The sequence below is a fragment of the Solea senegalensis genome, linkage group LG9 (genome assembly GCF_019176455.1).
Source record: "Solea senegalensis isolate Sse05_10M linkage group LG9, IFAPA_SoseM_1, whole genome shotgun sequence".
Taxonomy (NCBI): Eukaryota; Metazoa; Chordata; class Actinopteri; order Pleuronectiformes; family Soleidae; genus Solea; species Solea senegalensis.
Genome location: NC_058029.1, coordinates 11234184 through 11378362, shown reverse-complemented (window position 1 = coordinate 11378362; position 144179 = coordinate 11234184). Strand labels below are relative to the sequence as shown.

General features: G+C 41.3%; 5 protein-coding genes across 8 annotated transcripts in view; 1 reads left to right on the top strand and 4 right to left on the bottom strand.

The window, feature by feature from the left end:
• The window catches only part of LOC122774388 (plectin-like), a 109247-nt gene extending 103797 nt beyond the window's left edge, over positions 1 to 5450 (bottom strand). For all 4 annotated transcript variants that reach the window (XM_044033582.1, XM_044033594.1, XM_044033583.1 and 1 more), the window contains exons 1-2: positions 5074 to 5450; positions 2303 to 2499 (exon numbers count right to left, since the gene is read on the bottom strand). In XM_044033582.1, the coding sequence (XP_043889517.1) occupies positions 2303 to 2492 (190 nt within the window). In that variant the 5' untranslated portion in view covers positions 2493 to 2499; positions 5074 to 5450. The remainder of the gene's footprint in view (positions 1 to 2302; positions 2500 to 5073) is intronic.
• A 17609-nt stretch (positions 5451 to 23059) lies between these two features.
• Positions 23060 to 23835, bottom strand: LOC122774966 (hepcidin-like). Its single transcript, XM_044034620.1, has 3 exons — positions 23639 to 23835; positions 23482 to 23559; positions 23060 to 23333 (listed from the first exon to the last, which is right to left on the bottom strand). Exons 1-3 carry the CDS (start codon positions 23723 to 23725, stop codon positions 23244 to 23246), a joined length of 255 nt encoding a protein of 84 aa, XP_043890555.1. The 5' UTR covers positions 23726 to 23835; the 3' UTR covers positions 23060 to 23243.
• Positions 23836 to 33386: 9551 nt separating this feature from the next.
• Positions 33387 to 88506, bottom strand: rspo2 (R-spondin 2). The gene is made up of 6 exons (XM_044033362.1): positions 88039 to 88506; positions 87423 to 87752; positions 63644 to 63832; positions 55172 to 55315; positions 54665 to 54853; positions 33387 to 34874 (listed from the first exon to the last, which is right to left on the bottom strand). The coding sequence occupies exons 2-6, from the start codon at positions 87520 to 87522 to the stop codon at positions 34759 to 34761; spliced, it is 738 nt and encodes a 245-aa protein (XP_043889297.1). The 5' UTR covers positions 87523 to 87752; positions 88039 to 88506; the 3' UTR covers positions 33387 to 34758.
• A 4914-nt stretch (positions 88507 to 93420) lies between these two features.
• On the bottom strand, positions 93421 to 121494 carry LOC122774642 (eukaryotic translation initiation factor 3 subunit E-A-like). The gene is made up of 13 exons (XM_044034099.1): positions 121376 to 121494; positions 119872 to 119989; positions 119613 to 119730; positions 116723 to 116765; positions 115638 to 115742; positions 110525 to 110650; positions 110053 to 110177; positions 107737 to 107863; positions 107009 to 107110; positions 102196 to 102305; positions 95309 to 95411; positions 94742 to 94876; positions 93421 to 93570 (listed from the first exon to the last, which is right to left on the bottom strand). The coding sequence occupies exons 1-13, from the start codon at positions 121463 to 121465 to the stop codon at positions 93535 to 93537; spliced, it is 1338 nt and encodes a 445-aa protein (XP_043890034.1). The 5' UTR covers positions 121466 to 121494; the 3' UTR covers positions 93421 to 93534.
• Positions 121495 to 128825: 7331 nt separating this feature from the next.
• The window catches only part of emc2 (ER membrane protein complex subunit 2), a 21300-nt gene continuing 5946 nt past the window's right edge, over positions 128826 to 144179 (top strand). Inside the window, exons 1-9 of the mRNA XM_044034357.1 lie at positions 128826 to 128899; positions 129726 to 129839; positions 132267 to 132331; positions 133307 to 133392; positions 134847 to 134904; positions 139213 to 139298; positions 139591 to 139650; positions 142729 to 142810; positions 143056 to 143166. Coding sequence (XP_043890292.1) covers positions 128836 to 128899; positions 129726 to 129839; positions 132267 to 132331; positions 133307 to 133392; positions 134847 to 134904; positions 139213 to 139298; positions 139591 to 139650; positions 142729 to 142810; positions 143056 to 143166 — 726 coding nt within the window. The 5' untranslated portion in view covers positions 128826 to 128835. The remainder of the gene's footprint in view (positions 128900 to 129725; positions 129840 to 132266; positions 132332 to 133306; positions 133393 to 134846; positions 134905 to 139212; positions 139299 to 139590; positions 139651 to 142728; positions 142811 to 143055; positions 143167 to 144179) is intronic.

Below are 144179 nucleotides of genomic sequence, written 5' to 3'. Positions count from 1 at the left end.
AATAAATAAATATTATTTGCTTAACGTCACTGATGGGATTAACTCCTTAAATATTGAAATTTGATTCCAAATAACAACACCTTTTTTGAATATTAGGTGATGCAGTGGGAGTTCTATCCGTACCACAAAAAGTATTCAAGTTCAACACCCAGCCCTAGTCCATCTATTTGTCTATTCAGCTCATTCAGCATGGCATTGAGAGATTCCTGAAGTGAAGGTCAGTAGTCGACCACATGAGGGCAGGGTTATGCTGCCGAAAGCATTAAGGATGCTTTACATTTTTAAGCAGGATCAAAGATGACTTTGGACCTCTCCTGCATTGACCCCACAGACACAGGGTGGTATGTCTCTCTGCATTGTCAGTCTTACAGCAACTGGAGAACTTCCAGCTCATTCACTCATTGGTTTGTGAACACACACACACCGTCTATGTAGCCTAAATGTCTCTCAAGAAACAACTTTTATCATGATTATACTTCTGGTTGGGATGATTCCAGGGGTTCTTATATTACTTCTGATAGTCCACATCCTACTAACAACTGCTAGGTAATAAGATCCAAGTATTTCACTTAAAGTCCTCACATAACACCAGGTCTTACTCGACTCTCATTCTAATATTTCAGCGCCCTTTCTCCCAGCCAAGGCATTAGAACAGCATCCACACTGCTAAATGTTGATTCCTAACAAACTCAGGGATCTAAGTGAATGGAAGCAGTCACCTACAATGATTCAGAAGATAAATGCAGGTGGAAATGTGGTTGTAGTTTTTATTTTTTAGGTGAAAGGCTATCTAATAATACTAAATAAAGGGCTGACCAGATCAACTTCAAGAGTGTTTATATATAGGCAATGGGACTTGCTTGAGTTTAGTTGAAGACGTTAAGCTGAAGATGCGGCTTCTACAGTTCTGGAACAACATTGGTATCAAAGTTGGAAAGACTCTGTCCTCCCATGGAGAGAGACAGTCTTCTCCTGGACACAGCTTGAGAGCTCGCCCTCTGTGTACCCTTCTCGGACATGCTCATCTATATAGAGTCAGCCAGTGAGTCAGTCAGCAGAGACAACAACAAAAGCTCAGCCTCACCCATGGTTGCTGACACAGCCTGATCTGGCCTTCTGATGGACAGAGGAAGAGAAATAGAGGATGTGTACACAGGCCCATTGTAGGTGCTAAAGTTATCCTGACTTCCCCTCCACCGAGCAGAATCCAGGTTGCAAAATAAACTTGATCAAACACTGTGTGCTGAAATTAGCACTCAGAAAATAAGCATACGACATGGATGTGCCCTTATTGTGCATTTTAATTCTGTGCTGCAAAGAAATGGAATGCATTCACTGCATTACACAGACATGAGTCAACAGCATTGATACTACATAAAGACTGATGCCAACAAAAAGATATCAAATGTCTAGTATTTTAAATACACATCGTCATGTTTAGTTGGATGTTAGGATTCATTCCTAAGTGATTTTACATGAGGCCTTACCCTGGCCATGTACTGTGGAAATGTATCTGCCGTATGCAATTAGCACATCACACTATGGCACTGCCAAGCCATATTGTAAATAAATAATGTTCTTCCAGCTTCCCTACAGCACAGTCCATTGTTCAAGCTAAAGGAACCACACCTCACACTTTGAATACGGCTTCTATTGTTTTCTGAAAGCGCGTATCCTGCTCAGTTGGCGAGATGAGGGAAAACAATAACCTTCCATTAGTGTACAGACACATGTGTGTCACCCACAGTGACACTTGCAAGGTTAACTGTATCTCTCACCACACAGAAATCCTGTTGTCAGCCCTTTTCACTAACACACAAAGAAGATACTTGGCACACATTTACCATGTAAGAATTTATAGTTGCTATTTAAAACTTTTCAATGTGATGATGTTATTATTCCACCTCATTTGGACAGGGGGGCAGGATGTAACATCATTTGCATGCTGCATCCTTCATCTGAAAAAGCTTTCCGACCTGACGGAGGGAGCGTTTGTGTGTATACACTGGCAGCGCAGGGAAGGGTGGGGGCGAGAAAAGCATTTATCCTGTCAAACTGATGGTTTGGAACAGTAGAATTTACTTCTGAAGCTTTCTGTGGGCAATTATTATCTTTTTTCAGTCCTACTCCAACCTGTTTGCAGCCACCTCACTTCCTGTGCGCAGTGCAGGATTGTCACAGGGTAACAAGACATGTAAACACCATTATACTGAGAAACACTGAGAGTCATGTGGAGCTAATAAGAGCACTCAGCATTGTATGAACTTGTTACAAAAAAATAATGCTTGTATATTCATCCTACCTGCAATGCGAATTACAGCCCTCTCAGCTGGATCCAGGACCTCTCCTGAGGCAGATTTAGATCGTTTAACCCTCTGGTGTTTGGACAGGTTCCATGGCAGGGTGTCACCAGGACAGGGGACGCTGCTCCTCTCATCACAGTTCTCCTCCTGCGGGGCTCGATCCCGTCGTCTGTCTTTACAGGTCGCCATCACCTACCTGTTGCAGGATTTGGAGGGCAGTGTTTTGAGACTGATAAAAACCCATTAGGACTGCAGACATCATAAAAACCACACATTCAACACTGTAACAACCTCAACCCAAGTGGAACAGTAACATTGATCCATATATCTATATACATATACGTATACGTATACATATATATACATATACGTATACATATATATGTGTATATATATGTGTGTGTATATATATATATATATATATATATATATATATATACTGTATATATATATATATATACACATACATATACACATACATATACATATATATATATATATATATATATATACACACATACATATATATATATATATATGCGTATATCATGTGAAATGGCATACATTCTCAAAGCCAAAAAGCTTGTGTTTGTGTAAAAAAAGCTGTGAACGATCAACTTTACCAACATTATCCAAGACTATAAGCACACATTCAACAACTTTAAATTCTCCAGCCTCATGCCATGTAAATCATTAAACTACTGACTCATTAATCCAACTGCAAAGAACCACAGTGTGGAAGAGACACTAGTGTGTTAGTGACAGCACGGCCAACACTCAGCTGTAGTGTCTGTGTGCTGTCTGACCTCACTCTTCACAGGTTTATCTGCCAATTGATATGTATGGAAAGATAAAAAACTTAAAGCAATAGTGGACTTGATGTTAGAGAGAGAGAGAGGGGCCATAATATGCAAAATGCAGAGCTCAGACACACAGTGTACTTTGTGAGATATGATTGGTGGCGTGTGGAGACGCCTACAGGGACACACAATGATAACAGTGCTCATGCAAAGTGGAAGTGTGGACATTGCTAAAAGGCATCAAGGACGTTTTTATGTTCTCTCTGCATAATACATGTGAATGTGATACGACAAATAGCATATTATATTATGATAACCCGAAGAGTAGTGTAATTATTTTGCACAGGTGCAAATCACTCCACTTGCATCATCATGTCTAAAGTGACAAAGCAGATGAAATATAACCTTTATCACAGTGAAAAAGCACAACACATGACATCACACCCTTCTATTTCCCATTAATATTTGGAAAAAAAAGTTTCAAAAATAGTTAAATGAATATTTTAGACTGAAACAATACCATCTCTAATATTTGCATAACTCTTAGAGGTGTGAAAAAACAGGTGTGGAGACAAAGCCCAATACAGTACATAGTGCACACCCTGGCTGTGGTTTGTAGTTTAATGAAAACACAGCCTCCACTGAGAAACCTGTGCTTAGTTAACACACGGCAGTTCACCATGCAATAACTAACAGTAACGTGTCATGCTATTTTGCGTCATGACACACACTTTTTGTCAACGCAAATACTTCAGGAGAATTAAATAATAAACACACCCACGACATGAGATAAACATCTGTTCAAGGACGCAGTTACGGTAGATAATGTAACTACCATTTCACACAGCTGACCAGGGTTCAGAGTTCAATCCTGCTGTGAGGTTATCATCCTGCACACGCAAATATTTTTGGCCAGTCTGGAGAGCATTTGGATCATGATGCGATCGCACAACAGGTAATGGCATACAAATGCAAATGGGCAGTACATCATTTAATCAGAGCTGTTTTAATCAATTATTTTGTTTCTGTTTTGAAGAGCTGGAAAGGCTCCAACCTAATGTAAGTGTAACTTGTGTCAATGATGAATTAAGGTACATTCACTGATGTCATGTCACTTAATCCAGGTACTGTGTGTTTTGTTATGTCCTTATGGGGATGAGAATTTTTTTCAGCTGCTTGGATAAAAAAACAAATCCCATCAGTCTAAGCTATGGTTATGATGCATTAGAGACCAGACCACAAAGTGATGCTAGAGAAAAAAATTAATGGCCAGTACTGCTATAAAGACACGTCTACTAGCTGGCTAATACTGTAAATCTAATAAAGTAAAAGTGACGGATGTCATTTTTATCTTTATATTCAAGTAACAACTTCATTAAGTGCTCTCCGATGTCAAACTTAAACATAGAACATGAAAAAGGTAACAAGATAATTCTGTATAAAGTGTGTCTTTTGTGAAAATTACACAAAACCAAGCAATGTAAATTAAACATGCACACAAACATACACCTATGCAAGGGAATGCATAAATGTGTGTGGATATACTGTATATGGATTTTATTTACAACTTGTAATAGGACACATACAGTGTCATTAACGTCTGCTATTCTCCAACTGGGCACATTCATTCACGTGCAGTAGAGCAATTAAACACCTTCAGCACAAACTACTGGCTGATCCCAAACACACCCTACAACACAAATGAATTATTAAAGTGATTCTATGTACTATCCAAGCATAGAAATGTGAGAAATGTGTATATTTTGTCACAGGAGTGATTACAGTGAGAAATTGCATTTTTTTTTTGATCCAATAGTGCAATTAGATCCCATGCATGCATGTTTTGTCAATTTCAAAAGCATCTAGCAACACAAAGATGACTCATGATGAAGTTCTGTGAACACTAGGCCAACATACCAGTCTTTCTAGTATAGTTCACACAGTAAAATGATCATTATGCATTGTCTTACCTCAGTGCTGCTGGGATCAGTGCGTAAAAGCCCCGGTCAAACAGCCATAAATGCATCTGCGTCTTCCAGGTTGTCAAACAACAAATACAGTCGTGTGTGCAGTTGAGTGACAGAGCATTGCACGTGCGTGGCGGTAATAATGTCCACAGAGCCACTCCTTGTCCTGTGACAGGAGGCAGGTCTGTGTGGAGAGGAGACGTCCCGCCGAGAGGAATCCGCAGTCATCTGAGAAGCTGTCGGTTCGCTCGCTCCTTCCCGTCCAGCGTCCCTTCCTGCATGGCGACACTTCTCAATTCAAACGTACCCTAACGTCCCGGAGGTAGCTGTGACTTCCCGCTTCTAGCCTCCATGACCGCAGAGGGGCGACTTGGGCAACCGTTAATGGCTTCTCCACGCCGCGGTGTTGCTGCTGCTGCTGCTGCCGCTGCCGCTGCTGTGGAATTGCTGTACCGATCGAAAGCAATTAACAGCCTGGCTCCATCAGCCGGGTCTGGTGCTGCGGTGAAAAGCTGCATGACTCACTTATCGCGTTCGATTAGTTATCCTGGCTGTCTCAGGTTGTTGTGTCTGCAGGTGACCGCAGAGGAACTGCAAAATAATAACCATAACAATAATAATAATAATAATTAGACTACAATTAAATACAAGTGATGCGACTCAAGGTGTTCAATTACATAATTATCACACCTGTCACTTTATTAGGTACACCTGTCTACCTTGAATCCCATGGCAGCAACTCATTTGAAATGGGAAAAAACAATAAACAATAATAACTATACAAACTGTATTAACGTAGCTCTCTTATTAACAATTTATTCTATTTTTTTTTACACAATACGTCTACATTTCCTTGTTGTCACATGTTTGAAGAGGAGTCAGCAGAAGTATAAACATATATGTTCCTACCCCATTCCTACACACAACTCATTGTAAGGACTACTTTATCCCTTCACCAAATATTTACACAATATACATTCTTAATGTTACAACAATACTTCTGGCTTTAAACACTGAAATTGTCATTTCCCTTGTCTCTCTGAAAACAATTTCTTTATTTCAACTTAACAGTTAAAATCAAGTAGGTTTAATACAAAGTGCTTAACAAGAAGTATTTAAACAAACAATGTTTTAAGAAAGGTCTAGGGATGTAATTTGTCTAAGATCAATAGGGAGAGAGTTTCAGAGTGTCTGAGTGCTAATGGCAAAAAGGCTTGATCTCCTCATGTCTGATATTGAGACTGACAGATTTTTTGTCCCTGATGGACTGATCTGATTATTTCAGGATCTGCTGATCGACTGAGATTTGTACTCACAGCTAGCTCGAAGGTTTATAGAACATGCCTTGGTCAGATAAATTGGCCAGGCTCTTTTGAAATGATAGACCGGCAACAGTAATTTAAATAACAACTCATTACAAGCAAGGTAAAGATCTTTAAATGCACAATCTGTTGAACCTTAAGCAGAAGGCCACACTACACCACGTGCTGTGGCACCTTCACTCAGCTGTTCACCATCATATTAAATATTAATTTGGCACCAAAATAAAGAAACAGCGTAAAGAATGGACAAAACCGAGCAGGAATAATTATTTCCACTAAAGACAGCATCCACGGACAGAGGTGACCCGTGGACTGACTCTATCTGAGGTTGTTCAAGGTTCCCTGCTCTCACAACACTGTGCACCTGCTCACCTCTGCTAGTCAACAACAACTCAATTATCTTGTCAGTGACAAATGTCTCACTCTTTCCTCAAAGGCTGATGTGTGCAGTTGGGCAAGGGCAACGTCTCCTGAAACGTGGGGTAAATTATATTTCAATCAAGAGACTTGTGAATTTTTGGCGCTTGAACATGATGAGACAGTGATAGCATTGTTGAAGGCATCTGCTTCTGGACAGCAACTACAAATTATTTAACATCCAAGGAACTGATGGTGACGAGACTGATGAAGGATTAAGAAAGATGATCAGAAGGGTTTATGATGAAGACTTGATGATGGGGGATTATAGATGCACATGATGGCAGAGTGAGAGAACAAAGGAAGAAAGAGACAAGATATTGTCAAAAGACATCAGAAAGATGATTGGTAGATGCACGTTACAGCAATATTTGGGCTGATGAAACCATCTGACCAACAGCTGACTGCACCAGCTGTGGGAATGTTAGCGAGAGGCATGATGTTTTGTTCCTGAGTGATGAAAAGAAAATGTTTCTTTTGTCAGTAAAGAAAAGTGACCTTGTAAGTTTACAGCAAAAGTTCTCATCTAAAAACCTAAAGACTAAACAAGCACCATGAACTGTTTGTGATACTGCAGGATCACCTGAGGTGTGGGGGTGTTAGTCAGTGGTGGTAGTGACAATAGCAGTGTTTTGGTGACGGACATTACACACTGGCGCTCTAGTATTTCATAAACCAGTGTCAACCATCTCTCTATCAATAGAGGTAAAAAGGAAGTATGAAATATACTGACTGGCTCATTCATTTTACAGTAATACAGTCTCTTACATATGCCAACATGTCCTGTGATAATTATTGCATGTCAGCAGTTACCTCTCCCCTCCAGAGTCATTGCTGTAAATGGGTGCAACCTAAGTACAGCGCTTGCAGATGCTCAATAAGACATGAGTTATTGATAACACTAGAAAAACTGACTCCTGGTTCTGAGTTATAGCATTGGGTAGTGTAAGTGTTTCTGCAGAATATTATGATGTACACATGGGAGTCAACCATCGACTTTTTCCAATATGAAATGCCAAACATTTGCATTTACTTTTGTCATAATTAGAATAAGAAATCCTGAGTTATGGTTTGAGTTCACAGTAGCCTATGACCAAAATCTAATCAGCTCATAATTGAGTCCAAGTGAAAGTTTGTGCCAATTGCATGTACTTGTATTGTTTAAATTATCGTGTTTATGTGTGCATTATCCAGTCCTTTATTTACTCATCTGTGCATGTAGAACATTTAGCAAGTACCAGATGTAAATGTCAACATTTAGCAAGTACCAGATGTAAATGTCAATGTTGTGCTGATATCATGATTAGAGCTGAATCTTGACCTTGGACATAATGCACACACCTTACCACTCCTCTGTGTTCCTCCCAGTTCAACTGTTGGTCACTCTGTCCTAATGTTACACTCTAGAATAGCTCAGGGGACAGGTGTCCACCAGCTTACAGGAAACTAAATCATCATATAGTTCAAACAGTGCTGAACAGGGAACGCTGGGACAGGTGTCCTCTGACATCAGGAGTCTCTGGACTGAACTGACCTTCACTTTACACAGTCAGCATGTTTTTACCCCAAACAAATACCTGGACTTACTCTACATTCTCTTACCGGTGTCAATATATGAGGTGTATGTAGAGTTGAGTGAAGGTTATCACTAAGAAATGGGTTGATAGCAATAATTAGCTCAATAATTAGCAAACAACTCCTTGATGGCCAGAAAACAATATGAGACATTACATTAATCTAAGGAAAAACATTTGAAAGAAGACATTTGAAATGTCTTCTCTTGAGAACATAAGTCTTATGTATGTATATTTACCATACATATACTTAATGTTCTGCTCACATATTAAGTTTTTCCACTTATTTTGTTAAATGGAAAACAGGATATTGCAGCCGTACCTGTTTCTAGTATGTTTGTTGTGTCTTATACATTCATGGAGGCTGGACGTATTCGGGTGAAAGACACTTTGAAAAAAAAATGCAATACTTTTTATTGAATTACTTCCTGAGTCATTTGTCTTTGTCTTACACACACACACACACACACACACACTGTAACTCACCTTCACCAGCTAGATGTTATTAGAAAAGTAACAGTGCCCTCCAGTGGTACTAAGAGGAACCTCAGTTCCTTTTTACTGCTCAAGTGGGACTGAGTTCAAGGCAGGCCATTAATTATTTGACCAGTTCCTTGTGAGAACGGTCGTATTAAAAACCAATGGGAAGACACTTTATTTCATCCGCAAACCCTCAGACATAACCTTCTCTGCATCAATAAAGATTATCATAATCGTCAAGCACTCATCATTCTCAAAGCGTCTACTTCCCTTACCCAAAGGGAAATACCACCTTTGCCGCCATGAGCCTTTTTCTGTTTAAAGCATCATGTGAAGCCATAGAGTAATGACGGAAATCTGGGGGGATATGGCAAACATTATGATCAGCCTATATGATTTACATAAACAATAAATGGAAAAAATGGCACACTTCTCCTCAGTGAGTCACTTCTGGAGGGGAGTGCATCATGGAAGAGAGTGTGCAGGCTATGGAAAGGCAGCGGACGTCTTTGAGATATACTGTGTGTTTGCTGTAATCTATATCGTGATAATAAAGTGAGTTTATGATGTGATCATTGGAAACTATCACACACACACACACACACACACACACAGTCACGACACACAGGCATGGAGGAGGAAGCGCTGGCTAGATGCACACACACAAACACACAGAATCTACGCATATGGCCAAGGGAGTCCACACTTCACACACACACACACACACATATGTACACATGGGTCCAGTGCGAAACCACATACACACACAGGAACACTCACTCATCTTAACCACATGCACACGCACACTCCTGCAGCGCATACCACCCCACTATTGGTCCAGACCCAGACGCCACATGCCAGTGCACCTCGCTCCCTGAGCCACAGGCCGCAGGAGGAGAAGAAGAAACAGATGGGTACCAGCTGTTTGGATGAGAGCCCTGGGTACACAGCTACTGTATTGCACTACACACACACACACACACACACACACACACGCAGGAACACAAACTCATTCAAGTGGTTTAACTGCTCTGTTGCCTATAGCGCCTCCAGTATTTACTCACAAAGCATTTAAAGGTAATGTATTGTTAGTGCTGTGGTAAACAATTGTAGATGTGAGGTCATCGTCCTGAATTCAAAAGCTCTGACGCCATTTGCGTTGGAAGCAGATCCCTGTTTTGCTGTAAAACAGCTTTCCTGCTAAGTACAATGTGTGTGTTTATGGTAATTATGCCGATGTTTCGAATTACGACAAATTCACTGATGTTCGAGTGCCTCACAAAGCACTTACAGTGCTGGATGCTGAATAATGCTAAATGTAAGGAAAGTGAACAAGAGGGATGGGGGGGGAGTCAGTATGTGTTTGAAGTAGAAATTATAATGTCAAGAGAAATCCAAAGAAAACAAACGATCATTTGGACGCTTTTTAAAGGTTGTGCTCTTACTGTATCTGGCTTCTTTGACTGTAGCACATCAGATTTGAGATGAAAACAACTGTGAGGTGAAAGTGCTGACTTTGAATGTGTTCACATCCATGTTAAACAGTGCAGGAATGATACCAGGCAACTAAGGACTTCTTAGGCCAAAATGTCACAAAGACTTAAATCACTGATTGCAAAGGATTTGCAGACAAACATTAAAGCTGCTGTAATAGCCTCTGGGTGACCCTGTGTGGTATACAACACTCCACCACTGACCCACACCAAGCACACAACGCAAAACCATGGGATTTATTAACACAGGGACACAAAGTCAGGCCACAACAGCAAACGGAAAGTAAAACCCTTAAGTCTGCACAGTAGACTTCTTTGAAGCCTTGGTGAGTGAACTGAAAATGTGCAGCAAATCAATATCTTTATCAATCAGAGAATTATCATCCAGTTTTCCAATTGCCTCTGGAATCTTTTGGTATGATTCAGCAAACTTTTTTTTTGTTTTCAGGACAGAAATTTAATTTCACGGGTCTGAATACACCCTTATCCAGATGCAGCCGTTTGCAGTGCTTTACCATTTGTGAACAAAGTTCAGCAAGTGAAGCAGTAATTGGGAGAGAAGTTAAAATAACTACATTTGACACGTGACCATCGACTTAAGACGAAAGTTAACGTTACTCCACGTCTGCAGGAATGTTTGCAAGCCAATTGAAAACTTTAAATATGACGGCTTAATTTCATTCTAGTTTTGTTCAGTTTAGTGCCAGACCCAAGGTCCAAATGATTTAAACAGACACAAGAAAAGAAAATCACTTGTCAAAAATAATGAATGGTCCACTCACTTATACAAAAGGGCAGCAGTTACCTTTCATATTCAATTTTTGTAAACAGAATTTGGTTGGGCAATTAAAATCGTACTGTTTCATTTCCGATCTAATGCACTGAAGGACACCAAGGAAAAAAGACACAACTTATCAATCTAATTTGTACTGCTTTAATGCAGCAGGCCATCTCATTGGATCCTTCTTTCTTTCTTTCTTTCTTTCTTTCTTTCTTACCCTCAGCTCATTACAAAATAGCTCGCTCAAACCAAAACTCTTGTCCTAAAGCTCGGGATGCATGCTTCCTTGGTCTGAATGTCATTAGTTACAGCCAGTAGTTGTCCCCTCTTATTACATTTGCTTTGAACACAATCTGTCTCGTTAAATAAAAATAAACCATTGTGTAAAGTACAGTAAATTCAGGGTTTAATCCATCTGTACTTGAGGCTGCTGTGACACTGCTGCCACTACAAACGTGACACTAAACATCACAGAGCGCCATATGCACAGCTTACTGGCATCCACAAAGCAACACTCCATACTGCACCAGCTATTGAATGCTGCACAGAAGAAAGAAATGACAAATAGAAATGGTATTGTGTATATGGTTGACCACGGTCATCCTGTGATTTCCAGCCACAGCGCTGATGTGGTCAGGCCAGTGTGGGTTTAGAGGGCAGACCCGAGCAGCAGTAGGCTGGGTCGGGATCTTTTTCCCTCATGAAGCCAACAGGATGTCTTTAATGAACCACAGTGTGTTTGAACTGTCACATCTCACCATTACACCAGGCCAGCCTTTATTGGCGTGCAACACATCAATAAAAAGGAAGGAGCAGTGAGAATGAGAAACGTGGCCAAAAATATTTTTTAAATAAAATAAGATGTGTCAAATCCAGGAAACACCATCTCTAAAAACAAAAACCACAAATCAAATGTTGGCCATAACTAACTGGGGCAGGCGTGCTCTTGCTGTGCCCGAGAGAGTGTTCTTAAGTTTCCTGATGTCTTCATGTCAGTCTTGATGCAACCGCAGAGTCAGCACGCAGCCTCAACCTACTAGTGAGGACTGTAGTTGCTTGTTGATTTATTCCCGAGGGTTGTTTACCACAGGTTCCACTGCATTGACGTTGACCCCGTTTGATTCCCAGTTGCTGAAGGGTGAGTTTACCTGCTGCGGCCACAAGATGGTGTTGCTGGTTTACCGTACAAGTGCCTCAGCTGTAGTGCCAGTTGTTGTGGCAGTAACAAAGAGAAAACATGCTAAGATCATTATCACGATATCTGCAAACTGCCGTGATGGTTCAGTAACTGTGGGTGTTGATACACTGCATATTGTTTCAATTACTCCAAACTGTTGTTCCAGACCATGCAGTAGGAAAATGCTCAAAAATACTTCATGTTTGATCTTGAGGGCTTTTGTGAAACTGGAAATGAATGGTGATTAACTATAATGACGATCATCATGGTGAAAGGTTTTGTGCCACAGGTTATTTTACTGTGTGAGCCAGTCTACAAAGAGAAGGCCTTAAAAAGAATGCCCTTCAAAACCATCCAAGGACACGGCATGTGGACCTTAGGGGTCACGGCGAGATAAATATTAGCTACGGTCAGCAAGCAAAAACAGAGATGGCGATAATTCAGAGACAAAGGTTATGCAACAAAGTTGTTTTCCTTTCCACTTTACATGGCAGTTGAAAACAAATGAACTGCTGAGTCAAGCTCATTTTGTTTGTGTGTATGTGTGTGTGTGTACGTGTGTGCGTAACCATGTGTGCATGTGAGTGTGGTGTTGTTGGGGTAGTTTCTGTAGCATTGAGTGAAAAAGGAGGACATGGGTATGATTAAAGTAAGGCACTAAAGCAAAGGTGATAATTGGGATCATAAACACTCACTTTTCCATTTACCCCTCTAATGAAGCGGTGCTGTTTATTCTGTGCAGCTGATTCATCAAAAAAAACTGCATCCACCCCGCAGGGAGTACCACTCTCATCACATCGGCTTATATTACTGTGGTATCAACAACTACAGCATGTACTGTACATAGCATAAACAGGCATTCAGGGCTTGTGTGCACAGACACATCAGATACTGTACCACAATGACTGTGCTCAGAGTGCTGCAAATAGATCGTAAGGGTGGGATTGAATAGCTAAATGAAACTTAAGGGTTTAAGGATTAAGGGTAATTGAAACTGAATAAGTTTGAAACTGAAAATCGCATAAAAATCCACTTACCAACAGCATAGCAAAATTAGATTATCATTTAAAAAGTTATTTTTTCCTTAATTTCCTCCATGTTCTCTAAGGATGATACAAAACCCATACCCTTTGACTGTATCCATTATTCTGACAGTGCAGTTACAATAATTTCGCATAAAAAAGCGCACATACAATTACCACTAAGCTAAACATGGCACGGCACAAAGATCTTCAAAGCAGCAACAGAGCAAAATAGTAAGTTATGATATGGGAAAAGTACAAAATGTTTGGTTTATTGTGAAACAGTGTGGGGGAAAATGTGACTGTGGCATCCTGCCACAGTCAGGAAGATTAATGGGAAACACTGAGTAAGCAGGATTTCAAGAAAAATAGTCGATTGTTGAGTCTCATCTCTAAGTTGTTAAACTCTAACATTTTGGGTTAGAGGCTTCCCAGCCTTGAGCCCCTCCCATCCGATGAGCAAGCGGCAGATGACCCAAGGCAACCTCTCATCAGGGTTGTATTGTAAGACAATACAATACAACTTTATGTATCTATGTGGGGCAGAGCAGCCCCAACATTCATCTACCAAACAATCCCTTCATGAAGACAAATGAATACAAATCTAAGAAAGAACAAGCACTGCTGTAGATTCCTTAAGACGGAACCACAGGAGAGGTCCAAATGCCCCAAATTCAACCTTAATACAACTGCATTTACCAAGTAGACAAATTTCCACAGGAATAAAAGACTTGGCGTATCGATTAGTTCTCTCCCCATCGATAAGTTTTATTGCATTTATCATCTGACCGTTACATTGTTTTTACTGTCTTTAGGATGTTTTGCAGTGTTGGTAGTTTTTGCCAATGCTGTAATAAGGAGCATGTACACACGGCTGCATAATAGAAGAGCCACTTGAGCGCCTGCTCTGTGATGGATGTTGGAAAGACAGTCAGCTGGAGATGTGAAAATCGGAATCTCTCTCAGATCAGTTGATTTACAATTTGCTGAAAGGTTAGCATAGAATTATTGATCAGCGATGTCAAAGATATGTTGTCGACCGTAACTTTAACCTCAGTGTCCTCAACAGCCCTGTCATCAACACTGATATAGGCTTGTTATTTATTTATGTTTGATTTCATTGTAGACGAGTCCCTGTTCGTGGTCCTCATGTGTTTATCTGCTCTTCTATAATGGGAATAACTGCTGATGCACTTCTGCCTCATTTATTCCAATATAACTCATCTCACTCAGGAGAGCCCTAAAATTGCACCAACTGATATGTGCATACAAACATGTTAGAGGCTGTTGTAGCAATGTGCAGTAGACAGAAACAGAAATATTGATTGTAATTACTTTTTGGCAGGATGAGAGGTGTTGCAGACGGCCACCTCCGAAGCGGTTCAATGAAACAGGGAGAGAAAAGAAAGAAATGTTTACAAAAATGCTCAATGATATATTGCTCTTAACCCCAGCATTGGAAGAAGATGTGATGAGTTTCATTCTGGCTTAGTGGCTGAGCTGAAATAGGCAAATGTAAGCTTCAGGGGGTCGTGACAGGGTCAGATCTAATTCTTAGCTAAACAGTAATTTTTCATCAGTTTCTTTGCAATTAAGCTGTGGCTCAGTACGGTCTCTCCTGGCTCTTTCTTTATGAAAGCAGACAACATTGGAGGATGGAGCTGTCACACAGTCCAGACACAGACTTGTTTTACTGCAGATCTGAGCTCTCCTGGGCTCTGCTCACGCCCTGCAAGTGGCTGCTGAAATACAAGTAGTCAGACAGAGGAGATATAAAGCCAAAGCAACTGGCAGCTCACAATCATAAATATCAGGAGGGAGAAATTTAGTTTCCTTTCTCACTAGGGCAGGGTTGTTTTTAATCAGTGAAGAAAACAAGTTTTTCTGCTCGGACGTTAAGCTCCGAGATCTTTCGATCAAAACTTTGATGAGTGACATTTTTTGATATGTGTTTTAATGAGACGTATCTTTCCTCTGCAGTGCGAGAGGACTAGTTTGACAGATGCTTTATTATGACTGGAAGTGTTTAACTAAATATTACTCCTGGCCTCTGGCTGCTTAGATTAGGATCTGTTTAACATTCTTCCGTTTACCCTTTAAAAAGCAACATATATCTATTAGGCCATCAGCATTTCCAGTTCAGCCTCACTTTTAAACATGATTCTTTCCGAGTTTGACGCCCGTCCAGTACAGGGACTGCTTATTTATCGCTATCCTTTGAAGAGGGGACCTGGTGGAAGCTCTCCCATTCGGTGTGTTCCCTTCACATTTCCAAGTCCAAATTCTGTGTGGCATGTTTGATATAGTGAATGAAAGGAATAACACAGGTTGTCAGGTAGGAAAGAGCCAGGCCACGAGGCCCAGGCAATCATGAAAACTGGGTCCGGCACTAGGCATGACTTCAATAAAATACCGCCAGTCCTACTTTTAAAAGCATTAGTCCAGGGCAAATTAAAAAGTTGAGTGCAATTAAAAGAAATCACTGTGTAAATGTTAGCATGTGGAAGTTTTTCTTTTCCTTTTCCCTTTCTGTCCTCCCCCCCTTCCCCCATAGCCGAACAAAGAATGCCCCAGAGGCAGAGCTGTGCAGCTGCTGAATATTACTACATCCATGTGTTTTGAATAAGACCCCATTATAATCAAAATCATAAAAAAAAAGGTAATGTGGCTCTCTTAAACATTTAAATTTGAGTTAACCAATGTGGGGCACAAGCCTCTGTGAGCATTTTTGTGTTTGCTAATTGAATGAATCCCCGGAAGATTAAGCAACCATCAAAGATTTATTTATTTTTTTTTTTCAGAGACATTTCTTGGTTAAGACTATTTAGAGAAATAGTACATGTTATCTTGGGCCAATAACACCTTCTATTCTAGTTCAGATCATTGTGTCTGAAACAAGTTGTTTTAAGAGGATGGTACAGTCCAGTGTGGCAAATATCCCATTACCACTGTTCAAAAACCTGTGTAAACCCAGGTTTACACAGGTTTTTAACCAGTGGGAATGTGTTAAATCAGCACTCACTCCTGGTTCAAATGACTTTGCAATGCACAAGGGTTTTTATTGGCTTCATTAATAGGAATACAAGACCTGCGTGAATATGCTAATGTCTCCGCTGTCTGCTACAGTTCTGGCATCATTCCCACCACAATGCTGTGTCGCACATTCATCTCCCATTCATTAGCATACCCTTTAGCATAGTGTCATCAAGGAATGTTTGTACGTATTTATCAGCTGGATATCGACTGAATGATCAACTGCAAAAGGAACCGAAGTATAAAGATATAAAAGAGTAACTATCGTAATACTATTACTGAGCCACATTTGTGATGTCAAAATTCATGTGTAGATGAACCGGGGGGGGGGACAACACCACAGGACAAACTAACCACTCGGAGTAGTTAGTCGTAAAAAGTGGAAATCACTTGTTTGTTTTTTTTAATGGGTTGATCCAGGTTTAAAAAATTCCAGGTATAACTGCTAATTCTAGGCTAAAGTGAATTAGTCTTGGTGGTCTAGACCTGTAACGGATACCTGGGTGTAATACTGACAGTCATTACTGAACGGGACTTCTCCTGCAAGATTCCTTATTTGATGTGACAGACTGCTGTTTTCTGTTACTAGACTTGAAGTGGTGACCTTGAACATTTAAAGACCTCTTGGAGGATGGTCATACTCAAAGAGAAAAGATAAGGGAAGAAAAATCATGTGATTTAAAAAGAAAAAAAAGCACACCCTTGTAGACTCTGTATTGTTCAGTGCACTTCAAATCAAGTGGATTTGAAGTGAATTTGTTTTCAAAAGAAACCTGAGGACCAAATTGCACTTACATTCTGTGGGGCCTACTGGTCTGCAGGAGTCTGCTATGTTGAACTCTTTGGTTAAAAGTCATGGAGGGTGTCGCCTCACACCAGGACAGATGAGTTTCCATGGGAGGAACAGAGTTGTCTGGCCAAATCCACTTTTCCCCTTATTAAAATGGATATTTCCGAGCTGTCAGAGGGTAAAGTCTGGGTTTTCGGAGACTTGCAATGACTTCTCGCTGACAGTGGACTTCCTTTCCCCATAGGTTCAGTATCTCCTGTGGCTGTCCCTCCCACTGTGAGGTATAACGGCTTCCCTGTGGACCTTGAGCCAGCACTGTTCTGGCAAGTTGTTCACCTCTTACTTAGCAGCACACACACTAATTTACTGAGACTCGACACTGTTTTGGGTCCGCGGTGTAATTCCCACGTTCCAGCTGAGAAAATATATCATTAGTCCCTCATCGTGTAATGCTTGCCACGTTACGTTATAAAAGCTGGGTGTAAAGCGACATGGATAAAACAGGAGCGATTTCCAGTGTGCCTCATTTTGAGCGCCTGTTTGGAATAAGTGGTGGGCGTCGAGAATTTGAAAAGGGGACAAGATGCGGTGTTGAAAAAGGCCATTTTGCTTACTAAATACTCCTGGGTGGCTGGAAGACTAAGCGTTTCCATTGCAAATGTCTCCAGTAACATGTTATAGCCATACGAGAGCAGGTCTTTTACGAGTCTGCCTTGAAAGTTATGTGGATTAATTAACTTTCCAGGCAAATTACGATTCCATGCTAATTGTAGTCTAGGTATGTTTAATGAGATCTGGACAGAAGATGGGTAAAGCACAAATGAGTTCATTCCCCCCACAGATGTTTTCTACTGTGCTGTCGTGCTTGGGTTTAAAGGGAAGCTTGTTTACCACTCAGAGGCTGAGCGACTTCACAGCTGCCGCGACAAACGCGGGACTGTCACTGAGTGCAACCTCTGCGTAGCTCTGTCATTACACATAGAGAGCAAGTGAAAACCCTTTTTTTAGGCACGAGACCGCTGTTTTCTGGGTTTTGCGCTTCACAAACATTTTTACAGGCGTGACAGGCTGCGACCGAGGCAGGCCGCAACAGACAGCTCTGTCACCTCATAACAACCACCCCGCAGAGCCACACGCGTCAGCTAAATGTGTCACCTCCCAGGAAGCACAGAAACAAACAAAAAAACAAATGAAAGAAAGAAATTGTTGAGTCTTCCGGCCAACATGTGCCTTAATTAACAAATACAGGACATAGCAAATGAGAAGCCAAAGGAAAGGATTGACTGTATTCTTTGTAGGCTTTACCACACAGTGACCACAGCGCACATGGCCCTACACATCATTCATCAATGCTATACTGTACACCCAGTCACCCCACTTCATGTACTGGTGTTTACTCTCTGTTTACCGCTCTGCTTAGTGTTCCTGTCGGTCCGTATCTCTAGGAAACCGTCCTCTACATCTCCATCCCTCTATTTTCTGAAACACAAGCCATTCATGTGGCAGCAATTTGGGCTGGCCGACACCCAGTGGTGAATGTGCCCGACCCCCTCTCTGCCCCCTCTAGCCTCCTCCTGACACCCGCTCCAAAGCCACATCTATCGCGCCAGTCCTCAGGGCCCTGACTGCTGGCCCCAGCCCATCAAAGCCATTCCTCCAGGACTATGCGTCTGCGTAGGTCTGCATCTATGAACTGAAAGGGTATTAGAGGTTACAAAGTGATGTTCTGCTTATACATGTGACCTAACTAACCTCCACCTAGCCCACTGCCTGTTCATTAATGAGCACGGCGGTGTATAGTGCTGTGTATTAAACACAGCTCTATAATTCTGTTTGAAAAAAAGCCTTCCTGTGTTTTTATGAACGTTTCCTCACGAGCATGAGCCCTGTGTTGTGGATTTGTGGATAACATGAAAGTTATGTGTATCTATGTTACTACGCAGATAATTAAAAAAGAAACCTGTGGTTTTATATATACTTTAGCTTGCTATTAGAATTAAAAAATGATAGAAAGAAATTGGATTGAAGAGCAATGAGACATTTATTACATCCTCACATTATGAGAGAAAAGCAGTTTGATATATTCTTGCATTCAAATGAGCAGAACCCTGCTTTTCTTATTGCCAGAGCTCCCGTTAAACTGTTTCATTGCCGCAGAAAAGCAGTGGCCTTTGACGCCGCGCACAAGACATCATCCACTTACTCCGACCCATAATAAAACACATTCATGCCCTAATAAGCCCCGCTTTGTTTCTCATACATCCAAATGAAAACATTTATTGGACTAATTACAATGGTCTTGCATTGGATTTTCTTCCTGTGTTACACATGCCTTGGCAAAGTTCCCAGGATTGTGCCACAGTGTCTCGCTACTACATGACTGTGGTACCAACTAACTGCCATGTCTGAAGGGGAAAGGAAGGCAGGGAGAAAAACACTGCAACAAAAATATGGAATATTAGTCAATGGAAGAGGTAATTTAAAATGTTACTGATGTACAGCTTACAGCATGAACAAAATGTTCTGTTTACAATGAAAATAAATGCTTTTATGCTTTTATTTACGTGCAATTCTTTTTATTCGCAGGTTAATCATGTTTTTCAGGTTTAGGCAAAGACGTTTCGCTTCAGTGCACTTCTGTCTAATCAGAATGTATGTTGTTGATGATTAAATTAAATATATTCAAAAGCATTTGTGCACAGTCCTGAAGTGGTAAAGTGTTAATCGTTTGAGTCCCTGAACAGAGCGGTATATGTGGTATTTCTTTCCTTCTCTTTTTATTAAACGCATTACCATCATTAGACGCAGACTCCGCCTGAAGCAAATTTCTCTGCTTTTCCTTTGATCATTATCCAGTCCTCCAATCATTTATTGGCTGAGCCACATCCTGCTGAAGGTGAACAGTGAAGGTGCATTGAAATTCAACTCTAACTTATTGGGAATGTCATGCTATTCATATAATTTCTCAACATCATCTTCTCTCATCAGTGCAGATGAAGTGCTAACATTGTTAGTGCCAGTGGGTGACTTTAAGGGAAAATGTAAAGTCCCAGGCCAAGAACTTTGCTGTTATGTGTTGATATTGATGGCAGTTGAGTTGTAGTAAAAGCTGATTTATATTGCCTCTGCACAAGAGGTTAAGTTTTTGGTGTTGTCTGTCTCTTTATCTGTCTGTGTCTCTGTTCACAAAAACTACTAATGGAATACAGAAAACATAATTAAAAAACAAAATTCTGATATCTATAAACAAGTATAATGTGGATTTTAGCTCTGCCATGGATTTAATGTTTTGATACAGAAGATATCGGTCACAATCAGTAACAGGAAAGTCCCTTTCCAAAAATCAGTCATTCCGCCAGTTTTGATGCAACAACCGACCAAGAGAGTATAAAGAGCATATTTTACATCCTACAACAAGCTGAACAACCCAAGAGTACGCAAAACAACTTTAGTGACACACAGTTAAGAACTTGTTGAAAATGAGTGGCCGTTGAAAGTTTTAAAAATGACATCCCCAACATTCTCCATCATTCTCGTGTTTCCTGCAGAAAAAGAATATTAGAATGTATATCTTTTAATCTACTCATTACTCACTACTTTTTTGAGTTTTTGCAACCCTCTGCAATTCCAAGAAGTGAGTTTAATTACTACCCCACTGGACATAATAACTGACTACAAGTAGATGATAATGGAAAAAGAAATATCTATAAACTGCCAAAACAACAATAAACAAGAACCCCTTAAACAGCAAACAGAGACCCGGTGTTCCAAAACCAGGGATTTCAACGCCCCCACCCCCCCACACACACTTGTACACTCCAGTAGACTTGGAGACCACTCCACACTCTCTGAGGAGTGGTCAAATGTGGCTGTCCACTTCATCTCTAAAGTGGTCTCTACCTCCTCTTGTCAAAAGGAAAAAATAAAATAAACCCAAACTCTATTAGTCAATACTATTATAAGGGAAAGCAGAAGTAACGAAAGCAAACTCTGCAACACCATTACAGGTGGAAAGAATATGAGAGAACAGTTAGCGGTAATAAGTAAATGAGAAAATAATAATTTAAAATATTAGTAAATGCTGTAGGCAGAGCAGGTTTTTTTACATTACATTACATTACATGTCATTTAGCAGACGCTTTTATCCAAAGCGACTTACAAAAGTGAATATGTTTTTCAGAAAGTTTACCTAAGTAAACAGTAAAACTCATGCATATATACATGCATCCTCAAGCACACACAAGGTATTCACAGGCATTAGCATCTGCTGCAAACAGAAACTAAGTTGTTATACTCAGCAGTAAAGCAATGAAGTTATCCCAATACAGCTATTCATCATGTGTTTTTTCCTCTTGAATGTGTCTGATGAAGACCTCCACGTTGGATGGGTTGTCAAAAAACCATGTGTTGCCGTTGTGGGTTAGCAGCAACTTTGCAGGAAACCTTATACCATGTCATATTCCCTTGTTGCGGAGCTTCTGCCTTACAGCGTCAAAAGCCTTGAGTTTCTTGTGAATCCCAGCCGCTAAATCAGGGTAAAACCGAACCTTGTAGAATATCTGCCTCTTGTTTCAGACCGCATTTAGAATATGCCTCTGTTGTCTCTGTCGTTCATAAACTTCATAATCAATCCTGGAGAGATGGGCTCTCTCCAGGATTAGTTTTGTGTTAGATGAAGCCAAACCCAGGGTCTCCGGAATCCAAGCCTCGAGGAAAGAGCAGGCATCATTATCCTCCACCCCTCTGGGAGGTTGACCAGCCTTAGGTTAGATCTTCTAGGGCAGCCTGTGGCCAAGTGGAAAGGGAACTTGGCTTGTAACCGGCCGGTTCAGCAAGGTACCCAACCCCCATTTCTCCCCGAGCACTACTCAGTGTAGCAGCCCACTGCGCCTAATTCTAGGATGGGTCAAAATGCAGAGAATAATTTCCCTAAGGGGATTAATAAAGTATCTAAAATAAAAGAGATGCTTGTCTCTGCACTCTTAACACGTTCCAAGCACTCACCAACTTCTTTCCGCATTCCTTCAATTGCTGAAAGTCTCTGATAGCTTCAAGGATTGGCTGGGAAGTAGCTCCTTCAGCACCAGATATGTTAGCATTCTCCTCCCTTATTGGGCTAGCGTTAGCTGTAGCAACACCACCTTGTTTAGCCGGAGTAAAAGTTATTTTGGGGTGTGAAGATTTGCTGCGACCTCTACCTTTGTCTTGCAAAGCTGCCATCCAGCTGTTTCAAGCTTGGTGACAATTAGTTGGTTTATTGTAAGAAATTCGTCAAAGTTTTACAGAGGGGCGAGACCAACATTCACCTAGTGCGCTGCCATACCGGAAGTCCCGCTTTGATTATTCTATTCTATTTGTGTATATTTAAAGTATAAGATTGTAAAGATTTTCACGTCTGAGGGAGATGAACTCAAGAACGGATTTGATTTTGTGAAACCTCAGTGATGAGACTCTCTATAAGGAATTAACCATTGCATCACACAGGAAAAAACAAAACTCATCCCAAAAGTTTTGACTGTTTTGGCAAGACTTGTGGTCCAACTCAGTAAATAACCTTGTTTTACTTACTCTGCTATGGATTGGAATCAGACATTATGAGGCAAGGATTTAAACAGAGACACAAGGATGAGTAAAAAACAATTGAAAAAAAAGCTCATTCAATAATTTATTATCCATTCTGCCACATTTCCTTTGAGGGCCATTGGGCAGGTGGAGCCAATGGCAGCTGTTATTGGGGGAGATGCAGGGTAAACCCCGGATGTGTCGCCAGACTATATAAGGGCCAATTTACAGAGACAAACAATAAGTCAGTTTACCGTCTCCAAATAATCTGATGCATGTTTTTGAACTGCTTCAACACCATGCAGCCAAACTTGGGGAAAAAAAAAGATATTTAGAGTACATTGTATTGAGGTTGTAATAACATTTATTGATAAAACACCTTCAAAAGTTAAGTATGTGGATGACACAGTCGCATCACTGAGCACACAAACAGTACAGCATGACCACATGAAGTATGCGAAAACTTCAAGTTAACGTATATCACAAGTAATGAATATTGAATGGCTGTTCGAGCAGGAATCTTCAGAATCTGCAGCATATTCCACAACCACTACGAGGGCAGCAGTCACAGCAGAAGCGGCACCTTCTACGCCTCTGTCCTGTATATGGCATCTGTGTGAAAGACAAGAGTCATGAGAAGGTCTCCTCATCTTTACTCTGATTATATCTGAATCCTAACATGAACAGAGTATAAAGACCTATTTAACATGTGAATTATCTCATGTTAATTGCCTTATTGCATTCAGTAAACTGAACATACCATCCCTGAGTCCACTGGTAGCTCTTGCTGTTCTGCAGCTGGATTGTCGTTACCAACTGCCTTCTCCAGCTCTTGTATCTGATAGTGACAAAATACAATGTTAGTATGTAGGTAAGACATTCATGACTAATAATAAAAGGCAAACTAATTTTCTCACCTTAGTAAACGTGGCAGCGCTCTCCTGAATACAAATGAAGGTGAGCACTACGATGGCCACTGCGACAGCAACACTGAATGTCTTCATCTTTCAAAGGTCTGACTTCGGTAGTTGAGATTCTGTTACTTTTTGTGTGACTCGTGTCAGCTCCTGTGTGTTCTCCTCTCTGATGGTTGAGAGAGTGAAATGTGCTCGTATTATACTGACATGGGACGCTGTTTCCTCATCATTTACATCTCTTTTTGCTTCTAGGAGGAGTCTCACATTTGAGTATCATGTGAGTGTGGAAATGAAGTGGAAAACTCTCTTTGTGCAACAGTTTGTGCAAATTCAAACCTTTTTTTCCTGGTTGACTTAAAAGGTCAGCTCCATCATACAATATAATTTGCAGTCTTTGTGGCATATTGTCTCTTAATATGGTGAAATACAATACAAATTCTGACATGAACAAAATTTGTGCATTACTGCCATTTTGTCACGCCTAACAATTTAATTTGTAAAGGTATTTCAATAATTAAATTGAGATTTATATCACACTGCATCATGAACAGAGAATTCTGCTTCTTGATCCATTAAATCAACAGTTTAACACATAATATATTATTGGTAAAATTAAGGTTTATTGTCATGATACACTGAAGTATAATATCACAGAACAAACAACTGCAAAACTGCGTGTCTTCATTTTCAGAGCACAAGTGGTCATGTGTGTCCTTAAAGTTGTTTTGGCGACTCCCCTTTCTGATGGTTGATGGATGTAAAATGTGCTCTTATCTGTACTCACTTTTGTTTATACCCCTCTTATCTGCCCAGGCCCTCTTGGTAGAAGGAGGACACCAAGGGCCAGACATCAGCTCCCCAACTGAAGGCCCTTCAGGATAGAGCTAAACAAGCTTCCAGCAACAAGAGAACCCTCTCTGCTGATCTCCATGCAAGCCTGCTCGAAGCAGCCTGTTATCCTCCCATCAGAGGCAGTGACACCAGAGCCTGGCCTAAGGATCAACCAAGTATCCAGAGCCAAGTTAGCTCCAACTCACTAACTTTGTACAGTAAGGAGAAACCTGAGCAACAGACACAAGAAACATGGTCAACCATCTACCGTCTCTGGACCAACGGACAGCATCTCAAGTTTCTTTGTCAAGCGCCATCTTGATTTGTAATGTACCTCTACCTGACTCAGCCATTTGGTCTGTACACACCCAGTCGTCACAAAGACACACACACACACAGACAGACACACGCACAATTTCAATCTTTGATGCCTTTTTGAATGAATATTGCCAACCTCTTCCCTGTAAAATTCCAATCCTTCTTCAATCCGGTGGACTCATGGATGGTTAGGTCAGTTTACTGAGTGTATTAACACAATCAACAAGTGGTCATCCATATGGAAGTGATCGTAGTTTATTGATGTCCAAATGCAATTCTGGTGTCCCTTGTTTTTCACACAGATGGCTTACAAAAGAAGTGTGACTGTCTGTGGGATGTGCTGCAAAATTCTGAGGATTCCTGCTCAAACAACAATTCACTATTGAATAGTTATGACTGTTGTGTTGAAACTAATTTAACTGGATTCTGGTCACTTGATTTGGTCATGCTGTAGTTATCGCGTGCTCACATGAATGTATTAGCCACATATTTCTAGGGTGTATTATCAATAAATGTTAATGGTTAATTAATACAATCCACTTGGGACACATTTTCTTTCCAAGATGGGCTTAACATTGATAGTGGTGTTTGTCTCTGTATGTTGGCTCTGCGACAGGCTGGTGATTTGCCCAGGTTGTACCATGCCTCTTGCATAATGTCAGATCAGGTCATTTCAAGCCACACAAAGTGATGGGAAGAAGGGGCTTTTGAATATTTCACAAGATATTTGGAAAAAAGTTAATCAATAACCATGTCAATCATATACGTATTTTTTCATGGCCCCTCTTTTTTCGATACATTTTATGTGAATACATTCACATAAAATATTACTCAGGATGTGTACTTAAATGATATATATATATATATATATATATATATATATATATATATATATATATACACACACACACACATGTACACACACACACGCATTCCACCTTAGCCTTTATGAACAGAAATGGTGTAATGTTGTTGTATGCTGCATCCATTATATGGAAACGGACTCTGTTATATACTATCACACCTTACTGAGGGAGTCTTTGTGTGTATAAAGGGGCAGTGCAGGGGGCATTTATCCCATCAAACTGCTGAATGACCAGGTTTTTTGAGCAGTACAATTCATATTTGAAGATTTTCTTCTTTGTGTTTTCCGTCATACTCCAACCTGCTTGTAGCCGTCTTGCTTTACTAGTGCATGTTGCTGTTGCCTCCATCTGTCTTGACATAAATTACGTGTGTGTGGGGATGACGCTGTGCCACGCAAAATGTTGAAGTGATTTAAATACAGTCATTTGGAGTTTACAGGCTACAATTTTAAAATAAATGCATTTGCTTATTAGTTGAAAATATGATTCATGAACAGGTACAGGAGCTGGAGGAGGCAGTGAGCTACGAGAATCCAGCTGAAGCGCAAGAGGAGACATCAGTAGATACCTGGATGGTACGCAAGTGAGCTCATTTATGCTTTTCCTTTAAAGTTCACAGAGACATTGTGGATAAGACAAGACAAACAGGATGATTAACCCAGCTCATATGTCCTGTCTTTCACAGAGGCCATATACCATCAGAGAGGAGAAGTACAGTGGGCCAGTAAGATGCCTTTATTGCTGCGACTGTTGTGTCCCCAGCATCTGCGGCATGTGCTGCGAGTAAGATTAGTAGATTCTTGCCTGGCCTTTCAATTTGTTGTGCTAATTTATCTTTAATATCAAAATTCAAATATCAGTGGATTTGGTCATGTCATAAAGTATTCTGTGACTGCATCAACACATGAAGATACTACTATTTTTACTACAGCGTTTTAAGATGTATGATATTTGTATACAGTCAATAACACATTGTTAGTACAGTATGTAAGTCCACATACTGGGAGCTCAGGATGTAACATCCTCCACTGGCCACTAACAAACACCACTACCAGAGGGATTTAATTTTCCAAGGGTGGTCTCTTGTCCACATGCTAACCAGGCCCAGCTCAGCTCTGCTGTGCTTCACTCATGATCCAATCAAGTACAGGGAGGTATGGCATCCAGCCATGGTGGTATGCATGCTATTGTGTTACTTTCAGCACGGCTGCATTGCACCTCACAAGTATAATAATCACAGAGGTCAAATAAATGGGCCGGTGTTAATTAATTGAAGAAATGATTAGGGAACACACACTTTCAGATGGACTCTAGAGAAACAACATACAGAATGGTCAACATAAGTCAAGTCATGCAAGTGACAAGCAGAACAATGGCAAACTTGTGGTGTAAGCTTGTGTGATTAGGATTTAATTAGCCGCATACACACACAAGTGTATGTAAATGCCAAAACGCGCACATTGGATCACACTCACACATGCACAGACTACCAGTCTGGAGCCTGGCGGAGTCCTGCTCTGATCCCACACTCATGCAGCCTTGCAGGGGGCTGAACGTGGTGCCAGGCCTGCCTCACGCCCAGACGGATGCCCGTTGTACGCCCCCATACCAGCAGTGCTGCTGCCAAACCACACAGGGAGATAGTAAATGAGAGCAGAGGCCTCTGTTCAGTTTCCTCGCACACAAAAACTGTGTGGTTTCTTTGCTCTGACTCATACCCATGCACACATACAACGCAGGCAGTCAGCCATTAGAGGCATGTTCATATGTGAACTCTTGTATTCTAGCTCTGCATATCATCAAGTACATTTTTTCTTATGTGTATTCTAAAGTGCTCTGGTGGTAAACTACAAAATCCCTGATGCTGTTGTTGGTTGAATATTAGACAGTTTTAACTAGAATTGTAGATCCGTTTTAGAGATGATTAAGACCAGAAAAGTGCAATATACTGTATATGCAGACCATGCAATTGTAAAAGTTAAATCATAGACTAATGAGAAACATCATTATTTTGCAGATATTCTGTGGAAAGCTTGTCAAGTCAAGGAGGTTATGTAGTGGCTGATTTTTTTATGTTTGTTTTACTGTGATAACTCCAAAACTAAACAATAGAATTGGATAACATTTTATGTACCAATGAAGAAACTGTTAGACTCTGGTGGTATGGATTCAGGAATTCACTTTGGTCAAATGTATCATTTCAAATGTGCTTTATAAGTAAATTTCATTGGACAATAACAGTCAATGCAGTTAGTGCACGAGGAAATATGAATATATCAACCAAATTTAAATGAAACGCCATCTGTCAAATGTCAAACCCAAAATGTCAACTTTATAATGATGCTTTAGAAAAAGTCTGAGCCACAACAAATGAAGGCCATCAGCCAACTACTCAACATTAGAGAAGTTTAGATTATACAGCGCTTTACGGAGATGCTGCTCTGGGTCTGAAGAGTTCATACATATGGCACATTGTTGCCTGCAATATCTCACTTGCCTGCAACTGCTGCAGACTGTCAACCAACAGATTAGTCATCACTTGCTACAGTTTATCACTTACACAAGCAACAGCAGCGCAGAGTGTGAACCAGAGGTTCCACCGCAGGTCACACTCCATGGCAAAGGCTGGGAGCCATTCACACACATGCACACACACAATCATGGCTGAGAACCACTGTCACGAGGTCAAGACCTCCAGTACAGCTGAGTTGATTAAACACATTTCTACAACCCACACACTGCCCAATAAAATCCACCCAGCTCAGGGATGATGATTGCCTTTCACTCACAGGGAGCATCACTGGCTCCAATCTCCCCACAGAGTGTAGCACCAGCACCAGCGAGTGAGACTATGACATACAACACCCTGCTGCATGGCTCCACTTCCACCTATACTTGCCTTAGGGAAGCAATCAGCCTTGCTTCTTGTTTGTACATGCATATGTGTATGAATGAATATTTCCTCCACAGACCCTCCACTTGGAGGCAAAGGTTGCTTCGGAAGCATGGCACTGCATAATCCAGTTCTCAATGAAGGCCAATGGGGGAGATAAACATTCCAAGACAATGAGACCCTCCTTTACCCCCTACCGTTCTCATAACTACTTAAAATCTGCTTGCCCACAATGCAACGCTTGGCTCACTTGAGAGAGCCCCCCTGTGCCGGAAGCAGTTTTGTGCCACTGCAGAAAATCATATCCCCTCTCCTGAAAGCCACAAGTGTCAGCTATGGCTCAGATACAACCCTACTGGGCCCTCATTGAGCATATTATATCCAATTCAACTGGTCTTAATATGCTTTAATAGGACCTGCTTTCGATTTATTCTCCCTTGAAACCGGTTGTAACACGGCTACTAGGCACATATAAAAATCCAAATGAATGGAGCAGGGCTGCCAGGCACTCCAGAGGGGGAGAAGAAAAATATCCTTGTGGATTTGTCCTCAGCAGCTGGCTCTTGAGCCCAATATAATGGTTGTGCCCATATAGCTTTCAGAGCACCGGTAAGAGGAAATATTTGCCCAGTCTGTAATGTGTTTAAGGTGCACAGTATGATTCAGTTTGGGTCATTAAGTGCTTGTGTGCCACATCCTGAGTGAAAGGACAGAGCTGCTCAACCTATATTCCCTTAAGGTGAACAGGGACAATGGCTTTGTGTTGTGTTTGGATGTCAGTGGAGAAAAAAAAGCCAGGTATTTTAGCAGAGCACAGTGTTAATCAAACCTAAAAAAAATACTTACAGCACCCAGAGGAAACACTACATTGGTTGAGTATAGAAATCAGTTCCATGTAATGAATGGTGTTAAAAAAATGTCCCCTACTGCACCTGCTGTTATAAAGACCTAACCACTGAATCACTACCACAGCACTATGACTCATAAATATTCCCCAATTTGTCATCCCGGAGTGAAATAAAGTCCAACACAGCATGATGATATTATTACCCAAGATGAACATTACAATCGTGAATGTTTTTACCTTCCTGTCGAGCAGGTGAGGCGGATGTGGCGCTGCTTCAGGACTGTGATCAACGTCCAGGGCATAGTTGGCAGTGCAATCCCAGCGCAGCTCAAATGTTTCTGCAGCAAAGCAAATACATGTCACGGACAATTAGCTTTTATTGAAGGACGTATTTATTTTGGGGATTAACTTGGTACCAGGCAACTCCAAATGACACCAAAATCAGCATGGCGAGTTGACTTTGGATTGCATTGTTGAAATTAGGAGCGAGTTTAGTAATAAGTCAGCCATTAAGGCAGGATTGTACACACATCGTGATGGCAAACATATGGAGAACTTGTTCAAAATATTAACATCTACTTGTCCTTTGAACTTTCCCTTGCCAAACACAATGACTAAACCGTAGGGATGTTAATAAGTCCAGATTTCCCACAGTTCGGGGCAAATTAAGGCCTATTATACATTATTAAAAATAGCAACAACAAAAAGAATTACAACATTTATTATCCCGGGCAGTCTTATTTCCCACTAATTTCATAACAACCGTTTGTGCCTTCTACACTGAAGCAAACGTGTCACACGTGTCAGAGCTGCACACTCACTGTAGACTACAGCATGCAAATGTAGAGCAGAGGTTCATGAGCCTCCCTTCTTATCCTCTTACTGTCATGTGAGGTACATAGTGTTTACAATAGATGCACTTACGCGCTGCTCTAGAAGCACAGATTGCTATCACTGATCTATAGAGTTTCAAGCCCACTAGGTCGTTTCCTGTTAGTGGTTTCACTTGTTGTTCGTTTGAAGCAGGCTTTAATAATAGGACCCAACAGAACTAATGAAAATGCTCTCTGTCAGATTAAAAGGGAGCTTCAGTCTCAGCCACCTAACCACATTCAGCGCAAACATTAAAATACACACACACACACACACAGTGGCATCCGTACACACACACAGAAGTGGTTTACACAGGGAGGACCATTCCTTCTGATGTGCGGATGACTGCTAAACCTCTTAACAACACTAAGAATACCACCAGTGTCCTGTTTCTCACAACAGCAGGGAAAAAATGAGGGGATTGATGTCGAAGGGTAAAGGTGAGGGGAAATAAACAAACCTATTCCTCTGAAATTTGCAGTGCAATTCTTTTACCACATTTATTTGCCATTGTAGACACCACAATGTGTGCTTTAGTGGTGGTCTTGTGCTTAATGAATCCACTTCAGTGCAGTTCCTCTCCGTAAGCCTTTAGGTTTAATCCCCCAGTCTGGAGCAGTGATAGTCTGGCCCAGGGGATGACATCTGTGAATCGTTCATTAACTTGTAACCAGCAGCAGATGTCTTTAAAAACAACTTGCTACATCTACGCCTTATTTTTGTTCCCTGCACCAGTCGGCCTTGCTTTGCTTCATTCACTGATAAACCTGGCCGATCGTTGGCGCCAACTGTGAAATGTTCAGGATTATTTGAAAATATTGTGCCCGCCATTCTACTATGGATGACGATTTCAAATGAAAATGCTGCATTTCATAGAATGGAATAGAATATTACAACATTAATCCCCCTTGAGGGTAAGATTACTTGTGTTACAGGAGCAAAAGAATGATACATGAAATGATGAATAAACAAAAAAAAGATAATACAATCTTTTAGTATAAATGGGCAACAATTCTGGAATTAAGATGTACTAAAAGAGGTTGCGATATTGCATAAATGGTTATAAGGCTACTTTTAACTTTTGCTAATAGTTTTCTGGAGTTACATACAATACAAATAATGTAGATCTGAGATAACTACTTCAAATATGTCATTATATATATATATATATATATATATATATATATATATATATACATACATATATATATATATATATATATACACATACATACATATATATACATACATACATACATACACACACACACACACACATATATATATATATATATATATATATATATATATATATATATATACACACATATCACACGACCTTAAGCGCCATTGTACTGAATGCATGGCTGTAATGCGGACATGGGACACACAGTCCTGCTGATATTCAGTACAACAGCACGATGTTCTACAAACGATTTAATAGTTTAAAAGTTAAAGAGCAGAAGCAACAACTGATTATGTTTTATTTATTTAATTTAATTTAATTTAATTTAATTTAATTTAACTTAATTTAATTTAACGAGTTGTATGGCTGCGCCAAAGAAATTATAACAATATTCACGACGAATTATAAGTCATCATGCTTATATTTAGTATCGTACCTGTGCTCATTAACTGCCATGGCGTCCCTCGCTGACGTCACTTAACCACAGCGAGAGGGTATCCTTCCACTTGTCCTCGTCTTCCATCCATCTTCTACCGCTTTACCCTCCACATGAGGGCCGCGGGGGGTGCTGTATCCTTGTACTTTAACTTAATTTTCGACGTACTTTATAAGCGTGTAGTTTGATGGAGTCCGTGTAATCAGTAATTATTACGAACACCTGTGACGCGGAGTGATACTACAGTGAAAAGTCTGTTACACTCTCGTCCAATCAAATTACTTCTTGCTCTCAACTCGTCGGAACTAGCTCATGTGTAACTTAACTTATAACTTAAAACATATTTTGAACTAAAAATAAATATTTATTTTGGTAAAAATCAAATCAACATATCTTATATTGTATTTTACAAGCTCATTGTAAGCTCAACATACAGCGTTTGACTAAATTAAGTAGTAAATACATTTCTCAAATTAATTTAATAATAGCAGCTACACAGTTTATCTAGAATATTTAAATCAGCGGAGGATGGAGTAGAAGCATCACCACTTCATTGTCAGTGTTATTATTTGTAGGACTTGTACTGTAAAATACTGTGTATATGAGGCAGCATGTTCCATATCATAGGATATGTGTTGTAAAATATGCCTTTATGTGGTGGAACATTTTAATATAAGGCATAATGTGCATACAGATTGTTCATATGTACCAGAATTGTTCATTTAATATGTATTCAGATGCATGTTTTGGCTTTGTAGAAAGTTTGGGGCTGTGAAAATCAATGTGTTCCTTGTGTAAAATATGCCATGAAAGATGTTCAGGGACTGAAAACTGCTGAGCATTTGGCCTCGAGATACATTGTTTTAACATGGACATTTTCCCTAAGGAAATATCGTGTGTGATTTCGATGTTAAGCGCAGGAAGACTGTGGTCTAGTGTCTCTCAGGATGATAAATATGTGATTCATAAGTCTGGCAGATTTTAATCCTTTCTCCTTTAGGAGAGAGATTATACAGTTTGAATCTTGGGCTAAATTAGCCGTGACTTTGAATTAAAACATATTCTCTTTTTTACAAGCGGTTTTGTGATGTTTTGAGGTCCATGAACATGAATAAGTTCAACACGCATTACATGATGATTGAATGTGTGTGTGTGGGTGTGATGAAAGACAAGCTTCACCACCAAATACATTACATGTTAGGGCATTACAGTATGATGGTGGAAGTGAAGGAGCCACCAACAAAATGCACTGGGTTTGAGCATTCATGAGGCTGCGTCATAGCAAATTACAAGCCCTTTAACAGTGCTGTCATGCTGTTAAAGCCCAATCGAGCATATCCAATCCTTTGGCTGTGTGTAGAACTTATGTCATGCAGCGTTTCATGATGGCTTTCACAAATGTTTACAATCACACACTAAAGTGAGACAAGAAAACCGGCAGTTTTGCGGAGTTTATCCACATATATTATAACCATAGACAATAATGAAGGCTTCATCGTACAGTCACATGAAGTGTATTTTAATAAAACACAATGTACACATATGCAGTCCTATGACCATACATTTGCTGGATCCTAATTATTAAACCTAGAATATGTCAAAGCATAATTATCTTTGTCTTTTTGTCGTCTTCTTTAAAACACTGAAATCAGTAGATGAGGTCAAATGAATGTAATACAACACTTTGCATGACATCAGACGGAAACCTTTTCCACGTGGTGAAGATATGCATATAAGAAACTCAAAGAATATTTCCGCATATAAGAGTAACAGTATGAGGCAAAAATTCTCACTGAACAAAAAAAGTACAAAATAGAATTAATAAATAAATCAAATATATACCATATAAATGAAATAGCTATGTTGCGGCTATGTTTATTATTTGTTTTTAATCATTTTAATCTGTAGCTTGGTATTACAACCATTTTTATCTCTAAAACATTTAGAATGGTGAACAAGTCAATACTGAAAATACAGTAATAAGCTTTCATAATCAGATAAACTATGTACACAAGTCTGTCGCCATGCTAGTCAAACAACTAAATTTCTTCTTTTTTATCCACACTATACAGTTAGAGCATAAAGCGGTCTGAACGTAAACAGTTTGTGCTGAGAATAAAATACTTTGCAACTATGCATGGTAATTTCATTAATATTACTCTCAAAAATGTACATAACATAAAGGCCACACATGGGAACACTTGGTCTCCATTTAGAGGGGAGGTGAGGGTAGCTTTGACATAAATATAGGAACAAAAAAAAAAAGTCTCTTTCAGTTCAAGATGCCATTTTCTGGTCCATCGGCATCATTTGCTTCAGCTGAATCTCTTCTGCCTCTTCACTCTCCATCTCTTCTTCCTCCTATCCTCCTTGGTTCAACCCCCCTCCCCGCCGATCCAACCCGAGAGCAGTTTTGGCTTTTTTCCGGACTCCCTCACTTCCACTCCTAAGAACCTCTCTCCACCAAGCTCTCCCATCTCCATAGTCTCTGGTTGCCTGTCCGTCTTCCATCACGTGGGAAGATTAATGACATTATATTAATGAGGGAAATGAGTTCAGTAATGTCAACTGTAAAGTCCACAAGGCAAAGCAAGGGGTCGGGCTGGGGGAACAGAGTCACCTCGCTGTTCACTGAAGGAGGGGAGAAGCAGCGGGAGGCAGAGACATGAAGCAAGTATTTAGTGTGTTGATACTGACATTCTACATTAGACATATATTGTTGTAGAGTCATGGCTGGGTCCTGGTTGGCGTGGGTGTGGGGGTTGGGGAAGGAGTGAGAGGCAGGTGGGACTCGTCGTCGGTCAGAATATGGGTGCAGCAGCGGCTAGCAGCTTCGCGTTGGTTCTTTGTTCAATGGGCAGTTTCAGTCCTCACTGGCTAGAGCGCGCAGAGGCCAAGTGGTCACTGTGCTGGTTCTGGGCGCGAAACCTCAGCCTTTGCTTGTTCTTCTTCTTTGGATCTTTGGGTCGGTGCTTCCCTGAGCCACCTGGGAAAGAAAGAGGGGGAGGGAATAAAGGAATGATTATTCCTTCGTTCAGCATCACCCACAATTGTTATGCAATCCGTCTACTCAGTACAAAAAGATTTCTTTATTTTGCAAATGTGACAAGATCATGGCCAAATTATGGGCATTTTCAACTGCCCATATAAAGTACATTTAACTCTTATAACATACCAATGATCAAATTTGTGCTTGATCTTTTTTTCCTCCCAGATTAGTAACTCAACATTGTGATTCACTGAGCTTGTATTCCCGTAAATATTCTGATAGATTACTACAATAAATAGATAGATGACTGATAATATGTAATTACAATTTTTCTGACAGATTTTGCACCTGCGATTTGATTTGCGGCATAATTTTTTTTTTATACATATCTTCATACTCCATTGTATAAAACATCTTGAAGTCAGTCTTGTTTTAAATACCATGGAGTAATCATATGGAATCAACACTTGCATTCATTAGATTCTTTCTTTTAAAAAATGTGCATTCTCCTTTTACTTGATTATATGTGTGTGTGTTTTCTTGTATTTATGTGTGGACAAAAAACAACACAAAATAAAAATATTTGCTGTTATAAATTACCAAATGCCACTGTATAAAATATCAACTTATCTATCAACTATTTCCAACATGCAAGACTTGCATTCATTTATACATTTTTTTATTTGCAAATTTCACAAATTAACTGCAGCCTTTTAAATTTACACTTACATTACTTTGTTTCAAACTGCAATTGCGATTTGAAAATGATTAATTGTTAACTGCCCAAAAGCTCTAAATGACATGCAAAAAGTTCTGCCTCAAAACTAATTGTCTATGTAACTGTAAAGTGTCACTGAACCCAAAATGAAAGTGTGTGGAAAAAATAACACTGCATATGCATGTGCATGTACATATATATGTATATATACACACATATATATATATATATATATATATATATATATATATACATATACATATATGTAAATAAACCATAGCCATAATTAAGAGACTGCTGGCAATGCTTTGTACTGTGCTAAGCATCGGCCATGCTGTAAAATCAATCACTGCGCCCACACTTAAATGATAATCAGTCACATTCAAAGTCGACACAGTCCTTAAACATTAAATGTGTATATAATGACCTGCACAGAATATACATACAACACAAAGCAGTGGGCTCACAACCTGCTTATTTAGAGCTGGAGCACTCAGGACTTGAGACGGGAGCTTGTATTTGATCACAATATGCAACTTTGATATGATAATAACGATAATAATAATAATGAATAGCTCACAAAAAACATGATTCTAACAACTTCTGCTAATACAAAGGGTTACATAAAAGAAGTAAACATAAAAGAAGTAAACCTTGTAGATTTTGTGGGAACACCACACATCAGGTTTTCTGCAACACTCAGGACTGAACCTCAGCTTTAAACAAATGTCTGTTCAGGCCAACACGTTTCACTGTCACTGCAACAGAGAGGGGCGATAAGTATGGGGAGTTGCATAACTCTCTCTAAGTTGGAAAGGTCTCACAGCCCAAGGTTAATCCATCCCAGGTTTCACTAGGATGAGCAAAGAATGCTGGGAACTGACTTCCTGCTCTCATGGAAGCTTGTGTGGTGGAGGTTCTGCACCCACTGTTCTCTGTGACAGAGAAAACTCTGGCTACTGAACCACAGAGCTACAGTCTGGCTGCCAAGGCCACAAATAAGATAACGAGGTGTGTGTGCGAGATGTGTGTGTGCGAGGAGGGGAGTGAGTGTGAGGGAATTTAAGGGAAAAGAAAATGGAATGGGGGGAAAGTGGAGTAAGGCTTGGATGATGAGACGTTATCTGGATCCTGACCGAGAACACAAAGAAACAAGCCGTGCTATGGTTCACTGAGAGGGGGAAGCACAGGAAGACGCCACAGAAACAAGTCTCAAACGCAGGCTCACACTGCCACATTCTGGGTGTTCTTACTGCACTTGTTCAAGCATTTTCTCACATGGAAATCAGGTAACAGTGTGTAAAATGTGGCATTATCTTTAATTGCCTTCTCATATGTGCTGGCATTGCACTGGCCCTTTAAGCACCCCTACAGAAGACCTTTTTCCCATTCTCAGGGCTACACTGTGAGGTAGATTTGAAAATATTCACTCGTTTAAGCCGACATGCATGAAAAGGCAAGATATTGCTCTGCTAATAAGGTCTCCCAATGAATAATCCAGATGCATGCAAACATCAAACCATCGCCGAGCTATTTCCTGCAATTAATTTAATCTTGTTATTTTGAGTCACATTGCCGATTTGAGCCATGGCAATAAAGTTTCTCACACACGGCTCCTTGTTAAAAGCCACCCTTTGAAAAACAACCTCCACATCTCTTCCATCAAAATCTCATGCCATCCAATTGAAAAAATATTACTGGAGGACTTTGTCCACTTGCTTGCCGATGCCACTTTAGATTTCTTGCGTGACTTATGGTATGATAATGTTTGTAAATCTGGAGCTGAAAGGCATTTGGCCTATAGGTTCATTTTCCTAATTGCGCTTTAAAGAGGTCATTTTCATTCAAATCATTGTTGCTAGGTGCCTGATAAACACGGCTTTCGGTGCAATCAACTCAAGATGAATTACGTTTGACAGCAATAAAGTACATTGTGCAGCATTAAACTCCATCTGCAGCGGGCAAAGCCCCCGCGGGCCATTCCTTGGATGCATTGAAACTGAAAAAGGCTGCATTTAAAGCAATTGCTTAAAACACAAATAAATATGTGAGAGTTGGGTTAAAAAGTGGTTTTCCAGGCTACTTCAGGACTGGGCTGGGGTGCTTTAATCCAAAGATTTGTACACTCCCTGTAAGCCAAATATCCCAACAGTTAAATGTATTCAAGATGATGAGAAATATTTAGATAATTCCAAGTCCAGCCAAAGGTAACACAGATCTTACTACCCTTAAATCAACCAATAAATGAAAATGAAAATGCTGAAAGAACTCAATTTATTCAGAAAACTTTATATTTTTTCACAGAATAAAAAACACTGAAGGTTGAGACTTTATCTTTAAATATTTTTTAGCTTCTAAAGACATGACAGGAGAGCAACATTTGTATCTGTTAAACATACAGTTTAGCATGAAATGATATGATACAGCATGAAAAGTTTAAGCCCCATTTCCACAACGTAATCCCTGCAGTAGTTACTGGTCGTTGCCTTTGTAGTGCAAAACTTCGTTTTTTAGTTTTTCGTAGTCGTTGTTTGAAAGCTTGATGACAGCTGACGCGACTATAAAAGTCAAATTATCATGTTACACATGAAATACACAAAAATAATTTCATGGAGGTTTTTATGGCAGGAACCAAATAACAACCCATGAGCTTAACTCTGATTCTTTCCAGTCATCTCTTTTAAATTGTAGCCTTTTTCAGATCCTGGATATGATAAAGTTACTGCACAGGAACCAGGAGCACTGCACAAGTCTCTGGTACAGACCAAACCTTACTCATCACACATTAATCTTTCACTTATCCTGGAAGATTTATTTTGTTTAAATGTGTGTGATCCATCATTTTCAACTGTAAAAAAAAATGATCAGACGACTTAATATCGCATTTCCACCTTCTGCTTAAACTCCCTTAAGTAACTGATGGCACTACACAAACTCCTCCTCAGCAATTTTAGACCATATTTCATAACCTAATCTCAGTGCTGACAACTAGAGGGCAACCAATCCCCACATAATTCCCATCCCCCAGTATCTGATCAAGTCCTATTGAGAGGGGTCTATCATATATTCTGAAGAACTCGCATTTTGCCTCTCCTTAGGGCACTGTGCACTCTGAACACCGAGCTTTCATCATCTCATATTTATGGCCAATGTAATCACTTAAGCTGATTACCAGAGTTCACAGAGGAAACAGTTTAATTTGCTTGGAAAGAAATGATTAAGTCATCTCAATTGGTTTCAGAACCAAGAACAAATTCATAAATCTTAGAGCATGTAAAGATAATTTTGTCTTGGAAGGCACAAGAGGTTTCAAATCATTTTTCTCTCGTTGTTTTGCCTTGTAACTGGCACAGTATGGATCGAATCAAAAGGGTATGGCTTTTATCAGAACATTATAATCCTTATTTATACTTTTCTTTCCGTTCTGGCAGTGTGTACTATCACTGCTGCAAACCATAATTTCACCAATGTTTAGTTTTCCCCTCATAGATACAATCTTCTCCTGCCAACTCCACATTTGTGATTCGGTTTAAAATTAAAAGTAAATCAAACAAACAAACAAAAATCTCAAGAGCAAATCAAAATGTTTTGTTTCTCCGAATCAGAAGCAGAGCCTGCGGTGTGGCGGTTGTTTACCGTTGTCAAAAATGACCTTTGTGGAATTCTTTTATATATACACGCACGCGTATCTGCGCTCGTACATGTGTGAGTGATACGCATGCCGTTTACGCCGTGTACGTCAGTAAATCTGAACTTCAATGTCACCTACATGTGAGCCTGAGAAAGTGTCATTTTAATTATTTTTTTCTTAACTGCCGAACCAGTGAGCAAAAAAAAAAAAGAAGAATAAATAAACTACACTCCTCCACATCCACTGTGGCGGACGTTCCTCGATAACATCTCTGAGCCAGGCAGTATATGTACAGTTTCCCTTTTCTCCCATTGCTCTCCATCTCCCTGTGATGCTATTTGAGGCTCTCAGCAATAACAGAGCCGACTGCATGGTGAACATCCAACTAAGAGTTAAGCGCTATTATGCACATCATATTATTAGGCTTGCACTGCAGAATAATATCTCCTTGCGGAGCGGCAGTATGGCTACTTGTCCAACAGATGCCCTGAAAGGTAATCAGTCAAATCCATATCCAGGGGTAAGGAAGCCAAAGTCAAAGCTCTCACTGTCTGTGTCAGCGCTAATATCTTTGTTTTGGAAAAGCGGACCAGACTCAAGAAGATGTATGAATTTACACAAGCTTGCATCATGAGATTGTGTGGTATTCCTGTGAAATCAGGACTTTTTCCCCTCAACATGGATTTCCTCACTAAAAGAGAAGAGACTGTTGTACTTTGCTGGCCCTGAGGCTACTGTGGAGCTATCTATATGTTACCCTATAGTCAAAGAGACCATGACCTTCTAAAAAACGAGCAATGGACCGATGGTCAGCACAGTCCAAGTGATTTAATTCACAATGGGCTCATCGGCATTGCAGAAATTGAAGGCCTTAATCTTATCTCCATTGCTTGTGGTTTGAGGAAAATCAATGGGTGACCTCACAGAAGCATTAAGACGTACGGTAAATGTGATCCTATATTGCTGAAAACTGTACCCCGCTCTCCTGTTACCCCATCCTTCTACTCGACGCAGACAGTCAATTAATAACTTTTGTCTGGGGCCGCAGGCTGGGGAGGAGGGGGGTAAGCAAAAAGATCCAAATCATTTTGAAGAAGATTCGGGTGGACTTAAGGAAGGTAAAGCTGGATCTTTCACGGGCTAGTCTTTTTCATAAACAAGCCAAAGTGGAGGCCATTATTTGCGAGGGAAGGAGAGAACTGCTGGCGCCAGTGAGATTTGATTTCAGTGGCAGAAATTGGATTAGCAGCCATTACAGGCCTCCTCACACATACATTTATAATGCTGTGAAGGGGAAAGGATCCGTAGCCAGCCTGCGCTCTTGTTGCTCACACACTGACATCTCCTCCGTCTGGGAAAAGGTTACAGACTCTGACACTGATCTATGCTGCTGCTCAACTTGGCCTTCACTTAATTTATAGGTGGGACATAGTTGTACGACCTCAAGTGGCCCAAAGTTCATTAAGGCTTAGGCTAGATAGAAGCCAAACCTATTACAATAATAGTGCTTTTTCTCCTCTGCTGCTGTCTGCCTGCCTGCAGGGAAATACTGTAAAAGCCTGATTTGACATTTGAGGAAGAAGAGAACATGATACAGATGAAAATAATGCTGATGTGTAGAGAGGCAGAAGTTTGTAAAAGATACGGATGTGGAGTGGAAAAGGTATACTGTTACTGCGGCAGAGACACACACGTCAGATGTAAAGGAAAAAGGAATCAGCCTTTTGACAGAGAGGACAATCATTTACATGAAGCTCATCTTGCCAACCAACTGACAAGAGGCTTTCTGCACAATATCACTTAGCCTTAACAAGGTTACTCTAGATCACACTCTTTCATTCATTCTTTCATTCTGTCATTTCTCTTTCCTCATGCTCTGCTTACTATCACTGCACTGCTAGGCGAGAATGATTTAAAACATACACATTCCGATTTTAAAAGCTAATGTTGGGATTAGGTCGGTCATTATTTTCCCATCTATGACCCAGTGGAGGATCCTCATGCGGAGATTAAAAAAAAGCCGGTTAGCTCACCGCTCGGCTCCCCGATGCTTCGTTTCCCCCTGACAACAAGTGAAGGCAAAAACTTCGAGATTAACGTCTCTAAGCGAAGAAGTCCCGGCAAAACATGCATGACTGGCATGGTGATTAATGCTCTAGGTGGTCAGTGCAGACAGCGTGCTTTTTCCCCTCCGAGGAAGGTCGATGACACCAGCGCGTAACTGCCTCTGCCTACAGAACAGATGATGACCCAGCACATTAAACACATTCTCCATTTAAAGTTGTCCACTCAGAACTCAAAAGTCATACTCTGCTGCATTTCACAACATTCTAACTGTCCTCTTGTGCTGTTCTAGTGACCACCTCAGGTCACTTGTCAAATTGAAACCTTCCATGACTTCTGAAAAAACTCGAAAGAAGGTTCTGGCTTTCCATATCTATTTCCTAAACAAAAACTTCACTTAAATACTAACATAGTTTTTCATTTTGAACAATTTGGAACTACATTGAATCCAACATTAATATGCTGCCTTTGCGATCCCCCACAATATTGATATTTGATTATTCTCATTATTTACTATTTGGGAATTACTTTTATTACATTACATTTTTGACTGGAAATGGGGGCTCAACAAAATAGCAAGCCAATAGGTTTTTAGAAATTAGCTTAGCATTAGTCTCCGGAAGTCCTGTTCTTATAAATCCATCCAAAAACGATGTCATTGTCACCAAAAGCAGAAAATGCATATTAATGTTTTTAAATTCAATGCTCCCGTGGATGGGCCCAAATCCTAATAATATAATTATAATATAGTGGGAGATATAAACATGCTCACACTTTAGTGTTGCATGGGTCTTTGGTCTATATTGGAACCACAAACTAAAAAGTTTTCATATAAACTTCACATCAAGATTACAAATGGCTCTTTAAACTGCAGTGAGCAGATGCCTCATCCTGAGACAACTGGTCTCAGCTAGATTTCATCATCCCAGTGGTAAAGCGGTTCAACCATTTCTAAATGTCTGGTGGTACCAGACACTGGGAAGAAGAAATTAGGTCTGAGGAGTTAAATCACATGACGTGATATGGTTTCTGGGGTAGGACATCCTGCCAACTGTTACGGTTTTCCCACTTCCAGTTGCAGCAGCCAAAATGTGAAACTGGTAGTTTAGCGTGAAGGCAGACACTTGGATGCACACTGTCGCCCCCTGCAGCAAAGATGGGTCTGCAAAACTCAGGCAATGTGCCAGCTTGTGAGATATGATCATCATTCATCATTGTTCGGTTCTGAATTAAGGCACATAACCGATCATTATTGTCTTTTTTTCCCCCCACTAAATGGACCCTTGCTGTATTGCAGCTGTTTTACGTGGTGTCATGAGGGTAACGTCAGCGGGCAGGCAGTGAACAGCATCACCACTGGCCTGCTGAGGCTGATGCGCATTGAAACCACAGGACTCAGAGAGAAGTGAGCAGCCCCCTCTGCGGTCTGCTATCTTCCCCAACTGACTCATCGACACATCTGGGCTTAAGTATATGGGGCTCTCCTGCCCCGTGGGCACTTGGGCAAATGAGGGATAATTAGCTTTAGTTGACTTTAATGAATGGCTTAATGTTGTGTTTCATTTCTGATGAGAAAAATATAAAGCTAAGCACTTACCAGAGGGAGACCCCTCACTAATCTGGTGCTTCTATACTGCTTTTATATTTGTTGTTTGCATGAGGCTGAGGCAGAGTGAGCAGAAGATAGCTGCAGCATATGAGGGAGTGGTTTTTATTTGTGACCGCAGATTCAAAGATCAGGAAACCTGCTGCGAAATACAGTAGCAAATTCATCATTCGAGCTGGGAAGTTATTACAGATGTGAACTCTGCCTTAACTCAAAGATGGAAAGGGTCGTAGCACTCCACTTTGATTTCCATAGCTTCCATATCAAGATGAGATCTCCACGCAGGCTTTGATCCATCTTATAATTCTCATATGCTGTGATATAAAGCAGGAAGTGTCTTGCAGAGTTATGATACACATCAATCTTAGTTTCCGATAAGTGTATTGCATCGGGCTGACAAAATGAATCATTCTTCATCAGGCACAAGATACAGCGTGGATTTATTTGTCCTATTCAATCTTTGATGAGATGCTTCTCTCCAACTCTTCTGATACAGTAAAACAGGCATCTACGCTTCCCTGTCTTTACAACGTTTACTTACAGCCGGAGCTCAGTCGAGTTCATTATCTTAGCAGTGATAGCATGGACTGGAAACTAATAAAACCTTGACAGCTCAGTTCAGTGTTGATACACTCTCCCTTTGACTTTTTATGGCAAATCAGTCATGTCACCCTTTAGACAAATAGAATGAAACACTTCACTCCAGAGGAACGCACTTATCTTCCTCACCCCACCAGAATTAACTGTGCAACTTTCATAGCAGGCAGGAAACACATGCTATTACAAGTGATCTGTTCAAAACCATCACCAAGTAACAAGTACTGTTTATCTGATAAAGATGTGATGAGCATACTTTAAGTCTGACCCTAAGGTAAAATAACTGTCTTGACACAAACCACGAGCCTCATGAATGAGTCTTTTAAAATGACAGCACAGTGGCTCCACTAAATGGAAAGGAATGAAGTGAAGGAAGATGCAATAAGGTGTGTTAACAGTTGTTCTGCACCACTATGGGGCTATCACGTAGACGAGGTAAGGTTTCTATAAACAATTTGTGAAGACTGGTAACCACTAACATTTGCACTCTTACACATGTACTGTATACCTAAAATATGAGCTGCACAGCTTGACCATAAACAACAACAGCTACTTCCAGTTGTACATTAAAACATTTCGGGACAAGCTATTGACTGTATAGTACAGTATCGCTCTACTGTAACCCTTCTCCAAGTAGCATTAACAGGCCAAGCTTCTGACTGACTAACATTGACAGCCATTTGCAAGAAATGGAATCAACCATGAGTGCTCCACAAAGTTGGCATATCCACTGTCCATGTGTACAAGTATATCAGCTCATACTTTTTTTGTTTTGCGTGAATGCTTCTGCACATTGCACACACTTCCCCCCGGGTCTGCATCCTCCTGAGCTCTGTGGGTCTCTCAGGGTACAGAAGAGGAAATTGTCCAGCATGTCTCCATCTTTATATCTTATTTCATCCCCCCTTCAGTCTACAGGGAGTCTCCAGGAGGAAATCCCTCACATGTTTGGACATTGAGCACAACTGTCCCAAAACAGGACCAGACCCTAACAAGCAGGGAGCCAAGCTAAGTCAGACAGGCTTAGACACCAAAACAGAGACAGGGGCCATCAGGATCATGCCACAATCCCCGTGCAATGGCCACTGATGAGGGAATCAAGACTGGCCGGCGCTTTTTGTTTTCTTTGATTGTTCCACTAACTCTCAAAGGACGCTGTTGTTCACACTCCTCTGATGATCTGACAGAGTGAACATAGTTTTTGATAAAAATAGTTCATAGGAAGAGAGGAGGGGTGGGGGTTGGGGTGTGTTTGATGTGTTCACAGAGATCCTATTGCACAGGGAGAGAGGTAAAGCCAATTCAGGAAGGGCCTGATCCTCTCTAAGGCCTGTGCTGCATCAAACACTTGTCAAACACCAGGCAGACGGACAGCTGAGTGGCTCTGACAGATGTGATCACAGACACGGGCAATAAGAGTCACAGCCACTCAGTTCCTCCATCCAAGCTCCCAGTCTTGTCAATAATCCCCCCTTCAACTCACTAAAACACAAACAGAGGGCTTTAAGGCATATGGCAGACATTTCCTTCTTGTTTTGCACTGTGTGTGATTACAGTGCAATTTCAACGGTCATTTCAGGGTCTCACCTCACAGAGGAGAGGTCTGTGTACTCTAGAAGGCGACAGCATCTATGAGAGATGCTGTAGGGGAAGGAGAAAGGAATCAAATTAAAGGGAGGGTTAAGCTCCCACTGATCCTACAGAACTGTCTCAAGGCCTTGGCAAGATCACAGTCTTGAACCTTGCCACCCAGCCTACAGGAGCATGTATATTTGAAGTGATTTAACATGATACCTGGAATGGGTCGAGTATAATGACACCAACTCATTAATGCTGTGAGAATATTTTTGGAGGGCTACAATGTTTGTGGTCTCGTAAGGCAATAAGAGGTATTTCTCACATCACAAACAACAGACATATTTCCCTAAAAAATCAGTTCACTGGTATATGTCATTTCAGCACATTGGGTGAAAACCACCTAAAAAAAAACGTATGCTCAGCTTTAATGCCCCTTGTACCAAGGACTGTTTAAAATGATAGAAATATGAGGTAAAGAATTGTCCTTGAATTCAGTTTTACAACTTTTTCTCACTTGATAAAATGATCAAATATAATGTGAACGTGTGGTCTGCGTGCACAGTGGATGAAGGCTGAGGAAACCGTGCTGTTGAAAAGGGGATTCATACAGGTCAAAGTATGATGTGATGCTCTTGCTTTACAGAACATCCAGCCATCTTCCCTCCATCATCCATCCGTCCGTAGGGGAATTTGGAGGGAACCCCAGCCAGTCCACCAAAAGGCCATCATAGAGAGAGGAACAACCATTCAGGAACATTCAGGATCAAACATTCACACTTATGGGCAATTAAGAATCTCAAAAGAATCTCAGAAGGAAAAAATACCTCAAATATATATATATATATATATATATATATATATATATATATATATATATATATATATATATATATGTATATATAGGTGTACTGCCCCCAAGTGGGGAAATAAATAAGTGAGAGCCGGTTTAAATGTTTATCTACAAATGTATAATACCCTGCCACCTCTACTCTAGACCAGTGGATTTTCTTCTTACTCATAGGTAACCCAAGACAGGCTGTCGAAAGTGAGAACACTGGTGTTAATGTATTTGCTCCTTTAAGGTGAAATTGCTAACCTGTGACATCAACTTGATGTTATGCTATTCTCTGTGGATGGGAGTTCTGTGCTCTACAACCTTGGTAAGTTGGCCCTGGCCTCTACTTACCACCGTAATAGCTCTGTTTTTTGTCTGCACCCCAATCCTGTATTTGTCCCATTACTTCACACACACACACACACACACGCACACACACACACACACAAACTTGTTTTTAGATCTTAGTGAGGACACATCATATCATAGACATAATGCATTCCCTAACCTTAACCCTCACAACTAAGTGCCTAACCCTAACCCTTATCCTTACCCTAACCATAAAACCAGCTCTTAACCCTGAAAAAAAACCTTTAAAGTTATGGGGCCAAAGCAAAATGTCCCCACAAAGATGGGTTTGTGTGTTTTTTTGGTTACACACACACAAACATCTAAATACACAGATGTGCACACACAGCCAATGGCCGGCAGGCCTATACTTGCTGCCTTGTTGTGTCTGCATGTCTGTGCTCTGGGTCCACACTGAAGGATGTGAGTAGGTCAGAAGCCATAGACTCTCTCTCTCTGAATCATCAGCTGTAATTAAACACTGTAGGATGGAGAGAGGAGAGGAGAGCAGAGCCCCTGGTGGATGAGACAGTGCAACTGTGCACCAGATGTTTTCATTCTCTGCCGTTCGGCTTCTAGTCTGCCTTCCTTTCTCCTGCAGCCAGACCACTGGAGAGGGAGGACTCCTGTGCAGGCAGCACTGCTCCGAAACAATGTGTGCCACGCGAACACATCCCTCCGCTGTGGCATGCTCATTGTTCCTTAGACAGCCTTGCACTGTGATATGTGATACCTAAGTGAGAGTGTCATTCAAGCGCGAGACTGGAACAGGACAATGGAATAGAGGGATGGGTAAAAGAGTAGATATTGTGGCGACTTGCTCATTCTGTGAGGTCTATTTTATGGTTTGTGTCTATTACATTTTCTCACACCCTGGCTGTGTAAACGTGCGCATGTGCATGTATGTTTGCTTGCATCCTTGGCTGCTTGGAGATGAAAGCGTTTGCAGCCCACAGGAGAGCTGGCAACAGTGCCTGGGTGGATGTCTGGCAGACAGACAGAGGAGGTGCAGGGCTATAGCACTATCAGACTCATTCCACTTTGACCAACTCCAGTTATCTAAATATGGGGTGAGAAACCTTAAACTAGGGTTTGACTGAAATTTTGGATTGTGGTGAAGCAGAAAACAGATGATATTTTGCACCTGTGTTTGATTATTGAACCTCTTTCAAAAACATCCAATAAAGTAAAAATTCATTCCTAGAATGTCACACCTGTCACAATGGAAGAGGCTTCAAAATCACAATTGCACCATCATGGCACAATCCGAATCCCTGTAATCAAACCTGTGCAGGTTCACATTACAGGTTTCACAGAGTATCACCCCTGATGTCATTCTGTAAAATCATTTAGCACCTCATTGGATCGATATCTCTGTTCCATCATCTTGAAAACGTAAGGAAATAATCGCCCACTGTGCTCAGACCTCAATCATAAATCAAAAGTGGACATAACTGGCCCAGCAGTCATCACATATTTTATGAAAGACCCATTAAAAGCTGAATATATGAGTAGGGCCTCACTTCAAAGATTTTATCACAAGCTGTTGCCATCCATCCCTGTAAAGACACAGACCGTGTCTCGACTGCTGTAAAGAAAAAAAAAAAATCACAGGGTGTAACAGAGCAAACTGCCCATCAAGGGAAGGTTCACTGACGGTCTGTAAAACAGTCCTGACCATGTCATTGGCAGTGTCAGCCCATATACTGCACAGTGGGGGGAATAGCTCCCGTTTACGGGGGCATGAGAAAATGAAAACATTCCACTCCAGTACAGTATCGTATCCCCCCCCTCTTTTGGTCCTCCGCCCCTTTTCCCCCCACCAGTTTACTGCCACTTTGTTTGTTTGTGTACGTCTGTTTTTGATGGGGCTGTTGATGTCGTCCCATATGTCTCATTTCCTCTGCCAGAAAATGACAGCGGAAGCCTTGCAAACAACGCAGTCCTCCTTTTCTGTGGCAAAATCACACTTAAACAATATGTGCGAGGAGAACCACGTTTTCAAAGTCACACATAATTTGGCTGACATTCTTTCTTAAACCTATGCAGTCACAGACGAGCAAAAATATCAGGTTTTAGCACCTCGATCGACGTCAAAATGAAGTCTACATACATGTGCATGTCTGCCAGCGTGCGTTCACTGGGATAAGACCTATCACCAATGCACAGCCGAACAAATAGGAGCATGGCTGTATCTAATGTGTGTACATGAATCTACAAAAAGCAGTTCAGCAAAACCACAACTCAACAGGGCCAAAGAGTGTGAAAAAAACCCTTCACTAACACCCCTCCTCTTTCTTCCTGCTTGGAAAAGACCAGATGACAATAATGTGGAGAATGGAGCCCCAGTGAGTGCCGCTGACCCCTCCTCTTCCATTCCTCCACCCCCTGGTCTTTGAAAGGCCTCCACATGTTTATGGCTCATGCCTGTGGTATGACGATGGATTCTCCATATAAAAGCCAACAGGATCATGGGGTGTTTCAAATATTGCTCTCTGAAGGCAGTTGCTGACAAAATGACAGCATCCATATTTATTTTGGTCAAAGAGCAGGGGCACTTAGTGGGAAATTAATCAGAGCCCCCCCAACTTCCATCCTCAATAAGGAATGTACCCAGCACATGGAAGTCTCCAAGACGACTAGTAATGACTTTCTCCTCCAATGGAAGATTTAACAGTGCTAAACTGCACAAGAGGCAGAAAATTAAACCCAAAAGTTTGGTTGGAGACTATCAGTATAAAGCAAGTGTTGATTGCCTGTCCAGACATAAGTCTAGATAATCAATTTTCATCTGGTTATGGCGGCGATATAAAACATAAGCGTGGAGATGAGGGAGGAAAAAAAACATAATCTATGGCAGAGATTTGCGAATATGGGATCGCTGAAACAGAGCTTGTGTTAATTTGCGACTGTGACCGCAGCAGTGACCATAACTGCCGTTGGCACTGGGAGGCTGGACTTGGCCAAGTTAGTGACAGGTTGATGTGTCTTTCCTCTTCACCCGTACTCTAATTCACGACAGCGCAGTGCAAGGCCTCCAAAAGACTCTGTCAGTTCAGCTTTACAGCTTTCAGAGTTGTGTGTACAACATGGGGAAATCATCAGTTATATTTTTCCTCATCACAACCAAATTTGGGCATTATTTATTTCAATAAATGAGCTGCTTGAAAAAGTGGGTGGTGGCGGCAGGGAGGCCTGTCTCAGTCAAACACCAGCACAGTCTCAATGTCCAGAGCCAGGCCATCCATGGCGTTCAAAGGAGTATCTATGAGACCTTCTCACCAGCTACCGTGTCAGCCCCTATGGAGCAGCTTTATTAAATGAAGATTAAGCCGTGGGTCCACCAGTCACAACAGGCTGTGATGTGAGGCACACATAATCACTATGGCAAAGAAGTTGGCAATTAGTGCTCTCCTTCTGTCCTGGGAAAATGCTCCGCACTCAGCTCCCGCTGGCGGGAAGAACGGACCTGGATTGTCCATGAAATATCCTGGGCCAAAGATCACCACCCGTCACTTTGCCAGGGCAGAAATCAGAGCCCCACTTGTCATCTGTGCACCAGCTCTCCCATCTAAATATGGCGACTTCCCGTTAAGCACACCCGGCAAACATTAATTGGAATAATGAGATAAGTACATGAAGGAACAGAAGTGCAAACCTCTGGCCTCAAATGCTTTGGGAAAAGTTCCGAGTGGTGGCTCGAGCAGTGCTCTATTGTTGTTTGGCTTGGACAAACTGAACCATGAACTCTTCTGCTGAGACAAGAAGAACATGCTCCATCAATTAGCCTCAAGTTGAAAGCATGTGTCTATAAAAAAAAAACAAAAAAACCCTGGCCTGATGCTATGAGGCTACGTCTGACAAAAACACATCCAGAAATGTGTTTGGATGTTGGGTTTCCAAGCCAAACACAGGCCAGACTCAGATGTGATCATGCAGAGTGCGTAACTAAAATGCTCAGAAGTGAATAGCATCTTACGCCAGAGCTTAAACCTCTTGGCCCAGCGAGTATAAACACCAAAATTGTGTGTCACACGCTCATACGCATGCATGCGCCTTGACTGCTCGCTCGTATGCAACTCAACTGCCAGAAATCGGAATTGTTTGGTGTGCCGATCGGTATGTGTTACACACAAGGCGGCTGAGCTTCCTCCAGAGTGGATTTGAGGCAATCACATTTGCTCTGTGCATCTTTTTACAGGAGTGGAGACTTTGCAGCAGATGGTTCGCAGACGTTGAGAACCAGGAGGTCCACAGCACTGTAGCTTCACCGCAGAACCAGACTGGCTTCAGACAGAACCTGGCAAAACTCCCTCCAGTCAACCAAATCCTTCTGAGATATGGTTGTTTTGGCATTGTTCTATGTTCACTTTGGTCCCTTGCAAAGGACTGTAGGTGCTTTTGGAGTAGATTAAACAAATCTCAGCCTCTCTGTCACATCCAGTGGCCTTGTGTAAATACAGAGAACTTTTGGAGCCTATGGGGTTCACACTGTGAAGGAGGGATGAGGTGGTAAACAGACTTTAGGTGGAGATATCCACAGAAACTTTAAATGTGTTGATCCAAAGTATTAAATTGATGGCGGTGTGAATGAACGTGTGGTGTGGTGACTAGCGGAGGCAGTTATCACAGTTACAGTATAAACATACGTTGCATACAGAAGTTACTACAGACGGTATTAGTGGTGGCTGGATCCGAGCACTCAGATGACTGATGGGATGGAAGGCTTGGCTTCAGATGAGCCCTACAGCAAAAATGGTTTCTGTAGTTACACACAGAATTACACATGGACACCAATACTCCCACAAAGGCCTCAAGCTCCCAGAGTACAGGTATATAATGTAACGGTCAAAGATTATCACTGAATAATACTTCTCTTGGCACTCTTTGCGTTACTTCTTTTTTCCATGTGGTCTTAAGAGTAAGTGTGAGTCTACATGGGCTCATAGAAGCATTTTGATTGGAAATTGAGCTGCATTGTTCTTGAAAACAGGATCTTAAATATGTTTCTATTATCAGTTCCAAAATTTGCCAAGCTATTAAGTTTTTATAACCCATAACTCCATATTGTAAAACTTCTGTTCTTGGTTGGGTTTATTTGGGGCCTGGCTGACTCCTTAGCAGTAAAGACCCCTTTAAAGACTAAATCCACCTACAAATCAAGCAGGCAGCACTGCACAAAGATCTCTCCTCCTGCCCGCTACTGTGAAGACTTTGGTGCCACCAGAGAATCTGAAAGCCGATTTGTAAAACTGTCGGAAATTAGCCTGCGTCGCAATGAAACACTTGTGTTGGACTTTACTCCCTCCTTCAAGCCCAAATCAGGGATCACAATAAGAGAGGGAGTTTCAAGGGCTTTAGCAGTTTAAGTTGTTCATACAACATCTGATGTCACTGACATGGGAGAGGCAGCTGTTGTTCGAGGATTATAGTAGAGTGGGTGAGCAAGAAAGTAAGAAACACTGGGAAAAATAAACAGACAGATTGACAGCGAGTGCGAGGGGAGGGGTTGACTTAAACATGTTGCACACGTCTGTCTGTAAACCAGTGAATCTGATGACAGGGGCTGCTGGAAAATCTCTGAAGGGAATAACTTAATGGCATCAATATGGAACGGGCGAGCAGTGCAGTGTTATCACTCACCTTTCCTCTCCTCCCATCAGCTCACAAGACAGAGGAAGGGGGAACCCAGTCTGTCAAATCTGATAGGGCCAAAGCGGCTATTAATAAAGTCTCTTTTTTTAATGGCCTGCTCAGAGCATCACTCCAGGGAACAGGCTGATAGAAGAGTATTTTATCATTTCCAGGGCACAGTGCACACACTCGGGCCAAGCAGCCACGAGACAGGACATAATTATTCCTCTGGAGATCATCTAGTTTCCATTCAAGTATTATTCGAAAAGGATTTGTGAAATTCATCCAACATGTTTTTCAAATAATTACTGGCGCAGGCTTTGTTTAATTTCATTGTCAAAAACCCATAAGTGGGACAAACTGTTCAATGTGGCCTCAGATGCTCTGAAACAGGCCTTGTGTGATATCTGTTCATTCTTCCTGCACTGTCCATTTCTTTTTTTTTTTGGAGCATTGCAACAATCCTCTGGGGGAAATATTCAATGAATCACAGCTGGTGGAGACACATCAAACTGCAGTTTCATTTTTTTGACAAACTTTAATGGAGTAACAGAGTGCTTCTATCTATCTATCTATCTATCTATCTATCTATCTATCTATCTATCTATCTACCTAGATCTTTGCATCTTTTGCAGATGAGGCTCTGTCAATGACATCCAGCGTAATTTGAATTTGTACACAGTGAATGTAGAAATGCGAGCCAGGGTGATGAGATAAGCGTTGCCATATATAACGTACACCTACATGCTGCTTCCTCTTATTTCCTGTCTCCATTTAATCCACAGCATCTTTACAGTCTGCAGTTATATAATCCCATGCTCATCCTCAACATTGGTGTCTGGTGTCCAAGGAAAGGCGCTGATAAAAAATGTCTGTTTTTAGACAGTCTTGAATTGCAAGTCCTAATCACAAGCATTTAACAATACTGTAAGAAGTATTACGATCCGAGTGTACAAACCATGCATTGAGGTCAGTTTTCTAAATTCTATTTAAAGAGGAAATTGAACATGTTTGCAAAGTCCTTTGAAATTCAAAAGGTTACCTAGCAATGTATTTCATAATTAAGTCATTTTGTAGGCCGCTCTTGATCTTAATCCCCCGGCGGACGCCTCTTCCTGATCACCCGTATTTTACAGGGTGGCCTCTCCTTCCATTAGACTGTGCTTTATTATCACTCACAGCGAGTGATTATTTTTACAATGTCAGTCGGTTGAGTCCGTCGATGTGACGCCACTGGATCTGTGGAGTGTTTCACCTCTCCTGTGACTTCAGGGGCTTACATTTTTAAATTGTATTTATTTGAACTGAAGAGGGTTGCATTTCACTGGCTCTTGCCAAGTGGGGATTTTGCACTAGCGGTCGAGCACGAGGTGTGTGTGGGGGTCATTAACAACACATGCCTATGTCTGAATATTATCTTTTTAAACAGGCCACCACAGTCCTTCGTGAGCCCGCAGAGTCCTGACATGCAGACACAGAGCCACAGCTTTTAACCACACGACTGAGCCTGGATCTTCCACAGTGTAACGTAACAGTGAAACTGTGCTGACATGTTTACAATGATCACAGCAAAAGGTAACAGTAGCTTCAAGTAAGATGGACATTGGGGGAGTCTGCTGTCAGTTACTGAAGAACTGGAGAAAAGTGTCTCAGCGATGCACAACGACTTCCCATCACTGACTTCATGCTTGAGATAATTGACTGCTGTAACCATGCGCAACAATGCCAAATTTTAATTAAAGAAGGTCATAAAGTTTCTTGGAAAAGGTCAAGCGGACACGGCAAAGTCATGAAGAGGTATGGGGGGGGAAGGGGGCTTTTTCCCTGAGAAATGAGACAGGGATTTAGGAACTAAATGTGCCATGGAATCACAGTTTCCAACCCAGAGAACAGGGAATGCCTTGGTAGAGCTGAAAAGGGAGAAACTATCAGGATTCATTTCATTTTAAGTTGATTTACTCTTTTACCACTTCACTAGATGATCCTACAATTCAACAATCCATGCTAAAATGGAGACAAATCCTCAAGGACGATATTTTCCTCTTTCGTTATACAATGTTGTTCTTTTATTGACAGACTGAATGACATCTGCCACTGTAATGACTTCCTTATTTGGTGAATTCAATCCAAAGTTTACGAGAGACTAAAAGTACATTAAGGGGGAAAAAAATATTTATTTTAAAAGCACTTCTCACTGAGGACATCACCTCAAATGGTGTGCTTGGACCATCTGAGAGAAATAGTCAACTTCTCGGGTAAAAACATATATTTCCGTCAGCTGTATGCACACACAGAGAAATTCCAGATTTGACTTTTCATTTAATGGCCTGACGTACATGCTGTGTGAACCGCAAATATCTGTCAAGTTGATGGGAGGAAACAGAGACGGCCATTGAGGAAACCTGCAGCTCTTACTTTGAAGAATTCCACTGAGGAGAGCAAGAAAGATGGGAGGGAGTGGGAAAAATATATCCTCAGAAAAAGAGCAGGCTTAAACAAAGCTGCCATGGAAAAATACTGATATTTGAATGCATGGAAATGCCACTGTGCACCTCAAAAACATAGACGATGAAAAAACAAGACAGAGTTGCACGGCACTGGGGTTACATGAAACAGGTGGAACTGAGAAGGGGGAAGAGTTCTCTTGTGGGACAAGTGGGCTGTTTTCTTTAATATGCACCCGAGAAGTGCAACCTTTAAAGTGAACACGGATGGAGCTGTGAGTGACAGACTGAACATCTCCGTTAACCAACATATGGCAGTGTAACACCCTTACCTCTCCTGCAGTGCCTCATGGCCATTTTGCACATCCTGGACTCAGCGATGGTGGGACAGGGTATTGTGTCTTTGGGTGGTTTCTTTACAATGTGCCGCGTCCGGGTCTCCAGACCCCACTTGTAGCCACAGGTTTTGTTTCTCCTGGTGCAGGCTCCCCATTCGCTCCACTGGCCCACCTCACAGCCTTCTGCAGAGACACAAAGGAGTAGAGATGCAGTAAAACCACAGAAAGCCTGACATCCTAAGACCATTGTGTTTGGTCTCAGCTCAACTGCCTGCTTTTAGATCCAAAATAAGTGCACAACTATGTACATGTAAAGGTATATGTATGTGTAACAATAATACTGTACATCATGATAAAAATGTTCTTCAATATAAATATAACAAAGGTGATACATAACAATAAGGTGTCTATAAAGTTAATGCACTGTACATACACACAATTTGTTTACTCTAGAAACTATACGGTTTCATGTTTTGTAAATGTCTCTGTTGTTTTGCGTACCTCCACACTCCATAGTGTCGTCCAGCGGAGCAAAGCCCTCGGGGCACTTGTCAAAGCAGCGCCCTTTGTGTAGGTAAAAACCTGACTTGCACTTGGTGCAGAAGTCTTTACTGAAGCAGGACTCACAGTTCTCTATCCTGCACCCTGGAGGAAGGAGAGAAAGAGGAGATTCGTCAGGATCTGAGCAAACTTCTCATCTGGAGTTGATCGAGTGCTAAGGGGTTTGGGGAAGGGGGTTCTTGAAAGGATTATACCGTCTCTCCCGCAGAAAAAAAGAAAAAAAAAGAACAACCCAACGATGCCCTGTGAATCATTTTTCCCAGAGGCTTAAGTATATTTTACAAAACTTGTTTTGCCTGACAGATTTTTATTTTTTTAAAGCCTTCCCATTCTTGTCTAGAGTGAGCAAATCAGCAGTGTGACATGACAAAAACAGAGATGGTGAGGGATTGTGTCACCTCTTTCAACAGGTTGCGCCGACATGTAACCGTCTTGACACAAACACACCCGCTCACATGTTTTGAACTAGTGGCATACTGCAACAGGAAGAATACATCTCATTAGAGCTGAACAGAGTCCCTAATACGCTGTTTTATCACGCCACACCGGTCCAATCTGTGTCTGTTTCCATTGCAGGATTACTTTAGTGGGAAGTCAGGTTTTCATTAAAGTGTGAATGATGGCTGATGATCACAAAGTTGGCCATCTGTGTGGATGCTTTCAGTTTTGGCTACAATATAAAAGAGGGAAGGTGGGTTTGGAAGGGGGAGGCATGGGGGGTGGGGGGAGCGGTGGCGGCGGTGGGGGACAACAACATATTTGCGGTGCCGTGCCAAACAAATGCTGATGCATTTAGTCAGCAAACACAACAGCACTCTTATCCTCCCACGCCACGCCCTGCCGCTGCGCAAGACACAGACACACAGTGCCGCGCGAGCAAAGAAAGGCCCAGCAATGTGTCATCAAGCTCTTACTCTGCAAATAGCAAGTCAGAGAGGGCCAAATTACAACAGCCACACCAACCGGGGCGACACACAGGCCCACATGATTAGAAGGAGCCTCCTAGCGCTGTCTGATTTATAACGCTCCTCAGAAGCTCTATGTGGCCTGGTTGGCCAATCGGCTCCCAGTGTTGGGGAACCACGACCTATAGCCTGCAGCCGCTATCTGTGCCTAAAGGGGTCTTCCCAGGTAGAGTGTCATCTGCTTGTCTGATCGTGTTCTGCATGGGGACACAAACCAGGCATTAAGGCGTGTGCATTTCTTGACACGTGAACCTGGGTTACTGTGATTTTCCACATGTAAGTGCAGCGGAGGCTGAGGCTGCTCTTTTATCTGTGACCCTTGCAAGGCCCGAGGAAGGGAAGGTTCTCACAATCACACCCCTTAATTACACCATCTTCAGCTAACCATCAGGCCTCCTCCTTGACATTCCTACAAAACGAGGGGGTCCCTCCCCGATTCACTTTGAACCCAAAAGTATGGCCTCTGCCCACTCACTCTGGTCTCACGCTTTCCCGACCAGTCTAAACAAACCATTGACAAACACCCACATACCAATCAGATATGGCTGAGGACTGGATCTGCAGTGAGGCTGAAATTATGATTCTGCTCATACATCACTAATCTCCTCAATGAAATGCTGGGGTTTTTTTCCACATCATTTTTATGTGTTAACTCAATCATCTGATAGTTTTTCTATCTTATCTGTGTATTTATTTTTGCCCCGTGGCTCCATTTTTATCTTGCATCTGTTGCAACATATGTCTTGGATCTGTGGAGTTATGAAGTGCTGCGGAGATTTTGGAGTGGAATGCGTGAGTCTGAGGGAGGTATAAATACATTTCCTTTAGCTTTCGGTCTCTTATCCACTTCCTTCTGCATGAAACCAAATTAGTCAGGCTTGGGTGTGATATAAGACAATCCCAATATGGGGAGCAGGCTAATAAATCACAAAGCTAATTGGAAAGAACAAAGCAGTCTTTTAGCTTTCACACTTCCCAGGCTTGTCATCACCTGTGGGACTTTAAGCTCCCAAACACAAAAATAAAAGTGCAGAGGGGGGGCGAGAACATCTGGCAGTACTCTTAAGGACTGAGGCTGTTGTGCAATCCTCAGTTATTGACAGTAAATACAACCAACGCAGATGTGTGAAATACTGTATATTTGCAGCAGCAGCAGCAGCAGTAGCACATGTCGGGGCTTTTGATTTAAGCATTATTCTTGCTTGCAGTTTCAGACGCAGCTGCAGAACTGCTTTAAAGATAAATAAAAGATAAGTAATAATGTCTCTCTGAGAGATGGATGAGGTGGATGACACATGCATGCGGCTCCATGGGATTTAAAATAAAGGGAGGGGAAGCTTAAGGGCGAGGGGTCATCAGAGAACGAGGTGGGTCGGAAGTGATAACTATGGCAGACATTCATCCCTCTGTCCAGCTATCAGGCAAAAGGCTATCTGGGACATTGGAGGCTATCTGTGACACAGAAGAAGCTCCCACACTAAAAACTGGACATTCTGCAAAGCCAACAGTTGGACAGCTTGTCCAGCAGCTCCAGAAACAGACACGGGGCAGTGGGTTCTTTCTCCCTGTAGGATTAACCTCTGGACCACCTTTAAAGTCTTCATCTAGGTGCCTTGGGAAGACTAATGAGAAATAATGAGATCATCAGATTCCACTGAAAGCCCAGTGTTCCTGCGACTTAAACGCATTATCATCATTATCTCCCAGCCTGGTTCTGGCTGTGATGTGTTGTATTATGAACAGACAAGGTTCGTAATACGTTTCGCTAAAAAAGCACACACAGTAGAATGCCGTAATTTTGTACTTGTCGTATGGTATGGTATGGTATGGTATTGTATGGTATTGTATTGTTTCTTCTATGCTAAATGAAGACCCCAGGAGGACCGGCACATTCACACCGAAAATAAATTGTTTCAGAATCCTTCAAAACCATTATGTCATCACTGGGTTTGTCAATGTAAGCTGTAGATGAGAGGAAGAAGAAATGGCAAAGAACATGCAGTGGTAAGAAGAGTAAATGTTTGATGATAATTTGGACATCTCCTGAAATCCAGGGACATCTCAGAGTAAACTGTGATCTGCCATGTTGCTAACTTCTGCTCGCATTGTGCATTGAGTAAGATCCACCGTTGATGACGTTGGGCAGTGGAACTTTGGTTCTGCTTCAATGATTTGAATGTGGGCCGGTCACTGAGAGAACCAAGGGAACCGTGTTGGTACTTGTTAGAGTGAAAACTAAGAGTGTTAGCTAATGATCAAGCCAATCCACGATGTTATCACGGACATTCATAGCCCTTAAGTCAGCTGCGGTCAACTGCTGTTCCTCCACAGGCTGATTTTCCTTTTATCAACATGAATATCGATTGTGTAAAGAAAAGTCTGCTAAATGACTTTCAAAGTTCATGAAATGCTCATGTTCCAGACAGGGGCTTTTTTTTTGAGTTGAGCTAGAGGAGAGTTGTCAGACAACTCATCAATTTACCGTGCGAGTCTCTTTCAGAAAGCTAAACAGACTTGATGTTGCGCAGCAGGAGTGTCCATGTCGTAAAAGGCCTGGCAGTGTGAGGGGGGAAAACAATCCCCTTTTTCCATCCTTTGCCTCCAAGCGGAGTCGAACAGCTCTGACCTACTCTCCTAGGCCCTGACTTTGGCTGTCATGGAAGCTTTGGCTTGCTCACTGCCACCCAGCCATGTCATGTGAAGCTACGGATGGTAGGAGTTTGTGGCAAAGGCCAGAGCTGCCATGTTCTTCCCAACTCTCTCCAGGCTGTTTTTTCCACATGGGCGCTTTTCCACCCGCTGGTGTAAAAGCCAGGTGAAGCAAAGGTGGTGTTCCCATCAATCAGCACCTTCTTCACAAAGACCAGGGATGACAGATGTGTCAGCGGTCCTCCAAGCCTCTTCAACTCCAAGGAACACAGTCCACAATGTACCTGGATCTGCTCACGCTCAGCCAGCTCCAGTATACACACAGACAGATCAAACACAGACAGCTCTTCCTCTCACACTACACTTTGCACAATTATGCACTGTTTTGGGGGAAACTGATTCAACTCGGCATCTGGCTGCATTGTCGTGGGAGCAGGGCTTGGTTTGGTGGGTCCATTGTATTGTCTGGCAAATCTGAAAGTGCGGTTACTAAAGCTGTGATGATTAAATGTCCCTTGGTAAAACTCAAAGGCCAAAAGCAACTGGTCTTTTTGTTGGTTAGACTGTGCAATGGAAATACCCACAAGCTCAGAATTAGAGCAAGAAACAGAGAGCTTGAATGGGAGATGTGGAGGGGCAGCGAGAGAGAGAGCGAGAGAGAGGGAGAGAGAACTGCCAACTGAAGGTTGCAGAACTCATTGGTTATTTTACACAGACTTGGTACACATTTGGCAGAGCCCCATGATTTAAGGCTCTTATCCACCTCCAGCTTTACATGTTTCCATGATGTGTTTTAAAACTCCAATGAACCAGGAAAAGATTCAGACAATCCCCTTCAACTTACAGCCTTAATGTGATGCGACAACGGGGTTTGGTAACAGATTTACTCAGTCTGTGAAATGGAGTAAAAATAAAATAACAATAAACGTTTCTTTTCTTTCTTTTTTTTTTTTACATAAAATTACCTCAGAGAGAAGAATCACTGGTGACACATGACACTGACACTGACTAAGCTGTTATATTTAAACCATGCTTCCAGGATATTGGCAATCTCAGGACTTGTCCACTGGTTGCTGGTTGGCAGCAAACACATGTGGGTTTTTTTTGTATGTGTTGTCAAGCCGCTGCAGAGGGTAAAGGCAACTAAGTTGGTGGCTAAATAATGTGTATACTGCAGGGGGGGAAGCTCTGAATGTGGCCTTGCTCACACGCTGACCCTCTCCATACTCTCTCACATGAAAGACAGCTTTGATAGTCGTCTCTCAGCTTGTAACTCTCTCAGCCAGAGAGTTTGCTAGTGATGCAAAAGGACAGAATATGCTTTGGCTTGAGAATGTATGTAAAAAAAAAAACATCAAGTATTATGAAATGTGACTGAGGCAACAGCATGACTGCACCGCATTCACACATATTTCAGTGTGCATAACGCAATATGCTGTGTGGCTCTTGCAGCAAAGCTTCCCTGCAGCGCCGCGGGTTAACACCCACAGACACTGGTGCAGGGCCTCTTCTGGGTGGCTGATAAGAAAGTCGAGGATAACACTGAAGTTGCAGCATATGGTTTATGGCCATATCATCATTTTTGCCCAGGGCTGTCCAATTGGAACATAATGCATGGATATACAGGAAGGGATTATGTTTGTGTCTCTAAATGTGGTGTTGCTTCCTGTAACACACACATACCCAACCCTCAAGAGTGAACCTTACATTTCACCCCCATCCTGTTAAAGTTAAGTGTGCTATATGTATGTTGAATGAAGAAGAAGGAAGTGGGGAAAATATCTAATTTGACTTGCAGTGTTATTATTTTAGCTCAATAACCACTATGCTATAAACTGAAAACATGATAGCGCAGTGACACAAGATACCATTCAAATATAAATACTATTCATGCAAGTATGAGAACACGTTTGTATTACACTTTTTTAAATTTGCATAGAGCATAGAACAATACAAATACAACAATTAAACTATGTATTTGTGATTTGCTAATTGTGTTGTTTTAAATTGCAATTTTGAAGGGACCGACCTTTGAGATGTTATTAATTTGTTACATATGCAAATTAGGAGATTTGACCTATAATGGCTAAAAAAGCTGCAGTTGAATTGAAAAACTGATCACCAGTCCAATGATATCACTTAGTGCATGCTGGGATAAGTTGCAACCCACCTATGCTGAAAAGAAATACCCTGATGTATATGAAAAACCTGTAAAATGAATTCTAATTTAATTTATTTTAAGTCACAACTTACACTTCTGGTGACTTGCCCTGAGGCAAAGTGCAATCACACTGTCAACCCACTGTGTAAAAACTTATGCTTGTCGAGCCCATGTTTTCCTTTACTCAGGCAGTCTACCTTTTTTTTTTTTCAAATGATATAAGATCACACATACAAACCCTGGTGTAATAATAAGGGTTAGGGTTAGGGTTTCTTTGGAAACCAGGAGCACACGTCATAGATGACCATGTCAGCAGAGCCCTCCACCATCAGTTGTCCTCCATGCCTTTTGCATACCAGTACGACTGTGTCAACTAACAAATATCAACTCAGCCGAGACAATTAGCTTCCAACCCAATAAAATATCTGTTTATAGAGATCGGACATGAGCGGTTTGGTGAAAATGGCATGCAGAGCACAGCTGAGAATGAGGGTCAGAGAGGAAACTGGATAAGACTTCCATGACTGAAGCTGCGATCACATCAAAGTAGGTCTCGCTCTGAGATCTGATAATATGTGACAATATATGATGTTGCTCTATGAGCAGTTTAGCAGATTAACTTGCCACACATCAGCATCAGTTTAAGTCAAAACTCACCCAGCATGGAGATAAAGTGGTCAAAAGAGGGGGGGAAAACCAGATGGTCTACCAAAGAACAAGATGTCTTTCTCTTTCAATTTTTCTCTCGTTTATTAAAATATGATGAAATGACCATGACTTAGGGGCGATCTGATAAACATGAGTATGAGGAGTACGTCATGTGGTGATAAGTGTTTTGTTTGGCGGTCTCCAATCAGTACGTTAAAAGACAGTTTAACTGGTTAAAATGGCAGGAGATGAGGATTTTCTGGAGCATCTGTGTGTGACCTCATTAGTCCAAATGCCAGAGAGATGCTACAGAGACATCAGAGGAAATCTCATGGACTGGCTCAAATCAAACTCTGATGTTTGGAACTGACACTGTTGGGAGACCTCTTCCTTTGTCTCCATCCCAAACCATGTCATTTTGATTTGACATTTTTTGGCTTCTCTGCTTTTATTACAGTAGATGGTGAAAGAGAAGAACAGACAGGAAACAGGGTGAGTCGGGGGAATGAAACCCAGTATACATCCAACTAACCAGAAAAGGAACTATGGATATACTGTATGTACCCATGTGGTATGCTCCTAACCAAATAAGTCTTGAAAATAAAAAGCCAAAACACCTTTCAGTCATTACTGAAGTACTGAAAGACCCTATTCAGACCTATGATTAACATCCGGTTTGAGTGATCCACAGATCTGATTACAAAAACTACATTAGGAGGTCGGTTTGAGGATGCATCTGACCACATTCCTGAGAACACACGAATGCAACCTGCTACAATATTAACTCTCATCACCGCTTCATTTCTTATTCTAATGTTTAAAATCTTATATCATGTAACAGCAGCACAAGTAGTTTTTGATTCACTGTTAGCCACTCTGATTTCTTTTCTCTCTCGCTGTCCACAATAACACCTGAAAATGCATACATGGGCCAGATTGTGTATTCGCATTGCTAGGAACATGCGGTGACTTCACTTCACCAGAAGTCAGTAATGAAAGTTTTTAATTTTTAATTTAATTTTAACTACTCAGTTGCACCAGCCTCAACAGTTGGCTGGTGCAGCGTCAACTCGATCTTCATTTTCATAATCAAATGGAGTCAGTGGATGTTTTTTATTTTTCTTTCTTCATTTTGGTGATTTAACTGCATCTGTCAGGAGTTTGGCTCAGAAAGAGGAAATAGGTTTGAGTTCTTCTCTGTTTTCATATGAAACGCTCAGCCAACACCTCAAACTGTGTAAAACTATAACTCTCACTTTCTGTCTGTCTGTCTCGCTCTCTCTCTCTCTCTCTCTCTCGCTCATTCTAACTTGTACTGTATTTCATGTTTAAATAAAATGGACTGCCACATGGGGAGGAGAGGGAAACATCTAATTAATTCAATCTTCGAGTTCGACAAGAGTAAGCTGTGTAACAACAACTAAAAGAACATATTTTTCTTTTCTCATAAATCTACTACTTATCCTCATGGTTAATGATTTAATGATTGCACTTAACTTAAATCAAGGTACGAACATACTTCATAAATAAATGACACTGTTTCGATGTCTCATTCCAAAAGCCACTGACAAAAAGGGTCAACGTCATGCCTTAATGCTAATATATAAAGATCTGTATAGTTGAAGTGGTTACTTCAAATGGTTGACAATTATGTGTTGCGTTTAATGTGATGGTACAAGCCTTAGTAGTGTCAGTCGGTTTGGCTGAATCTTCATTGCATCACTTGCACCTGGATGTTCTGCCTTTAAATGTGCACTGTAGGATGTTAGATCATGAAAAACGCTGTTAAATCCCAAGGGAGACACTGCTAAGAGGAACGTTCACCACTTCACATCAACCTGTATGAACAGATGAGCAATTCAAATTGTGAGGCATGTGCGTCTCCTCTGGATAATTGACAATAAATCATTCGTTGTGGGAAAAGGGGGAAGCAGGGAGAGAAACAGAGGGGGGAAAAGTCTGGGGGAATGATGAGACGAGACGGCTTACTGGAGCACATGTTGAGTTCGGGGCTGCGCATGCCGTAGTATCCGGCCGGACAGTCGTGAAGACACTCCCCATACTGTCTCATCCTCTCCCTCCGCAGAAACAGGAAGAGTTTGGGCTGGCAGTTTACGCAGCCGTTGTCCCTGGAGCACACCGAGCAGCCCTTGCAGATGGGGTACGCTCCATAGCTAGCTGCAGAGGCAAAGACAGAGGAGAGAGCGGCAGAGATGATTAATGATATGGAATTAAACTGACAATGCCTGAATGAATCAACCAAAGTGCTTGGATAAACATCTGGAAGTCCTCCACACATCATTTTCTGACATTTATTTGTGGAAAGCTTTCAGACATCCTAACATCAACAATCCAGCAATCACACAAACTTCACACGCTCACTGACCAGGTGTGCGGAGGTGAGGAAGCAGGCAGTCGGATCATCCTCAAGCCCTCGTTTCTTATATTGTCACACAAATATATCTATCACTTTCATCTGCATTAGGCACAATTAGCTTGTTATGAACGACGGTCAGTGTGGTCGTCGAAAGGCACATTTATACTCTCTGACGTAGCCTTTCCTCCGTACTTTGCTTTTGTTTTGTCCATCACTGTGTGCGGATGTCTTATGATGACGGATGTATAGAGACAATAGTCCAATCAGTCAGGAAAACAACCGTTGAACATGCTCAAAAGCCTCGGCACACATACGGAAATATTGAAAACATCGATATCTCTCATCGGCAACACCAACGAGTAATATTCTGAGATAACATTTGGGATGTACAGATGTAAAATGGACGAAATTGAGATCAAATTTAACAAGCCAGCTCTCATACTACACACGTGTCCCTGTACTCTTTTTTTATCATCCATGATGTACACAAAAGCAACTAGTCTACCAGAAGAGAATGAGAAATCGCCCCCCCACCCTAATGTATTGTGTTGTTCATACCAATTAACTCTGAACAAAGCTAATTGTCAGTGCCGTCTTTTGTGTTTCAAATCGGCAGTACAAGGCTCAATGTCTCGGCTTTGTCACGCTACCGGATGCAGTCTAGTCGTGATGATTCATTCATTCACACCCATTCACTCACATACACTTTCATACAGCACATCTATGGACAATAATGATGAAGATGCAGATCATGTCGTGCTAGGGTTGCTGTTATTAAACTAATTAAAATTATATGTTTGACAATGTGACAAATGTAATGGTCTGTGCTGCTGTTCACATTTGCTGCACTGGAAGAATGCATGTATGGTGGTTCAGAAGCTTGTTTATTCTGTGCTCGCAAGAGGAAAGTAGAACTCTTTTTATCATCACTCTGTCTGTGGATGAACCCGACTTCACCCGATGACAAGAACAGGGTGAACTTGAGAAAATACACTTCACTGTGGGAGGGCTGACCAGGAGAATCCAACCCGACTACAAGAATAAAACCGAAACAACCATAATAGATATATCAGGAGGATGTCCTCTAATTCATAGTAAATACGTCCGTTTGAACAGTTTGTCATTCCGGCAAACTCTAGTTCCCCTCTGAACATTCGAATGCTGATTGGTTATAAATGTGAATATCGCATTAATTCTGGTCGGAGCTGGCCTCCTGAACCATTGTGTTGAGACAGACGATGAAAGCCCCAAAAACCTCAGTGGCTCTGGCCTCAGCTCGAGTTGCCTGCGGAAGACAAAGGAGCCAGTAAAAAGACAGTCCATCCCACAATAAGTGACTCTCAATGTAAACTCCTTAGCGTCCCGTTTACAGGAAAATGTCCTTGGGCGAATCCAACCTCTCCAAACGAGAGACACTTCAATTGATCTAAGCAAAGTCTTAAATATCACAAGCAGGGACCGGGTAACAGTGCTGCTGAAACAGAGCGACCTACCACAATGCTTAATAAAACACTGTGCAGAAAACTGGACAAACCCTGAGAGACAGAGCTGAGCATGCCTGTATTACTGGCCATGAATCCTCATATTAGATTTCTCTCGTCAGATTTGCGCAGGCGAAAGTGAGCACTAAGTGAGCCCAGTGCAAGCATCAGTTTGTAATCATGAGGAAATCAGTCAGCAGATGTCAGTGGCTGCCTGAGACACATCTTCTTTTTTTTTTTGCTGGGGTGCTTGGAAACAGTCTTCAGAGAGAGGTAGAGTATGTGGCTTTGCCAAACTACGCTCATTCTGCTGAAGCCAGTGTGGATAGACGTAAGATTAAGTGAGGGTCTTAAGGGATGGGGTTTACAGCGACACCCCACAGATCACAACAGCACAGGGATGTGCACACGAAAAGTACTCACCACACACGCGCTGGTGACTGTTCACCTCGAGTCGACACTCGTCAGCATGACATGAATGAAAAATGAAAAACCTCCAAAGTATGACGAGTACTGGCTCGTCCAGTTCTCACATGGAATATTGCGTTCTATGTTCAGCTGTCAATCCGGGGTAACACTTCTCAACTCTGTGGTGTCGGTTGTCTCTTCATTTAATGCAGTGTCGTCAGAGACTGCCGGCGCTTACTTGGCAAACACATTTGCCGTTCGTCATGTTCATTACAGTCTAGAATCTAAAACGTACAGCTTCCTTGTAGACTTTATGAGGTATTTTGAAAATGATGAGGTCTTCTTAAATAACGTGCAAGCATTTAAATCTGTGTATTGCCGTATATATGCTGTATTTTGATGTTTTAACCTGCATTCAATAAAAACATTGCCATCAAAAACACAGTAAATACCGCCTTAATTTACAGCGACACTGTGCAACTTCATTTTAGCATCACTCTGCATGTTAAAAGTCCAATTTTAGTCGGACTAAGACAATAATTTGGTTTTCTTAATGTCATGTAAAGACAAAATTGATCTAGTCTTAGTAGCACTAACATACCTGGATAATGTGATTCATAGTCCGACTACTCCTGCATGTATACGCTTAGTCGGACATGTCCTCCCCCGGTCTTTAAAAAGTAAATAGAAGGAGACGACGTATAAATTGCAGTACTGTTGCCGGATAAGAACAAAGAACACGCTGGTGTCTGCGAGGTATGCACAAAACATACCACCAAACAGAACCACAGCACGATCCGTCTCACCGTCCATCTTGCCATTTGCTGCAATGTAAAGGTCAACAGGAAACTGACTCAACAGCACTAGCTTAAAGGGAGATACAGCGCCACCTACAGAGGGGGAGTCACACATACGTGGCCAATAAATTGATTTTCTCCTCCACATGCATCCTAGTCTGCAAGTTGTCCAGTCGCCTGTCTTAGTCGGACTATGGCCTTAGCTTGATTAAACTGTGCATGTCAAAGTAATGAGTGTTGAAATTGTTGTGCCTGCGTCTGGCAGTTTGAGTCTATGACTGCCACTGATTTAAACACTTCTCTCACAGTGTTCCTACCCACTCACCACACTTGGCGGGGCAGAGGTTTAGGTGCAGAAAGGTGCACTATTACAACTCAGTGAGCCACCAAAATGATTTTTGAAGCTGTCATTTACGGTAATAAAAAACTGGGGTGACGTTGCATTGAAATAAAAAAAAAAAAGTTATGGCAAATGTATTTAAGTGTTTCTTTTTCCCATCAGGTAACACCACAGACATTATTTCTCAGACATCTCAAATTTCATTCAGTCAGACCTTCCATTCACTAAACGGCAACATTAAACCAAACCTCAGTACCTAACCATATGCTTCTGTAGAGTATACACTCTGAATGTGTTTACAGCAAACTGACATCCACATTACGTGGGTCATATTTACTCCCTCTGCCCTCGCCAAACCTGAATGTAGCGCCGAAAGTAAAGGCAAGCTAACTTGGCAAAAGTAAAATGCTGTCAGCCTGGGCAGCTTATATCGCCAGCTCATCATAACTATTAACAGTGTGCTTGCGATGCTATCCAAACAATAAAAGAAAAACAAAATAAGGGGTTGTGGTCATCTTGGCTCACTGGTGAGTCAATCAGCATAGAAATTACAGTACAGAAAAACCTCATAGATCACACTCACTCTTTGTTGTTCAAATTCAGTTTTACTGGTTGCTAATCTCGAAAATGGACACGTCTTTTGAGCGCAGCGAATCCCAACATCCTGGAATCAGTGGGGCCAAGAAGGTTGTCCACGGTGGAGAGAAACTCTTTGGGTTCTGATCGTAGGAGATAAAACGTGTGTGTATGTGTGTGTGGAAAGGCTCGGAGGTTCAGGCCACAGGTATGTCAGGAAAGGGAGCTGTAATTCAGCGTCTGGAGCAGCGCTGTCCAGCTCACGTCCTACAATACCAGCATAATGTCTCACACACTTCCACATCACTCTGTTTACTGCCAAGAATTTTTGAGAAAATCCTTACTTTTCTCTCTTTTCTTTTTCCCTAGAAAACACCCATTAGTCTGATGAATCTGATTTGTGAGACGAGAAGAAATCAAAGAGCGGGAAAACTTAACAGTAGCTGGAAGGGGTTTAGAGGTAGAAGGTTTATCTCAGCTTTATTGGGACTGAAATTGCATGTTGCAGGCATGTATTAAGTGGCATCAAAGAGGAGAAAATGAAACGAAAAGGCCTACAGTGTTATAGATATCAGATCATTTCAATCCAAGTCAACTGCAATGGCGAACCGTGTTTTGATACATGCTCCTCTGCCTTCTAGGTTTCCTGTTCTCCCCCTTTAATTACAGAATGGTTTTGGTTCTTGTTGTGTCTCCTCTGTCAATCACATCCAACCCTGACTGACACACAGTATGTGCTGAAAAAAAAAAAAAAAAAAGGCTGCACGTCTACAGTGGAGGAGCGAGTGCACGTCATTTGAAAGAGACACGCCCCGCCTGCGCGTGACGAACCAGCGTCGTTTACAGTTTCGACCACAGAATACGCGAGGAACTAATCCGCAGATCCCACTTCTGACAGCCACATGAAGACCTCTGTGTAATGCTCGAGCACTGAGTCCTTGAGCATCAGTGAAAAGGCCTCAGCACGGACTGTTCAATGCAAAGGTTTAATGTAAGTGCTTGAGTGTGTTGTCTGTACGAAGTTGCTGCTCTGGCAAAGGAACCACATGAATGATGAATAATGCCTCATAGATTCCCTGCCTTACTCATCAATCATATATTATGACAAGCAGACTGAGGAGGATTCTTGTGTAACGAGAAAATGTGTGGGAATGTGCAGGTACATGAGGAAATTCACCTCACATGCATGCTAGAAAGGAACAATATGCTCTTCCAACAAGATCAGTGTTGCTCCTTTGAGTCCCTTGAAACATACTGAACCCTTAAAGTCCAAAAAGGTATCCCCTTTTTTCTTTTGATACCAGTCCATTTGACTCTTCCAACCTCCAATAAATCCAAGCCAAGAACTCAACATATTGCAACGTCACAAAGGCCTCGCAGATATTCTCATAATAATAGGTATCGGGACTTTGTTTTTGGCAATGTTTGTAGTTTCAAACTCTCACGTGTAACAGTCAGATTCACTCTCATAAGGATAGATGAGCTCCAATGAAAGCAGTAAAACGTTAATGTACATCAAATGTAATGAGAGTAAATGGCGGCGTAGTGGCTGGCACTGTTGCCTCGCAGCAAGAAGGTTGACTACTCCCGTTCGACCGAGGGCTTTCACCCTGTGTCAGCGAGGCCCTGCAAACGCTCATGTGGAGGATAAAAGCAGTAGACAATGACAATCATGTCTAATGACTTCACCAACAACTCGCTATACTGTCGAATGTAGGGCAAACTTTGCCCACTGTTTCAAGAGTGTGAGAGTGTGAACCTAATTAGAAATATAAGCCTGGAGCCGACTGTTATTATCAGCCCTTTTTTAATATAAAGAAAATGGAACACACAGAACCGTGCTGCGTTAAAAAAAAAAGCCTGTCAAGGGTTTCAAGACCACGACCACAGACTGCTGAGTATAATTTAGTCTATTAAGTCTGCGCACAAGTAAGGATTATTATATTATCAAGGCTAATGCATTATGTGGTGTGTATGGTCAGACTTTTTTTATTTCTTTTTTTTATTCTGCACAATCTTTCTTCTGTGGGGACAATGAATAAATATAGTATTGATTGAATGATTGAATGATCGAGTCAGTGTTTATGCCCGAAAGAGGTAACAGATGCACCAAGTTCAGATCATGACTTGAACCATGCTCGCAACATGAAGATCAATAACATGTTTGGAGCGCAGCACTTTTCTTTCCGCTGCGAGCTTCCTGGTTTTGCTCTGAAACGCAGCTCAAGAGCAATTAGCGTTGCTGGGAGCTCCAGCAGAAAAGCCCAAACTCTGTCTCAGGTACGTTTTTATGAGTCCAAAGCGAGCGTGACAGACTGCGCTCAGGGCTGCCAGAAACCCCCACATATACAGGGGGTTCCACCCACGGTCAGCTCACTTCCTGCTTTCTATTCACCTACTGTTACCCATGAAATCATTCATACTGACCCATTTCCAACTTTGTGCAACCCGAAACCCTAACAAGGCAAATTGCACATAATTTTTGTGTTTCTTTTAGGGCCCTAAACTCAACATTGAGAACAACAGAACATTCTTACATATTGACATGGAGGTTTTGCAGAGCGACGTCAATGAAAAACGGCCGGTGCTGCTGAAAATACTTAGCAACCATTTACGGGGTTTTAAATATAATTATTTTGCTGTAACCTTAAAAAACTTAACTTTAGGAAAATACATTTTGATGAAATATACACAAACTACAGCCACCATAGCAGAGATTATCAGTACAAACTGTATTATACTGATCTGTTAGCATTTCCAAGAGGATTTAATGAACAAAATAGGATTATGTTTCATTTTCCTATAATCACCATTGTGATTTCTGTGGAGGATGCCTCTTTCTTCCTTCTTCTGCTGACTTTAATCAAAAAAAGCACAGACAAAAGGTGTTTGGGATTTTGCTTCCACTGCCTTCATAAAAAAATAATGCATTTATCTTATAAATGTTGGACATAAAGTGAATCTCATTCACATTAGAGTCGCTGTATGTTGCTGTGTATTTTCACAGACTATTGTGAGGTTGTTGTTCGCATCAGACCCGTCGTCTTCGCTGACTATATGTGCGATTTCAACACCATGCTAAACTGAAATAACAGTGCAGGACACCGTAACGCGTGTCTTGATCAACTTGCTGAGACGACCCGGAAATGCAGCGGCAGAATTATAACATACAGCAATGAATTACAAACGCAGCAAAAGTTAAACAGGAGCTTCCATTAAAACCACAACTGTTTCTATTGCCACGCATCTCCTCCATTTCTCCATGGGCCCCTGGTATGTAAATTTAATTATATAAACACAGCAGCCACACTGTCGATTGTTAGGAGAAGGCTCTTACAGTAGAACACACAGGACAGAGTTTGGTGTCATCACGTAACATGTCCAAAAAAAAGAAAAAAAGTGATTCACTTCATTGGCTCCATCTATACTAACTCTACATGTGGTGAAGAGGCAGCCATGGCTAAACCTCAGGCTTTGGAGTTACACAGCACCAGCAGGTCAAGAAGATGTTTGCTCTCATGTGGAAAGCATCACACTCGGCATTACAATTATACGCTTTCCTCGTGGCACTGAGACAATTATTGTTTATTGTCCATCTCCCTTGTTCTCCCGAAATGATGGTGTAAGCTTACTGCTGCTCCACTTTCTGTGGAAAAAGAGAAAGCATGGGAGAGAGAGGAAGGGCAGACAAGGGACGGGGAATGAAGCCATGTAGAGGCCGACTGGCGACGGACTGAAGTGTGAGGAAGCAGTGAAGCAGTGTGACTGGACAATAATTCATTTAGAGTTTCACAATACACGTTTGAAAGTGTTGTTTCCTGTCCTTAAAGAGGTTTAACCCTTCTGTTTCCAATCCTGTCATCACCGACAGGATTTGGCATGCATACTTCTCATTACCGTAACTCGTAGACCGAAAATTCAAAAACTATTTTGCCCTACGTCAGCTGAGATTGGCACAGCACCCCACGTGACCCTTATGTGGAGGATAACGTGGTAGAAGATGGATGGATGGATGGATGGATGGATGGATACCGGAAAGCAGAGAAATAGAGCACTGCACCCATTTACTAGTCATCACAGACAAGATTCACCAGCGCGTCACACGTGTGTGACATCAGCTTCTCAGTAGCATATTCCTAAACGGTTAGATATTTCCTAAAACCAGATATTGAAAGTTATAGTTATTTTGGATAAAGGAGCAGAACAGCCATACAATCAATATAAATCCAGGCAGCCTGATTATCTTGATGCTCATTAGAGGGTTAATCCAAGATTTACCGGGTTTCTATAACAAAAAATCAGTTTTAATCGCGTCAATATTGACTCATTTGAATTGCTTTCATTGTGATAGCATTGTGGCCATAACGCCTGAGCTAAGAAACAGCGGCAGCTTTCTGGATCTGTGATCAAAAACAACTGAACATTCAGGTTTACATTGCGTCGCTTTTTTGACCGCCTACTGTGTCGACGCACCAGCTGTTGGGGCATCTCAACATTTTCTGAAGCTCGTTAAAAAGCGGGCCGGCGTGGAAAATGACATCAATGCGAGCACTTAGCGGACCCGTGACTTTATTTGTCATGGATCTGGAAGTTGCTCTTAGCTCAAAAGCTGTGGAGGAGGAGGAGGTAAGTGGGAGGAGGGCATACAGTCCAGTACATCGGGCCAGTGTGCGTCGAAGGCACATTTCTCTTCCAATTTAGCAGAAAATATGTTGGACTTGCCTACGACTCCTTTACAGCTGGAAATGGTCAGGTTTTAGGATCTACATTTTTTCCCCCAGTTTACTTTAACAGATCATACCGTAAAGCACATGTTTATAATTTAGGGCCGTCCCGCTGCATATAATGGTTTTGCAGCACGAGACTGAGCAAACACGTTTGCTGGTGTCAGACATGTTGGATCGGCCAGCGCGCTCCGGCAAGTCCACAATGATCCACCGGGCAAAGCGGGCAGTGCGGAGAATTGAACCCTCACTTAAAAGGCTGGTGGTTTATGTCGCGCCGAATGGGTAAAACAGGCAGCCTCGGTTCACACAGGCAACTGGAATATGGGAGCCAATTTAAAGCTACACTTTTTAGTGCACAATAAAACGCAAGCGCGGGGTAATTTACTTTGGTGTGACTCAACGGGAGTCGCATGCAGGTGAGAAAACGTAATTTGACTCATTGGACGACCACATAAAACAAGGGGAATGTGACCGAAGCAACAGTTTGACAGCTTTCTTTCTGGCAGGTAGATGAAATGATTGAGGCCGCGCCGATGGAACCTGCACAGTGTGCATACTTACTGTATGGTCACTGGGATAAATATGGACATCTTTTACCCATTTCTCCAGCTCAACTCATCACAGTTGTCATCCCTGCACTTCCCCCCCGAGTCTAAATGAAGGGCCTGGGTTAGTTCACTTCCTTATTAATATTTTTATGACGTATTATAGCTTAAATCCCATGTCCTCGGTCATATCCCACATCTCCAGAGACCTCGTAATTCCCGTTTTTTAGGAAAATCTGAAATAAAAAGGTGACCTCGCTGACCAGATCTCACGGTGCGCTGTCGTCTTTTCACACTGTCCGCCACACTGATGCACACTTTGACCATCGACTGTAGCAGACGTTTGACCGCCGCGGAAAGTCCTATGGTCACTTAAGGAAGAAAACCAAGAGAATGACCTTGATGTGGTGGCCAAGTAATAGCTGCGCCTCTTCACTGTGGCTTGTGGCCCCATAAACCGTTTTACAGTCCAGCCTCTGACATTGGAAACAACAAAAGTGTCAACATTATTTATAAAATTGCACTTGCACAACGCAAACGTCTAATCAGCTGAACGTTTGTTCCAGTGTGGGGGGAGAGTCCGTCGGAAAAGGGTTTTGGACACTTAAAAATAACTGAGTGGGTCAGCATTTTATTTTTGGTGTTTTTAATGGCACAGCTGTGAAGTGGTTGCACCAACGTATAGTGCAGATTGCAGCACTTCATGAGAATATAACGACTGGAATATCACAAACTAAGTGAGGATTTTTCCTCTTCTTCCTCCACGCACGCAACACGGCTAAAACAATACATGTCAAGTATTGCCTCTCGCTTTTTTAAGAGAGCGTTCACCCTGACGCTTCCTTCTGAGTGGCACAGATCATCCGTCTTTCAGTCACGACGTGTTTATTTTCACTTCATATGCTTCGGTTGGCCAGTGCTAGTGTAAACAGGACTTTTATTTTGAATACCCTCCGGCATGGAAGCACCAGGGGAGATAAACAATGACACATGAGGATGGACTTCGTCTTGTACTGAGCAGGCAATAAAGGATGAGTATGTGGTTTGGGTTTCTTGCCAGCTCTTGTTCACCTCCTGCTCTCGCTCGCCTCTGTTCGTACTATCAAAGAATTGCGAAACACCACCATAAATTTCACATCTTTAACATCTCTCTGGGACTCATAACACACCTTCGCCATCGTTCCACATATTCAAGACGAGCTTGAACGCACGTCATGTGTTTTAGCAGTAAGAAGTAAAAGTACGGAGACCTGTAGATTCCAAGCAATGTGGCAAACACGGACCTTGAACATACAATTATGACATTTGTACTGTTTCTAAAGACTGGACTGTAATAAATCATTTTATGGCTTTAAGTCCAGGGATGACATGATACACGCCACATTTGGACATTATTTGCTCAATGATCCAGTAGGTGTTTGCAATTTCGAACCTGTGTTCGCTGCCGTTCGTGGGGTTTTTAAAAATGTATTTACTTTAAGAGGACAAAAGACAAAACCATGGAGGTTGGATACTTTTATATGTCCTCATTTGTCGTAAAGACCGGGCGTCTAAATGTCAATTTAAAACACATTTACATAAAGTTCATGAATAAAAAGACATGGAAGCAAGATACGCCTGCAGTGTGAAAGTTAGTCCATGACATGTACTCTAACATCTCGGTATATCTAACACCGTGTTATTTTCATACAGGTTTATGACAGTAACTAATCAAATTACAGCCTACGGAGGAAGTGCAAGCATTTCAAAGTGAGAAACGAGCCCCGAGAGAAAGGGAAAGGGTGGGAACTTTGAATTGTTCAATATTTACGCTCCCCTCAAATCCAGTCAAGCTGTGGGAGAAATGTGTTTTCCCCTCAGAACAGAGAGAGAAGACGAAGCGGGGGAACGAGAACGAGGGAAAGGTGGAGTGGCTGTGATTAGACCACATGTTGGTAATTTATCACACATAAACCTCACACCTAATTTTCACACCTGTAGCTCAATGTGCTACAACTCTAATAATTCACTCATCCACACACACACACACAGAGACAAGCTGCTAAGTGGGAGCTTGGCCAAGGGACGAGGACATGGCAGGCAAGAATCAGCAACATGGAAAGGCATGCTCGGCATTTTTGCGCCGCAAGAAGTATTGCTGCATCTCTCTGTCTCTCTCTAAAAAGCAGAGTTAGATGTGGACGTTTGAATATTTTCACACTTTGCAGAAAGCCCTTCATACAGCCTTCATACTCCAGCTTCAGATAGAAGGCACTCGCCTTCTGTGATAATCAGACCGAGAACCGCGAGTAAAATATTAAACGCTCACACAAATAACAGTGTTTTACGACTCCCCGTCACTGACAGCGCGAGAAGTGGCCAAATCATTCACTTAATTTAATTTAGAAATAGTTGCGTGGACCATTAAATGAGTGGGAGTGAGGTTACACGGTATGTTAAAATAAGTTAAACAATAGCATTAAAGTGATAGGAAATGAAATGCAATGTCCACACTCAAATAATTCATTTCAAAAAATATCACTAAGGCCCCATATGTCAGACTTTCCTGAGCTTTGAGCTACGCTTGCTGATGAAAACTGTGTATGTTATTAAGTGGCCTAAACAGTGCACACGAGAGGTGAAGAAGAGAGTGCACGCAGGGTGCAGGGGCTGCGAGACGAGGGTCAGGGGCGAAGTGTGGCAAAAGGACGGCAGCAAAAGTGAAAGGAAAAGTCTACATGACAGAAGTGAGCCCTGCTGTGATGTATGGCGTGGAGACAGCGGGAGGAGGCAGAGCTGAAGACGCTGAGATTTTCGTTGGCCGTGACCACGACGGACAACGAAATGTTAGGAAATGAAAGTAAGAGAGGCCAGGTCGAGACGATCCGGTCACGTGCAGAGCAGGGATAGTGATTATGTTGGACAAAGGATGATGAAGATGGAGCTGCAGGACAGGAGGAAAAGAGGAAGACCACAGAAAAGGTTCATGGATGTTAAGGAGGAGGACATGGGGGACAGTTGGTGTAAGAGAAGAGGACAGAAAGTAGAACAAGCGTTTGTAGTTTGTGCTACACAAGTACAAAAGTAAAATAAGGAAGCATCAAAAATAAAAGGTATCCTTTATGAGTTCAGTATGTTTAGTATTAGTGGCAGACTTAAGTTATTATTATTTAATGAGTCGGACAGGTTTATGTAATTGTATACATTTTTGAAAGTGGGAAAGTGTATTAAAGTTGAAACATTATACATAACTGGTGTGTATAATTGGTATATTTTAGTAGATATAGGGCAAAAAGGATTGGCTCAACATATCAGCCATCTGCATCATATATTGGCCATGGGCTGCCCGGATTTCTAAAGATCAGCATCAGCCATTAATCGGTCGACCTCCATTTAGTATGCATATTACTACTGTGATATTCTCATACACAAACCTCAGAGAGGCATGACGTGAACGTCTGCCACAAAGTTTCACCTCATTAACCCTTTTGCAAGAGACAACGTCACACTGCTCCTCGCCTGCAGAGGCCAGCAGGGAGATCTGAGGTGATCGCCAGGGTCAAAAGTGGAGTGCACCACAGGGGACAGTTGGCAAAGACCTGGTCTCACTTTCACACATGGTGCCTGCCACAAAAAAACACTGCTCAACATCAAAAGCTTTATCCCACCCCACCCCACCGCAGGCTGGATCCAATATCTACATCATGTCTTCCATGAGGAGAGGAGACATCGTTGCTTGTTTTCTCACCAAAATAAAGTCTGTCGTGTACTTGATAAAGGACCAACCATTGTGGTGGTTAGAGGGTTCAGTGTTAGACACTGCCGTCATGTTGACGCAGCTGTCTTCGAGTGTGGCCATGTCTCGATCAATAACTTAGCGGCTACTGAGGCACGCACAAAAAAAACACTTGAAAAAAGAGGTTTATCTGAAGTGTTTCTGCAGGTCTGTGAAAGACCAGATGAGAGCAGCCACCTCCACCCTCGCAGGTGTTTGGACTCACGCTCTCATACCACCACAGTCCTGTACCTGAATGGCTGGCATGGCCTGAGCGTCTTAACAGGTCTGACACTCGGCCCTCAGCAGAACACGACTCTCTACGGTGCCCTTTGAAAGAAAACCTGAAATAAATGTTTTCATGAAGTACGGGGGATACGGCCAGAATGGAGCACATGAAGTCAAATCTACCCGTGTGACACAAAGTTAATTTCCTCTCTGTTGATGTTGATGACAACATGACGCTCCAGTGCGGTGAAATGTAATCTGTTGCCGCAGAGAAATGAGCCCTGATATGAAGCTGAGCTAGTGTCTCACAGAGGTGTTAGATGTTGTGATAAAAATGACAAAGTTTTGGATGAAGAAATAGGGAATTACGTCCAAAAGATATCTGGGTGGCACAAGGTTGCAACAGAGCCAGATGCGTGGAGTATAATGTACCTGTCCTGTGTCTACACGCCGCCGTGTTTACGGCAACAAATGAGCAGCAAATTGGGTTGTCATGTCATGTATTGGCTGCTGTTACGACAATGCCTCGAGGTGCAGGATGTGCCAAAGGGCCAACGCCATAACTCAATCACAGGAGTTTTTCTCCCTCTCTAAACAGTTAAGAGAAAAAAACGAGATGTTCTCTTATTCTTCTAAAAATAACTTTCAAACTTTTAAACACATGAATATGCATGTGAGTTTCACGGGCGATGCTGATGATAACCAGCCCCGCACTGTCCATTACATGTCACTACTGTCCATTACTGCACCAAGGCAGTACCATCTCTAAAGCCATTAGCCGGTAAACATGTAAACTACATGTGACCCCTGTCTACAGATACCTATTAGTTATGACTCCTGCTGGTGACAGCTGTTTACACAGCTAAAGCCGCTGCTCCCGAGTCCTGGCCCCAGTCCAAATAAAATAATATCCAGTTAAGGAGAAGTCAGCCAAGATGTAATACAAGTGCATAACATGAGGGGAAGAAAGAGGAAAAGGAATCTGAGAAATGTTAATGGACTTCTTTTTTTCTTTCTTTCTTCTTTTTTAATCTTTATACTTTTCTGTCTCTACCGCAGTCTTCTTTCATTGTCTGGGTCCTGAAACAAGCTGAGTGAGAAAACCCTGATGGGCGAAGAAAAGTCAAAAGGAGCCACCACAATTGATGTGCTCGCTGACAAAGTGCAACGTAAAAATGTGCTGCGTTCAAAATCATAACACGGCTTACAAATTTGCCCCACAAAGAGCCATTTTTCTCTCTCTCTCTCTCCCTCTCCCTCTCCCTCTCCCGTGTGTGGGTGTGTGTCCTGAGCCAGTGTGGCATGTCGCTGGGGCAAACACACACAAAACATACATGGGCTTAAGTCAACACAGACAACAACAAGACAAACAAAAACAAAAAAAAAAGTCACAACCACAGAACAGGCACAGGGCTGGGCCCGTTCTTGGTGGAGGTTGGGCTCGGGGGGGAGGAGCGTCTTGGCTCGGAAGAGCAAAATTACAGCTCATATGCATTCGGTGACAGGTGAAGAGAAGCACAAGCTGGGCTGACAGGTGGCAAAAGTTCAAACTGTGACCTGGGAGGAGTGAAAATGTTTTAATTACGACTACCAAGACTTTCCACAGTACTTCTTGTGAATACACTTAAGATTGGAGCCTACAGTTTCAATCAAACCTTCCATTCATAATCGAAACCAGTCGTAGCCAACACTGGGCAGAGGCAACTCACACCTGGAACAGGTCATTAGCCTATCATATTATGGCCTGAAATAAATGAATTGAGTAAAAAGCTACTAAGGCAAAGACGCTTCAGAAATCTCCGTACATGGGTGACGCATTAACCATAAAATCCTGGTTCACAAGAGTTTCAGTCCCTATATTCAGTGACCCTAAACAGATGTGTCCTGCGTCTGTTTTTCCCCCGGCTCATTTGTTCATGCCTTTCCCGTAATTTGTCACGTGTCTACCGACTATGTCACGTATGGAACCCGACTGCGACAGTCATGGAAGCAAACTGTAATCTGAATTTGGACTGACAAGACGTTGGACCCACCCACAAAAGGCTGATTGTGAAAGGCGTCAGCGTTGTCGCTATTTCGTCTGGATGTTCTCAAACTATGACAATAAAAGCCAAGCCCCTTTGGATCAATTTGTAGCAACAAAACACCAACAGTCCTAAACTTAAAGCAGCAGCAATCAATACGTAGATATTACCAACGGGTCGAATGTCTGCTTTATGTGCTAATGCCAGAGCTGTTTTTATTACAGGACACAGCAGTATCAGAAATCATCTGTGCCCGTGTTTCCATCATGGTACAGTTCAGTTTGGTACAGTACGGTAGGTTTAGAACAGTAAAGCCCCCGGGCAGGCTTGTGTTTCACCTGAGAATAGTACCTTTGCTTAGTAGGCGGGGTTTGATGGCACAACGGACAACAATGGAAGACATCTACCACTCCTTGCATGGTTTGTGGTTGTTTGGCTCAACAACAAGACATCAAGATATCTAGCTCCATCCATACCGTACCATTACCCAAAGGAAGGGCACAGAAAAATGGAACAACTGGGGCCAGTTATTTTGGTACTATTCCTAATGGAAACACATTAAAATACATGCCATACTGAACCGAATCGTTCCACTCGGTAGAAACATGCCTTAAGAAACTTAAAAACAATTTGGACATGCATCTGCAGCTATTTTCTTAGTTTCCAAAACTACCGCTAACAAAAAACAACAATGGTGAAAAGTAAAAGCAATGATGAGGTGAAACTAAAACTGAGAGTGAGTGTTTCACAGTTGATGGTCGAGTCGTGGCCAATCAGAACCAATCAGGAAGCAAATGTGGGGAAACTGTGTCATCATTTCCCAAAGGTCACCCTTTTCCGCCTGTCCAGACTTAAACGCAGCAGAGATTTTAAACAAAAACAGGGTCAGAATTTTCAAAAACATTTGAAAACTGTGAAAATGTGGACGGCAGGTGTATCCAGGGCAGAATGGATGCATATTTAAATGAAAACTAACAGTTAAGAGTGTCAAAAACAACAACTGGGATTCTCAACATCGTATCCATCTTATGATATAACAGCAGAGCTATTAGAGAATGACAATCATGGTACCTGAATAGCTCTAGTGGGATAGTGGGATGCAAAGTTTTATGTTCTACAAGATTGATCGACCATCTTATTGTGATGGTCTGATAACAATCTGATGCAGGTTGCTCTATTGCTCTGTGCTTCCCTTTTCCCAGCACTGTCATCCTCTTTGATCCTTCGCTCTTCTGTCCATATAAATCTACAGGGGATGACCCTCCGAGACCTCTTTACATCTGAAATGCAAGCTATGTCGCCTCCCTACACCCCCAAAACAAGCCTCCACCCCTCACTCCACAGTGGGTGTCAAGGAGACAATGAGCTCAGCATCGAGGCCCAGTAATGACTCCCAGCCTTCATCCTGATTAAAAACACACAGGGTGCTTCTGCACTCCGCAGGCAGCCATGAGGCCTGACTTTTTTGTCACACTGCAAGGCCTGAGACTTCAGAGAGAGAAGCCCAAGACGGCCTCAGCACCGCTCCATGTCGAACACAACAAAAGGAATCTTGTGTAAGCTCTTGTCCCAACTAGTCCAAGTCTAATACCACAGGCAAGTCTTCATTTAGTCTAAGGGTGCCCAACTGCCAACATTAACCCAAACCATAACACAGAAACAGAGGCTGGGTACAGTCCTGGACCTGGAAGTGTCAACAGTGGGGCTAATATAACCTGCCATTTGCACGCCTTATAAACGGCGTCGCAGTTTACCTTTTTTACAGCATCATAAGTAAACTGGCAAACAACGCGGGTGCCCTCTGTTTTTATTAAGTGTTCAATTACTGAAGAACATCCATGCAGCAGGTTCGCTGGAATCCAAGATAGACACAGACGCGGTAATTGTGCAGTCGGTAGGTGACAGTGGGGGCTGCTGCACCTTTACCTCTCCATGTCAATACTTAGGTCTCCAAATTACAGGAGAGCTCTGCAGAGAGGCGCTTTATTGCATCTGACCAGCTTACTTCCTCCCAATACCAAGCACATCGCATGCTGAGGTTTATCTTGATGTGGTGTGTAAGCATAATTAGAGGTCCCATAAAAACAGCGAGAGGGGGTGAAAAAAGGACTCCATCTGTCGAGCGTTAGGGGGTGAGCACTGGGGTAGCGATCTGAGCCCCACTCCTGCCTGCTTTGTCGAACGCCAGACATTCGAACAGGCCCCGATACAAACAGCCTTAAAGCGCTGTGTGTGTGTGTGTGTGTTTGTTTCTGCACATGCCAGTGTATTTTCTCAAGGGGCCTCCTTTAGTTTCAGATTTCCAGGCCTTGCAGATCGATGCAAAGTAGGTACTGGTCGGGCACGCACAAGGGAAAAACACACTGACAAGGCAAACAAGAGCAGATACAGAGTGTTGCTGGTTTAAGAAACATTAGACATCAGAGATTCCTTTTTCAAACGCTCTTGGATGACTCCATCCCTACAGCACATTTTTGGAAAGGTGGGAATCAAATTTGCTTTTTGTTGCACACCACAACGTTATCTGACATTTGGGGAAATTCTATTAATTAGATGACACGATAACACTTAACACACATCTGTGTGTTAAATGTGTGGCTGGAGCCAGAAGCCAAGTAGCGCAGGTTTTAGCATACAGACTGTAAACAGAGAGGGGCCTCGCCGCGAGGTGTCCGACGGAAACAAAATCCGTCTTTCAGCACCTCTGCGGCTCATGCATTAACACATTATACCTGTATAAGCCATTTAAACCCCCGAAGAGTGAAAACAACAATTTACTGCGTTACCGAGGGTTGTAAGTTATTTCTTGGCCCGTGGAGCAGTAACTTTGTTTGGTCTCTACTCGTCGCCCATCAAATGCTCCGAGCCAGAGAGTCATAAAAAATAATGTTTCATGTTTACGCTGTGATTTTTGACAGATTACACAAACGAGCTAAAATGTATTAATTAGTGAGCTTTAGAGGTGCTGTTATGGGGCCAACTTCAGCTGTTTCCAGTCTTCGCGCCAAGCTACGCTAACGGCTGCTGGCTGCACATGAGACTGGACTCGACCTCCTCGTTTAACTCCCGAATAAAACGGCAGCAGAATAACTTGACTTTCGCAACGGAGCCTATTTTTAGGTAAAGTGTGATTTTTTTTTTTTGTTGCTTTCACTCTGTGAACAACAAAAAGGGGAAATTGGTCATTTTTAACAATTCCCCCATAATCACAGCTCCCAAGAGGAAAGAAGGAAAAAAGAAAACACAATGGATGCCTATTGTGCCCATGTCATTGAACTCTTTTAGAGGTGTGTGTAAGTAATGTGAGCGGTAAGTCTGGATGTGTACTTCAGTGTACGCCTGAGGGGCTCAATCTCCGGCTCTGGGCAGCTCTCCTACCTATGAAGCTGCTGCATGAGTCATTTCTTTTTTTTTAAAAATGCTCCTTTTGTGTTGTTGGTTTATGTGTGGCACTTAGCAATGATTCCCGCATTAGATTTTCTTTTTACGGCCCAATAAACTTGAGAGCATCGGACCAAATTGGCCAGTCATATTTAGTAGCTTTATAAGGAAACGTATTAAGGTGTAATTGCTTCGGGGGGTTGGGGGGGAGGGGGTGGGGTGTGCAACTGAGAGAGAATAGGTGAGGGTAACAAAATCAGCCTCCAGCTCTGGAGGGGGACACTGCCGTTTTGTCTGCAGCTTGGGAGTTTCCGATCACCATGAGGAAATGTGGCGCGCATTATAAGATTTTATAAAATACGTTTTTTGTTTTTTTTTCACATTTCCGGATAAAAATGAACATTTACTGTGTGGTTAAAAAAAAAGAAAGAAAAGTGGCCTGAAATAAGAACATCTGTTTGGCATTTTTGCTTTGCCAGCATATGGGATCCTCTGATGACAATGATTGAGGGAGGAAGAGAAGATACCCACGAGTATTTGTGCTTGAAAGAAAAAGGAGGGGCCAAGTCTGAATATTGTTTTCCCTGTGATGGATGGAGGTGTGTGCCGAAGTGTTACAGAACGCTTCACATCCATTCCAAACAACCAAAGAGCTGACAGATGAGAATCAATCGCCCCAGCCATCGTCTCATTCACAAACCTACTGCAGAAAAGTAAGATATCAGATCATTTGTCCACTAAAATTGATTAATTTCGATAGGATTATATAAAGATACATACATACAAGGGCAAAACAAAGAAAAAGTGAAACGGATCATCCGCACTTCGTCATATACGTAGTGCCCAAAAGAATCTCCCCGTGTCCTTCTCACCAGTAAAGAGTTCATGCCACTGCATGTTTTTTCTTTCTGCTGGGGTTTATCGGCAGTGTAGCATGGCATGAGTGCACTGAGGAGCCTTTCACCAGCTTCATCTGATACTGCTGTGACTCGGAGCAGGAGCTGCGTTGCGGGCCAGGATCGACATGCATGGGTTAGTAGGTCAAACAAGGAGCTAGTCTTTCGGCTGAGTTTGAGGGCTAGGTCAGACTAATGTGATTTATCAATACTGCACATAAGTGAATCATTGTATGTAATGGCCATTATAATCCCCTGGACAGATGGAGGATGTTATTGGTTGAAGCACTGGGGGTGGGTGAAGCTGGAGGGGAGGAGTACACGCTGCCCTGACTTGATGTCTTGATTAGAGCATCAGAGACAAGGACCTGTAGGGTGTCCTTATATATTCCTACACTCACTCACAGAGTGTGTGTGAGAGAGGGAGAGAGTGATTTACACTTATCGAAGCTTGGCTGATGGAGCGTGGGAGAGAAAAGACAAAGCTGTGTTCCTTGATGCCAGGTCTCAGGCTCAGGTCAAGACTCGGCTCGCTGTAATCCCTCTCAGGTGATGCTGTTCACATTCAGCCACTTCCAGCTGATCTGCTTAAATATGCCTTCCTCATCCCCTAAAAAACCCCCCACCTCTCATAAACTAGGACAACCTCTGAGGAGAGGAGAGCTTTGGTTATACAAAAAAAAAACAGTTTAATGAACCATTTCGAGAAAAAAAAAAACCACTCACAGCCCATATCAAAATATGATTATTCTACCTTCAAATTGGCAGAAGGGAGGAGAGGAGAGTCCTCTGCTGCTCTGAGAGTGATGGATTTGGTGCATGATGTGAATTAAAGAAACTCTACAAGTAATGTGGAAGAGAAAAGGGTCAGGATTGGGGAAGGGTTAAAATTACCTGGATTAGAGTGGCAGATCATGTGAGAAAACTTTGCTCGCAGACAATTCACCTTAAGAGCAGTTTTCAATTTTTTTCCAAACAGTGGCAGAGCCGGTTACAAAGCAGCCACTTGGAACGCTCCCTCCCGTCCCAGTCAGGCACTTAATCAACATATTATATTGCTCTGAGGTACCGGGTTCCAACATTAACACTTACACCTACAAACCTGGGACTTAGTATGAGCTTTCAGCACACACAGGCCTGATTTACAGGGCTGAGAAAAAGATGTCATTTTGTTTTGAATCACTTATCTGCGTCCAAAGATGCTTGACTGTATTATTTATGCAGCCAAACGCTAGACTTGACTTCAAAGTCATTTAAAATAATTCTTTTTTTTTTTTTTGCCATATTGTTAACAAACCAAAACCAATTCACGCACACTGTGTTGAAAGATGGGGCATTTGTAGCCACAAATGATGACTGTTGGCTGTATTTTCTCTGTACTTTGGCATCAAACGCTCACGTCACACACCCTTGTTGCACACTGTCACTGTACAAAAAAAATGTAATGCATTTTTGACCTCACTGCCTCCACCCTGGTTTCAGCTAATCATTTTTGTCCTTCAAAAAAAACCAGAAAAACATCTGAGAGTGGGGTTGAGTAACAGATTACACAGCTGAATGTGATGTGAAGCATGCTGTGGCCTGCTGGGAATTCAAATTTGGCATTTCTGTGCAGACACGGAAGGGTTAACGGTATCATATGGCAACTTTTCACCAGTCTCAAGTGCCATTACCTATTCATTACCTGTTTAAACATCGTAGGGCCTCACTGTGTGTCTCCGTTCCTTCAAGCAGCATTGCTATACTCCAGCCTGTTTTTATGTAGTCAGCAGGTGGCATCATTAGCCAGAGAATAAAAAATGAAATGTAATACCCTTGTGTCTAACTATGATATCATAGCAGGGCTCATTGGCATCATGTCCCTGTTTCTAGTGGGCAGGATTGGGGGTAAGGAGGTGTAAATTTAATATGTTTTGCCATCTGTTTTACGTGAATAAAGTGTGTACGTACAATTACTGCAGCCCAATGGTAGGTTGGGTCGTGCCATGCAGTGTGTGAGCAAGACAAGATCAGCCCTGAAACCACACAAAGATCCCAATCTCGACCGTGCTCGCACATTTCAGTGGGCTCGAGTCATTCGCAATGGCTGTTTTTCTCCTTGACATCCCCTAATTATAATGGCAGCTCTATCCCTGACACCTCACTCTGTCGTGCGGCTACGTGCGCACAGTATATCAAGGGCAAAAACCTTTCCTCTTATTCCTTTTTTCTTCACGTGTATGTAAGAATGAAAAAAAGACGTTTGTTGAATTATGCAGGATGTGTTTTGTTAAGCATAAAATAGTTGTGCCTGGGGAGCGGCGTGCGGCCAAATTGAGTTTTGAACGTGTCTGGGTCTCAACACTCCTGAATGGTTTGGATAGCTCCCCCGTGCGTGCCAGACAGGCTGTATATAAAGCTGTCACAAGAACCTTGAGGGCTAGAAAAATATTCGAGCATTTCTGGGCCGATTGGACAAAGATCTCTTACACATGCTCCTTTCAATATAATCGCGATACACAGAAGGAAGGAAGCAAATACAGAAAACTTGGCCAGTTGCCACTGCTTGCTGGAATGGCACTTTTGACGCAAAGTGCTCTTCTCCCCTAAACACAGACACACGCACACACACTTTAGTCTTTCAGAATGACCATAAAGCCAGAGCTACAACCTGTACATATTTGCATGGGATTCATTTGACAAGTGTAACATCCTTCCCGAGGGCGGGAGGTAACAATGTGTAGTTTATAGTGCTTGGCCTAAAGCTGATCTTGAGGTCAAATGTGTAAGTTAACCTCTTGATCTCATCCCCACTGGTTACCACCCCTCTCTACCTCCCTCCCTCTCTCTCTCTCTTCCCCTCTCTCACACAGACATGCACACTACATAAATAAACAGACCCCTGAGGGCGAATGAAAGGGCTGTGATTTGCTGCTTGACCATCCAAAATACCCTCCTCTGTTTTCTCTAATAAAAGATTGATCATAGCCAGGAAAACTGCATTCCACCTCCTGCACACTATCTGGGAGATCACGCAGTCCACAGGGAGAGAAACGCACGGAGGAGCTGAAAAACGTGTGTGTGCCAGTGCCCCGCAGTGATTGCCTGATTATTTGCAGATGGGCAGTGGAGGGCTTGCAGTGCGGAGGTTCCCCCCTTGGCACGCAGCGCATATGATTAAATCTGTGATTGCCTTCAAATTTACAAGACCCCCCTCTCTTTCCTCTCTCTTTCCTCGCTCTCTCTCTCTCTCTCTCCCCTGACTCTAAACGAGTTTCTACACTGTACTTCACACTGACCGAGTGTTGGCTCGGGCCAAAGGTCCGTTACACGGTCTTCTCTCATCTGCTCTCGCTCTCACCCTGAGGTTCTTGGCGACGTGTTATGTCACAGGTCTGAGGAGGAGTCGGCGGGGGCCACTTTCCTAATCCCACTGTCTCCTCATTCATTCAGAGGAGAGAGAAGTATTTACAAAGGGGCTGATCCCCTCCTCAACTCCCTTCGCCTCCGCTGAGCGATTGTTATGCGGGCTTCCTACCAACTGTTCAAAGTCGTTATGAGATCAATTAAAACCAGCTTAAGGGGCTGGAGTGGAGATGTGCAATTCATAAGTCAGGGAATGGGATTCCGTAACAATTCATTAAATAACTCCTACAATACGAGCCTCCCACTCCTTCTATTACCCGCTGCTCTTGTCCCGCAGCGGCAGATTTTTTTACTAGTTTCACATGTAAATTATATTGTTGGGGCCACAGCGTCTGGAAGTGGCGCTTTAGAGACTGTCGACGCAACTTGTTTTAATATTAATCTTGGTCAGCCACGCGCGTGGCCAATTTTGCGCACATTTTACGCATTAGCTACCGGCTCCGCATCGTTACATAATGTGGAAAATGTTCTCGGGGAAGTTAATAAGTCACACCAGATGTTGAAAGATTAAATTGTGGCTCTGATTTAAAACGTCCCAGCCAAGACGGTCCCCGAATAAGTGTCTCTGAGGACAGGTCTCACCTGTGTGATTTCATTATCAATCACTGGTTTTATTTGGACTTTTTTCCGCGCGCACTGCATGTGCTCAACTTCTGAATGCATGTAAACATGTGCGTATTCGAGGAGAGGCGGCTGAAGAAACTGTGTTTAGGAGCGTTCCGTTGCCTCCCGTGACCCACACAAACTCTCTGGACCCATCTGCTTGGATTCTGCTGTTCGACCTGTCGGCTGTGCGCGCGCGCTGTGTGTGTGTGTGTGTGTGTGTTACCTCTTTTGTTTCTCCTCCAGCGTTGCGACGGCGCCTGACAGTTGCTGTACTCCATACAGTTCAATACTATCAGGGCAAATGAGAAGAGTCGAAACTGCATCTGGACGGCGATCTGTTGTCCGGACTCCAGTAAAAAGGTGCCAGCAGCAGCTGCGGGGCTTGGAATGAATTCTCAGAGTTTGTAATGTCCTCCCCCCAGTTTCCTTAGACGCTCCTCAAATATGTCAAACATCAGACGAGATGCGACATGGTATCACGTCGCCGATCGGGATCATTTTATGGGGCGCGCTGATCCTCTACTCACTCAAAAGTGTCTGTTTGGGTTTGGCGCTGCGGGGAGAATGACAAAGGAGGTTACTGTGATAACAGTGTAACGAAATCAACACCTTTCTAAACAGTGATGCGTAAAGGTGATATCAGGGGGGGTTAGAAGAAGAAGAAGAAGAAGAAGAAGGGAAAAGACGCGTCTGTGTGTTAATGTGTTGGAACAATCGTGGAAGCAAAAGGCAATAACGCGTACTGCTCTAACGCCCCCCTCCAAAAAAAGAGCGCAGCCGTGCGTAATAGTAGCCAAAAACGCTCCGTCAGAGTGATAACGTGTTGGTGTAGCCTCTACCTTGCATCAGATGAAGTGTGGGCTAATTCCGCTCCAGTCCACTTTAGGTTCCCTCTGAGTGCAAGTGTGGCTCGGGAACATGCAGCATCCCTTTTTGTGTGAGAAACTTGTGTCCCCCACGAGAGCACAGAGGTCGAGGAGGAGGAAAAAAAAAAAGGTGGTGGTGGTGGTGGTGGTGGCTGTAGAGGGGGATTTCCTTTCCTTGTCTCTGCAAACGCTTTTAGATTCCGTTTACCTGCGTCTCCTTCACTCAAGACTCTTCCCAGTCGCGTCCTGTAGCGCAGCAAAAACAAAACTCACATGTGTTGCACTCTTAAAAAGCGGAAAACCAGGACCGGTGAGTGGAGCGCGACTCTGCGTGTTGCGCGCTGCTGAGGTTGCGCGGCGACCGACTCCAAACTGGTCCTGATGCTTGCTGCCCTTTTCCTCATATAGCGCCCGCGCCGCCGTCACGTGTGGACATTTCCAGTTTTGTGTTTTCCTCCTATTTAAGATGTTGAAGATGACATTTCGCCCCACACCACACACACACACACACACACATACATACACACCCTCCCCCGCGCGCATACACCCTCGCCGGTACGAGGTTGCCTCTGGGTCCTAGTGAGCTGGATATATTCAGCAGGAAAAGTTTTTATAATTTCAGCCGGCAAAAGTTAATACTTTAAACCTCATGTTCTTCATAATGGAACAGTCTAATAATACGTTCTTATGGATGCAGTGATCTGTATTCAAACTTTCTCATTTTGGAAGTCAAAAGTAAGCTGAGCAACTGCAATACAGACAATCTAGTTACTATCTCAGTTTTTATTCCACTGACGATGGCCTTACTGAATAATTAGAGGTTCGCCAAAAAGCAATTATCTGCATAATGTGCGTAATGAGGTGGGCCCGCAAGTCAACCATCTCGTCACGCCTCTTTGATTCCCCCCCTCCTCCTCCTCCTCATCCTGTGAAATCAATGATAATCGTTGGGAGAAGCTGTAATTGTGGAACATGAATAAATCATCCAGTTATTTCTGAGTTTGTTCTGGGGTTGTTGTTTGGGTTTTTTTTTTGGTTTTTTTCCCATTTCTTTTTTACACTCGCTGACCCATGCGACAAGTCGTGGCACGTGTGAGGTGGTCAGCGCACAAGTTTCTCCTCACGGTCACAAATGAGTCGAACAAATGAGGCTGGCAGCAGTCCACTGCCCTGTGACATTCAAACGCTGGCTGCAGGCATACTGTGGGGGAGAATTAGAGAAACATATAGATTAAATATTATGGTAATAATAATAATCTGAGATGACATGACACAGCAGCATGAATAACACATGGGGTCCAGAAAAACACTCACTTCTAAGAGTCTCTTGTACCAGTCTGTCACCTTCAGCCACATTATATTGACTGTTAAAACACAAGATTGTGAATGCTCTACCCCCTTCAGCCACTAGGTGTGGCACTTAATCTTTTATTTATTTCTGGAAAATAATTCTAATGTCAAAGCAGTTTGTTGTTTTAGTCAAATGTAACCGAGAACCACCTATAACATGACTATTATATACATATCACAACAGATTTAAGCGTTTCCTGTGTCAAATAAGATCCTCACTATTTTAACCTCCGGTATACGGTTGACCTCAGATCACACAGAATCACACAGACCTCCCGTGTTTGAGTAGCAAAAGTTCATTTCAAAGCTGCTTTTATACTTTAAATACAGAGGAAACCAGTGAAAAGGAGATTTCAGCCCCCAGACACTAAAACACACACATTCATTTCACCAAAACACACACACACACACACACAACTGAAGTTTCCATTTCATCAGTGGAACTGATCTTGAAATTACATATATACTGTATATATTTGGAGAGGAGGTGGGGACTAAGGGGGTTTAAAACAAAAAAAAAGGAATTATGGACGTTTTCTTGCCAAAACTCGTAGTGACCTTTGTCCTGACTTTGTTTATTTATTTATCCATCCAGAGAGCAGTGACAGGGATCGTGGTCAGGACGGCTGTTGGCCACAGGCTGTGCCGTTGGTTTGGATTTGTCTCTAAAACAACATCTTAAAGTGCACGGTTAAGGTGAATGTGATAATTTAGGCCCCAGGCACTTTTATGTTCATGATGTGTCATGGGGAAGGAGGCCGGTAAACCAATCACTTAATTCTCTCCTTCTCTCCCTCCTTTCCTCATTGCAGTGCAAAGAAGCAAGGGTGGCGGTGGTGAAGGGGTGGGGGGTGACGTCAGCATTCGGATGGTCTGGCGCTGGGCCCTCAATGCCATAACAGCAATGAGGGGAGTGTTATACACACTGTTCATCAGAGCTCCAGACAGGATGGTCTTCAGCGTGGGCTGCTGTCACAGTTTACTATAAAGGCAGAAGACAAAAAAGCCCAGATTGGTCATTTGACTGCATGGTCAGAATCTCCAAAATGTCAAGGACAGGATGAGTGAGGCACACGGAGAAAGTTCAGGTTATACTTAGCAACTTTCCATGTTCGCGGCTCCAAACGGAAAGAGGAGAAACTTCACCCTCCAGAATTGATCTAACATGACTTTTACAAACAAAGATGAAACATTATTGGCCAAATTAACACACACAATTTCATAGAGTCAATTTCAAGGTGCACTTAGTTTTTCTGGAACATGAATCACAAAACATGTTGTAAATCATGCAAAAAAAAAAACCCAAAAACTTCATTTAACTTATTAAAAACATGTCCACACATCTTTTGAATGTGACATGGTGAAACTCTCAGCCCTCAGCACGCTTCAAATGTGACTTTAAAAAAGTTTGTTTACAAAGAACACAGGCTGTGGTCAAGGTTGGATCCACCACAGTAACAACCGACTCCAGGATTTCAAAGTGGGAAGAAACATGTCAAAACATTCATAAAAACGACTATAACTTACGATACCAACAGATGAGAGATGCTGAAATTAAAAAGGTATTTGCTCCTATAACAGGTTCTGAAAACATATTTTCTAAACCAGCCTCTGAAATAAATCATTGGGTCACAGGATGAACATAAACGTCGCCACCAAAACAAAAGCTGTGCTAAGGACTTTTGTTTTGTTTTGTTTCTGTGCTTGTCTCACTGCTTTGACAGATGTCAAACGCTTCGCTAACCTCTACACAAATAGGTTTCAAAATTAAATCTTATCACTATCACTACTTTCCACTACTGGCCTCCTTTTATTTTGAAAGGTCTGAAGTCGAGTTTAATTGTGGGAGGGAAAACACAGACAGTTGGAAGTGATGATGCTGGCAGTGATTTTCTCTTCCTGATTAGTTCACGACTCCACGTTGGTAAAACTGTTCCAAACTCATTGTCACTCGTCAGTTTTCCACAATATTGTATGTTTGGCAACTTGTAACAAACCAGAACAGACAAAAAAGCTTCCTGTTTACATTAAGTACTAAACATAAACAGTCATGTTACAGGGGCTTTTAGGAGATAATTCCTAATACAGATTTAAAACACTTGTCTGAAGAGAAGTGCAGATTATTAGTGAGGAGCTAGCCTTCGGGATTTTGCAGTACGTGAGCATATTATTTAATATGCAGGACAGATTAGTGGAGTTATAGACTCCATAGAGTTAATACTATTAATCAATATTATTTGTGGATCTTACCTCTGATATCTTAGCTCTTAGAAATTTTGCCTTGAGTATTAAATGTTAAAAAGGCAAATTAAAGTTCTTAATCCAAGTTTCCTTGGCCTCAAAGGTCCTTAAACTTAATCCTAGTTGTAAAGCATGTACCTTGTACCGTTTACTGAGCTCAAAGTAGGCAGACAAACCTGCACAGTGACAAACATCGAGATCATTAGTTTGTACGCATCACAAACACAGGAGTGAATTTAGCAGCAAGTAAAACTGCACTAGTTTAATCCATTTCTGTCTTGCAGTAAGTTGCGAGTAAAGCGGCTAAATGTGTATTCTAAAAGTATATTCAAGAAAAGAAAAACAATAAAATAAACATTACAGTATACACCAAGCAGCCACATTAATAAAAGAGGTGATTAGCTTTTATGTTTTGGCAGAGCACTCAAGTGTTCGGCTGTGCCCTGATAAAAAAAATAAGAGTCCATTTAATTTCAGCGATGTCATTTAAAACCTTTAGTGTCCTTTCAATAATTTTCTACGGCTTAATGGCTCGAAGAAGTTAAAACACACTGATCGGCCACAACTTTAACACCAGTTAACTGTTTATAGCCATGGCCGATCAGTGTACGTTCAAAAATGGACTGAGACACAATATGGAGAAAATCCAAGTGTCCACATACAAATGCTACTCAGATCTTTGTTTTTTCCTCATGTGTCATGGAGCTTTTTCGAGCATGAAAAAGGTCGGCTAACGTACAGCGGCCAGTGACTTTCTCTCCCACAGGGGAAAAAAAACTGATCCCGTGGAGGCTGAAATGCCTCGTTTGCATAACGGTTTATTTTTTTTCCCCCCGTAAGCGTCTCTGTAAAGTGTCTCTAAGCAGTTAACCAGTCACAGAACAGACAACCAGTTCACCAGTCAGAGCAGATCAGGTTTTCTAGGAGGCAGGCCAAGAATTAAAACTGAACGTTTCAGACAGACTGTGAAAATGAATAATTTGACCATTTAAAGCATGTAAACCTAGACACCCAAATAAAAATTACGAACCTGTAAATGGCCAAAACTTCAAGAGAAGGAAAATTCCTCTCTTTACTCGGTCCAATTCCATCTCAGAATAACCGTGTCATAGTTGTCAAGCACATTAGGAGATGAAGCATTCTTTGCATTTTCGTGTTTTTCTTAGCCTAAAAAAGCAGGTGCATTTGTACAAAAAAACAAAACATCTAAAATGACATGCAAGGAAAAAGATTAAAGACATGAGGGAAAGAGGGTCTGTTTGTGACCAACTGCGATAAAGGAGGGAGGGCGAGTCGGATGACTGAGTTATGAGAAGGTCGAAAGCTCAGAAAAGCGGGGGTGGGGTGGGACATTAAAAAGATTGTGTCCGTCTGGCTAATGGTTCTTTATGGGTCCCTCATGTCCTCAGATGGGCAGGATGACTGGCAGAGAGTGTGACCACTAGTAACTCTACATCACCTCCGTTTGCCCCCTTCAGCGGACGTCCCACTCAGCTAGACTGCCCGCCACGGTGAAGCGAACCACTAAAAACACCATAAAACCAACAGACTAAACAGCCATTCATCATTACAGCACACACATGAGCCGCATCTCACACACACACACACACACACACACACACAGCAGTCTTAACTGTCCCACTCAGTGACTCAATGCACACATTAAAACTTCATCAAGTTTATCAGCAATATAAAAAAAGTCTCACCACTCAAACCTCAATCGCCATTTGTGATGTGCAGAAATAAGGCAATCAAGGGTGAAAATGGTTTTCTTGGTCAATTTTATTGAACTGATGATGACTCAAACCAAGTACAGAGCCTTTTGAGAGACAAGTGTGGAGGAAAAAAAAGATGTGTGGATTCATCTCTGCTGTGTCTCTAAAATCCAGACTCCTGACCGGCCCAGCTTGGTGTCTGAAAGAAGCGCATGAAGGAAAAAGTAAAGTTAGACCATCGGTGGACGACTGAAACAAATCAAAACTAAATTTTGTTGTTGAGTTTTGGGATATGTGGAAAAAAGTATGATACACATGCAAGCAGTTAAGCGCTGATGTTTTCCTTGTCAGGAGTGTGTAATGTGTGTGTTCTGCTGGTGAGCGCTGGGTGGCTGTGAGAGCTGACAGGGACTCTAAGCAGCCGGCCCAGATGGTAGGCAGTAAATGTTCTCTATATGTAAGTGATTTGTAGCCTTGAGGACAGCAGGATGTAGTGGTGCTCTGTAAGTTGTTTGCAGCCTCTTTTGTCTAATTACAAATACTCCTTAATGGGGGAAACCTTTGCTTTTTTTTCACAGGACAGGGTTATGGCAGCTCTCCTGCAAATATTCAAACAATGGGATGGGGAGTAATTGGGCACATCAAAACAGCCACTCAAGAGCAGCACAATTAAAGAGTGAATATTTAACATGTCTGTTTCAACTCCGTGACCTTGGTGCCGTCAGGTGCTGGGTGAGTGAACCAACTCATCAATCCTGTCTGACAGACCTGCATGTCTTTGTGGACTGCAGAGCGGTGTGAAGCAACCACTCGCGGCACCCGCTGAGAATATGTGTGTGATTATGACAGTCTGTGTAGTTGAGGCACTTGAGCAGTCTAAATGCCACTAAAACGCACAAAGTCAACATCAAAAACAAACTTAAATGGGATGACTGGACCCTGAACCAGACATCTGCAGCAGGTCCTAAGTGCAGGGAACACCAGGGTTTGAGTAATGTTCACCAAAAGCCACTGTGAGGGTCCACCTTATTTTAGTTGCTGAGCTGAGTCACTGAGCTCAGGCCTCATTTTATGGTTGTTTGGAATCTACCTTGTCATTAGGCCTTTGAAGAGCAATGGAGTGATGAAAGCCTTAGCTCTGTTAAACTTGCTCTTACTGGCTTATTTCGTGTAAAGAGAGCTTTTGTTGATGGTTGTTCATCAACATTCTTTAGCCTTGTTCTTCTGAGCTGATCATTTGAGATGCTTTGAACTGCCCCCGTGTTCATGTTGACCTTCTCACAATTTGATGGGAAAATTTCAGGACGGTTGTCTTCAGCAAAAAAAAAAATAGCAGTTTTTTGTGTATGTACAGTATGTGTGTTTCTCACCTCAGTCCTGTTGCTGTTGGCCTGCTTCTTCTCAATGTTCATTGTCAACATTTGGCTGCGGAATGACAGGCTCTTGGTCTTCTCGATCACCTGCTGGTATGGAGATACGGCGTTGTTCCCCATGACAACGTGACCCTGTAAATAAGGAGAAAAATTGACGCACACAAGTAGGCAAATCGGATTTGGTCTTGCAGACACACCATCCTACGCACACACACCCATTAGGGTTTGCATATGGTCCCATTCTCATATCCAGATAATTCCATATCATTCTGAAGGACTGGGCTATGATTTGCTTGATTACAGAGAACTGTTGTGATGTGTAAGCCAACGCATGCAGGTTAAACATGAAGCCTCACAACAGGGACGTATCAAGGGTGAGATCTTGCGGTTGCATATTTGTCTTTGCAAAATCAGGATACATACAGAACAGGACTTTTTTTTATTCTCCACATGACATATAGTAGACGTTTTTAGAGGGGTTATGTAACAAAAACAACCACCACTGTACTGCTAAAGTTTAGTTAAAAAGCCAACTGAGTAAGAGGGGAAAAAAAAAGTTCTTACCAGTTTGGAGTCTATCTTGGCATCCAGCCTGGCGTTGCGAATGAGGTTCACAATCCATCTCTCAGCTTCCTCAGGTGACATGTTAAGTTTGTCTGCCAGCATGCTGTTGAGAAAACGGACACACATTGCGCAATCACGTTAAGACACATGGGGCTTGAACTTAGGCCTGGGTGTAAGGCAACAGAAAAGTAGTGTGGTCCGTCATAGTGGTGTGCAGATAAGAAGAATGAATTAAAAGCACTGTCAATGTCTGTCACTTAATGAGCTTACTTACTTGTAGAAGGTGCGTCCTTATGAGTTAGGGGATGTTGATAATCCTGCCTACACCAGCATAGGGTCAAATTGACATTGGTTGCCCAATATTTAAATTATGATCTATGAAAAACCAAACAGTGCTCTGTCTGAGACGTAGGTCTGTTGTTTTGTCAGTACTGCTGTTATGCCATCTCGTCATGCCCATCACAAACTCAAGCTCAGATGCACTCTCAGGAGAGATGATGGCAGTCCACAAGCACAACGGTAGACCACAGTAAGTAGTTGTTTGTAGCGATAATTAAATAATAATCCATCGGTTATAAAGACAGTTTGTTATTTTTGCCCCGGTCAGGCACTGTTGTCAGCTCAGTGGACAGTTTGGCTTGCTGGTGGCATCTGATGGCAACCCAGCTCGCTTCAAATTAGCTAGTGAAAAAAGATTTCTCTCAACTGTGTAAATGTATGATTTAATTCTGCTCATTTTTGACTGTTTCATAAAAGCAGTTGAGTCTCTCTCTCTCTTTCTCTCTTCTCCTACACAAGCAGCATGATAGCTTATTTTTATAATACATTTTGGGACGCATTCTGCCACACTGACTGGGCTTTTTTATTCAACACCCATGTGTTTTAACAAACATTTAGCCTGTTATCAAGAAAACCGAGCTTTGACCATGCGACAGAGAAACTCAGTACAACTCGTGTGTATTACTACAACTACAGTTACTGCAGCAGTATCAATAGTTTGATACATTTTTGCACAGCCTGGTGAGAGCATTAAGCTTTTTAAAAGTGCAACCGAATGCAGCTACTTTATCAAAAGTAACTACTGATAATGCTACTCAACTTTCTCAGACTTGCTACAACATGTGGCTTACCTTTGGAAGAAATGACTAGTCCTGGAGTAAAACTAGTCTTCCGTAAACTGTGACTTCACTTAATCTGGGCTGCTGTCTGGAAGCAATGTATAGGCTATATAAAATGTGTAATGGCACCCAATAAGTCTTAGTTAACACCACATTACAATGGATGTTGTGCATTAGCTGCCAAAAGGACTAGTCACTACATTAATTTGACTACATATCAAGCCTCGGGCAAAAAGGTGTATATAATATGAAGCACACTCCAAAACACTTCTAATGGTCCTCTGCTAATGAAAGCTTGATTTACAGACTTGAATAACTCAATTAGACCTGCGAGGACTGCCCCATGTTGTGAGGCTCTGTGATTAGACAGCCGTCTGTATTTTGTACCTATGTCCAGGACTGACTCACTCACTCACACTCTCTCTCTCTCTTTCTCTGCCAGGTCAGATGAAGACACACTGGTGCAGAAAATGCCCCTCAAAATAAAAGCCAGGTTGGAGACTGGGCTGCCCTTTGATAGCGGCAGAAATGAATGTGTCACAGCATAGGGAGGGAAGTACAAGGGTGGCTGGCATTCTTTGATCCAAAGCTTTACCCAGTGCAGCTGGCTTCCCTTGTGGCTTTCAAAATAACTAGACCCTCTCAATATCCCCATCTAGAAGCCCCCATCACACATTTCCTGCCCCCTCCCCTCCCCGACCCCACCACTCTCCATGCCTACCACAATTCATATAAGGGCCCCAATAAATAACCTCAACCCATCTGTGTAGTGCTCACAATTACTACAGCAACCGTTCCTCAACAGCAAGACACCGAACTCCTCCCCATTCGGAAAAACCTAAATGTGTCATTGTGTATGGTCCCTGTTTATATGCACAATATAATAGGGGTTATGAGGTCTATAAAAACAATTTACACAACTAATTATTACTTCCTGGTCCATTAATCACATTTTGAGAGACTCTTTCAACAAGTAAGCTCAGATATGCAAGGACCAAACCACTTCTCACGCAACGGTTCTGCAAACAGATCCCACCACCATCATCATCATCATCATTACTGATTTCATCGCTCTTGACTTATTTAAGACATTTTTTGGTGGAAAGTAATCTTATTTGTGATAATGTGTGTCTTACCTCAGGGCACTAACAGACCAAACGACTAGCACGTGATCAAATGGTGGCAGAACCACATGAAGGGGGGAAGTGGTTCCCAGACACTGATGTCAGTATCTGGGTGGGTCATTGAAAGCATAAACAACAAATAAAGAGCATTACCTCAGCATAATGAGCAAACAGTGACAGTACATCTCTCTCAACACTTTCACCACTGTGACGTGATGGAGGACGTGGATAGCGAGTTAGAAAAACACTACTTGCGAGTTGATTCACAAGTGTTGCAGCAGCCAAATGGTGGAAACCCGTGCAGAGATACTGATCAACCTGTCACCCACATCAACAAACTTGTAGCAAAAACTTTGGAGGACATCTGTCTATACTTCAGGTCATCAAAACCTGGAGAAAATGGTGCATGACAACAAAATTGCTGCAACGGATCATTATTAGGAACCTTACAAGTTCAGAAAAGCGTCAGCTGTCTAATGACGCAAGTTTGGCCTGTGATGGATAACATATGTCAGCAATCAGAGTGACACTTTTACACAAAGGTTTTTAGTTTGCAGACTAAAATGTTATTAGAGCATGTGGTGCATTGTTAACAACAAAGATAATATAGTTCAATTATACAGATTAAAGAGTTTAAAAACACTGCACATGCAAAAAAAACTGTTAAAAGAATAGAAAAAGGAAACCATCACTTAGCAAGGAAATATATAAAAATGACACAAATTAGGACATTTTAAAATGCAAAATGTGTAAAAACAAAGACAAGTAAAAACCACATATAAAAGCATCACATTTAAGTGAAAGAAGCTTTATGTGTTTTGAGCAGTGATTTCAAACTGCAGATGCACAGACATCTTAAATTACTAGCTGAGACAGTAAGATGTATTGGAATAGATATCGTGATTTAGATAGATATTAGGGTAGAACGTGTTTTGACAGACAGAGACAGAGCCTCAAAGCTCTAATGTGTAACATTCCATGGTAAAAGGTTGGAGTATGGCTGAAAACACCAAGGTGCGCCAACGAACAGTTTCAGAAGTGGAATCTCCCGCTAAAAGAAAAACCTGGCAGAACAGCTGTTTGATGGGATAAATGCTTATTGCAACTGGGTAGAAGAGGGGTTTGGGTGGTGCAAGATTACCTATGTCATGTAGAGATGTTGGCAGTCTTTATGTACTCCTCAGGGGGCGACATGTTTTTCCTTGGAGCTCTTTTGATCGAGTATTTTGAAATTTATTCAAAAAGACATGGGTAACCAAAGTTGTGAGCTAAAATGGGTGTAATGACTTACAGGGATTGAAAAGATTTTTGGAAGAGACATGTGCAGGGAGTTACCGTCGAGACACAATGAGATAAATGCAAGTGTGAATGACAGCTGATGGAACAGCCATTTTCACACAAAGATCAGTTTAAAATCAGAACCTAATATTGTGGAAATATTTCCAGCAATTTCAGAAAAAAACTTTAGAATTTTTAAATATGAATCTACTGCATTAAAAATGACTTTAAAGTTGAAATAAAATAAAAAAAAACTTATACAACACTGAAAAAATATTTGCTGTAGCTTTGCAAAGGTAGTTATTTATCACAATACATTAGCACTGAATTGGGTGTGTGTGTGTGTGTGTTAAACTTCGGCAGTCACTGCTTATTACGAGCAGTGCTCCATCTCTTGGAGACACCCTTCACATATTTATCTAACAATCAAGCAATCTCATGCAAATTTGAATGAATTTGTTTTTCATTCCGATTTCACCAATGTGATTATGCGATTGCCACACAGGGGAACTGGGTGTTTTGTTTGACAATTCAGTAAAGTGGGGGCACATGTCAGTCAAGTCAAGGTCAGATATGATGATCAAAACAAACACAATCTGGTTTCCTCACCCGGGAGTTAAGCTAACCCCTAACCCCCCATGATCTGTGTGGCATAACACAGGAATAGAGAGCACCCCAAAAGCCCCAGGGCTTTGGCCTGTACAAGTCAAAGTCCTCTAATCTAATTTATAAAAGAAAGTCTGGCAATGTTTTCCTCCCAGGAAGGACATTTGTATATCAGAGCAAGGTTACTTTATCTCATTGTCTCTGAGAGAGGTCTACAGCAGCTAACCCTACTTAAAACTCAGAGTGAAGTTACAAAGAAGAAAAAAAAAAGGGAGGAAAAAAAACAGAGGAAAGAAGAGAGCGGGGAATTGGTCAGATTCAAACAACCTCTACCACTATTGACATCCTTTGGCCCTTAAGCCGAGCAGACAGCCTCCATGACTGGTTTTATTTTACACAACCATGATCCCGTTCCTTGGGGGAGAGGAGATCACTTTCATTTCGACCCCTTACTTACTCTGGCTCCTGAGCTTTCGACTTCAGGCTAGTGTACTCCTTTGGGTCTAAATGCCAACCTCACACTCGAAGAGAGGGGTCATGGATTGGGGTCTAACGCTTTTAGAGGAGAAAGAAGGATGGGGGATCCTTCTCAAAAGTAGCCCCCTTCTTAACATGGCTGGCCTGAGATGAATCCTTTGTTAAACACTAACATATGATAGCATTTGAGAGACTCCAAGCCATTTGGAGCAACCTCCCTTTCGACTTGAGGTAAAATTGATTTTTCGGGGAAACCGAAATGATCGTGTGGTCTTTTTAATGACTCAATTGTGAGGTGGAAAGATCCTCAGTGTTACATCCAAATACACAAGACACCCCTTCCAACTACCAGTGAGCTGTTGTGTACAAATACAATCTAGTGATGAGGGGGGAAAATGCCCGAACGATCACGTCTCCAGCATTTACTCAAAATGTCAAAGGACAAGTGTGCATTTGAGGTCAAAGCAGGGTCTTGCCACTGAAACACTCAAGGAAGGACTAAGGAAATAAACCCTGTAAATCAAACAGGGAAAACAAAGCTAAATTGGAAACACACTTGGGACACTGAACAGTCTAGACAAAAGCATGTGCATGCGTGTGTGTGTGTGTGTGTGTGTGTGTGTGTGCGCGCAATCATGAGCTCAAGCTGAATCAAATTTTCACTCTATGCAGTGCATTTTACATAAGGCTTTATGACATAAAATAACTAAATTATGCCAACTTCTATTCTATTTTTGTGTCCCAAGCTGTGGGCAAAAGTTTAAAAAAAGCTCAAAAATCTGTGAAACCATCATGGCCAAATGCTATAAAGAAGTCCTCATTAAAAACAGCCATCAAATTCATCCGAGTACACACGCTTGGGTACAGAGGGCTTCTGGACAGAGCGCTAATGACATAGAATTGGGTGTCTGTCGGAAATAAAAATGTTCTGTGCATCGTCATAACCCCACCACAAATAAACATGGAAATCCCTGAAACTGCCCCTGATGTGTATTCCTGTGTTACAAACCTTCACATACAGAGAGCAGGGGACACAGACAAAAAAAGGTGAAAAGTAGAAAAATCACTGTTCAACTTCCTCTTTCAGTGTTACCACTAACCTTTGTGGTACTTAACAAGTAAATGGATCCAATTGCAGTAAGTCTGCCAAAAAGAACCAGGACCCCTAATCAATTCCAGACAATCTGCAACTGGAGATTTCGACAGGGCCTGATCATATTCCACGGTCCAACCTTGAATACAGACCTCCACAGCTCTATATAACAGTCAGTGCAATTATTTGCGTGTCAACAGAAGTAATTCAGTCACTCTTTCCACTGAACATCATGTGTTAATGGAGCATATTTGAAATGCAAACCTTGCTTAAAATCTTCAGTATACACAACTTGCCTGTGGGGCAGTGCATTATGAATGTAGCCCTCTAAAAAATAATCGGAAATGTGTGAAGTAAATCGATAAAGAACAGGATAAACATGAAAATAACATAGGCGTCACCTAATATTACAAATTACATACAGAGGTAAGTAAAAATCCATGCAGATTATTGATGGCTGACAATGGTGAGTGCTATTGCCTTTGTATTTGACACTCTCTAAAACTGATGTAAAGAGGCAGCCAAATCCTGTAATCTCTCTTAATTGCAGACAATTACTCTAAGCTTTTTTTCCCCCTCAGTTAATGCTCACTGTAATTAGCAGTGAGTAAATGACTTGGTTTTGGGGAGGCATCCAAAGTCAATTTTATTATAATGTAACCAAACTTAATTTCAAAATAGGAGTCAATAAAGACCTACAGAACCCTTTAACCTCCATCTCCCTAAAAAAAGGAGATCAAACATTCCTGTGTATTAAGATCAGCTGGGAACTAAAAAAGTCATTGAAATGCTGGCATTTTCATGGGAGAAAGGTGTCCATGAATTGTTCTCAGACAGGTGGAATTAAAAGGTCTCCACAGAGTACCCCGTGGAGACCGGGAAGCTGTTAAATCTCACAATGCTTAATCCTCAAGATGTGTGCAGTCAGCGTGGCTGTGTGTGGACGGGGCAATAAACACTTATCTGCAAGTTAAATTCTGCTAATCGCAAAGCCCATGTTCTTACATCCTGCTTACAAAGTCTATAGAGAGCAAATGTGATTTCTTTTCAGTCTTTATGGAACTCCGCAGTGCAGTATTGTCGTGATCGTAACGTCCTCAGACACCATCAGTATCAACAAAACTGCTTCTCACAACTGATTTACAAATGTTAGAATGTTTCACTTAGTTTAGTTTGTGTTTATTGACTCACTTGATGCTAATGCACTGGTGAATCCTGCAGAAGGTCTCAAAGATGAAGAGGCGGGCATTCTCGATAAAGTCCTCCAGGCAAGCAACCAGGAAGAAGTCATTCACAAGAACCTGAGAGACAGGAAAAACATTAATTAACAGCAGTATAAACGTGAATATTTCTGCCTGGTCATAGGGCTACTTCAAAACTTTTCTTACTACAGGTTATTGTTTGCGGGTGCCGTAATAGTTCAATGCGCAAAGGAGTCTTCAGACTGAATAGAGGAGTAATGAGAGAAGCACCATATGTTTCAGTATGTCAGCTTGTAGGAATTCAAGTCTTGGTCAGTTGAAACAGAAATCTATACACTAAAACCAAAAAGCCCAGTTCATTTTGAAGCAGACATATTATATATAGTATAAAATAGAGGACCATACTGGCCACACAACAGTCAGTTGGAAGCAAAGTCAATCCACACCATGCAAGGTGCTTCGAATCAACCACAGATATTTGAATTCTTTGGCCACCACATGAGACAACACAGAAAAACAGAGTTGACCACACAAATTACCACATTGTCTGTGCTTCAGTTTCAGGTCTCCTGTGCAGCAACCCAAAATTTGACAGTTACAGTCATCCAGTGGCGGCAGCAGCACCAGCCCAAATAAACTCACAGATTACAGTAATTCTTTTCAGCCATCCACTTCGAGCATCACCTTTGCCTGGTTACCAGTAAGAATTATGGACTTCCTTGCACTCTGACACTTTTGCATAAGGCTCATTCATCTATTGTAAATGTTCGTGACCCAGGTATGGCCCTAAAGGTATAGTGTGTGAAGTGCTCACTCTTTGCATTCCAACTCTACAATGAGTGTTATTTCACATCACAGAACTCAGTCTTCAGAAGTTCACAGAGAACTACACAGAGCTCTCGATTTGCTTAAGCTTAGAATGCTGCCATCTGCCCATAGTTCTGCTTGAATAAATCCCAACTACATGGCACTATCAGACAACGCACAATTCAGCTATGACAAGGCTTATCTAAGGCTGGTAAAACTTTGAAGAGTTAAGTGCCCTAATTACCTGGGATTCAGACCACAAAGCTAAAACAAAACTCTGAAAGGGGCATATACAGCCCTATATGTGCAAGTTCCGACCATAGGTGGGCTTATACTTTTTGTTATTTGACATTTAAGCACCTAACATCTGACAGTGATTCCAAATTCAGGTGGAGTGGGCAAGAAACTAAACTAAAAAAAAAAGTATTCAGCCTTTACAGGACAATTTAAACTCCCCCCCTCTTGTCTCATGCTATGCAATACCTATATTTTTTCTATTACAGCAATCACAAAATAAAAGGCTCAAAGTTGATGCATTACAAGTGCTCATCAAGACAACAGCCCATCTCAATGGGATATCAGTTTACCGTAATCGCTCCACGCTCTATGATTTTTTTTAACCTTTGAAATAATGTGCCATTCAAAGTCGTGTGTGTAAATTTCAGCAGGGGGGGAAAAAAGGGCACCGACTTCAAACAGAACCATTTTGGGAAAAGTTTGCAGACCATCACAGGCAATGCATTAGGAGGTGCCGTTAAACATTTTTGGAACCACCCACCTCGCCAGACCTGCTTTTGAACTAAACAAGGTCAATAGAGGGCTTTTGTGCCTACTGGACATGCTCTGATAAGACTGACAGGTAGACCAGTGTTAAAAGCACCTGTAATAACTTGGGCTCTGACCTCAGTGTTAGTTGGGATTGAGCATCTGTTTCAACCACTGAGGAGCCTCTGTAAACAGAACCCTATGAGGCAAGGTCAAGCCTCATCCAGAGAGCTTCTAGGAAGTGAGTGTTTAACAAAGCTAGTGATTGGGGGCATGTGTCATGTCTTAGCTGAAATTGGATACAATTATAATACTGTTGATAGTACATGTCATCATTTGGAGATGGGCCCGAAGGCCTTTGCACAGGAAAAAATGTTTTCATTTTCTCCTGGAGCATGCTGTGGATTTTTTTCTGCTGCCATGCAGAGATATTTCGAGACTATAACTAAAAATAAATCTGCCCAAATTAGTTTGTTTATGACTTCCTCATTTGTTAAATAATCCTGAAGCTCAAGACGCTTTGTATTAGCTTGAATGTAGGCTAAAACGAAACGGAACCTTCAGTAAACCGCTGACATAATTTCTAAACATTTACTCCTGGGAAAGAACCATTTGATCAGGCCAGATGTTTTTCATTCTCAAAGTTTATCGTTGAGAGGCAAAAGATGAAAAAGGGGCCAAACAACCCTTTGCCTTTTATTCTTCTGCAGGTCCAAACTATCAAGGCATTTGGTAAAAACAGATTACAGTGTGTACGCAAAGAATGCAACAGTAGATCAAGTTTCACAAAATATACATATAGCACAACACCAGCTATGACACCTGGGGCTTAATTTCTAAACACACAAAAAAGGCATATGCCACTTTCTACAACAAACTTGACGGGAAACAAACGGTCCTTCATGAACTGATGCGTACGCACACAAATGTGAGAGAGGTGAAACTGCGACTCCGGTGGCAGAAAATTTTCAAAATGATACAACTGTGTATAATAAATTCAAATATTACTGCTCACACCAAGATCATTTAATTGCCACAACTGAAGCCACTCACATTCAATTAAATGAGGAGGGAATAAAAGGAATGTAATCATACTGTGCAATGAAGCACGATAGTTTATTTGGCTCTGCTAGAGGATGAGGCAAAGGGAGAAAATCATTTCAGAGACTAGTAAGATCTGCTGGTTACAACTTCCACACGCTTTTTTGGCCACAGTATAAAACCTTTTTTGGACCTGGCTTTCTGATTATGTGAACTTGCTCTTCTTCTCTCTGCATTTGCCATGAATTTGAGGTCACTCCCTATCAATGAATATTAATCCGGGGCATATTTTTGACTATTTATGGCCAAGTACGGGCGTTACCTGAAGCTCAAAAAAGCTGTTGAGTTGATTGGGATTTCTAAAGGGAAACTGATGTGGGACATGCATGCGCATGGCTTTATACCCCAGAATATTTATGCATTTCTGTATTTCGTACACATGCCAACTTTTCAGGCGTACATACAATGCATATAAATGAGGCCCCCGCTCTCTCAAAAACACTCTCTTTCTCTGTCTTTTCATCTCTTTCTAAATCTGATTACTCTCCTTTGACTGTGTCCCTTGGAACTGACCAGGTCCTTATAAGGGGGCTTTTCAACCTGCACCTCACCAGCACACGATTTGGTCACAGCTTTTAAATAAATGTGAGCTCCTCTTTTACTTTTTCACTGTCAGTGTTGGCCTTGATGATCATCTCTTCCTGCTCTGTTGCCAGTAATTATTAATATTACTTTGTATAGTTATTGTTTCTAGTTTATATCACTTAAGAAAACACTTGCATTGCCATATCTTGAATACAAATAAGGTTGTGGCAGCATGTGAGAAACACAGAGGACTCTGTCATAGTAAAACATCCAAGTCTTTAAGAATTACATTTAAAAATCCACCATGTACAGCAAAATGAATGAATGAAGTTGACTATAAAATACAAAAAATTCATAAGCTGTATATCATTATAAGGACCTTCTTGAGTGTTATCAGTAAATTAGATTACATCTAATCTGGGATATGTATAAATGCTACTAATTAAACAAGCAGCTGAATAACAGATAAGATACTGCAATCCTGCAACGATTAACCAATCATTAATAAATGATTAAATATATTAAATTAATCTGTTCTGATAATAGCTTAATCTGAATGTTTCTGTCATTAAAACTCAGCTTCTTCAATGTGAATATTATCTGGTTTCTTTGCTCCATATAACAAAGATATCATTGAAACTGAATCATTTTTTGTGGACAAAACAAGACATTTAAGAACATCATCATTCGAAATTTGGGAAACAATGACATTTTTCAACATTTTCTGAATTTGTTTTGGAACAAACTATTAATCTATCCTATCCTCTTATTCTAGTCAGTATGCTTTAATGACAAATTTATCTCGTTTTTAAAACAAATTATTACTGAACAGTTGCTTGCTGCTGTTTGACTTTGATTCTATGGAGAAGGTTTCACAAACAAATAAAAGTGGATTCTGACAAACAACAGAGATTTGTATGGGAGCCAAACAAATTGCAATATGTCGTTCATGTTTCATTCTCCACTGAGCCGTAAATATCTAAATTGAATTTAGTTATCACAAATTTAATCACAGCATCCTCTGTGCTCAGTATTGTAATCAACATACCAAGAGGACTTTGACAGTACTCCTCCCCTGTTCTATTCTATTCTCACATCAAGGACTACATTGAATTTTCGATAACAAACCAACATTGAAATAAATGCTCTAAATTGTGGAACTATGACCAATCTCCCTCTGAAATGTGAGTCTGCACGCTTCTGTGAAGACAGTTCTGCTTATAAAGCTTTTACTGTTGACTACTGACCTGATGGGTCAATTACAGGCCATCGTAAAATCTGAGTGCACTCTGAGTCATACAGTGTCCAAGAAGACCTCTATTCCTGACAGTGTGATACAAGGCCCTAACTATCACTGTTCTGTCAGCACTGACTGGACCCACGCAGAAGTCCAGCTAAGAGAAAACTGAGCGAACAGGCCGATCACATGATTACTAACCATGATTACTAACCATGTTTACTACTATGCTCTGTGTGAAAGTTTGGGAGTCACTCGCACAAATCAGAGGTCTGTAGCGTTATGGTCACAGAGAGGCACAATGAATTTCCTTCTCATAGTTTGAGAACAACAGCTTGAAATAAACGTTGTTGAGGTCACTACTCACCGACTCACACTCCCGGAGTTTCTTCTGAGCACTGTCAAAGTCAAAGTTCACGTACAGACACTCCACAAACTCCGTAATTGGGTCTTTGTAGGTGTAGGATTCCTAAAAAAAAAACAAGTATCAGCATATTTAATGAAGTCCAAAATGTATTTACATACACAGCAAAATGTATCTGTAAATTTGACACAATTATGAAAATAGCATCCCAAATCCGAAAAATATTAAAAAACAAAAAAACAACACTACATAAATCCTAGTGCTGTTGTAATGACTTTATTTAAACTGTATTTAAACTGGCCACCTGCTGGGCACAATAGCTAAATAAACAACAGTTTACAAGGTCTTGAGCAAAAACACATTGTGAACTCCGAAAGGTCACAAATCATGCTTACAGAAAGAGTTGCAACCTGACCTGAGGCCCCAGAACAGAGGAGTGAGCACATGTTTTAGTGATTACCCACAACCCCGGACGCTGCTTAGATCGCTGAAGTATCTGGTGCCATTGGTAGAGCAGGCTTTGGCACATTACATTCAGTCAGCTCACGACCATTTATCAAAAGTAACAGGTTTAAAGATTCTCCAGCTTAGTTCCAAACTCCAAAATACATGCACTGCTCTTAAAAGAAGTGTTAGTGATGCCACTGGTTTGCACAGTCTGTAACTCATCCTTCAAGGCATGCATAGCCTATTAGCAATCCCCTGATAACTGTGAAAAGGACGTCTGTTACCTGCTGTATGACCTTCACCAAATCCTTCAGAACCTGCCGACGCTTACGGACATCCTTGTTTGTGATGACCGCTGTGGTCAGGTAACGCAAGATGTGGGGGCACATAGTCTGGATAGCATTGAGGTATCTGGAATAAGGGAGGATAAAAGTAATCACTTATCAGAGCAAAGACATGATCTTTACAAGGACACATCATATAACATTTTGGCTGCTTATTGGTCTCCTGGCATTAAGATGAGAGAAAAAGCCTTTGCAGCTGAACAGATAAATGTCCTGACAGGACTCCCTCACTGCTGGACATGGGTCCCAAATTTAAGCGGTCTCTTTCATTACGAGAGGGAGGAGGAAAAGGGAACCCTGACAAGAAGATACAGATCAGTGAGCAGGGACCTGCCCAGTAGCTGAAACCCAATCCATCAGGGACTGATGTTTCAACCACAGGTCAACTGGCTAAGGGCTGAACACAAGAGACACAGAGCTGTTAAAGCCTGATTCTAATCCCACCCCAGCATAACATCTGTGCACAAATACAAGTATACATCACTTTCCTTGTCAAGATGGCAATCAGTCAACATAACTGTATCACCACAACTCTATTGATTTCTTGACATGCATCTTCAAAATCTGACCAAATAAAATAACAAAAGAGGAAGTGGTGTGGGTTCCTTCAGGTCTCATACGACTGAATCAGGAGGAACACATGGTGTGCCAGTTTAATTAGCAGAAACAATTAAAGGGACAGGGGGACCTGTGGCAGTTGTGATGTCAGGTCTAAATACAGAAGTGGGCTGCTTTCTCTCTCTCTCTCTCTCTCTCTCCCTTTGTAGTTGCTTGACTCCCGTGGAAGACCGCAATGCTCCACACTGTGTTCCTGATTATCTTACACCTACACATTCTCCAGAGGGGGCCCCAATAGCAAGCAGTCTTGTATGAGTCACTGTTCCATATCTGGGGGACATTCACCCTACCTCACTTATGAGACTACATACAATTTATTTCCTTCTATCTTTCTCTCTTTTTTTGAGGCAACATTTATCACTGCACTGTTTTGCTGAAGATGCTACTCAGGCATGCAGCCAAGTAATCACGCTTGCATTCAAATTTCAACTTTCCATGGGGTCACTGTAGAGGAACATAAAAAGGGACATGGAAATAAGGTCCTATTTTACACATCAGACCTGACAGATTAATGTACTAAGGTGACTTGGTATGTGTCACAGCAGTTCTCTTTCACCAGGTTGCACCTGTATCTTAATTAGCAAGCCCTTTTTCCCATTTGAGGCCAGGGAAGTCTGTCAATAGTACACAAACAAGGCCTTGGACGAACATCTGCTGACTGCAGGGGTAACGGAGGTCAAATGTGGAGCTGAAGGCCAGCCATTGGTCACCGACTTCAGCCAAAGGAAGTACTGGTCAAGAGATGGGAAACAAGAGTCGAGCCAAGCCTCAGTGGGGAAAACATGAGGTTTTGAGACTGTGAAACTGCAAAGCACACAAAAGTACCTCAGTTTATCCACACAGATGGTTGGGTGAGCTTTTCATGAGTAATTATTGGGCAGGCCTCCTTAATCATCCACAATAAAATTAAAAACTGAGTAAAATTTAGGCAACCAGACATTTGAGTGTGCTGTGTTGTGGTTGCCGGTCATACTGTCTGTGGAACCCAATCATCAGTACAATTATAAAAGCCTGCAATCAGAACGTGGGGAGGGAGCAAAAACATCAAAATAGGTGGTGTGCAAATTTTAACACAGTGTATAAAGTTTCCGATCTGCAATACACATGGTCTCATTCTCGACTTGGAGAGTAAACAGACCACACAAAAACACACACTTCTGAAACCACTTTAAAAAAAATACCAGCAGGGTTCATCAAGAAGCCCACCACCCAAAAATGTGTCATTAAAGTAAATGGTTTTCCCTAGATCAAGTCCATGCATAAAATGACTGACATTTTGTCCAAATCCTTACAGGATCAAGAATAATTTTGGAGACAATACTTTCACCACATGCACACGTTATCTATCGCACAACATATCAGGAAAACAATCTGTTAATAAAGTAAACTGGTATAGACTCTCACAACTATAAAGAGGCAGCTGAATTTTCCAAAACATGACGCAAAATAAATGTTTTACTCTACTTCATGGTTCAACTTAGCTACACAACTTTGCCTCTCCTGTTGTCTTGGTTTAGTGAAAATGTATCTCTTCAATGAACACTAATGAAAAACACACAAGTTTCTGATTTACTGGATATAAAAGAGCAAACGAATCCAAGAAAGTGAAAAGTGGCATTGTATTATAAATGTACTTACTGTGGCTGATACAGAAAGAGCTCAATGATATTGTCTCTGCCCTTAGGGTGGTTGAAGAAAACAAAGAGCGACCAGTGAATGAGCCATGTCCTCTGCTGGAGAGACTGGAGAGGAGAGCTGACAGACTACACGGGACAAAGACAGAAATGTAGGTAGGAGGGACAGACACACAAGAGGACATTAAGAGACATACATACAATCAAGAAAAATAATTGAAAATTAAATTGCAAATTTGTTTCGAGACAGTTATTCGAACACAGGAGGAGCAAGAGATCTTGCCTTCTGAATGCTCATCAATCAAACACAGACAACCACTTTATACTCATTTCCAAGTTCCAAAGTAGTCAGATGAGTGTGTGTGGGTAAGGAATAAAATGCCACAGCAGAGCTGTGCTGAAAGTGAAATGTCAATATGAAGTCTATGTAAGGGAATCTAGATGAGGTATCAAATTCTGAGAAGTGGGGCATTTACATTGTTATCGATAGTCTCTCTCAGGCGGGTGAGGTCCTCCATGGCTGCCTCCCAGTTCTGCATCAGGATCTCAGAGGCCAGCTTGCCCCACAGAGAGTTCAGGGCATTCCTGTCTGTGGATGGAACCTTACAAAAAAGAAAAGATGGGACACTTGCTGAAATAAGCAACACATGTAATTTCAGTGTACATATTTTTTTTTTATCAGATTTTTAGAGCCAAAATTCATTTACCCTTTTATAAAAAACAAATGTAATGTAATTTTAGATGCCAACCACTGCATTGCAGTTGGCCATACAGTCTAAAAATTTAAAACTACCAAACCAAGTAAAGGCATGTGTGTTAATATGCTGTCTGAACAATTTATTAGAGCTACACCAGCTTAATAGCAGTGGAGCTTACGTGGTTTTGTAATGCTGAAGGTCCCTCAAATCTAATTGGATATTAGCAATGAAAGACTTGGGTAATCAATGCCCGTTATGATTGAGGCCTAGCAACGGCACACATTTCAAATGTCATTGGAATTGTCTGCAGCTACGCATAAGCCAATGATTTAGTGTCATGGTCCCACAATGGCCAAAACTGATGCAGCTGAGGTCCAGATATCCTGACGTCTCTTTCCTATTCATGATGCCAAAGTTTCTTTGAAATTGCCACACTCTTGCATAGCAGAGGTCAAATCCATCTGTATTTATATTTAAACAGTGTACTTGTATTGCTGACAAAAACATTCTAAATCAGATATTTGGTTTTAACTACATGCCAAAAAAGTGTCACTGACTGAAATTAAATGAAAAATGAGCTGCACGACTAACTTAAATTTGTAAAAAAAAACAAAAAAAATATCCAAAAAAAAGAATCATCAAACTAAAGACTGGAGCAGACACACTTGGCACCTCTTAGGCAGTGACAGGAGAACTGTCCGACTGTTCTGATGTGACAACAAAGCCATGATGACAAATGTTTTGGATCCAATATGTACTGAAATGTGACATTGGTACTTTTTAACTGAATGTGAATTTTGAATATCTGGGCTTACCAAAGAGTTATCCAATACCTTGTGATGGGTGTTAGTCATTAAACCATTTTGTTTATTTTATAGACTAAATGATTCAGTGTATGGAAACACAATGCATTTACTGTGGGATTGACAGACCACAAAATCTCCCCAGTCTAACACAGCAGGGTAAACTCCAAATAATCCACAGCAAGTGAATAGGCTAGTGTCCTGCCTCATTTATGCTCAAGCCAGATGATCCTCCTGTTGTGAATGCATTCATCTATTTCAATCTCCCATTGTGTTGGTCATGTGCGAACTGCAACCTCTGGAAAAACGGGACCCAATTCTTAAAACGTCATAGGGACTTTATGCATGATACGTGCAACGGTTTAGACAAAGTTATATGGCATCAGCTAACATTTGATTTTTACCAGGGGAATGATAATTGCCTTACATTACTATCAGCAACTCTGGACAAGCCAATCGTTATCACAAGGTAATAAGGGTTAAATATGTACTGACAAAAACAAGACAAATCTTTGTGAAGATACTGTGTAAAAGTTGTAGGTTACTGGTTCTAATTTCCAGAACAGGCTAAAACAAACAAAAAAGAATCAGGTAATGAAACACAGGTTCAGAATGCCTCTGAACATCAGCAATGCAATCACTCTGTAGTGGACATCGGACTACACCCTAGTAGAGCTCATGGGAACCTCTGTGCCAGAATAGTCCATGATAACACTAAACACCAGACACAGTGACATGAGTCAAGCAGGAAGTTGGGGTGGGTGTCTGCCGAGTGGCCAGAGAAACCTAGATGCTAACCACACGCCCCCGTACACCGACGGACAGCCGCTAAAGTGGACTGTGAGACACGACAGATGTACAAGTAGAGGAAACACTAAAAAAAGAACAGGTTTCCGCTGGAACCCCACAAATTGGTTAAAATTGTTCAGATATAAAAGGTTTTTCTTTTCAACTGAGCAAAGACCAGTTACACTCTGATAACATTTCAGTGAACTGCTGTGACACAAGAAGAGTTCAGGTAAGAGGACATGGTTTAGAAAATTGTGGTATTACCCCAAAGGAGAACACAGCAGGAGGGTGTGTTCATCCATCCAGTTAGAGCAACAGTGTTTCTTTGATCACATGGGTTAAACCAGGTCGATTATAAATGTTTTTAATAGAGGTTCAGAAGTTACAAGTGATTTCAGCATTGTAAATTCTAGAGGAAAAAATGTCTTCACTGCACGGATAAAGGTTTTCATCTGTTGAAGTGTTATGTTTTGTTTGTTAGTTTTTTCCTCTCTTGGAAGTCCCTGCCTGCTACGTTTGGCTGACCTCCAGGTCATTATGGTAGCTTTCTACACACACACACAGTCTGGCTTTCACTGGTGGCCACGCTAGAAAAGTTTCAGTACCTGGGTTTTTCCAGCAGTTACCTTAAGTTTCCATTGGTTTGTGAAATGGGCACATTTCGCTGACTGACCAGCAACAATAAATTTACTGTGCTGGGGATCTGACGGGATACTCAATCTTTATTCTTAACATTCAATCCCGGCATTAAGTGATGATATGAATAAGTTGCTCTTTTCGGACTAGGCCACACTGTAACAAGACCTGAGGCATGGATTTTGCAAGGCTGGCTTCCTTCGTTTAATTGACTGGGTTTCCCACGTTAAATGACTTTATGGAGCTTCACCTCTCCCATACGGGGGGAGGGAGAGAAAGACAAGGGGCCTGTGAGGATGGGAGGTCCACAAAACACCAAAAAGAGTGGAGGGGGGAGGTAGCACACAGGCTCCCACTAATGAAATCCATTTCTACCTTTTCCCTCAATCTAAAAGCCTCTTGCATTGTCAAGAGTAAGCAACAGAGATCTAGTTACAGAGCCCAAACTGGCTGGAACTTAAAATAAGGGGTCTAACAATTTGAGGGGTAAAAACATAAAGGCCTCTCTATACTGGGCTTCAAAAAACATACCTCAATTAGAGCAATAATGTTTTATTAAGACTGAGCAGCAAAGCCACAAACAACTGTTGCTGGAACAGTGAGAGATATCTGCTGCAAGCGTTTGATTACTTCTTTAATGCGTTTCTTTTGGGGGAGGGAGTGGAAGTGGAAAGCTTGGGAGAATGAGTTGTCATGTTGCCTCGGATGCATCTCTTCCTTCTATATATTTGCACAGATCAGTGAAAAACCCATCAAATGAAGTACCCAACTGCTTTGGTTTAAGAGGGTTGTTTGTAGTGAAGTAGGTTCATCATCGTACAGAGCCAGTGCCAAATTTGTCAGGAGAGGACACTCCAGGGTACTGAATGAGCATGACTAGCCAGAGTCACTGACATTCAAAAGACAAGAGGCAACACAGTGCAGTATCAAATGCCAATTAGACTAGGAACAAAGATGGACTCAATGTTTTTCACTCTAATGAATAGACAAAATGTTGATCTTATTCTTGCCCATTCTTTCAGGGTTGGTTTTGGCATGAGGCCTGGCTTTACCGCAAAGCTAAATGTTGAACCAAAGACAAACAAAAGCAGGAGGACAAGTGAGTGACACTGGGAAACCACTGACTATGCAGGCTGGTTCCACTGGTCATTATAGGCTATTCAGTTGAGTTGAACTTGCTAACACTTGATGCAAGATTATACAAAAAGAGTAAAAAATTGCTAAGTTTCTGCATAAAATCTGATTTTATCCCAAATGGAGCAATAACCTAAGAAAGCAAAGCAGTATATAGTATATATATAGTATAAAAGCAAGAAAAAAGTCAACCTTAGAATAGGGTGCCACCAAGGTACTGCTGCTTGTGTAGCTAATGATGAAATAACCCATGGCACAGGAAATTGTCCTGGTTTTTAGTAGGTATTGATACAGTTCACCCAAGTTTGATAACTTCTGTGGAGCCAGCACTTCCGAATAGGTGGAGTCACTGACTTCATCATCATCTTACATTTCATACATTTACAGGTATTCATGTGTTTAAAATTTACATGAAGTTAAAAGCTATGGGTTGTCACCACAAACTGCATCAGCAGCACCTCCTAAACAATTGTGCATCAAAGCTGAAAGCAAACCTGAAAGCTAACTGGTAATTTTTCAAAAATGTCTATTGCCCCAGATATCTTTAAACAATAAAAAAAGACAACTCTAAAGAAGACACCACATTATTTACAATGAGATATCGCTTCAGTCACTCAAACGTCTTGAGGCTGTCAAGCCTTTTGCGAAGCAACAGGTCTTGTATTCCAGCTGCACCAAGCCCATTCACAGCCTCACTCAGATTTTACCCATTTCTGAGGGCAAAGGCAGTAAAGCCACAAACTCCAGAACCCAGGCAACAAGTCTTTTTGTTTATAGAGGAAATAGGGAGTGTGCATGTGCACTAACAAACTATTCTGCCAGTGCTCTCCATGAACTATAATTATCTTCTTTTGCAAAACATACTTTGGCATCATATGCTTTTAAAAAACATTTATCTGTGCATTTTTTTTTTTAATTTCTTAAACCAAACTGTGTATGGTATAAATTAGTCTCTCTTTTCCAGCTCTTCATTTTAATACCCCCATACACCATCCAGTAACACCTTGCAAAGTGTGTGGCACCATCTTCTTGCTGAACAAGAGATACCTTGCATAACTAAGTAGACCATAAGCTCCGAAGTCGTGACAAGGGACTTTTGGCCACTGCACTCAAATCAATAAGCTGTCTACTGAGGCCCGCCCCTTGAGGAGACTACAGACAGATTATGCAGTCCGCCACTGATCACTTGGCCAAGTTAAAGATCCTACTCAAGTCCTTCAGCAGCAGTCTCCTCCTAATACAGAAGACGTGCAGTGAATTGAATAGGCAATGACGTCAGCTTTTCACATTCAATTACTTTTAAGTGTTCTTTTCCTCTCCCATTCAAGCATTTGGCCTTTTGAGGAATTAAAACAATCTGGCAAACATAATGTAAGGTTTTAATATGCGAGAGAACTGCTTTAAACCAGTTTATAAATAAGATTGTAATACACTAGAGGCAGTCTGTTAAGTGACATAAGGTGCACAGTTATCAGCAAACTTCACTGTTTATAAGCGATGTTGGTGAGTCATAATATCTGAAAACTTACCAAGACACGGAAGAAGTAGAGGTACTCCGCTGCACCAGAGTAGTTTCCACACTCGTACTGGAACTTGGCATATCGGTATAGAGTGTCCAAATACTCCTGACGAAACTTCAAGAGAAACAAAAGCACATCAATGTATCAATGCACATCAAACACAGAACATGTGAATCGTTGACAACAAACAGTATACAAGTGTAGTGTGCCTGTTCTGAAATTTGATGCAGTTCTGGTGCCTGATGTTTCATCGGGTGAGGATAGCCTTATGTTATCATTAAATAACTTATCAAACATCTGGGCTGCAACAAACAAATGATAAATCAAAGTAAAAATCAAACCTTTACTTCAGATTCATTTGCGGCACAATCACAGTTTTCTTGCCGTGGTGGCAGGCTAGTGCTAAATAAACTTAGAATAAACACTGCACTCATATCAATGGTATTTTGCCATAGTCAAGAGAATATTTAACTTTTGTAACAAAGCTGCCAAAAAAGTGGTCATGAGAACTAATTTAGCACTGCATATGTGTATATATAGGGCTATCATTTTGAGCCTACGTATATTCCTATATTTAACTGTCCTTCCTGTTGTCCAGTATCTCAGAGCAGTATACTCTGACGTCAGGCCCATTCACTAAGGTTCGCTTTAGCTGTCACAGGCAGTGGGTGCTCCGGGCCGCCCAAGCCTTTCCCACAGCAGGCTATGGGGCCCTGAGCCTGGGCAGTGTGGAGGTGCACTGAGGACAGCATGCAGGTCAGCGGGATACCGGAGTGGGAGGGGACCGATGGAGGGGAGGGTAAGAAGCCAAACATCACAGTAAATATAGAACCTCCGGCATTCTTGCGGCTCTATCCATGAGTCTCGAGCTACTCCGTTTATTCTTAACAATTCACCACAGAATGTAAATGTCCACAGAATTTGTGCAAGCCGTACAAACCCTGAAAATGAGTTAAGGGTTTTGGGAAGTAATTCTGCATTTCCCTACTCAGCCTGCCCCTCCCACTTTGATCCCTAAAACAACCATGGGTTCACACAAGAGCCATGGGAAATGCAGTGAAGAAGTGAGATGTCAGCAAATCAGGTCAACTTACGTTATGTTTTTCTGCCAAATAGTCAAAGAGCATACGTCCATCTCTGCAAAAAAGAAAAAAAAATCAAGACAGTTCCTGTAGTTAGAGGCCATTTAACTTGAGTCGCCATTTGGCTGACATCCTTATGTTTGGAGCCCCATTCAGGTATATTTTCCTCCTCTGGTCTAAATCAAGACCCGAACATAAATGAAGACCATTTCACTTTTAAAACAGTGTGATTGGCTGTTTATTACATTTGGTTTGGCTACTATAAATCTACACTAGCCATGTCTAACAAATTATGTCTCAGCAAAGCCTCTGAGGCCCTCTATGGCTTTGTTAAAATGAAGGAATGTTCTAGCATTTCCAAACGTCTTATGCCAATGGCATTTAACAACTTTGCCTGTGACCTAAAATTTTGGTATTTATGTGGACACCACACTGAAACTGTGTCATTTCAGGATATGTGTACTTTTAGAATGTGAACGTAAAAATGCATTTGCTGGCTGTGTGATGTGAGTTTAGTGAATTTCATTGAGCTTGAGGCAGATCACTGTTCTGTTTTAAGAATGGTTGTCCCCTGCTGGGAGGCTAATAAATGACATATATAATGAGTATATTAGGATGTGAGTTACTTTGGCCCCCTTTTTACACATTTTTGTGATCAGATTGCAATTGGATAGTGCCTGACCACTTGCAAGTACAGGTGTAAATACACCCGAGAAGCACTGAGGACGGTTTGTTATCCGATCTGCCAAACCAATCCGGAAGGTGGCTGGAGACACATTGTGACCACATTATAAATGTGTGAGTCTCCGATGCATCGCCAGCGTGTCTACGCTCCACCCACAACTATGAGAGCAGAAATGGGTTGGTGGTCTCCTCTGCTTTTGGCAGTTTTCCACTTTTCAAGTTGACTTCTTCCCCTGCCTCGAAAAGCAGGACTTCATAAAATAGCTCAAATTCACGTGTGGATGATGTTGTTGTTGATATGGTGGCAGACAGGACATGACGCTGTAGTATGCTGCTGGTAATCTTTGCAGAAGAGGGGGAGGTGACTTTAGGGGGATAACTGTGATCGGACTGCAATCGGATCTTGACACCGGAGACGCCTGTTGTATATGCATGTGGTAAAGCACAATCCATTCACAAAAAATGCAGTTGAGCATGTAGGCCCACCAAACAATCTTAAACAAAACACTTAATACACAAGTTAAAACCTTGTTAAGAAAATAATAAATCAAACATAACTACAAACCCTGGATCAACAGAAGGTGAAATAAAAGGTGACAAAACAGCTTAGCATCACGTTCCAAATCCTAATAATATTATTTAGTGTGGTACCAGTGTTTTTGCTTGTTCTTTTTGAAGAAAAATATTAACACCAGTCAAGGATCATATTACTGTATCTATTGCACAATGAATAAACAAGACAAGGTGTTATTTAATAGATGGACATTTTGGATATTCTTCTCTGGATACACTTGGATGACGACAAAATACATTTAGATCCTGGGGAACACATATCGAAATCTAAAGTAGAATAAATAAAGCACAACTACAGACTCATAAATACTTACTCAATATAACTTTTCACTAATTATGAAAATTTAGATGAAAAACAGATGCTGAGATGTACAACAAGTGGCAAGCGCTCATGAAAAAGCAGCATTACTGCCACCTTCTGCACTGAAAAGTCAAGGAAAACAGCAGCACGGTGATTCAAACAGCAAAAGGTGGTTTGAATGCATTAACAAGTGCAAACAAGTTGGAAAATAAATCATAGCTCAACCTAATGATGATGATCAAAACCATAGTGTACAAATGATTACAGTGTTTCTAGATATGATAATAGCTTGGTTTACTTTGTTGGTTTTGCTTGCGTTCTGGCTTCTGCAGTTGTGTAAATAAAGCCTGGTAAGGAATACAGGCCTATTGGCTAACCGCTCAATAAAAGTAGCAAGAACAATAGGTTCTATTACCTTGTAAAATGCTTTGTTGGTCTATGTGCATTAAACCCAATGAATGGGGAATATGGGTTCATATATCATCCCATGTCTTATTTCTAGCACAGGATAATCCCATAATCCAGACACAATGTTAAAAACAAGCAAATACATCAAGTATAATTTAGGCCATAATGGTGAAATAAAACTGCTGCATGTACACTGGCCTAAGAGAGATTTCTTTATTGACCCCAGATGAGCTCCCAATTGTTTTACAAATCCCATGCTATGAGGAAAAAATAACATAACTTAAGACAGACTTGTGATTCATCATCCAAAAGGAAGATTTCCTCCTTGCTCCACAGTGACAGCAAACTAACAATAACACAGACATGTGCTAAGTCAATGTTGCTATTATCTGTCTTCAGATCTTGCATAACAGTTCATACAAATCTATGGCTTAAATAAACAAATGTCTACAGCCCAACTAAAACAACATAATAAAGGAGTACAAACTGAAAAGAGATGAAAATGGAAAATGCTTTTGATTAACTACACACACTCTCGCCAAGAAACAAAGGAAAGGAGAAAGACCAAATATGACCAAACTATTTTAATCACTGCAGACAAAAAAAGAGTCTTAATAAAGTTAACCACAACCTCTTGCATCTGTCTCTCTTTACTTCTGTCCTTGCTGACTTTGCACTGCATATGCACTGAAAAGGCCAAATGGCTTTTTCATTCAAAACACAGTAACATGGAGTCTACTTAAGTTTTAAGTGCCGGATTTTCACCAATCTAAGAATCATGGCATTAAGTTTGCAAAAGTATATTTCACACTTTTTAAGTCAAATCTCACATCTTACATAAAATCAGTTTTAGGATAATAATAATAATAAAAAAGATAAAGATAAAGAGTAAGGACTACTATTTATTAATAAAATACATTATAAAAAAAGCTTTACCTGGTGGACTGCATCTGCCTTGTTGTCTCTGGGTCCTCAAACATTTTTACTATGGGTTCCGTCTCTGACTGCAGCTGCTTCAGCTGAGCCACCACCTCTGTCCTCTTCTCCCTCAGAGCTGACACAGGGAGGTTAAAGAAAGGCATTAGCTCGAGGAACAACATGTGCATCTTTGAGGCCCTACACTGAAAATGCTGTTAAAATGTTAATTGTTAAATCGCAGGAGAAATTGGGATGACAACTATGCATTAAGCCTTACTATGGGGGATTTCCTTTTCAGAAAAAAGGCTTCTGTACACATCCATGGCAAAGTCCACCATGTTAGTGTCACTGAGGAGATCCAGTTTTCCATGAAGCAGCTCGTCCTCATTGTAAATCTAGGAAACAGAGAAAGTGACAAAAAACACAAGTGAGAAGGGTCTTATTAGATCAAATTATCATGATTAAATTGCACACTATACTCATACTATTTAAACTAATATTTAAGTACATATATACATATATATATACATACACCCACATATATATACACAGATATGATAAGATTTGAAACCCCTAAATAGCTACAAAAAAGAACAAAAATTACACAAGAAAAATTAGTATTGTTTTTGGCTGGTTATAGCTAGGAGGTGGTAACGCATCAGCACAGATCCGTTATTAACGGCTTAGTATTGTTTTATGAAAAAGCTGTAAATATCCAAGGTTGTGATATCAAGTGTCATATTGTAAAAATAAAAAAAGTTATCAACCCATCCCTTCTACATAACAATGATTATACACCACATTTCCAATTTATTCAATTCATTTATTTATTAATTTATTACACACATACTATCAAATAGATAACAGGTTTATCCTATTTTCTCCATTCTTCATTAATTATAGTGCCTTGACTGCCCTTGCCCAAAATGCGCTGTATCAAGGTAAGTATTGTTAAAACAATGGCAATGGCTCACGTTAGTACTACAATGCTAGCTTTGCTAGCGGTTAACCAAAGCTAACGTGAGTACCTCAGAGGAACATCTGATGGTTGTATTCATTTGTTTTGATTACTGTTAAATAATGTTTGTCAGCTGCTGCCTAAATATATCTCCTTAGCCGTTGTGTTATTGTTTTTTACAAGTTAACCTATTTTATGTTGATTCTGGCGATTAGCAATGGGCATTGCTTTAAAAAAGGCCCATCCATGTGCTACAATAGGGCAGCAACATCGATTTACATAGCAGTAACCAAACTTGAATGTTAGGTAACCCAGCGCAGCGACTGAACACATTTTAAAGCTCGGAGTTTAGAATATCGGGCACTTTTAACATGTGAAAATCGCCGGTTTGAGTCAGACACGGTGTGCCGTTCAACCAGTCAAGCTGAATTCAGTGAAAATGTGCGTATTCCGGTTTAGTATCTTTCAAAGCTAAATGTAAATATATTTTCTGATGTGTCAATTTAGTGCGCTTAGTTACGTAAAGGAGTAATTTATTGTTAACCTTGCTGCACAACCACCTAACGTTTTCTTTCCCGTAATTTCAGATTATCTCTATAGTTCTCCAAAGTATTTTGAGGGTCTTTGTTATAGGTGGTGCTTTTATTTTGAAAGCAGCCAGCTACATTTCCGTCTGTGTAGATGCGGTTACTTGACACAGCACAGAAAATGTGACCAACTCTTGAGCGCGCGTGGCTTTTAAAACCGCTTTAAAACCCCAAATAGCTCCTACAAACCACATGAAAACATGCCACAAGTGTTCATATGTGTATAATTTTCGTACCTCTTTCACAGACAGAAACTCCAGCAGAGGAAAAACGAGATGACGGTCTAAAAAATTAGCAATTCTTGTGGTGAGGTCGTACTCCGCCATCTTTGCACCGGGAAAAGGGAAGCGGAAGTATGACGCACTTGTGTTCAGAGGGGCGGACCAATCAGCAACATTGTCAGCATCCTACATGAAACATCTTTCAGTGCTATTACGAGGTCGACATTGTGGACTAATATACTAAAATATATACAAATAATAATTAAAATTATAGATAGATACATGGGTATTCCTAATAAATATATTCTTGTCAAAAAAGTTAAAGAAATTATTGCTGTCTTCCTGCTAAGACCTTTTCGGTGATATTCAAAAGAGACATTTTCATGTGTTCTGGACGAACACACTCAATGGTAATGGTAATGACAATAGTAATAGCCTTGCAACTAGATCTGGATCCTGCAGCCTGGGGGTCAAAATAAGGGCAGAGAGAGAGAGCGGTGACAGGAAAGAAAGGCACAAACTCGGGTGAGAAAGAACAAGGTAATTACATGTAATAATAAAGTCATATGCATACCATTCAAAGGGAGTGAGTGTGCACCACAGGAGTTCCCCCAGCAGTCTAGGCCTATAGCAGCATAACTAAGAGACGGTTCATTCATAAATGTAAGATGCTGAAAATAAAATTTAAAAAATATAACCCACACTATGTGCCTTTGAGAAATAACCAGAATTGTACGTTTAACCATTTTTAAATTGAGAAAACTGTACATTTGCACTATGAATTTAATAAAGGTATTTAATGTAAACATTCTCATTTGTTTAAAATCACTTGCACTGTCTATCCCTTTGAAATGAGTCTGCAATTATATAATTTTGTCGTCTTTTTTATTAATTTTTTTATTTTTAGATTTTCTTTATTTATTAACATTTATGTTAAATTGTGTGGTTGCAATGGCATTGTGCAAAGGTTTTAGGTTCAATGACTGCTATGACCATCCTTTTAAAAAGAATGTGCACCAAATCTCCAATAGTCTCATGATACTGATACCCCTGTGCACTGTTAAACTAGTTGTGGCATTCTAGTTGTTCCTGTCATCTTGGAGCACTTGTCTATCTCAGTGGCCTCTGACTCCTCATGTTATACCATATTGACTGTATGATGTTGAGACCACTGAAGATATTCTTTATGACTGGCTGCATGCTAGTATTGTTCAACAGATGAAAAACCTAAACACCTAAAAGTGTAAAAACCTTTGGGGAGGGGGTTCTGAGAAGGATACATGACTGTGACTTGTAAACCTCTCTGAATTCTCATAATTTCCGTGTGGTGTTGATACAGTGAAACATTTCTTTTATGAGAGGGATCCAAGTGAACGTTTTGTTGAATGTGAAAACATGGGCTTTCCTCCAGGCACCACAGATATTTCTCCTAAAAATTGTGTGTGACTTCTTTATGAGACTAAACCTATTTGAGGGCAAATGTAGTCATGATGAAGCCACACTTACCAGCCAGCTAAATTTGAATGAAAAACAACCAGATCATTTCCAATCGTTTGACTTTTCCACAAGGTTAGAATGTCTTCACTGTGCTCTTTCTTCTGTCTTCATTTCAGCAGCTACCTCATAAAGGATGCCCATGTGTTGACCATACCCACCTGACAACAGCTAATATCAGTTACTAAATGACCCATCTCTAATAGGCTTCACTGCTACCTTGTTTTCCTGACAACCACGGGGCACTGTCTTGTTTCCGCTCACATTTCTGCCCTCGTTAACCACTGGGCTCTCTCTCCTCCACTCTCACTTCTCCCTGCTGCCTGACAGCAGGTAGAAATGAGTCATAAACAGACACCACTCACCATGGCCAGATGCTGTTTTACTGGGTGCTTCTGACACACTCAGCTCTGCCTCAGTGGCAGCACACTTTAAAATAAAAAAGAGAGACAGAGGGAGAGAGAAAGAAAACACAGCCTTTATTTGCCTAAGTCCTCCTGTGTGTCTTTTTGCAACTTAAAGGGAAACCTGCACATAAATTATATCATAAATGGATTTTAAAGACTTAAACGTTCTTGTCACTTTTGCTGCTGCTAACTTTCCTTCACTGTATAAGGCCATAAGGAAATTCTGTGTTATCATGTCCTTATGCCATTGCTACTGAGTATTTCATTTGTTGTTTTTGTAATTTTAAATGTATAATTCTTATTTAAAATAATGTGTGTATTATTTGGTATTTTATTGGTTGTTGTAAATGAATCCTATTTTATTTCAGCCCCTCACCCCTTTATTTTTGCAATATAGTTTTTATAGCTATAGTTACCATGCTCCTCCAATGAACGTCTTGTGGTATTGCCATCCCTGCACACAAAGCAATCACAGTCCAGATGGTTCTCGTTTGTGGTTCCTCAATGGTGGAACAAGTTACCAACTGCTATCAGAGCAGGGCGTCTTGAAGACTCATCTCTTCCAAGAACAACACCTCCAAACACCCCAACATGCCAAATGGTGTACCTCTTCACCTGATCTGCTACACTTTATCCGACTGAACAGTTCTGGCATTTAGTTCTTACTTCAAGGCCTCCTACTTTCTAAATCCTTAGCGCTGTCCATCAGATGTAACAGTTTCCGTGTTTAGTTCTTACTTCAAGGTCTCCTACTTTGCAGAATTTTTTGTGATGTCCATCACTTGTAAGTCGCTTTGACAGACCACTAGTTTCTGTGCTGGCAGCTTGTTACGCGACCTAAAGCAACTATAGTGATTAAGGCGGTCGCGAAAGGAATCAGGTGATGTATCATAAACAGCAACACAATCTGTGATAAGAGGTTGTGGCAGTTTGACAAAACAGACCACAGTGTGTTTTCCAACATTCCTTAATCCATGACCTTTTCACAAACTCACCCCTGTGTTTACTTTTGTAACCATGACAACCAAAGGCCCCTCTAACCTTAAGGAAGTACTTATTTTAACCTAGACCACAATCTTTTTTCTAAATCTAAGCAAGTTGTTTTTGTGCTTTAAATGAACCAACCCATGACCATGTCTACATCATTAATAGTGTGTTTATTATTGTTACCATTATTATGTAGGTCAGTTACACATGCCACTGGTATGAGTCCTATCCAAAATTACAGGTACAAGTTACTTAGGGTTCTTTCACAGTGTATTATGAATATTATTATATTCATATGTACAGAAATGGTCAAACCCAGTAATTGTAAAAATCAAAACATTTTATTGTATGACAGTACAAGTAACAATTCTATTGTAATGTGAATTTATGTTTACATTTTATGTGCAGACAATAAGCACAATCGTCAATTATGATGCAGTGGGAAAGAATCTTAATGGTGCTGACGAAGTTAAAAATCATAAGGTAAATGACAAAATGTCATTTGTTTAAACATTGATATGAAGGCCAAATTGCATTGGTTTCTCTTGTTTTCAAAAAGTCAATCTCCTTGTTCTTAAAAAACAAGGCGGTTTGGGATGCGGTATTTCTACAAAAGTGCAGGAAAATTCTCTTTCTCTTTTTTTATTATTCTTTTGTTTGATTTGCTGAAGCACACAAATATTTGTTTTATGTTGACAAAATATTGATCTCACAAAACGGACTTGCTAAATCAATTTATCCACCCGCTTAACACAAACATTTGCTCAGTATTTATGCTTGTTAAAATCAGTAGATTGACTGAAACTTGCAAGTCAATCAATGCCAACCACTCAGTGCTCAGTGCTCCAAAACTAAGCTCAACCCGGGTTCTTTAAAACAGTTCCAGCTTGCTTGGAAATGGGCATGTAGGTGATTAAAACAAACAGTAAAACAGATGCAGTGGATGGATCCAGGCAGATTCTTGACACTAGACAATTTCTACTGATGTCCTGAGTATCAATTATGATTAATAAACTGCAAGAAGGAGCAGAAAACAGTTTAAACTGTAACAGATACTGCACTACACAGTATAACATACGTCAATTAGACTTGATTAACATGAAAATGGAGGAGGCCATTTTAAATGATTAGAGTAAACAAACTAAGAGTATCACCTGCTTAAAAAAAGGTTTGCAAAGAATTAAGATAATTACTACTCTTCGCTTTAATAAAAAAAAGAAAAAGAAAAAAAAGAAAAGAATACAAAACCAACCCGTCACTTATTTACAAGAGATTGTGTGCCCTGAATATTTCTATACCAGCCTTGGGAAGTCTTGTTGATATCAACAGGTTGCCTGAAAATGCTGGAGAATAAATCATTTAGCTTCTTCTTGTACTTCTTTCATTTAGTTTTTATTTTGTCTGTCAGATTCAAAATTCAGTGGTTTGCTCTATGACATACTAGATCTATGTCTTATCAAAGCTTAAAGACCATAAAAGTGGAATAAACATAACACATAAACACATAACACATGTGTGTTTTTTTGTGTTGGATGAGGCAGTTTGACCACACATGATATCAAGGTTCAGTAGACGAGGATGCTCTCATCCAACACATTTCAGCATGCAACAGATTTATCCATCATTCTATGTGTTGCTTTTGTCGTCGAAAATAACCCCTGGCCTTAATGGAATGAGCTTCAAGGGTGCTGGAATCATGGGCCAAATTTTCCAACACTGCCAAAGACACCCTCCACAGGCCTCATTCTGATATCTGTCAAAATAAAAAATCAATAAGATCTAAAGAAACCATCTAAACGACCCAGTGCTGGATGTTGCAAAGCTAAGCACCCCTGCTCCGACATAATTTTTCTTTTCTACACTTTTTAGTTATGCATCACCTCTCTCCGTGTGTGTAGTGTAATAAATCAGCAGCCCACACTGATTCAGGCCCCATTGCTGACTTCAGCACTGTTGGACTCAGGGGTGATAGGAGGAGGGTTACAGTTGCAGGACTGTGGGCCAGAAAACTATATTAACTTACAGTGAGTGCCCAATAGCATAGAGCATGGCAGAACATGTGCACAACATATGTTCACTGCACACACAGGGAGCGACTTGTACTCGCACAAATCAGCGATATCCCAAAAGGCGCACATGGAAGCCGATCAATATTTGACCCAGCTAATCCTTCCTCAACGAGGTCTGCTCCCACGCTCCCTCCCCTCATTATGTGTAACTTCACTGTACCTCTGCAATTTTCTTTGAAAACATGACATGACAGAGAACATGGTCCTTTTTTTCCCGTAATTGTGGTCATGCTCATTCTAACCAGGAAAAGGGGAAAATCTGATAACTCAAGATTATGCTGGTGGGTTACAGGCTTCCACTGCACTGAATATTTCTGCTCCTGTAGCTTTAACGTTTCTGTTATAATTGTTATCGCGTGTATTTATACAGTTAGGTGGAGACCTCTGAATAAAACCAATAAGGGAAAGAAAGTAAGACCAGTGAACTATAACCATGACTAATAATGTCAAACCTCAACTTAGACCCCTGAGATGGTGTAAAAGTGCTTCATATTTCAGGTTGGACCAATGCAATAAAGGCTGCTGGAATGACTAAACGCTCCAACAGCTGCCACAACTTAGAATGAATATGATGTGATGTACAACTAATAACATAATACACAACATGTGGTAATTCTCCGATCCTCAATAAGCAATCACGCTACATGAAGTGCCACGGGAGCAGTACATCCTAGGTTTCATACTATGTAAGTATAATGTCACCTCCTAGCATAGAACTACTCTGACAAGGGGCTGAATATTGTTCTTGACACCCAGTCCAAGATGGAGAAGAGTAAGAGAGTGAGAAAGTCTAATTGGGATGTGTCATAATGGTCACCCTGGGCCTCTCTTTTAGGATATGGGTGAGGTGACACGTGCAACAGAGGGAGTCCATCAGAGGCGAATCATGCCGAAGTCATCTGAACGGAGTTATTCGCAATGAGGTGAAAGCAGTTTGGTCAGACATGGGACCTAATCAGATTTCAAAATAAACACAGTGTCACTGGCTCCAGAAGGCTGAGTCCAAACATTGCTGCTAATTGCATCTGTCTTCATTTTCCGCAAGTCTCTGTACAACACCAACAAAAAGGAAATCTAGATGGAACAGGAACTATTTCAAAACCACAAAGAGCACCTCAACCTCACCTCAATTTTTTAGTCCATAACTGTTCATTTTAGAGATTGCCAACTCTGATTGCTTCTGTCAGAAATCAAACTGTAATGGCTCTGAAGTGTTTCTGCTGGAATATTTTTTTTTTCTTCATACACAGAGACTGTAAAGGAAAATATGTATATATTCAGTATACTTGTACAGTATGATTGTCCCATGTCCATGTGCAAAAACAGAGCATGGAAACCTATGTAAGCACCAATTGGCATAATTTGGGTTTTTAGATGGCTGCAATTGATTTCCTACATTGTGCCATTTCTGTCCCAGAGAGCTGCTCCAAGTTAAACAGACTTCTTATGTCGGGAGGCTTTTTTCACAACCACCACATACAGCTGCATCACAGACATATGGACACCTGGTTCACTGAGCACTTTTACAATCTTATCCATAAAATCAGGTTATCAGAGTGGTGGTCTTCAACAGCCCCTTGGTGGACAGGGGGAGCCCTCTACCCTGGAGGACAGTGTATGATTTGTTGATTTGTGTGTGTGTATGGTTTCTCTGGAATTCAATGTTCCAGCAAAAACCCTGCAACATCTCAACTGACTGCCATGAGTCGCCTCGAAAATTACCAGTGCCCAGACTCCCAGAGCTGACTGTTACTTAAACTGCAACTCTAAATGTGTTGCAATTGTGTTTCTGACAGATATTATGACATCTCAGTATGCCCCTGTGCATATGCACCTGCCTGTTACTAATGACGCTGTTTCACAATATGTGTATTTTAGACATAAACATCTCCCTGTTCTTTTAAAAACTGTAGTGTAAAGCAGCTTTGAGTGGTCATCAAGACTAGAAAAGCACTAAATAAATACAGACCATTTACCCTGGACAACATGGACAAAGCATAAGTATAGGGTTATGTACAGTAAGCAGCACTGGTTATTACAGCAGATCTCTGAAATGCGTCTGTACACTAATTTATGCTGAGTCTACTTCCACAAGTGTCCAATGTGGTAAGACAGAAGTGTGTAAGTGAGTGTAAGTGAGCATGGGGATGAGATTTACAGAGGCTCCGGAGAGAAATCAGGATTAACTGGTGTGCCTGGGAAGCACATTTGACATTTTCAGAGGAACTTGATAGATTCTAGGCTCAGCTAATTTTCCCGCATCATCTGGTTTGTAGATGCCTGCTGTAACTTAATACTTATCAGCAAAATAGATGATTGCTCTTGTGGACAATAAAAATCTAATTTCACGCTTAAACTGTTGTTGTTATATATATGATTTTTATCGATCACGTATCTCATAAACGACTAAATGGAACACCTATTAATATTATTCGTATTTTTTTATATATATTTTTTTATGTCTTTTTCGACAGGCACCTCCCACAACAAGCAAGCCCGTGACGTCGACGGACGACGTATGTTGTCAATGAGAAAAAAAAAGATGGCGTCGGTGTCAGATTTGTACGATGTAGGATGGGAAGGTAAGACAAAATATATTATCCGCAAGAGCCATCGACGTTAAGGGACATTTATTTCTGTTACATGTGGAATAAGGGTATGTGTAGGTTAATGTGAGAGAGTCTTCGTTGTCCCAGACTGAGGTAACTACAAAGCTAATCAGGCAACGTGAAGTGCTTAGCTGACGCTAGTTAGCGAGGTATCGCTAACTCGATGTAGTCATCCATACAGTCGAGTTATATCGACTCTACAAACATTTACTATACGTCTATAATAGTGGTCATGCAGTTATCGGTGGAATTGAAGTCGTATTTCACGGAGCGATCATGATTTTGTTTGTTTGTTTTGCAGTAACTACCCGTTAGTAACCTGTTCGCTATTCTTAATGCGTCGGCTAACGTTGGCTTATCTACGTGTGGATGTTGTGCCTTAAATATATGATAAAGGTTACAATAACAGCGCCATTATTATGATATTTGAGACACTTCGTGGGCACTTCCGTGTGCACAAATCGCTTGAACGAGGTTGGAACATCATCTGAACATACTGTACTGCTGACATGTATCCACACTCGTGGCCACTTCTTGTTACAACAGTTATTGCTAAACATTTTATACGGGGTTGACAAGTAATCGTGATCCAGTTCACATTAAAAGTCAATAGATGATTGATAAATGAAACACTAATTAATTTGATTGTTATTTGCTGTTTTTAATATAAACATTAATAAGTCATCAATAACTGTAACATAAAAAAAAAGATCCCACAACCCATTGTATCTCAGGGAACGACTGTGTTACAGTGTTGACACAGATTACTGTTCTTATAATTCAATATTTTTGTCTACAGAGATGAGAGACAAGCTGCGCAAATGGAGGGAAGATAACAGCAGAAATAGTGAACAAATAGTGGATGTTGGTGAAGAACTCATCGGTGAACATTCATCAAAACTGGGAGATGACAGTAAGTGGTACAATATAAGTCTATTATATTGGACAAATCTACAAGTTTAAAAACTTGATAAACCTGCTTGATAAACCTGTAATAGTGTTATGTATTCTGTTAATTATACTGAATACATAACATTAGCATGGCTGTGGTTGTCAACAGATAGTTACAGGACAAGCACAATGGGGTTTTGTATATACTGAATCAAGTTAAACTTACTATATTAGAGGTAATTGTGTGCATAATGACAAACCCTCTGAAGCAAAGTCAAGACCGCTGTAAACACAAATAAAAGCATGTTGTATAATGTATGTTTGTGTGTTCATGTGTGTTTGGCATGTACTAGAATTTTTTATGTAATATATGTTGCTTTGAGATGCACACAAATCTTTTTATACATTGTGCAAGGTTTCCCCTACATACATTTCACCATGGAAACACACATACATTTATAGGTATAGTGGGGAAGTAGTTCCACCCACATGAACAGTCACTTGTGCGAAATCAAGTTTATTGCTTTAATAGCTGCTTTGGAGACAGTATTTAGTTACTAAGTCAGTGTTGTATAAATAACACATGATGTAATGGTTCCTCCTCCAATAACACACTTTATACTATAATAACTATATTTCACAACGTCTTACTGTAACCCTTAAGTTTAAATTTAAGTTTGCTCCGATTTTTACCTAATTGGTTTTGCTCTTACACTAGTCTTAACCTTAAAATGCTGAGATCATGTTTAAAAATTATATGATACCAACAAATTGACAGATCAGTACATATGATGGTTAATTGTACATGTACAACTCATCCCCAAATTAGGGCTTTTATGTCTAAAAATACAAAAATACTGCTGAAAAATAATCCTACAGGAAACGCCGCGCATAAATATATCCATTTATAAGTACTGCATATCATACCATACAAGCCATCAAATAGAGGTATACACGATGTTTGTGAAGTGACCGTGTGATATGTCTACAATTAACACATTACATGTCCTCTAAAATGGTGCTGTCCTGTTGTATTATCCCATAAAACTCTCCCCTTTTCCTCAGTTATTATGATTCAAACATTCCTGAGAACCGGCGGATAAAGACTTAACATGCCATGGGTTTATTGAAACCAACTCTTAAATTGGCTATGAAATGGGATGGCAATTATCAGAACAAGAGTTGGCATCATTAAAGTGAAGAGAAACTTCAGGGATTTGTTTGTTTTGGCATAATCCACCAGTTTTTGGGTGGAGTTGGGTTTTATTTTTCTTTTCAATTAACACATGTTCGTTTGGCTGAACATATGCAGTTCACTTGTCAGAGCAGTCTGTTAAACTTTTCTTTATTTATTCCATTAACAGGCTTCTGTAGCCAAGCTTTTAGGGGCTATCCACACGAAATGGAGTCTAGGCAAATCTGCCAAGGTTTTTTTTAATCATATCAGCGTTTCATCCATATGGAAATGGCATTTTGGGAGCCCTGAATTGGTCTTTTGGAAATGGGTTGCAGAGAGGGAAAATCTCTTAATGCCACCCTTGCATTTTTAAGTAGACAAGCAACACGCTACTTTGGGAAAATGGTTTACATAGGCCTTGTTTAGACTGCATCCCAAATCGGATTTGTAAGCATATCCGATCAGACTCCTCCTGACCAACTGTTCACATTATATTTTGCAAGTGATCCCCACAAATAATCATCTTTTGATTTGGAGTGCACACAGGAAGGACGGTGGTGTTTTATAGATGGATTCATTATTAGTGTTTATGAGAGCAAAGTGCTGCAAAGAGGATATGGACTAATATACACTATGTTCACCAACACAGTGGGGATGAGGGAAGCATTTAACCTCAACCGCTGGTTTCATAAAACATCAACTATATTTTTAACAATGTCATAAATTACTCAAAATACAGCTCAACTGTATACTGTGTTTCTCTGGTGCCAATGAGGTGTCACTTTCTAATGTCACATCACACTAAAATGAGATCATCATGAAGTGTAATGCTGACGAAAATTAATTATGGCTACAGGTACAGGGTAATGTTTTGATTCCAATTTTCAGTTTAGCCTTAGTGTAAAATTGAGAGGTAATCATAACATACATAAAAAATATTTTCCTTATTCTATTATTTTGTAATATTATTGTCAGTACAATTTAAGTTCCTTAAATATGTTATTGCTTAAAATGTATTTGTTATTTATTACAGTCATTGCTGGAAAGTGAACAGTGTTCATGATCGTTTATACTGTGATGCTGTCCAAGCTTGAAATTAACAAATGGTTTCTAACCTGTCCCATTATCTTTACTAAGTGGCATGCAGAAAAAAGAGTAAATGTGGACAGATGTCAAGTGTATAGTTCAATTGTCATTTTTTCATGTTACAGACAGTGGAATAGACGTTAATGCCGTCTTTTATGTCTGTCTCTGTCTCTGTCTTTTCCCCAGTATGGATTATTTATGAGCAGGTGATGATTGCGGCGCTGGACTGCAGTCGAGATGACTTGGCTCTGGTATGTTTTTACCGTGCTTCCTCACACACCCAGGAGCTCCAGAAGCAACCGTATGCTCTCTCAGAGTCATTCCTATTTTGCAGCACCTACTCTGCCAAATGTGAAAAAATGATTTTTATTTGGCCAAACGGTATTACTCTGTCTGTACTTTGGAAAAACAATTTGCTGAGACTTGAAATTAGAGGTTGTAGCAAATGAGAGGAGAAGCATGCTTTAAGTGTTAGCTGAACTTGGCCTTCATTTATTGCTTTTTCCCCCCAGATTTATTTGCCCTCCTAAAGCTTAATGTGATGTTTCTGAGTTCATGTTCTGAAATATTCATTGCTGTGAAAATGGTCAAATCTGCGTTGGATAAAAAACGGTCCGGAGGTCATAATAATTGAAATGGTTCATCTGTAATCAGTATGGAAGTGACAAATCCTCTGGCAAAAAGAATGACTCACTGAGTACAGAGAAGGCAGAACTCAGTCATTAGAAATAGTTGTCTGTTGGCTATCCTTACAGACCTGCTGCCAGACATTAAAAAAGAAGAAGGACAAGACTTCAGCTGATGGATTGTGCAAATGATTCAGATCACGCTGCAGACGTTTCCATCAAATTCAGGATAATGCTGAATGTGATTACAAGCCCTCCTCACATTTCACGCTGTGCCGTGAATCCAACAAATCAGACTTGTGGAAGAAAAGTGTCCTATTTAATCACAAATATGGCTGCCCAAATGTGTAACATAAAAACTGTGAAGTGTTAGTTTTGATTATTTGTTATCAGTATCCAGGGTTTTGGGCTGAAATATAAACAAAGTCTGGCTTTATCAAGACAGGTGATTTGTGTTTGAAAATCACGAGTATCTGTAGAAGTCGATGTTAGAGCAAGAGTGTAACATAGTTAAGTTACAGCCACTCTTGCACTCTCTCTCTCTCTCTCTCTCTCTCTCTCTCTCTCTCTCTCACTCTCACTCACCCCACATCCTTACAGACCTGTCTGCAGGAACTGAAGAAGCAGTTTCCAGATAGCCATAGAGTGAAGCGATTATCGGGCATGAGGCTGGAAGCCTTGGAAAGGTAAGCATCAGGTCTTTTGAGAGCAAGGCCTAGATTGGTGGCAAAAGTACAGCCATACTTTCACGTATGGTATTTTAGGAGGTTTGGGGCGAGACACTGTTAGCACATCCTAAGTGGTATGATGGTCTGGGTGTGTGTATGCAAGTGCTGCATGTGTGTATGGTAGGGTCTGTTTATGTTGGATCACCCAGCATTCCTTTGGGGAAGAGGGGAACAGAGAAAGGAAAGGTTTAACAGCGGGTAGTCCTGTGGCCCTTTAGCCTGAGTTAGGGATTCCCGGGAAGGAAGTGGTTTTATCCCACTGTTATTCTGGGGGTCCCTTAATCTTCTCTGGTTTCTGTTTTTTTTGCTGTTTTCCTTATTTTATTACTCTTTTTCTTTAAATATTTCACTCTTCTTGCCCTACTTTTTTAATAGTTTTTTTGTCCTGTTTTATCTGTGGGCTACAAGCATCTCCTGTAAATATTGACATGTCAACAAAGTTTCAGCTTTCTCTCCACCCCCGTTCCTCCTTCTACTCCCTCAGTAACATGGAGAGCATGAGCAAAAAACATAAACATTGGGATATTTTAGTCTGCACTTAGTTGAAGTAAGCGTAATTCAATCTGTGTACTTCCTCACTTGCATTCCCCACCCGGATCACCCTTGCTGGTTTATCGGTTATGTCAGAGTTTACGTGATAATTGAGAGTGATTGCTTCAGCGCTGTCAGATTAAATAAACGGCACACTGGGATCTAATTGGCAGCAGACAGAGCTACACATGAATTACACAGCTTCAAACAGCAAGGGCCTTCCCCCACACACACAAACACACACACACACACGGGCGCTTCCTAAATAAATAAAGCAAATCACAGTGGCTCGTGAATGGTTGCCTGGTGCCATCTGAAATCTCCCAAAGTGTGGCTGAGTAATAAAGTGAATGTGAGGGAAGCAGCAGTGCTGGAAGTGGGGCTGCTCAGTGCTAATGGAAACCAGAGTTGCTTCTGTCTGTGGGCGGGACAGTTTCTGATCACTGAACCCCACCCTTGGCTGCTTAAATGTTAGCATTGCACATTGCCCGTAATAGAAAAGAGTTGAAAAATCATCCCTCAGTGGATGATATAACATGACAAGTGAAGTGCATGCATTCTGTTCCCAGATTTCTTTACTGTATGATTTAATATTTACGGCTCATAAATGTCCCCGTTCAAACAAAATCATGTGGCCTCAGTCCAACAGTTTAGGCTAGGCTGTGTTGGATATTGCTGCTTATCAAGTTCATATGTGTATGTTGTGTTGTGTATGGGCCAAGAGACGTATAACCGAGGGCAAATGTAAAGTTAACTATTCAAGGTTGTTTAAAGGTCAAGCAAACTATCCAATCAAATTAAAATACAGTCTCTGATTTTAGCCAAGTAGGATCTGGGATTTGTTCAAAAACAACTTTATATTCTTTCTCCTCTCTTTAAAGGTACGAGGAGGCCAACAAGTACTATGATAGCATTCTTCAAGACGACCCGACCAACACGGTATGGACAAGTAGTCGGGGAGGGAAGGGGAAAAATGCTTCTGCTTCATGTTCTACCTTTCTTCCCTCTGTGGTCTCAGCTTTTTGGTGGGCTTTAAATCTGCCAAAGCACTTGTGTGTTAGTGGTGTGAGTTTGCTTAGTTGAACTCCTTGGCCTCCCTGACCTTAACCGCAGTGCTGATCAGCCTATCACCCACACAACTGCATAGTGTTTTAGAGAGGGGGGTGGGGTTGGGCTGCTGGTGATGGTTGGGTGATTCATGATCTTAGTCAGTGGCAGACATGTTTGATGGAAGTAAATTGTAAATAAGGGTCTGGCTGTAAATAAGAGTCTGGCCTTTGAAGATGGTGATTTACTGGACTTTTCAGACCCCCCGTTGAGTGAACAGGACTGAGCTCCTGTCCCAGCTTCTTCGTCGTTGATCATTGGCTTGAAATGTAAAGTTTGCTATGAGCTAGGCTGATGGGTTAATGCAGACAAGCCCTGAATAACCTTAAATTCTCTGAAGGTCTCTCTGTGCTACCTTCTCTTCTCATTTTACTATTCATCTCTGTGAAATGACTTGCCGGAGCACGTCTAGCCAATCCCACACCACCAACTCAAAACATAATGTACCTGCTGTAGATAGTTTCCATAAGGACATGTGGCCATGCAAAAAAAGGGGGTTTAAAGGGTTTTCAAAAGAAATCATGGCCTTATTTGTTTTGGCTGTACCCCTCCCCATCACCCCAAAGATGTTCAAGAAGTTTCCTGTACCATTCTGACATATGGATTGCTTTAGATGTGTGAACATTTTTCCTTTAGCTTGCAGTGCTAGAAACAACAACATAGACGTTTGTGCTTTGGATTCCATTTGACAATTTTTCATATCTTCAGCTGTCTGCTTTAATCAAATGGAAGTCATACGGAAAAAATAACAATATCTACCTTGCTCTTATACACTCCACTGTGGCATAGAGGTGTAGCCTCCTCATCTTTGAGTAGCTGCCTCCCACCATGCTCTGCCACAGCTGCTGCTGCCTGCCACCACATTCTGTCTCATTCCCACCTTCACTTTATTAAGACCATCTTTGTTTATTTAATGCTTCTGTTGCTATTGGAAGTAGGCAAGTTGGATCATCAAGTCAGATCTTGAACCAAGGAATAGGGCTGTTTTCATGGCCTGGTTCCCCTTAGGTATTTTTTATTTAATAGAGTGCTCAGGTCAGGGACATTTGTACTGTTTTTTGAGGCAATGGACAGAGTAAATTTTACAAGACTGTACAGTATGATCTCAGTATGTATATTTCCATGCATGCCGATGCTGCTTATAGCAAATGCCATACAATAAATACCAACCTAAATGATTTTGCAGAAATTCTCAGTCTTGTGGCGTATGCTCCACTTGCGATATTAACAACAGCCACAGCTTCCAAAAACATTTGTGTTCAGATGATTGTCTACTTTCCTGAATTATGCTGGAGGATTGTTCCATGCCATGCCTGACAGGAAAATAACATTTGGATGATTGCAGTAAATTATCTGAAAAGATTTTCTCCCACTCATTTGGTCTAAGACAAGGTTGAAGGGGAAGCCACATATGATACTTTTATATAACACTGTCATTTTCATATACCAAAGAGATTTTAATGCCAGCAAATGTATGTCCAAGTCATTGCCGTAGTCTGCAACAAATTGATTTGCATTAATCGTCTGTTTTGACAAAGGGAGTTTTAATTTCACTGAATTACAGGGCACCTCCCCGACACGGCACAGAGTCCTCTGAGTATTCCAAAGACATCCTCGGAAAGGGAATGGTCAGTTTCCTGGTCTCTGGATGCTGGATACTGCCACCCTAGCTATTGTAGGCTGTCATTCAAACATGGGGCTGGGAATGGAACAACACAGACAAATAGGTTCACTGTTCGTGGGATGTTAACCTTAAACCTTTTTTCCCACAATCCCTGTCACGAGTGACTTGGGCGTAGCGGTGGAGCGATGACACAATGACATTGTTCAGGTCACCTGTTTTGCAGTGAGGCCTATCTCCTCCTCGCTTATTGTCCAACATGCTTTTAAGGATAGGGCAAGGGATGGGCTATGAGAAATGGCGGAAAATTGGCGACCACAAGGAAGACTTGCGAGGCATCCCAGAATGCGAAGCAGAGATTGGAAACTGAGCTGTTGTAATTACAGGCTGCGGAATAGATGTGGTACCCATTAACCAAAATTGTTGAATCAACAAAAATTGCTCAAGTTTTTTTTTTTTTTTGCCATGGTGGTGTCCAAAAAATGTTTCAAACTCTTAGCCCTTCCATTGCTTGCTATGTTCCAGTACCTACAGCAATGATCTGGCAAAATTCTTGTCTTTGTGCGTAAATGCATTTTTCCACCTTTTCACTTCTTCTTGAGAGCATTTTTGGTCATGTGATGCCCCCCCACAACATTTTCATACATGGATCTACCACATTATAATCATTATAACATTAGAAGGACTCAATGATTGCATCAATATTCAATTCCAACGCTTTTAATTCACCCTAATAGTTCAATATAAAAAGATAGTATTTCTAAAATAAACCATTGAGGTCACATGGACGACTCCTGAGGTTGAAGATTTTGTTTGGGCCAAGTTATTTCATATTTTAAGCCTCAATAAATTTTTTTTTTTTTTAACCACAAATGCAAAGTCTATCCACAAAGTAATGGTTTAGAGTTTAACTTAAAAATAAAACATAGCTTTTTATAGGATCACAAAAACCTTTAACACTATACTTTGCTGTCATAGAGTACGCAAGACTTCAGGTGCCTCTAGGTATGTCACCGTTGTTGTGATGTTTCTTATTATAAAGGAACGTTGTGGTAGGTCACAGTGAGAAGCCAGGGCTGGTGTAAATAACCTTCTCCTCACTCCTAAGACCTTCTCAGAGTGCTAATTAAAAAAGAATCACAACAACAGAGAGCTCAGACCCACTGCCAGGTTTTTCTGGATCATTAGTTGGAGAAAGGAGGAGAGAGGTGGTTTGGAATTGCTTCTCATTTAATAAAGTGCTGTGTGACTGGGCTACCAACTTCCATATGCTCCTTTGAGCCCCAAGTGGTTCTTTATCTGGGAGAGAAAAAAAATGTTGGGAAAGAGGTGGGTGTGGTGGGAGTGTAAAAGTGCAGATCTCCATTCAACATCACTGTATATTTTGCTTTATTTTTTCTGCTCTCCCATTTTTTTGGTATTGGAAGAGAAAAGATCCCACATGCTTATAATTTAGTTTGAAGTGAGTATAAATTCCTGAATCTCACATAGCGTCCCGATTTATAGTCACAGGACATGAACAATGAAATAATGGATTGACATTTCACTACATGTTGCTTGGTGACTTCAAAACATATTTTATTCATTTAATAAAATAAAAAAATATATATATAATAAGGTACATTTTGCTCATCATTTATGTTTTTCACTTAGAGGTTAGGCTGCAGTGTCTCCACTGGCCCCTGTCCCAGCTTGATGGATAAGTGGTTTTAAGATGATGGAAGTGTCAGAGGCCCAAGTTTACAACCCTGAGACATGACTCATACACAGTCATCAATAGCGTTGACTATAGAAGAGGAAGCCCGACTCGATCAAGTGCCAGTCCATAAATAAAGTAGGCTGTGGCTGGGTGGTGTAGTTCTAATGGAGTGGCAGCCTCCTGTTTAGATTTTCACCCTCTACCAAAAGAGGGAGGAGGGGGGATGAGTGAAATGTTTGCAGTCAGAGTAATACCGTCTAATTCAGATTGATGAGAATGTAATCCACCTTAAGGTCATTTTAACATCAAAACAAAGTGGAAAGTAATTTTCAGCTGATGTAAGTTGGACTGTTGCAGCTCTAGATTCGTGCTGTGTTGGCAAGAAGACAGGCGTTGGGGTTTAGGGGTGTGTGCCATTTACCCCACTTGGTTTGGCTATGACTCACCACTTGTTGTCAGCCAGCGTTTTGACTCATAATGTGTGTGAGTGTGTCCGTCTCCTGTTGGCCATTTAAGTCTTGGTGGACTCAGATTCATTTAATATCACCAGCGATATTATCGTACAATTGAACTTGACAAAGTTTAATGTCTTTGTGCCTTTGATCTTGTCAGCTTGAAGCGCCAAAGTTCTTTGTCTTTTTTATAGAGTTTCATAAAATAAATCAGTGTTAGTTTGTTTCGTAGCAGAACTTTGTGGCTTCTGATACACTGAAAATACACTAACACAGACATTGAATCTCACAACTTTCTCTCCTCCAACTCCTCTTCCTCTTCAACACTCGAGCTGAGTTCCTAATCCTGTTTATTTTCTGCTCTACAGGCAGCAAGGAAGCGTAAGATCTCCATACTAAAGGCCCAGGGGAAGAGCACTGAAGCCATCCGGGAGCTCAATGAGTATCTGGAACAGTGAGTGTTTCTTTAAGATGGAGAGAGGGTCAGGCACTCCCTCCTCTCAACCTTCCATGGCTTTTATTTTAATTAAAAACCAAGTCTGCTTTCAATTGAGCTGACACGACTTGTGCATTAAGTACTCAAAATCTATTCCCCTCCTCCGAAGGTTGGATATTATTGGTATTGTAATAAGTAACATTATACTTACATTTTGACTGTACCATGTTACAAATCCACTCCCTGTTTTGAAATTACTGTCATGATGTGATGTATGGCAGGAGTACTTATTGACTTTCTGTGTTTATAGGTTCGTTGGGGACCAGGAAGCGTGGCATGAGTTGTCCGAGCTCTACATCAATGAACATGAGTAATGACAGCTTTCTTTATACATTTTATTTCAATTCTAGTTACATTATCAAACATTAAAATGTTTGTAAAGCATTTAGACAAAACATCAGTCATCAGTCAGGAGATTTTTTTGTGAAATGTAGGAGGTCAGCAGTATGTTCAGTCGAATGATCCCTTTAATATCAACACTGCTTTTTCATGTAATCTGTCACCATGCAAATGCCCAAATATTACCAGCTCATACATATAAACACGACTTGTATGCCTAGTTTTTTAAGGGAAAAAAAAATTTGCGTCATTATGTTAAAAAAAAAAAGTAGCAACAAGTAACAACCACTGTATCCACCCCCTTAATCAGATCCATTACATTTAGTGGAATATTCTTTTGGATCATGTTTACACAAGATTTCATGGAAATCAAGTCAGTAGATTTGAATTATCCTGCTAACAGACAGGCAGACACCCACCCAGCTCGATAAAGCCCATAATGTGGGGGATGTTTGAGGTCTAGCTCATAGGTTTCTGTGTGTCCTGTTGTTTATTTTGTGTGAACTTTCCATTTAATAACAAACGGTTAGCACTTTCAAAACTTCCAGTAAGTCCACCATATGTTTGGGGTGAATATATCAGTTTAACGGGGCTACACTTCAGACTGATGGCTTGATCTCCAGAAGTTTGGTGGATGACCACAAAGGAAGGCAGTGAGATGCCTGACACAACCAGGGGTCTGAATGGACCCCTGTTCATGTCAGTCACATAAGAGTAGTTTAATAGGATTTCAGCCATAGGTCTACTCTCCTGCATATGAAAGCAGAAAGACTCCCTGGCCTTTCACGGATATCTCAGAGCCAGACAGACAAGAGCATTGAAAGAAAAATCATTTTGTTTGTGTCACCTTTTGTCCCTCCTTAATTGTCTGGGGCTCAGAAGTGGCTGAAGCGGTGTCTTGAACAATGGTTTGGTACGTGTGTGTGGGCACACTGACTCCAGTTGCTTGGTTGCTCCGGTACGAAAGCAGTGAGAGCAGGAATGTGTAGCGCGGTGAGAAGGCTACTTATTGGATATTTCATGCTTTTGTCTGAGAGGCTTTATTGTTGTAGTAGTCAGAGGAAATCCAGGGGTGAGCGGATTATCTCCCAGCTTATCCCCACACTTGTAATATCACACCATTCACTCCCACAGCCCCTTATCTAAAGGCGTGTCAATTTCTTTTCTTTGTTTTCTTTATTTTGGGTTACAAACTCTGTTTCCCCTCCACCTCCTCTTCCGGATGGCGCGGCATTATCGCCACTCTTTTCCAGAGGGATGGAGGAAGAGGCAGAGAGGGAGAGAAAGAGAGGGAGAGCACTTGCTGTGAAATTCCCAGGAGAAGGTGGTGGCACTTCTCATAAACTCTGCTCCCCTGACTGCACAACACCCAGGGAGTGAAAAATAAATAGAGCACTGTCTGCACAGCCGTTGTAAAGTTGTTAAGTTGCTGAAAACATCAGTGTTCACACATTATAAATGTAATTATTAGCTTTTGCGTCGACACTGCTAAAGCAATCCTTATGCCAACAATGTTTAGACTGCTGATTATTTAGCCTGCAAGTATTGCTTGGAGCCACAGCCGTTGGCTTTCATTTGGACCCAGCTCATGAGACTGTTCAGCAAAATTGGACTGGTCATCCAAAATTACAGTATAAATAGTAATAATTTTTTCAAACATACTTTAGGCAGTCTGAATCCATTTTTGTCTTATTTGCAGTCAAAATGTGGTATTGAAATAGGGGAAAGCTGCTGCTGATGGTTTTACTAACTTCCAAAAGAAACAAATACGATTCTTGCAGTCTCGCACATGATGGCAGCTACAAACTTACTCAAGCACTGTGGTAAAGAGTGAGCTTAGCTGCAGCCTTAGAGAGTAGCTCGTTGTCAGTGGGGTTGGATGACTGAAGGAAGAGCTTCAGAGGTAGGGGTCTGGCTCTGGGACAAGATTCTGGTTGATGGCTGATGGAGCAGGCTCTGTTGCAGGCCATGGCCACTGCATGAGCACATCTGAAAGATTTTATGGAGAGGAAGTGGTAATTGTAAGCAGCCCCCAACCATCCAACCCCTCTGATCCCCTCACTCAACCCCGTCCTACTGTTTATTTCTTTCTTTCTCTGTGGGCACCTTCCTTTTCCCTACTATGCTGTATGGTAGATTTTATATTTCTTCAGTTTTGTGGAAGGCAACATTTAGATCATTTGGTGTCAGTCAAAAGGTTGCATTTACCTAATTTCTCTCCAGTGGTGAAAAAAGTCACGCTCTTCAGAGGCCTGGTGTAGCAAGCAAGCATCTTTTGGTTTTTCTTTAAATTGATATGATTTGTTCAGAAATATGAGATGTCTTGCCAAAAAAAAACGCAAAAAAACATGAAAACGTGGTTACAAATATGATCATAACTTTGAATATATTGAAAGACAGCCAGGGTAGTCCCAGTTTCTGTTGGGCGGTCTGCTTCTGCCTTGGTCTACGTGTGTTGACTTGTGTTTTGTTAGGTGTGCAGACGTTTTATGGCTTGTGTTCCAGTGATATACTGTATCTTAGCACAACTTGGTCTGGTACAGCGAAGGGGAAACTGTGTATTAGAAATGGAGTGGCAGCAGATTAGTGTGAGGTCAACAGCTCAGCAGTCTGCTGCTGAGAAGTGATCTCATCTGAGTATAGGCACAGTGTGCCAGCTCTTACTGTAGTGCTGACCTCAGGAAGGTAGTTAACTACACATTAAAGGCTGAGAAAACACACAGATGGAGAAGATTGATCCTCAGTGTCCCCGAAGGAGGGAGAATCACCATACTAGATTGGTTTTTACCTTTTCCATCTGTCTGGACTGAGTAACCTTTACTGTAAACCTTCAAATAAACTTCACGACACATTGTAGATCTTTACGGAGCTCTGCAACATTCAGGAGGCTATAAGTCTGTCGTACCTGCAACCCATGTAGTTTTCAATACAGATTTATACCTGTAAATTTATTGGGCATAGATGTTCTGCTTCACAGTTGAGCAAGCTAAAGGATGACATACCCACAGCTGTATCAATTGGCTTACTGTTTCCCTTGTCATTTCCACAGCTATGGAAAAGCTGCGTTTTGTCTGGAGGAGCTGATGATGACCAATCCTCACAATCATTTGTACTGTGAGCAGTACGCTGAGGTAGGTACACGCCTGGATGTCCGTCATCAAGCATGTGGGGAAACTATGGAATAAATGTTCGCTCTCTGTGAATGGTGCCTCTCTTTGTAACGGAGAGAAACACTGGGACACACTAAATGTCACTGGGAGTACAGGCCTATGAAAGGAGATGTGTTCACATGTGGTTGTCATGTATTGCTTATTCAGATGTCATGCTGTCATTGCTTGTGCTGCCATTTAGCACAGTTTAATGCTTCCTTTAACAGGTGAAGTACACTCAGGGGGGGCTGGAAAACCTGGAGCTGTCCAGAAAGTATTTTGCCCAGGCACTGAGGCTGAACAACCGAAACATGAGGGCATTGTTTGGTCTGTACATGGTGAGTACCGCTGTACATGGAGAGAAAGTGGGAGAGGAGGAGAGAAAAAACAAAAATAGTAGAACTTTTTTGCTACCCTGCGGTTTGTCAAGGTTGAGGCTGGCCAATGAGTCCGTCAAGTACGCCTGTAGTGTGTATGTGTATGTGTAAATAAATGTGTTTTTGGGGGGAAGAAGAGGCTCTCAGACAGGTCAGCACACTGCTGAGTCAGATGGTGAACTCCAGCATCGGAAATGTCTGCCCTTCTGAAGCTCTTTATTTTAGTAATAATACCCCTTTTGGTGAGGCCTTTTTTTATGTTTATCACTTAGATAAATAAAGAAGGCATGGAGTAAAAAGAGAAACACATGAGTTGGAGAGAAAGAGCAGTACAACTGTTGTAAGCAGTATATAACTTGCAAATTATCCGACTGGGTGCCAGTTAGATTGTAGTCATGGGTAAACAGCCTTTTCATCTCTGTATTTGTTTTAAACGGGATGTTGTCCCTTAGCACCAATGCATCATATGTAATTGAGAGCTGACATAAAAACACAAACAAAGCAGTGCCGGGAATAAATGGTGGAGAGGCGAAGCAGGTCTAACACAGAGAGACCTAGTGTTTTCCTGTGTGCTGCACTGGGTTTTTTCAGGTAGTCCAAACACATAACATAGTCCAAACACGTAACCCATATTCTCTGAGGTTTAGGCAGCATATAGGAGAAGCAGGGCAGAGTTCAAACCAAGAGTTTTGCTTCTGTTAACGCTCACGTTTGTCAGAGAAAGAGCAGGCCCCGTGCGGCTTCCTGACAAGTCCTTCACTGACACCCTGCCCTTTAATGGCTACCTCAGGTAGTGGGGGATTCTTCATCAGTCACAGGTCTGTCTGAAGAGTGCATTTTGAAGTTTGTCAGCTCATATCGACGGTCCAACTTCTGACAGGTGCAAGAAGTTCAGTGAAAGGGCACGAAACTTTCACCATCTCTCACCAGCTGAGTCAGTTCCACAGAAGACTTGGTAGCACTGACCACAGTGG

Coding starts and splice junctions, on each gene's coding strand:
- LOC122774642 (XM_044034099.1), bottom strand. CDS start 121,465: ATGGCGGAGTACGACCTCACCACAAGAATTGCTAATTTTTTAGACCGT. Junction 119,990..121,375: donor AGTTTCTGTCTGTGAAAGAG/GTACGAAAATTA, acceptor TCTGTTTCCTAG/ATTTACAATGAGGACGAGCT. Junction 94,877..95,308: donor CCAAGATAGACTCCAAACTG/GTAAGAACTTTT, acceptor CCTTATTTACAG/GGTCACGTTGTCATGGGGAA.
- rspo2 (XM_044033362.1), bottom strand. CDS start 87,522: ATGCAGTTTCGACTCTTCTCATTTGCCCTGATAGTATTGAACTGTATG. Junction 63,833..87,422: donor CTGGAGGAGAAACAAAAGAG/GTAACACACACA, acceptor TTGCCTCTGCAG/CTAGCTATGGAGCGTACCCC. Junction 55,316..63,643: donor CGAACTCAACATGTGCTCCA/GTAAGCCGTCTC, acceptor TCCTTCCTCCAG/GGTGCAGGATAGAGAACTGT.
- LOC122774966 (XM_044034620.1), bottom strand. CDS start 23,725: ATGAAGACATTCAGTGTTGCTGTCGCAGTGGCCATCGTAGTGCTCACC. Junction 23,560..23,638: donor GCGCTGCCACGTTTACTAAG/GTGAGAAAATTA, acceptor TGTCACTATCAG/ATACAAGAGCTGGAGAAGGC. Junction 23,334..23,481: donor TACCAGTGGACTCAGGGATG/GTATGTTCAGTT, acceptor TCTTTCACACAG/ATGCCATATACAGGACAGAG.